Source organism: Pan paniscus, chromosome 7 (assembly GCF_029289425.2).
Source record: "Pan paniscus chromosome 7, NHGRI_mPanPan1-v2.0_pri, whole genome shotgun sequence".
NCBI classification, from domain to species: domain Eukaryota; kingdom Metazoa; phylum Chordata; class Mammalia; order Primates; family Hominidae; genus Pan; species Pan paniscus.
In genome coordinates this window covers 76,773,151-76,917,329 of record NC_073256.2, presented here as the reverse complement: position 1 = coordinate 76,917,329, position 144,179 = coordinate 76,773,151, and the positions used below count along the sequence as shown (strand labels likewise).

General features: G+C 40.4%; 1 protein-coding gene and 1 pseudogene across 2 annotated transcripts; both read right to left on the bottom strand.

The window, feature by feature from the left end:
- Positions 1–24,295: 24,295 nt before the first annotated feature.
- Positions 24,296–140,440, bottom strand: LOC134730977 (uncharacterized). 2 transcript variants are annotated; one of them, XR_010112940.1, is made up of 2 exons: positions 139,865–140,440; positions 24,296–27,836 (listed from the first exon to the last, which is right to left on the bottom strand). XR_010112940.1 is itself a non-coding variant. In XM_063606781.1 (2 exons), the coding sequence occupies exon 2, from the start codon at positions 132,324–132,326 to the stop codon at positions 131,658–131,660; it is 669 nt and encodes a 222-aa protein (XP_063462851.1). In that variant the 5' UTR covers positions 132,327–132,782; positions 139,865–140,440; the 3' UTR covers positions 130,535–131,657. The 2 variants fall into 2 exon arrangements, 1 of the variants encoding a protein (XP_063462851.1); XM_063606781.1 differs by lacking the exon at positions 24,296–27,836 and adding an exon at positions 130,535–132,782.
- Positions 68,117–69,319, bottom strand: LOC100978286 (nucleophosmin-like; annotated as a pseudogene).
- Positions 140,441–144,179: the final 3,739 nt, after the last annotated feature.

Below are 144,179 nucleotides of genomic sequence, written 5' to 3'. Positions count from 1 at the left end.
GCAGAGTCCAGCATGAATGTTTCTCATAATTTGGGCCTGAACCAGTGGGTGAATGGTAATGCCATCTGTTAAGATAAATAAGCCTTCATGGGAAGTAGATTTGAGGAGCAGAGAGTAGCTCAGTATAGGCCATGTTAATTTTCTAATGCCTATCATACATCCATGTGATAATGTTGAAAATTTAATTGGATGTGTGTTTGGAGCTCATGAGGAGTCAGGACCTCCCCTTATGGACCTGTGGGACTCCAAGCATGGAAATAAAGGAAAATCTCGAGTTCCTTCAAGGGAAACTCCAGGCACCTAGCTAGCTCTGAGAAGTAAATAAACAACTTGATAAGCAAGAAATAGTAGCTTAAAACAATAGCCAATGAAGCTAGAATCACGGGCCAGCTGGTTTCCTATAGAAACTAAAGATAACCCCACAACGTATGTCTCTGAGTTGTATTTCAGAAACCCCAATTCCCACCAACTTCAGATCTCCATTCCTACCAACTTCAGCTCTGCTGGTATGTGGATATCAGAGAAGGGGGAACTGGAAACTGAACTCTGACCATACCATTCTGTGTTCTAAATGTCTTCCTGAGGGGCCTGGAGGAAGTTACACTCAAAAGCCAGAGCTGACATTCTTTTCTGCTGACCCCAAATTTTAAAATAAAGCTTCTCTTCCTTAACCAATTGCAATTCAAAAAAATCTTTGAATCTGACTACGGTCTGTAAGCCTCCACTTCAAGATATCCTGCCCTTTTAGGCCGAAACCAATGTGTAACCTTGATGTATTGATTTACAATTTTGCCTGTAACTTCTGCTTTCCTGAAATTTACTCCTGCTGTTAAAAGACACTTACCTGTAAGCTACTGGGGAGGTCAGGACTTAAGCATTAGCTGCTTGATCCTCCTTGCTTGGCACCCTGAAAATAAATGCCTTCCATTTTTCCCACTGCAATCTTCGGTGTGCATATCTGGTATTACTGCACCAGGTGAGCAGACCCCATTTCATATCATTAAACTCAGAGAAAGTTCCAATTTGGAGCTAGAACATTCAGCATCTTCAAGCATATAGACAGCATTTAACATCGTGGGACTGAATGAGATCACCCAGAGAGATACAGAGGGAAGAAAAAGACAAGGTCTGCAACCAGCTAATGTCAGAGGCTCAAGTGCCAGCTTGAGCCTCTGTTATAGGTTCTCTTCATTTTGGCATGAGGGTATCTGTTCTGATACCTCCTTTTCACACTGTTTCAGCTTGAAGAGAAATTTTTGGAAGTCCACTGAAAGTTCATTTGCAATTATTTCAGGTAGTCTCTCTCTTTGTAAACAGAAACACACTCAATCTCTGCGACAATTACCACTTCCTCAACCCAAGATGCTTGTTTAGTGCCAGAACCCTAGACTGCTTGAAAGCAACACGTTACAGTTTACTAAATGCTTTCATATCTACCATCTCATTTGATCTTCATAACCATCCCATGGCATAAGCAGGGTACTGGCAATGATAACCCTTAATGAGGAAGGTCTAATGCTTAGAGAGACTAAATAGCTTGCCTAAGGCTCTATTATTAAGTAGTAGGACTCAAACCCATATCTTGTGATACCAATTCCTATGATCTTTCTGCAATGCCATGCCTGCTCAGGACACCTAGTATGCTGCATTATAGTGTTTGCAACTTCCATTCGCTTCATCAAAAAAAGAAAAAGTAGAAATGCAAATATTTAACTTTCTCCTACTAGCCAAAATGTCTAAAGGTTGATACTGTTGAATCTCAGTACATCATGGATTATAAATAAGAGCCGACAAAAGGAGTTAAACAGGAACTGAGCAGCCTTCCAACACTTGCTGAAGGAGAGCTACCCAGGGGGGCTTCACTATTTTGCTAAACATGAATTCTCAAAGCATGAAACACATTTTCATATGTAAATACAAAACTATATTCAAAAGTCAACAGAAAATCAACTGTGCATTTTTAAACCACAATTGTATATTTGTGTTATTACAAATAATTGATAATTTATATTCAAAGAAAAGCATGGCGGTAAAAAATAGCAATATATAAAACCCAGACCCCATCCTCTGCTGGGGAAATGGCAGGGAGTTTTAGCAGAAATCTTAAGTAAATTATTGTAAACATGGAGAGGTTTTCAGTACCTTGTGCCAATCAAGCTGAATACTTAGCCGGGGACATCTTTGGGTCATTTTTCATCTATCAAGTTTCCCAGGGAGGTGACTCTTTCTGGCTCCTGCTCTTTCAAATGCCAGCTGATTCAATCACTAAAAATTACATTCATCTTCCTGCCCTGAGACAACGTGGCACAGCAGGTTTAACTAAATTGCCCATAAGATCATCTTAAATCACGGGCAGCTTCCCCCAACAACCCTCAGTTCTAGTGTCTACATCAGGAGCAGATGCGTAGTGCCTCAGGCTCCTAGAGCAACGAGTGCTCTTTGCTGCTGTAGCTCTGAATCTCCTGGTAGACCCCAGGCAAGAAAGGGCAAGTCAACTGTAAAGAACAGGGAGGGTGGGAGCATCCTGAACGCCTGCCACCCTGTCACTGTGCACTCTGCCTGCAACCTGGGAGGCAAGAAGTGATGTGTCAAGGGAAAACTCATCCAAATATGAGCTGGGTGTTGGTCAGCAGAGGGAGGATGCCTAATCTCTATCTTTCCAGGTGCTGAAGTCAAAGACAAGTTTAGCACATGTGCTTTCCTTGAAGCGGTACAATTCCTCCTTTCAGAATAAGTAATAAAAAACCTTCTCAATTCTTATCAGATGGGCCTGGAGACTCTACTTTTTTTTGAGATAGTGTCTCACTATGTTGCCCAGGCTAGTCTTGAACTTCTCAGCTCAAGCAATCCTCCTACTTCTGCCTGCTGAGTATCTGAGATTATAGACACTGTGCCTGGAAGGACTGTACGTTTGATGAGTGGACTCTGTTCTATTGGAGAGACAAGCAGCATCCTATGACATGTTTTAAAAATACAAGACAGCCAAGCACGATCACTCACATCTGTAATCCCCACTAGTCCAGAGGTTGAGGCAAGAGGATCACTGGAGCTCAGAAGTTCAAGAGCAGCCTGGGCAACACAGTGAGACCCCATCTCAAAAAAATTGTTTTTTAATTAGCCAGGCATGGTGGCCATGTGCCTGTACTGTCCACTACATGAGAGACTGAAATGAGAAGAGATCACTTCAGATCATTTAAGGCTGCAGCGAGCTATGATTGCAACATTGCATTCCAACCTAAGCAACAGAAGAAGACCCTGTCTCCAAAAAATACACACACACACACACACACACACATGCAGCAATGAGAATTGCTGCCAAATGGTAGAAGAAAGAAAAGAAGCAGTGATTCAATGCAAGAAGAGTGGGTCCCTTGCCTGAAGAACATGCAGCATGGAGTCCTCACTGTCTTAATGCTTTCAGGCTTCTGTAGCAGAATACCATAGACTCAGTGGCTTATCAACAATACAAATTTATTTCTCACAGTTTTCAAGGCTACAAAGTCCAAGATCAAGACATCAGCAGATTCAGGTTCTTATGAGGGCCCCTTCCTGGTTCACAGATGGCTCCTTCTAACTGGTTTCTAACATGAGAAGGGACCAGGGAGCTCTTTGGGGTCTCTTTTATAAGATCACTAATCACATTCCTGAGGGCTCTACCCTCCTGATATAATCACCTCCCAAAAGCTCCACCTCTTAATACTATCACATTGAGAGTTAGGACTTCAACCTATAAATGTGGGGTGGGGTGGGGGGACAAAAACATTCCATCTCTGGCACTCACACTCAGTCTCCAGGACTTTGTGTCTTTCTGGATTTGTAGAGTGGGTGGCAAATGGCAATGTCTAACAGGGGACCCTCTTGCACTCAACACTAACCCTGAACTATATCTTTTCTTCACTCCTGTTAGTTCTGAAATTAACTTTGTTAGTCAAAGGATAGTAAACCCATTTGAGATTATAAAATAATGTTGCTTAACCAGTGTTTCACAACTGCTTTCACATGAAGACACTCAGAACAAATGATAGCATTTACAAGGCACAGCAAGGTAAAGGGATGGGGCTGGTCAAGGGTCATCCCTTTGGACCAGGGCTCCCTAGCCACTTATGGGAAGCAGTATTGGCGCACACATCAGTTAGAAGCTCTGACCTAGATCAGTTAGAGCTCAAGCCACGGATGCTTGATTCTTTGATGACAGGTAAAGATATAAAACTAACTTTTACAATATTATCAGGTGTCTCTTTAAAATATAGATTCTGAGGTCTAACACTCCCACCCAAACATACTGAATCCAAATTTCAAGGGGTTAGGGAAACCCGGGAATTTGAATTGAAACAAGCTCCTTGTATCATTCTCAAGCACACCAAGTTTGCAAAGCTTTGTGTTTCTGTGTCTGCATTCTGAACACCATTACAACTTCCTCAGCATGGTTATCTACTCCCCCTTGACTCACTTTCTGGATCGGGGTGCTTCCTTGTTTCCTCTGGGGAGCTGACCCTTATCAAGTTAGGGTAACAGAAAATGGAAACCGGACAAAAGACTCAGCACAGGACCTGGGCCCTAGGAGCCTGTCAATATGTTCGGGCTGGATCAGGCAGGACCGCTTTTCTTTATCTCCTCCTTTTATAAGCAAGACCTGAAGGCCCTGAAGATCAGATGCCCCTCCCAGATGCCCACTCCAGATCCTATTAACCAATATTTTGTCCAGAGTGTTAGAGAAAGAAATGATGGAGCCCTGGTATGGAGAGGTGGAGAGGAGACGGAGAGAGGGGTAAATGTACTTCTTCCTATTCAGTGGCTGTGTATGAAGAAGAGGGAGAACAGATGTCTGCTAGCAGCCTAAGGAAAAATGTTTTGTTCCGTCCTTTGGACTATGTGTTTGCTTTTTGCTTTATCACTAATCATCCGTTTTATTTGCAAACAAATGGTCTTTCAGATGTCCCTGCACTTTCAGATGTTATAGATGTAGTTAAGGGCACCACTATTAATTTAAATAAGCAAGCTTGAGCACTTTCTCTAACTCTCTGGCCATTAATATCCCTGTTTAAAAAAGGAAGAGAATGGACTGAATGGCATGCAAATAAGCAAAATATAGCATGTAAGTGCTCTGAAGAGAACCAAGAAGGAACCAGAATAGAGTAATAAAGACAAGTAACTGCCATCCTACTTTACATGAGGGAGGGAGATGGCAGGGAAGGAGGTGACATTTAAACTGAAAGCAAAGGGGGAGAAATCAGATATGGGGGTTATGCATTCTAGGCAGAGGAAACACGTGTGAAGGGAGCAATCAGCGGGCTCTGGAGTTACTGCAGCGCTATGCCATGTGACTGGGTAAAGGAGGAAATGTAAGGTGGTGCTGCAGACTCTCCTGCAAGCCTGGTGCTGCAGCAGGGGGAGCTGGGGCCTGAGTACCCTTTGCATGCAGGGATATACCCACAGCTGCAGCTGAGGCAGCCTGCCACACCGCCAATATCCTGCTCCGCGTCTGCTCTTAACCATAAATACCCATGAAATTCTTCACAATGTTCAGTGCTTCGGAGAGCCCACCCAGCACCAGTTTTCAAATTCTGAACTAGAAGGTGGCTTTGAATGCATAGATGCTGCTGCATGTGCCGTGCTATTGAAATCTCTCTCCTTATGATGCATATGAGCAACATGCTGCCTACATCATCTCGTTCTTTTATTACCAGATCTTTGATTTTGTCCTAAAAGCCTTGGCTGCAGTTACTGCCATAGTTAATGAAACTCTACACAGGACTGCATATGATAGATGCCTTGCAATAATTTCCCAGCAAGGAAAATATCATGTTAGTGATTCCTGCCTAAATAGCATTGACTGGACATTTAAGGACTACCTGACCTGCTGTGTTTTGGGAATTTCTACTGATATGTCAAGGTCAGGAACCCCTCTGACATCTCAGCTTATATACGAGTGAATGTACCATGGTGCAATAATTGTCATAAAATGGGAGTTCTGTGAATGGAGCTAGGAGGAAACCCCTATCACCTTTCATGTCAGCCCTCAGCCAAATGGAAACCCCACCCAGGAAAAACAGCTTGACTTTCCAATTATCTAAGCACTAGCTATTGTATTTCATTTTTTAGATGTGCTCGCTGCAGTTACTTGCTAATGATATACCTCAGTTTCTAAACAGAGATGATATATTAAATCACTTTGTAGGTGATTTTTAACACATGTTCCTGCTACAATACTGTGGTAGTTTGACCATAGAATTCTTTCCTAAGCTTTACTTAGGAATCTGTAATAATACAATTTTTTAGACATTGGAACTTTTTAATGTTTTGTATCTATTAGGATACAGTTAGGGAACATGTATCACCCTCCTCCTCTCTGTTTACTCTATACCTTTGGAATGTATAAAATAAAACCAAAGCTAGGCACTGTTTTTCCCTAAAACATTCTGTTGTGCAGAATATGCACTTATAGGAACAAGAATGTTAATTATGTTAATTATGTAATCATTGTACTAGACGAGTAGATGGAGGTTCTAATCTAAGTAAACAGAAATTCACTTACAACTCCCTTTTATGACATAAACTTAGTGGCGATTTTGAATTCACTCACAAAGGATGTTCTCCGTGGTTTAGGTGAAAGCCATTCAGCAGCCCTGGGTAAAGAGAACAATAAATAACCTGTTCTGGAGTCTCGGATAAGATGCCTGGGTCACAGAGGTGAGAACTGATTCTGCTGGTGCAACTAACTTGCACTTTGTTAGATGCTTCTGTCTCCTGGTCCCCTCCCTCCACTGGGCTGCCTTTATTAGTACTTGACTCAAGCCTAATTCAGAAAGGTCCTCCTGATATGCATTTGCTCAATGATATGAAATAAAATTTTCTTCTCCTCCCCTCACAAGATGTATGGCACTGCTTTGCACTCTCTGGGACATAGAATAAAAAATAATCTTTTAAAATATAAAATAGTCAATCTTTTGGAAAACTGAGACAGGTTGCTTTCTTGCTGAATGCTATTATCTTGACTACTTGGATGCCAAGGAATTTTTACACATGCAGTAGCTCAAAAATCTGCAGATACACTTCTTGTTCATTATCAAAATCACTGTCAGTAAAGGCTTTTGCTATTAAAATGAGATTTGCCTCCATCTAAATTAAAAAAGGCAAGAGCGTTTGTGCAACAGAGATATGGCCCATGGGAGCAGAGAAGAGAAGATTGGCTGGGTCTGCCCTATTAGGAGGTTTCACTGATGGCTTTCCTTCATGCATTTCTTTCTTCCTTTTGTCTTGCCTTTCCCCCTGCTCCTGGCTCTCTCAGTGGTAGTAGTCACTACCACCACCACCATCATCATCACCACCACCATTGACATTAATAGCCACCAATACATATTTTGTAAACTAGCAATGCATAGCAAGTCTCCTATTCTAGAGAAACAAGACACATAAATAAAATATATACGGTCATTCAGGGCAGCATGAGCCAATGAGTGGCACAGAGGCATATTTATTTTCTCAACTCCAAATTTAAGTTAATATATCTCTTTATAAACATATCAATGAAGCCCAGCCTACTTATTTTTTTAAATTAGGTCCTGGGTTCCTTTTGCCATTTTCTTCCTCTTAATTATTTAGCTTTTTCTAGCTAAGTCTCCCAACCCTCATCCCTTTAACTTTGGAAAAATACTCAGTAAGCCCACTGTAACGTGGTTACAGATCTTACTGGTTTTTCAGCCTTTGCTCTGCAATGGTACATACAAAATCTTACCACTCCAACTTTAAAAGCAGACAGGAGCATTTCCAAAGTTAATTTTAGAGGACAGAGAATTGAAGGCATTGAAAATCATTCACCTAGCCTTTTCAAGTATGCTTGAATCATATATAATTTAAGTGTTTCTGGTCTTGAGTTAAAACATATTTAAAACTTAATAAAATCTTAAAAGTCAAGATTTTTAAATGTGTAGCTTTGCTGAATATAGATCAAATTTGTAGGAAGTCAAGGCCTGAACGTCATCAGTTTAATGGGTGACAGAACAGCAAAAGGGATTTTATCAGTATTTGGTTGCTGCAAAAGAAAAGTCTTGTCTACTCAATTAGCACTGGGACAGAAAATGAAAGTGATGCTGCTAACGCATTTGTTAGCATTATCCCCACAATCTGGGTTTTGTTTAAATCAAATGGTGCAGCTGTAATTGATTTTACCCCATTATAAAATGTATGTGTTATGATCAATCAAAGCCATCTTTTTGGTGTTGTTTCAGGGGAAAAATAATGTTGAACATTAGGAAAATGTTTCATTTGCACAGGAAACATCACCCCAAAACTATACAGTATAATACCTTACAGGTCTTATAAACTTATACCTCCAGTAAGGAAATCAATAACAATAATGTAAAAGTAATTAAGAAGCTCTGGATTCTAAAACTTGCCTTCTTTAAGCCAATAGAAGCTCTGCATGACATGGCAAGGCTCTGGTGATTTATTTGGTTTGAAATTTTCTAAAATTGCTTCCTTCACTTGTCACCTCACAATTCTAATAAGCAAAATGCATAAAAACCACAATTAATAACAATGGTCAGAACAAAGTTACCTGTGCTAGTAATTTGCCATTTCATTCCTATAAAGAGCAGGTTAGTTTTTAAAATAATATTTTTTTTGTTTTTGTTTTTGAGATAAAGAGTAGGTTAGTTTTTAAAATAATATTTTGTTTTATTTTGTTTTGTTTTTTGTTTTTGAGATGGAGTCTCCCTCTGTCATGCAGGCTGGAGTGCAGTGGCACGATCTTGGCTCACTGCAAGCTCTGCCTCCTGGGTTCACGCCATTATCCTGCCTCAGCCTTTCAAGTAGCTGGGACTACAGGTGTCTGCCACCACGCCCGGCTAATTTTTGTATTTTTAGTACAAACGGGGTTTTACCCTGTTAGCCAGGATGATCTTGATCTCCTGACATCGTGATCTGCCCGCCTCGGCCTCCCAAGGTGCTGGGATTACAGGCGTGAGCCACTGCGCCTGGCTAAAATAATATTTTAAAACATTGTATGTTCCACATACCTGAGGTACCTTTAGTAGTCAAATTCATACAGAAAGAGAGTAAAATGGTGGTTACTAGGGGCTAGGAGGATGGGGGAATTGGGAGTTATTGTTTTATGGGAATAGGGTTTCAGTTCGTGATAATGAAAAGGTCTGGAGACAGATGGTAGTGATGATTGTGCAACAATGTAAATGTACTGAATGCCACTGAAATATACACTTAAAATGGTTATAATGGTAAATCTTATGTTATATATATATTTTATCATATAAAAAATAAAACTCAAATAATATTTTTGTTATTCAAAGCACTAATATGTAATTCATGTGAAAGAAATTTGAATTACGCATTCCTTAAGCCAAAGATGATACTTTGATTTCAAAAGTATACATCTTCTCCTCATTCAGTAAGGCCTACTTCTTATAGTAAGGTCAAGTTTCAGAGATTTTTTAAATTATGGCAAATCTTTTGGTTGTTTTGACAGATAGTACAAAACGTGCTGCACTAGAGATTTATTTGACCTCTCTTCCTCCTCTATTGTGTTGCTTGAAAAGATGTGCCTTGGAACCAAACATGAGACCTTTTTGTGCTTAGAAATCCACTTGCAGGATAGGAATGATGATAAGGAGAAGCTCATAAAGGAGATAGAATAACACTTATTGATGGCTGAGATTATGTTATAACTTTGCTTACTGGTTTATTTTCGCTCCTTCACCTCTCCACACACACATACAGACAAGAATTCGACTTCTGCTGGCACTGAGGTTTTGTCTGTAGTGTTTCCTGCTATAACCTCAGCACTTAGCAAGTTTCTTAGATGATTAGTAAACGTTTGCTGAGTGAATGAATAATGGAAGAAGCTTAAAGAGAAGTCTGGTAATGTGAAGGTACCAGAATTCTCTCAAAAGATCAGATGTTTAGTGTCTGCTTTAGCATTACTGTTAATTGAGTCAGGCCTCCTCAAGCACTCACCCCAACACTCTGGAAATCAACATTCTTGTTTTAAAAGGAATTCCAAGTTTCTTCCCACTGAAATATTCTGTGATCTCATCCTGTCTTCCCTAAAGCTTTATAATTATAGTTTTACAAGGTAGTGTCATCTCATTGAATCCCCAGAATGTTACAACCCTACCTAAAAAAATATAGAAAAAACAACAAATAGGGGGGTGGAGCCAAGATGGCCGAATAGGAACAGCTCCAGTCTACAGCTCCCAGCCTCAGTGATGCAGAAGACAAATGATTTCTGCATTTCCAACTGAGGTACTGGGTGCATCTCACTGGGGATTGTCAGACAGTGGGTGCAGTGCACCAAGCCTGAGCCAAAGGAGGGCGAGGCATCACCTCACCCGGGAAGTTCAAGGGGTTGGGGAATTCCCTTTCCTAGCCAAGGAAAGGGGTGACAGAGGGCACCTGGAAAATCGGGTCACTCCCACCCCAATACTGCACTTTTCCGGTGGTCTTAGCAAGCAGCACACCAGGAGATTATATCCCGTGCATGGCTCAGAGGGTCCTATGCCCACAGAGCCTCACTCATTACTGGCACAGCAGTCTGAGATCAAACTGCAAGGAGGCAGTGAGGCTGGGGGAGGGGTGCCCACCATTGCTGAGGCTTGAGTAGGTAAACAAAGTGGCTGGGAAGCTCAAACTGGGTAGAGCCCACCATAGCTCAAGGAGGCCTGCCTGCCTCTGTAGACTCCACTTCTGGGGGCAGGGCATAGCCAAACAAAAGGCAGCAGAAACCTCTGCAGACTTAAATGTCCCTGTCTGACAGCTTTGAAGAGAGTAGTGGATCTCCTAGCACGCAGCTTGAGATATGAGAACGGACAGACTGCCTCCTCAAGTGGGTCCCTGACCCCTGAGTAGCCTAACTGGGAGGCACCCCCAAGTAGGGGCAGACTGACACCTCACACGACCGGGTACTCCTCTGAGACAAAACTTCCAGAGGAAAGATCAGGCAGCAACATTTGCTGTTCACCAATATCCGCTGTTCTGCAGCCACCGCTGCTGATACCCAGGCAAACAGGGTCTGGAGTGGACCTCCAGCAAACTCCAACAGGCATGCAGCTGAGGGTCCTGACTGTTAGAAGGAAAACTAACAAACAGAAAGGACATCCACACCAAAATCCCATCTGTACATCACCATCATAAAAGACCAAAGGTAGATAAAACCACAAAGATGGGGAAAAAACAAAGCAGAAAAACTGAAAATTCTAAAAATCAGAGCACCTCTCCTCCTCCAAAGGAATGCACCTCCTCACCAGCAATGGAACAAAGCTGGATGGAGAATGACTTTGACGAGTTGAGAGAAGAAGGCTTCAGAAAATCAAACTACTCCGAGCTAAAGAAGGAAGTTCGAACCCATGGCAAAGAGGTTAAAACCTTGAAAAAAGATAAGACAAATGGCTAACTAGAATAACCAATGCAGAGCAGTGCTTAAAGGACCTGATGGAGCTGAAAACCACGGCACAAGAACTACGTGATGAATGCCTAAGCCTCAGTAGCCGATTCGATCAACTGGAAGAAAGTGTATCAGTGATGGAAGATCAAATGAATTAAATGAAGCAAGAAGAGAAGTTTAGAGAAAAAATAATAAAAAGAAATGAACAAAGCCTCCAAGAAATATGGGACTATGTGAAAAGACCAAATCTACATCTGATTGGTGTACCTGAAAGTGACAGGGAGAATGGAACCAAGTTGGAAAACACTCTGCAAGATATTATCCAGGAGAACTTCCCCAATCTAGCAAGGCAGGCCAACATTCAAATTCAGGAAATACAGAGAATGTCACAAAGTTACTCCTCGAGAAGAGCAACTCCAAGGCATATAATTGTCAGATTCACCAAAGTTGAAATGAAGGAAAAAATGTTAAAGGCAGCCAGAGAGAAAGGTCAGGTTACCCACAAAGGGAAGTCCATCAGACTAACAGCTGATCTCTTGGCAAAAACTCTACAAGCCAGAAGAGAGTGGGGGCCAATTCTCAACATTCTTAAAGAAAAGAATTTTCAACCCAGAATTTCATATCCAGCCAAACTAAGCTTCATAAGTGAAGGAGAAATAAAATACTTTTCAGACAAGCAAATGCTGAGAGATTTTGTCACCACCAGGCCTGCCCTAAAAGAGCTCCTGAAGGAAGCACTAAACATGGAAAGGAAAAACCAGTACCAGCCACTACAAAAACATGCCAAATTGTAAAGACCATCGAGGCTAGGAAGAAACTGCATCAACTAACGAGCAAAATAACCAGCTAACATCAAAATGACAGGATCAAATTCACACACAACAATATTAACCTTAAATGTAAATGTGATAAAATGCCCCAGTTAAAAGATACACACTGGCAAATTGGATAAAGAGCCAAGACCCATCAGTGTGCTGTATTCAGGAGACCCATCTCACGTTTAAAGACACATATAGGCTCAAAATAAAGAGGTGGAGGAATATTTACCAAGCAAATGGAAAGCAAAAGAAAAAGCAGGAGTTGCGATTGTAATCTCTGATAAAACAGGCTTTAAATCAACAAAGATCAAAGGAGACAAAGAAGGGCATTACATAATGGTAAAGGGACCAATTCAGCAGGAAGAGCTAATTATCCTAAATATATATGCACCCAATACAGGAGCACCCAGATTCATAAAGCAAGTTCTTAGAGACCTACAAAGAGACTTAGACTCCCACACAATAATAGTGGGAGATTTTAACACCCCACTGTCAATATTAGACAGATCAATGAGACAGAAAATTAACAAGGATATTCAGGACTTGAACTCAGGTCTGGACCAAGCAGACCTAATAGATATCTGAAGAACTCTCCACCCCAAATCAACAGAATATACATTCTTCTCAGCACCTCATCATGCTTATTCTAAAATTGACCGGATAATTGGAAGTAAAACACTCCTCAGCAAATGCAAAAGAATGGAAATCATAACAAACAGTCTCTCAGAACACAGTGCAATCAAATTAGAACTCAGGACTAAGAAACTCACTCAAAACCACACAACTACATGGAAAATGAACAACCTGCTCCTGAATGACTACTGGGTAAATAACAAAATGAAGGCAGAAATAAAGACATTCTTTGAAACTGATGAGAATGAAGACACAACGTACCGGAATCTCTGGGACACATTTAAAGCAGTGTGTAGAGGGAAATTTATAGCACTAAATGCCCACAAGAGAAAGCAGGCAAGATCTAAAACTGACACCCTAACATCACAATTAAAAGAACTAGAGAAGCAACAGCAAACAAATTCAAAAATTAGCAGAAGACAAAAAATAACTAAGATCAGAGCAGAACTGAAGGAGATAGAGACACACAAAAAACCCTTCAAAAAATCAATGAATCCAGAAGCTGGTTTTTTGAAAAGATCAACAAAATAGATAGACTGCTAGCAAGAATAATAAAGAAGAAAATAGAGAAGGATCAAATAGATGCAAGAAAAAATTATATAGGGGATATCACCACTGATCCCAGAGAAATACAAACTACCATCAGAGAATACTATAAACACCTCTATGCAAATAAACTAGAAAACCTAGAAGAAATGGATAAATTCCTAAACACATACACTCTCCCAAGTCGAAACCAGGAAGAAGTCGAATTCCTGAATAGACCTATAAGAAGTTCTGAAATTGAGGCAGTAATTAATAGCCTACCAACCAATAAAAGCCCAGGACCAGACAGATTTATAGCCCAATTCTACCAGAGGTACAAAGAGGAGCTGGTACCATTCCTTCTGAAACTATTCCAAACAACAGAAAAACAGGGAATCCTCTATAACTCATTTTGTGAGGCCGGTATCATCCTAATACCAAAGCCTGGCAGAGACACTACAGAAAAAGAAAATTTCACACCAATATCCCTGATGAACATAGATGCGAAAATCCTCAATAAAATACTGGCAAAGCAAATCCAGCAGCACATCAAAAACTTATCCACATGATGATGTTGGCTTCATACCTGGGATGCAAGGCTGGTTCAACATACACAAATCAATAAACATAATCCATCACATAAACAGAACCAATGACAAAAACCACATGATTATCTCAATAGATGCAGAAAAGACCTTAGACAAAATTCAACAGCCCTTCATACTAAAAAATCTCAATAAACTAGGTATCAATGGAATGTATCTCAAAATAATAAGAGTTATTTATGACAAACCCACAGCCAATATCATACTGAATGGGCAAAAACTGGAAGCATTCCCTTTGAAAACTGGCACAAGACAAGGATGCCCTGTCTCACCACTCCTATTCAACACAATATTGGAAGTTCTGGCCAGGTCAATCAGGTAAGAGAAAGAAATAAAAGTATTCAAATAGGAAGAGAGGAAGACAAATTGTCTCTGTTTGCAGATGACATGATTGTATATTTAGAAAACCCCATCCTCTCAGCCCTAAATCTCCTTAAGCTGATAAGCAACTTCAGCAGTCTCAGGATACAAAATCAATGTGCAAAAATCACATGCATTCCTTTACACCAATAACAGACAAACAGAGAGCCAAATCATGAGTGAATTCCCATTCACAATTGCTATTAAGAGAATAAAATACCTAGGAATACAACTTACAAGGGATGTGAAGGACCTCTTCAAGTAGAACTACAAACCACTGCTCAAGGAAATAAGAAAGGACACAAACAAATGGAAAAACATTCCATGCTCATGGATGAGAAGAATAAATACCATGAAAATGGCCATACTGCCCAAAGTAATTTATGACTCAATGCTATCCCCATCAAGCTACCACTGACTTTCTTCACAGAATTGGAAAAAACTACTTTAAACTTCATATGGAACCAAAAAAGAGCCCACATTGCCAAGATAATCCTAAGCCAAAAGAACAAAGCTGAAGGCATCATGCTACCTGACTTCAAACTATACTACAAGGCAACAGTAACCAAAACAGCATGGTACTGATACCAAAACAGATATATAGACCAATGGAACAGAACAGAGGCCTCAGAAATAACACCACACATCTACAACCATCTGATCTTTGACAAACCTGACATAAACAAACAATGGGGAAAAGATTCCCTGTTGAATAGATAGTGTTGGGAAAAATGGCTAGCCCTATGCAGAAAATGGAAACTGGACCCTTTCCTTACACCTTATACAAAAAATCAACCCAAGATAGATTAAAGACTTAAATGGAAGACTTAAAACCATAAAAATCCTAGAAGAAAACCTGGGCAATACCATACAGGACATAGGCATGGGCAAATACTTCATGTCTAAAATACCAAAAGCAATGGCAACAAGAGCCAAAATTGACAAATGGGATCGAATTAAACTAAAGAACTTCTCCATAGCAAAAGAAACTATCATCAGAGTGAACAGGCAACCTACAGAATGGGAGAAAATTTTTGCAAGGTATACATCTGACAAAGGGTTAATATCCAGAATCTACAAAGAACTTAGACAAATTTACAGGAAAAAAAAACCCCATCAAAAACTGGGCAAAGGATATGAACAGACTCATCTCAAAAGAAGACATTTATGCAGCCAACAAACATGAAAAAATGCTCACCATCACTGGTCATTAGAGAAATGCAAATCAAAATCACAGTGAGATACCATCTCACACCAGTTAGAATGGCAATCATTAAAAAGTCAGGAAATAATAGATGCTGGAGAGGATGTGGAGAAATAGGAATGCTTTTACACTGTTGGTGGGAGTGTAAATTAGTTCAACCATTGTGGAAGACAGTGTAGTGATTCCTCAAGGATCTAGAACTAGAAATACCATCTGACCCAGCAATCCCATTACTGGGTATATATCCAAAGGATTATAAATCATTCTACTATAAAGACACATGCACGTGTATGTTTATTGCAGCACTATTCACAATAGCAAAGACTTGGAAACAACCCAAATGTCCATCAGTGATAGACCGGATAAAGAAAATGTGGCACATATACACCAAGGAATACTATATGGCCATAATAAAGGATGGGTTCATGTCCTTTGCAGGGACATGGATGAAGCTGGAAACCATAATTCTCAGCAAGTTAACACTGGGACAGGAAACCCAGTGTTTGCATCACATGTTCTCACTCATAAGTGAGAGTTGAACAATGAGAACACATGGACACCGGGAGAACATCGCACAATGGGGCCTGTCAGGGGGTGGGGGACTTGGGGAAGAATAGCATTAGGAGAAATATCTAATGTAGGTGACAGGTTGATGGGTGCAGCAAACCACCATGGCACGTGTATATCTATGTAACAAAACTGCACATTCTGCACATGTACCTCACAACTTAAAGTAAAAAAAAAGAAGTGCATTTCATATAGCTCATAGTTGACGATCCCTCATTAACCTCATATGTATGATTAGCATAAATGTATTACATGCCCTAATAAAATCACACAATCAGATTATCCTACAGCAGGTTGTGAGTTTTAATAAATAAGAGAGGACTTCTGGGGGTCTTAGAGGCACAATATGAAGGTGTGATTGGAGATCATTTTATCTATTTGCACTCAAAGCATTGTCTACAGACTGAATAAAATATAACTTATATTGTACATACTGTCATATATATATATATATAAATGACTTGGTGATTAAAAAATATTCAAAATCTCAAAAAAAGTATTTTTAACCAAACCGACAGCCCAATCAGAAAGGCAATCCCATTCACAATTGCCACACACACACACAAAAAAACTAGGAATACAGCTAACAAGGGAAGTGAAAGATCTCTACAATGAGAATTATAAAACATTGCTCAAAGAAATCAGAGAACGAACAAACAAATGGAAAAGCATCCCAGGCTCATGGATAGGAAGAATCAATATCATTAAAATAGCTATATTGTCCAAAGGCAATTTACAGATTCAATGTTATTCCTATCAAAGTACCAGTGACATTCTTCACAGAACTAGAAAATATTATTTTAAAATTTATATGGAACCAAAAAAGAAAAGTCCAAATAACCAAGGCAATCCTATGCAAAAAGAACAAAGCTGGAAGAATCATGTTACCCAACTTCAAACTACACTACAAGGCTACAGTGACCAAAACAGCATGGTACTAATACCAAAACAGGCACATAAAACAATGGAACAGAATAGAAAGCCCAGAAATAAGGCTACACATCTACAGCCATCCGATCTTTGACAAAGCTGACAAAAACAAGCAATGAAGAAATGACTACCTATTAAATAAATGGGACTGGGATAACTGGCTAGCCTTATGCAGAAGATTGAAACTGGACCCCCTTCCTTACACCATATACAAAAATCAATTCAAGATGGATTAAAGACTTCAGTGTAAAACCCAAAACGTTAAAAACCCTGGAAGGCCATTCTAACTGGTGTGAGATGGTATCTCATAGTGGTTTTGATTTGCATTTCTCTGATGGCCAGTGATGATGAGCATTTTTTCATGTGTTTTTTGGCTGCATAAATGTCTTCCCTTGAGAAGTGTCTGTTCATGTCCTTCACCCACTTTTTGATGGGGTTGTTTGTTTTTTTCTTGTAAATTTGTTTGAGTTCATTGTAGATTCTGGATATTAGCCCTTTGTCAGATGAGTAGGTTGCGAAAATTTTCTCCCATTTTGTAGGTTGCCTGTTCACTCTGATGGTAGTTTCTTTTGCTGTGCAGAAGCTCTTTAGTTTAATTAGATCCCATTTGTCAATTTTGTCTTTTGTTGCCATTGCTTTTGGTGTTTTGGACATGAAGTCCTTGCCCATGCCTATGTCCTGAATGGTAATGCCTCGGTTTTCTTCTAGGGTTTTTATGGTTTTAGGTCTAACGTTTAAATCTTTAATCCATCTTGAATTGATTTTTGTATAAGGTGTAAGGAAGGGATCCAGTTTCCGCTTCCTACATATGGCTAGCCAGTTTTCCCAGCACCATTTATTAAATAGAGAATCCTTTCCCCATTACTTGTTTTTCTCAGGTGTGTCAAAGATCAGATAGTTGTAGTTATGCGGCGTTATTTCTGAGGGCTCTGTTCTGTTCCATTGATCTATATCTCTGTTTTGGTACCAGTACCATGATGTTTTGGTTACTGTAGCCTTGTAGTATAGTTTGAAGTCAGGTAGTGTGATTCCTCCAGCTTTGTTCTTTTGGCTTGGGATTGACTTGGCAATGCGGGCTCTTTTTTGGTTCCATATGAAGTTTAAAGTAGTTTTTTCCAATTCTGTGAAGAAAGTCATTGGTAGCTTGATGGGGATGGCATTGAATCTGTAAATTTCCTTGGGCAGTATGGCCATTTTCACAATATTGATTCTTCCTACCCATGAGCATGGAATGTTCTTCCATTTGTTTGTATCCTCTTTTATTTCCTTGAGCAGTGGTTTGTAGTTCTCCTTGAAGAGGTCCTTCACATCCCTTGTAAGTTGGATTCCTAGGTATTTTATTCTCTTTGAAGCAATTGTGAATGGGAGTTCACTCATGATTTGGCTCTCTGTTTGTCTGTTGTTGGTGTATAAGAATGCTTGTGATTTTTGTACATTGATTTTGTATCCTGAGACTTTGCTGAAGTTGCTTATCAGCTTAAGGAGATTTAGGGCTGAGACAATGGGGTTTTCTAGATATACAATCATGTCGTCTGCAAACAGGGACAATTTGACTTCCTCTTTTCCTAATTGAATACCCTTTATTTCCTTCTCCTGCCTAATTGCCCTGGCCAGAACTTCCAACACTATGTTGAATAGGAGTGGTGAGAGAGGGCATCCCTGACAATCATTAAAAAGTCAGGAAACAACAGGTGCTGGAGAGGATGTGGAGAAATAGGAACACTTTTACACTGTTGGTGGGACTGTAAACTAGTTCAACCATTGTGGAAGTCAGTGTGGCGATTCCTCAGGGATCTAGAACTAGAAATACCATTTGACCCAGCCATCCCATTACTGGGTATATACCCAAATGACTATAAATCATGCTGCTATGAAGACACATGCACACATATGTTTATTGCAGCATTATTCACAATAGCAAAGACTTGGAACCAACCCAAATGTCCAACAATGATAGACTGGATTAAGAAAATGTGGCACATATACACCATGGAATACTATGCAGCCATAAAAAATGATGAGTTCATGTCCTTTGTAGGGACATGGATGAAATTGGAAATCATCATTCTCAGTAAACTATCGCAAGAACAAAAAACCAAACACCACATATTCTCACTCATAGGTGGGAATTGAACAATGAGATCACATGGACACAGGAAGGGGAATATCACACTCTGGGGACTGTGGTGGGGTGGGGGGAGGGGGGAGGGATAGCATTGGGAGATATACCTAATGCTAGATGACGAGTTAGTGGGTGCAGTGCACCAGCATGGCACATGTACACATGTGTAACTAACCTGCACAATGTGCACATGTACCCTAAAACTTAAAGTATATAAAAAAAAAAAAAGAAACCCTGGAAGGCAACCTAGGCACTCCCATCCTGGACCTAGAAATAAGCAAAATTTCATGACAAAAACACCAGAAACAATGGCAACAAAAGCAAAAATTGACAAATGGGATCTAATTAAACTTAAGAACTTCTGCACAGCAAAAGAAACTATCAACAGACAGTCTACAGAATGGGAGAAAATTTTTGCAAACTATGCATCTGACAAAGGTCTAATATCCAGCACCTATAAGGAACTTAAACAAATGTATAAGAGAAAAAAATCCTATTAAAAAGTGGGCAAAGGACATGAACAGACACTTCTCAAAAGAAGACATACATGTGGCCATGCAGAATATTAAAAAAGCTCAATATCACTGATCATTAGAGAAATGCAAAAAAAAAACCACAGTGAAATACCATCTCACACCGGTCAGAACGGCTATTATTTAAAAGTCAAAAAATAGTAGATGCTGATGAGGTTACAGAGAAAATGGAACCCTTATACACTGTTGGTGGGAGTGTAAATTAAATCAACTATTGTGGAATCAGTATGTCTCTTAGCCCTCAAAGAGCTAAAAGCAGAACTACCATTTGACACAGCAATCCCATTACTGGATATATACCCAGAAGAATATAAATCATTCTGCCATAAAGACACATGCACACGAGTGTTCACTGCAGCACTGTTCATGATATCAAAGACATGGAATCAACCTAAATGCTCATCAATGACAGACTGGATAAAGAAAATGTGGTGTATACACACCATGGAATATTATGTATCCATAAAAAATAATTAGATCATGTTTTTTGATGGAGCTAGAGGCTATCATTCTTAGCACACTAAGGCAGGAACACAAAATCAAATACTGCATGTTCTCACTTATAAGTGGGAGCTAAATGATGAGAACTTATGAACACAAAGAAGGAAACAACAAACACTGGGGTCTGCTTGAGTGGGGAGGGTGGGAAGAGGGAGAGGAGCAGAAAAGATAACTATTGGATACTGAGATTAATACCTGGGTGATATAATAATATGCACAACAAACCCCCATGACATGTAGTTATCTATATAACAAACTTTCACAGGTACCCCCAAACCTAAAATAAATTTTTTTTAAAAAAAGGAAGAAAATAACTACCAAGGTAGAGAGAACATATATGTAATCAAAAATGGGAGAAAAATGAAAACATTTTCTGACAAACAAAAACTGGAAGAGTTTTCAACCCAAATTATTTTTATTAAGAATTTTTTTAAGACTAACATTAAGAGCCATTGTTCTACTATAAAGAAAAGGACTGCAGATAGAAGAATTTCAAGAAAAACTAAGGACAATTGAAAGGGTAAATATATGGATAAGTCTAATTATTGAGTATGCCATGCAATAATAATGCCTTTTGAGATTTTACACGTAGAACTAAAATCTATAACAATAATGTAAAAGTTGGGAAGGAAGGCCTGGTGCAGTGGCTCACACCTGTAATCCCAGCACTTTGGGAGGCCGAGGCGGGTGTATCACTTGAGGTCAGGAGTTCAAGACCAGCCTGACCAACATGGTGCAACCCCATCTCTACTAAAAATGCAAAAATTAGGCAGGCATGGTGGTGGACGCCTATAATCCCAGCTACTTGGGAGGCTGAGGCAGGAGAATCGCTTGAACCTGGGAGGCAGAGGTTCCAGTGAGCCAAGATCACACTCCAGCCTGGTGACAGAGTGAGACTCCATCTCAAAAAAAAAAAAAAAAATGTTGGGAAGGATGAGAAAAAGGGTTTAAAGATGTTAATGTCCTGCCTCGTCTTGGAAGAGATAAATTACTCATTTATCTTAAAACATATAAGACAGTGCTGGGTGCAGTAGCTCACACCTATAATCCCAAAACTTTGGGAGGCCAAGACAGGAGGATCATATGATGTCAGGAGTTCGAGACCAGTCTGGGCAACATAGTGAGACTCAGTCTCTCCAAAAAAAAAAAATGTTTTTAATTAACTGGGTGTGGTGGTACATATCTGTAGTCCCAGCTACTTGGAGACTGAAAAGGGAGGATCCCTTGAGCCCAGCAGGTCAAGGTGTCAATGACAGATGATCACAACACTGCCCTCCTGCCCTCCAGCCATCCCTAAGATAATAATAAAATGGTGTATAGCTACCAAGCTAATAATGAGGAAAGAAATAAAATTTTTAAAGTAATAAACTTAAAAAAAGCCAAAAGGTATAATTTATATATATATGTATATATATATCCATTCATATATATAATGAAACAGGATAGAGGGTAAATAGTAAGATATAAGATGCTGATGTTATAAGATGTTTGCCCCAGTATATATACAATATAAATGGACAAAAGACAACTATAAAATATAAAAGATGTCAGATTTAATGTTAAAATAATACAACTATATGCTTCTTATGAAAGACAGATCTGGCCGGGTGCAGTGGCTCACACCTGTAATCCCAGCACTTTGGGAGGCCCAGGCAGGCAGATCACAAGGTCAGGAGATCAAGGCCATCCTGGCCAACATGGTGAAACCCCATCTCTACTAAAATACAAAAAAAAAAAATTACCCAGGCATGGTGGCGCGTGCCTGTGTTCCCAGCTACTCGGGAGACTGAGGCAGGGGAATTGCTTGAACTCAGGAGGCAGAGGTTGCAGTGAGCTGAGATCACCTACCAACAGAGCAAGACTCTGTCAAAAAAAAAAAAAAAAAGACAGCTCTAATATGTAAGGAGACCTCAAAGTTGAAAGTGGAAGGATGAAAAACAATACACCATAAAAATGCTAATCAAAAGGAAGCCAGTATAACTGTATTAATATATGCCAAAGTAGTCATCAGGATAAATATTGTTAAAAGTAAAAAGTGGCATTTCATATGAGAAAAGGCTGGATATACCAGAAAGATATAAAAATTCTGATTATTTATGCATGTAATTACATAACCTAAAATATATATAAAGAAATTCTTGACAGGATTGTAGAAAAAAGTGAATAAATACACAATCATATGGAAACTTTTAAAAATCAATAGACTTTTTGCAGTTTTGTTACAAGTGTAGTAAAAAAAATTTTTAATGAATAAATAAAAATTTAAAAAGATTAAAATCAATAAATTTTTAAGAGCAGTTTTAGGTTTACAGAAAAATTGAGCAGAAAGTACAGAGTTCCCCTATACCCCCATACACACATGCCATACACAAAATAACCACTATTATTAATGTCTTGCATTCATGTGGCTCATTTTTTACAATTAATGAGCCAATATGGCATTATCACTAATTGAAGCGCATAGTTTATATTGGGGTTCCTTTTTGGTGTTGTATAAGTTTTCATTATGGACATTTTAACAAATCTCTCTCAGCAACTAATAAAACAAGGCATGCAAAATATTAGTACAGCTACAGAAGAACTGAACAACATTAAAACTTGACTTAACTGTCATATGTAGAGCACTACATCCAACAACTTCAGAAACATATTGTTTTGAATGTACAGGTAACATTTACAAAAATTAATCACACATTAGGCATAAAACAAGACAACTTTCTAATAATTTTTTTATGGAGAGTATGCTTTCTGTCCAAAGTGCAATTAAGAAATCAATCAGTAACAAAACCTTTTTATTAATCCCATATATTTGGGAATTAATAAATATATTTAAATAACTTATGGATCAGAGAAGAAATAAAAAAGAAAATTTAAAAGTATTTTGAACTAAAGGATTTAAAAAAAAATACAATGCCCTATACTGCACTGCCCCCTACTGTCTCCATCCTCTGGTCATCTCTGCATGAAAGCTGAAACAAGCAGTCATTTGGTTCAACCTCAGCTGGGAATGTTTGCCCTGGGTGACAAATTTTTCACCACTCTGTGCATTCTATGAATGACCACAAAAGCATAACAAGTATTGATTTGGGGATACAAATAAATTTTGGTGAATTCGAAAATATGGAAACCACAAATAATGAGGATCAGCTATATTGGAAAAGAAGATCTTAAAAATGTATAAGTAAAGTATCCGTCTCAAAAAGCTGAAGAAGAAACAGCAAATTAAACCCAAAGAAAACACAAGGAAGCTAACAGTGAAAGAGCAGATATTAATGAAACAGATAAACCATACAGTAGACATAAATAGCTAATAATTGGTTTCTTAAAAGGCTAAAATAATTGATAACCCCTTAATGATACTGCTTGACAGGGAGAAGCCTTAAATAATATCAAGAACAAAAAAAGAAACATCACTACAGATCCTACAGACATTAAAAAATCACCAGAATACAATATGAATACATTTATGCCAACAAATTTATCACCTTGGATGAAATAGATAAATCAGAAAAACTAACAAGAAGTTACTCATGTTTCTGGCTTTTTGTGAGGGCAGTCACAGTCACGGTGACAGTGACAGACAACTAAAGCCCCAATAGAAAAACCTGCATATTTCGGGCTGGAGAAACCAGATGGGGAGCCTGGGGCAACCAGGATGATCAAAGAATGAGGAGGGACTCCTGTAAAGGACACTCTAGATGAATACCAGTCTGTATATAAATTCTGCCCATGCCTCTGCCTGGCCCTTGAATCATGCATGTGTGAATCAGCCTAAAAGAAACCTGATATATGTTAATAAATTCCACTATAGGAACCATCTTACTGTATATATGTATCTTATAACATCATGTTAAATATGTACAATACTTTTTTTAAAAAAGAAGAGCAGTCTCATCTTAGATCTGAACCACCCATTGCTGGCATGAGAAAATTTGCCATATAAGTCTATCCAAATTAATTTCCTGAATAAATTAAATGAATACTCTTCTGAGCAATATGACAGAACCCAGAACAGTAAGATAAAATGAAAAACAACATTCACAAGATCCAGATACAATTCAAAATTTCTCCACATGAGAAAAGCAAGGAAAATGAAGCCTATTGTTAAAGGAAAAGACAACAAATGATAACTCTGAGATGAACTAGACTAGTGTTATCAGTCTAAGTGTTTTAATGCACCCATTATTACTATGCTCAAAGAGGTCAATTTTAATATGTTCACAATGAAAGAAAGGAAAGGTCAGCAGAGAAATAGAAAATACATTTTATTTTGTTTTATTTTTACCTTTTTTTTTTTTTTTTTTTTGAGGCAGCGTCCTGCTCTGCTGCCCAGGCTGGAGTTCAAAGACATAATCACAGCTCACTGCAGCTCACTCAATGCCCCATGCTCAAGCAATCCTCCTGCCTCAGCCAGAATGAGTATCTGGGACTACAGGCATGTGTCACCATGTCTGGTTAATTTTTTATTTTTTGTAGAGATGGGGTTTTGCCATGTTGCCCTGGCTGGTCTTGAACTTCTGGGATCAAGTGATCCTCCCGCCTCGGCCTTCCAGAGTGCTAGGATTACAAGCATCAGCCACCATGCCTGGCCTTAGAAAATATATTTTAAACATGGAAATTCTAAAAGTAAAAAGGAGAATACCTGAAAATTTAAAATCCATGAGATATTCAAAGAGAAGGAAAGAGATGAAACAAGAATCAGAGAACATGAAGGTAAATGTACAGAAACAATTCAATCTGAAAATGAAGGAGAAAAAAGATTGGAAAAATACACAGAGACTCAGAAATATGTGGAGTAATTTTTAAAATCCACCATGAATAACTGAAGTCTCAAAATGAGAAGAGAGAAAGAATGGGGCCAGAAGAAATTTGAAGAAATAATAACTGAAAATATCTAAAATTTAATGAAAGATACAAATTTACAGATTCAAGAAGCTCAGCAAGCCTTAGACAAGATTATATTTGAAGAAAACCATGCCTGATCATATCATAGCTAAACTGCTAAAAACTCAAGATAGGTAGAAAATCTTTAAAGAAGCCAGAACAAAAAAAAAGTATTACATACAAGGAAATAACAATTCAACAATGACTGCACGTTTAGAAAAAATAGAGACCACAGAGACTGTAAAAATATGTTTAAAGCACTGGAGAAATGAAACAACAACTGTGAAGCCAGAAATCTATATCCAGTGAAAATATCCTTCAGGAATGAAGGCCAACTAAATCAGACTAAAAGGAGTCATCACCAGCAGATGCACTACAAGAAATGTGAAAGAAATTTCTTCTGGAAGAACTGAAATAATTCACAAAGGAAACTCAGATATTAGAAATAAAAGGACTCGGAAATGGTAAATATTTGCATAATCATAAATGTTGATTTTCCTCTTTTGTGTGATATACGCTCATTTTAAAGCAAAAATTTCAACACAGTCTTGCAAGGTTCCTAATGTATGTGGATGTAGTACAAATGAAAATTATACCATAAAAAATGGTGGAGAGAGGGTAAATAAACCTGTAAGCCTACTTTTATCTTTGTATTTTGCATTTTTTTAATTTTTATACTTTTTACATGAAGTGGTACAATCTTTAACCCTAAGTGAACTGTGAAAAGTTAAGATTATATATTGGAATATATATTCTCCCCAAAGCAATCATTAAAAAAATGTTAGCAAACTGAATTCAACAGCATTTAGTAAAGATAATATATTATGACAAGCTTGACTTATCTCAGAAATGCAAGGATGGTTGAAAATTTGAAAATCTATCTAATTCATCTCATGAATTAAAAACATCAAATAATCACCTTAATTGATGCAGAAAAAGCATTGGCTACAATTCAAATTCATTCATAATAATTCATAATAAACTATGAATTGAAGATGTCTTTAAATCTGATAAAGGATATTGCTATAGACTAAATGTTTGTATACCTCCAAAATGCATATGGTAAATCCTGACACCCAATGTGATGGTGACAGAAAGTGAGGCTTTTGCTAGGTGACTGCCGTGTAATGATGACTGTCTGTGAACAAGGAAGCAGCCCTCACAAGACATCGAATCTGCCAGTGTCTTGATCTTAGACTTCCCAGCCTCCAGAACTGTGAGAAATAAATTTCTGTTTATGAGCCACCCAGTCTATGGTAGTTTGTTATAGCAGCTTGTATGGATGAAGATAGTTCTCTATTAAAAAAAAAAAAAAAAAAAAAACCTACAGCAAACATCATTCATTTTAGAATTCTGAGAGTTTTACCCGTGAGATCAAGGCCAAGGCAAAAAAGCCCACTATTGCCACTTCTGTTTAATGTTGCACTGTAGATTTTAGCCAGTGCAGTAAGATGGGGGTGGGAGCATACAGGTAAAAATAATAATAATAAAAGTGTTAGTATTTGCAGATAACATACTACAGTGCACACAAATCAAAAACAAACCAACACATTTACCATTGGAATCAATATGTGAAACTAGCAAAGTAGCCAATTAAGGTGAATGTAGGCACTGGGAGCACAATTGTGAATAAAATAGGCAAAGATCTTGCCTTTACTGCAGCATAAATTTTTGTGGCTAAACAAATAGACATGTACAAATAAATCAGCATGTTTCACATAGAAATTGTTTGACAAAATGGACTCAAAGTGATGTACAGAGGGTGACCAATTGCTGGGCAGGGGGCTATTGTGGAGTCACAGGAAGGAGGAAGCCTTGGGAAGTTCTGTGTGAAGGGAAGTCCAGGCACTGGCACTAAATGAGGCCCTAAGTCAGGAATGAACTCCGCCTGCTGAAGAAACAGGAAAATGGTCAATGAGAGTTGAGCACAGAGAGCACTGGGGAGAACGGAGGTGAGAGAAGAAAAGACCAGGTCTAGTGATGCATGCAGGGAGTTTGCTTTTATTCTAACGGTGGTGGGAAGTTGTGGAGAGTTTAAGCAGAAAAAAAGCAGCGCTATAACCTCTCCAATGTAATCTCATCTCTACCTCTCATTGTTTGTTGATCTTGTTTTCTTCTACTGAAAATGGATTTTCCCTATATGGTGGAAAGACTTGGCTACATTAAAAACAAATCCCAGTTGCATAAGAAGTGAGTTCGTCTAGTGGCTTACTGGGGAAAAGCACTGTGCTTGACGGAAGGGGTGTGAACTAAGTCTATGGCTCTGCAGCCTCCTGGGTTTGTACCCATGGCATGGTACCCACCCCTCTGAGTCTCACGGCCTTTATTTTCCAAACAAGGAGATAACAAGGGTCTCAATCTCACAGGACTGGTATACATGTTTAAAAAATACATATTGCGTGAAAGCTTATCATAAAAACTGGCTCAGAGGAAGCACTTTCAAAAATGAGTTTTTGTATTGAAAAAATAATTACTTTTTGAGACAGGGTCTCCTTCTGTTGCCCAGGCTGGAGTGCAGTGGTATAATCTTGGCTCACTTGCAGCCTCGACCTCTCAGCCTCAGGCAATCCTCCCACCCCAGCCTCCCAAGTAGCTGGGACTCCAGGCACAAGCGACCATGCCCAGCTAATTTTTAAATTGTTTTGTAGATACAGGGGTCTTACCACGTTGCCCAGGTGGGGTCTCGAATTCTTGGGCTCAAGAAATCCTCCCAGCTCGGCCTCCCAAATTGCTAGGATTACAGGCGTGAGCCACCACACCTGGTTAAAAAAATAATATATTAAAAGACTAAAAAAAATACCTATATTAGAACATAATTGATCTCCAGATAAGGCATGGCTTTCTAAGCACAACAACAATAAAAGAAATCACAAAAGAAATATGCAGAAATTCTACATGTGATTCTACCAACGTTAAGCAATGTGTCTGCAGGGTTGATATGTCCAGTTGTATAGATTCTACAATGTACAACCCTAGGGGGCAATCGTACATTTGTGTAAAATGGTAACAAATAAAATTACAGAGGTAAACAAATAAAATTAAACAAAGAAATTAAACAAAGCAGTTAATAGCATGCTATTTACGGAGTTATTTAAAAAGGTATAGTTTTTTGTTTTGAAACAAAAATTAGATACCATTTTTCAACTGTCCAAGTGGCAAAGGTAAAATGCTGAAGTGGCAGAGATGGACACTGTTATATCTGCTGGGAGTGCTGGAGTGTGAATTGGTTTGCTTCTTCCTGAAAGAAACTTGGCAGAATGTATCAAGACCACTAACACATATGTATCTTTAAACAAGAGAATTTTCCTTCTCAGCATGTAGGAGTTTACTTTACAGAAATAGTCCTGGGTATGGACCAAGATTGATGTCTGAAGATATCCATTAGAGTGAAAAATTAGAAACTACTTCAATAGCTCCAATAGCAGATTGATTAAATAAATTATCTTCATTTGATGGAATCTTCTTAAAGAAAATTTAATAGCACAAAAAATTGCACACAGTAAAATATTAAGTAAAGTATAAAAAAATTTTGTTCAAACCAAGAGTGGTATGATGCCAATTGGCAGAGTGTAATTGTTGGAAGCAGAAAGAGCTTGCAAGTGTGGGTGGGCCCTCTACCTGTCACTTGAATTGAGAAGCAGAGAAAATCCATCCATCTGGAGAACAGAATGAAGCCATTCGCCAAGGGAAGCAGAGCAGAGATTCCCTGGTTTACCAGCAGCTCAGGCCCAGAACAGCCATCCTCTTTGCTTCAGGAGTCACACCACAGCCTTCTAATAACTTATCTCTTTGTGGGGGAAAAAGAAAAGGAGGGAAGGAAGGCAGGAGGGGAGGAGAGGGACAGTCAGAAGAAAGAAAGGAGAACAGTGGAGGGTAGTAAGCGGGGGAAGGAAAGAGAGGGAAGGGGAGGCAAGGAAAAGGGAAGGAAGAGGAAAAAATGGACAGAAGGAAGGCTAGAGGGAGGAAAGGAAGGAAGGAACAAAAACTGTAGCCGAAGGTCCTTTCTGAGTGTTAGAATTATAGGTAATTTTTGTTTCTCTTTTTAAAATATTTACAGCATAGTCTCAAATGATCTCATAGCTTATTTCTTAAAAAGAAAGTAGATCTTCTATAGGACCCCCTGCTGTGTCAGGAAGAGGTGTGGGGCAGGGTAGGAGGAACCCTACAAATTAGGCCTTCTTAGACCAAATCAGACTCTCAGACCAAACCAGTAATTAAACTGTCTCTTTAGCTAATTCAGTCTCTGCTTGGATGCCTCAGTATTCACAGTTCTGCTCTCTCCCAGGCTCCTCTCATGGGAGCACCTGGATGGATACAACATTGTGGCTTACATGACCCTAAGGCAGCAGAAAGCCCACCACACATCCTCTGGGCTCCCTGTGTCTCTGAACCCCCGTGGATTTGGAGAGAACAAAAGGCCCCATCCTTTCTTGGTCTGACCATCTCCACATGTTGCAGATTCATAGGTAGGACGCAGGCCTTTGCTTATCTGTGGGCCCTCCTCACACCTCTCCAGCCTCTGTAGCATCCCATCAAACCCCTGCCTTCTGGAGAGTCTGCTGTGCCATGACCTATCCCAAGGTCCTAGAATTTTTGTCAAACTTGGAGGATAATTCACTTTACCTCTCTAGACTGCAATATGCTCAGCTCTAAGGTTAGTAATTGAGGAAGTTTGGAGAAAGAACCTCTGAGGTCCCTTTCAGCTCAATGGCTTCAAGATTCTCAAAGTAGAGAAGAACTTTTCTTCATGAACTTCCTCCTCTTATTTTTCCTCTTTTTCCAGTCTTGCTCTATCACCTTGGCTGGGGTGCAATGGTACAATCATAGCTCACTGCCACCTCAAACTCCTGGGCTCATGGGATCCTCCTGCCTCAGCCTCCTGGGTAGCTGGGACTACAGGTACGTACCACCATGCCTGGCCTCCTTTTTTTTTCTTTTCCTATTTTGCCCTTGCAGGCACTACCAACAACCTTCTTGAAATGGACTCTATCACAGTGGCCAGTGGCTTGCTACCTTGGCCGGCTATGCTGAAAATAGGAGTCATCCTGTGGTTTGACTTTAGTTCACTGGATTTCTCTTGGGTTTAATAACAAAGGTCCAGCTAATTTAAAAAATCCCCCTTTGTCTTACTGATCATCCTCCCCTGGTTATATTTCTCTTTGGGACGTCACATAAAGAATCAATCGATTTATCTTGAAGACAGGATTTAAGTGTTTCTGAGCCAAATTGTTTATGAAGTCATATTAATAACACAACTTTGTTCCTTAATGAATTGCACTCTATTCTGCCATCCACCAGCATTGTAGGCAGTCGGAGGTGCAGGTGTTGGCTCCCTGACCTCTCGCATCCCAAGTGCGGCTCTTCCATTGGAGCTAATTCCCTGCGCCAGCTCTGTGACCTGGGGAAGCGACTCAGCTCTCTTGACCATAATTTCCTCATTTGTAAAATGAGGTCGGTGAACTCCATGATCTCTACAGTCTTTTCCATTTAGAAACATGTAATCCTTCTTGTTTGTGTAAATGAAGCCCAGCTGAATCTAGGCCCTGGGGAGCTATTAAAGAGCCTAGCAGGTGTTGAGCATGGGGAGGAGAGATGGGATTTCACAAAAAGAAAGAGGCTGCCCACCCAGGAACAGTGCTGCTGCTGCTGCATTTGTAAAATTTTACTCTCAACTCCAGAGCTCTGTTGTTGGTTAGACTTCTGGGTCCCAGAGGGACGTCTGAGCAAGCGAGCAGCAGACTGTCTCAGAAATGTCAGCATGACCCACTGCAGGCTTCCTCTTGGAAGGAGTCCTTTTCAGGGCCTGCTGCTACTGGAAATTAACATCTAGCAGGTAGGTTTCACTCCAGACCCCATGATGTACGAGCTGAACACGTTCATCTTTAATTGGCGCTGTCACCACATCTACTGCCTCTCTGAGCCACTGTGTAAATATCGGTCTCATACCCTTTGTGGCTCTCATTCACTCCTTCTCTGGCTTCAGGTGTTGTGCCCATATCTCATGCCCTTAGCCAATGTACTGTTCTTTCTCTACCCTTGGCCCTGGCAGTGTCTTGCCTCATTTTAGCATCAAATCAGCACAGCCAAGATGAATGGAAGGAAGCTCGCCTCGGAATCTATGGCACAGCCAACTCATTACTGGCAGACTTTGCTTTCTCACCAAGGGTGGAAAGCAGTCCAGGAGGATCACAAAGGACCCTCACAGCGATAGCAACTCTCAACAGATTGGACCCCAGCCTCCAATTTCATGGGTCTGAAACCTGACAGCCCAGTAGTGTCAGGTCATCTGACCATGTGCCAGATGTTACACTGCTCTTGTCCACAGGGCTCCCAGCTTGGAGATGGGGACTAATAACACTGAAGTAAAGTCTCAAATGATCTTGGCCCTAATGATCTCTATCTCTAGCAACAAGAAGTGGCTTGTACATTCTGTCTTAACCTCAGAACAGAGGGTGTGCTGGGGAACAAGGCATTCATATATTAACCTTCCACTCAAATCACCTGCTGTTTGTGAGTTCCAGCCTCCTTACAAATGCAGACTTCCTTCCTTGATATATCAGGCAAGGAAAAGGATTGTGTACAGACAAACAGAAAACTCTCCTTTCCCCTACTAGTCTCTACTTTCTAGACAATCTTGCCTTCAAAATGTTTAATTGTTTTAGTTGAAAGACATGTTCAGAAGCTTTAAGGAAATGAAGTGGCAAGTTGGGCTAAATTTGAGTAAAACAAAAAACTATTCTACAAAATGTGACCTCTCAAGTTCCATTTTCTTGAGCTTTAATTGTAGTTATTTGTAGTTATTGATAATAGCACAGTACTAGGTAAGTGCATCTGTGATTTGAAATTCTTGAAACCACTGAAACCACTTTTTTAAAAACATTTCCATGTAGCTCACTGGAGTCCTCTGCAATCTGCCAGAGCATTGCAGTGGAATCACCCTCAGGTATGGGTACTTTCTCTGGTCACTTTTGGGACAATCACAGCTCCTCAGGCAGCTGGGACAGTTTCGTGTTCTGCTCACATGCTTGTGTTTTGACCTTTGAAGTCTTTACTCCACAATCTAACCAGCAATTGCTTAAAGGAAAGCGGAGTCATTGAGATGCTCTCTCCACAAATTCTTAGTGCCTTCAGCTATGCCCAGTTCCCTAGACTGCCTATTTAAGTGGCTACTAGGTTCGTCTGTGAGCTGCAGTTAGACCAGTCAGAAAAAGCATCACTCATCTCACTTTGTTTGGGATGACAATGATCATTCCAAAGTTGCCTAGAACTGTATGTCCCATACAAAGAAGAAAGCCTGCTCTGTAGATATGCAGGGTAGAAGCTAACCTTAGCAGCCATTCTGTACATTCTATTTTTTTTAAAGACCTAACTGTGAAAACCAGCATAATTACACCAGTTATGCTGAGGGCTGTGAGCTCTGAGCATCCCCATTTTTCTGCGGAGATCCATATCTGCTAGGCTGGGAAAGACTTAGTGCCACACAAAGGATAGTGGTTAACTTCAACACCAGTGGCTGGGGACTGAACCTGGGGTCTGCCATTGTCCACCTGTGTGATCTTGGGCAAGTTATGCACACACCTAAGCTTCAGGTCTCTCATATGAAAATTGGATAATCCAATTCCCTCATCTCCTAGGGTGGACCTGAGGATGCAACGGGATTGCGTGTAGAAAGCCCAGAAAGTCTCAATATGTGCCTCATCTTGATTGGATCTCCCTGGCTCATTGTGACTGGATATACGCACTTCTAGTTGTCCTCAACATGAGAAAAAGGACGTGTCTGTCTGTGCTGTGTACCCTGAACTTCTGTCACAGAATCTGGCATATAAAAAGCACTCCGGAAATGTAAGCTATTGTGATTCATGAGAAATGTATCAAGGGGATACAGCCTCCTGTGCCATGCTGACACAGCAGAACAAGTGACGTCAGGCACTGGTCGAACCAGGCTGTTTCTCTCACATGAATACGCATGCACACAGTCCAGCCAAGCCAAGGACAGGATCCAGTCCACCCTCATTCTCTACCCGCTGGCCACAGCAGACTTCTGCCCCTGGGCTGGTACCCCCTAACCCCGGTGGTCTGTGGTGGGCCTCCAGGATTTACCAGGAAGCTGGCCCGCCTACCCTCCTACCCTTGCCACTGCCACCTCAGCCCCTCCCATCATGCCTTCCCAAGTAGGGCAGGGAAAGAAGAAAAGAGTATCACTTCCTCCAGGGCAAAGACTCACCATCCAATCATTTCCTCTCTCTTTGAGGGACTCCTCACCAAAAGAAAGAGAGAGAGCGAGTCTGCAAGAAAACCAAGCCAAACACTGGATGTGCGGAGACAAGAGTCTGGGTTCCCATTCCCTGGGATGAGGTCAGCCTGGGGCAGCCTCATGCAGCCCACGTGCTGATTCACCCACCAGGCAGAGAATGGAGTGTGTGGCAACCCAAAGCCCGTGCATCAAGGATGTAGGCTTGTCTCCTTGGGCTCCACAGACACTGTGCCTGTCACAGGCCCTTTTCCCAGCCAGGAGGGCAGGCTGCCAGGAGAGGAGACCTGGCAGTGAGAGGCCAGGGGGCACCAGCCCGGAGACATGGCTCTGAAGGCAGAATGGGAAGGAGTCTGGTTCTAAGAGTAGGGAATTAAGCCAGAAGCAGTTTGAAATCTTAAACTAGACCTGACTGACGTGCACTTTTTTTTTCTTTTTCTCTCTCTCTTTTTTTTTTTTTTTTTTGATACAGAGTCTGTCTTTTAAGTAACCAAATGTTACAAAAAGCTATGGGTTCTTTCTGAGACTTCACTATGGCAAGAGAAAGGAGAAAGAGTTGATAGAGAATGGCTGACAACAATGGTGAAGAGAAACATAAATCCATTCCCTGTTTGTACCTCACTGAATATCATACACTGAAATAACAATTATCCTCCAATTCCGAGGTCCTCACAAGGCAAGGGTGTTCAGAATGTGTCGATGCCCTGAAAATTCTCATTCACCTATTGGAACACAAAATTACAAACTCTTGCTTAACTTGTCTGGTAGATAAACATTTATTTCCTAATACTTCTCAATTATTACTGAGGGAGAAGGATGGGTACAATTTCCTCTTAAGTGATTTCCTTTTGAAGGTTCAAACTGTCAAATGTTCATATGCCTGTTAAGGTGTTTGTCATTTGATTAATAAATAATGAGTTTTTGAAAAGTATTAACACAATTACTATCTTCTTCAGATATGCTTAAAAAACATATTTTACCCTCTACTAAATTTTATATGGTTATATGGTTTTTATGTATTATTTTCCAAAGATTCTAGGAAACAGATGAAAAGTGAAGAAAATTCCAAACATCAATGAGGAGTTAAAGAGATGATCAAATGTGGTTAATTTTAATGGAAAATGTTGAGATAAAGCATGAGTAATACTGTTGCCCTTTGTCCGACTATTCCCACCTTTCCTAGGGCAGATAGAATGACATTGTCAGACAGTTGCCAAGGTAACTGCATGATGCTGGGTCAAAAAGTCCAAGGCAGAGGATATTCAAATATGGAAATTGGGGGTGTGGGAGTTGTTCAGTAAGTTTCTAGATTTATGAATATCCATATATTAAGAAGACTACGAAGCATTTTATGGCAACCTCTTTCTCACATCACCACATGCAGATCTGATCAGTTTCTATTTAGTAAAATATTTTATGGAGATGAATCTCTCAAAGGAAGGAAACTAGTTTGGAGATTTGAGGAGTTACATAAGATTTTATTTTGAGCCTGGTTTCTTACTCAAAAAGATCCACAAACTTCCCATATTCACAAAAGTCCCGAATGTGGCCTCCCAAATAAGAAACAGACCTCTTGCATATAGCTAACTGGAGGTCTCCTGTGCAAACTGTACCTTAACACTATCCTAAAACTTTCCTCGGCCAGGCGCGGTGGCTCACACCTGTAATACCAGCACTTTGGGAGGCTGAGGCGGGCGGATCATGAGGTCAGCAGATCGAGACCGTCCTGGCTAACATGGTGAAACCCCGTCTCTACTAAAAGTATACAAAAAAATTAGCCGGGCATGGTTGCAGATGCCTGTAGTCCCAGCTACATGGGAGGCTGAGGCAGGAGAATGGCCTGAACCCGGGAGGTGGAGCTTGCAGTGAGCCGAGATCATGCCACTACATTCCAGCCTGGGCAACAGAGCGAGACTCCATCTCACAAAAAAAAAAAAAAAAAAAAAAAAAACCACAACTTTCCTCGGGGCTCCTTCTCTGGCTGTTCCTTTGAGCACTAGGATCTAAGCATCCAATGTTACTTCAGCAAAATACATGCATAGAGGGCACTGTGCCCACCTCCCCAACATCCACCCTTGCCCCCCACTCCTGCATTGTGTAGCATGGGTAAGGTTCAACTGAAAGTGATCCCAACTTCCTTGCTAGGGATGGGTCCCTACTGGTCTACACCAAACTTCAGCCCATGCTGGCGTTACCCAGATAATTTATTCAGGCAATTCCCTGTCCTCCCCCATTCCCAGTTTCAGATTCTGTTGTCTGGGACAGGGCCTGAGGATTCATATTTCCAGCAAGTTTCCAGGTGATCCTGTTTCTACCGGGATTTCTGTTATTTGCCATCCATAATATCTTAAATAATACAATAGGTGAATTCCAAAAATGTTCTGTTATACTCAGGAGGTGAAACTCTCCTTGTGCCAGGGAGGTGGGTGGGAGGAAGGGACAAGGGGAGTGGATTTGCTTTAGAGCAGTGGGTCTCAACCTTGACTGCACATCAGAATCACCTAGAGAGCTTTTAAAAAATACAGAGACCTACCCTGACACTCAGAAAATTCTAGTTTCATAGATTCATTCAACTGAAATTCTATTACAACTCCCCACATGATTCTAATGGGTATCCAGAGCTGAAAATCACTGCTGTGTAAAATAAGAGATGTTTCCTAATATTAGTGTGTGTGTGTGTGTGTGTGTGCAAGCACAGGTGCCTATATGCGTGGGTTTTGCAGGAAGAGACTGGAGGGTGGTTAATCTGAACTTTTGCTGCTTTTATAATGGCAGCAGACTCTCTCATGGGTATTGGCCTGGCTGGCTCATGGATTCAAACAGCTTTTAGGAAAGTCAGCCTCCCTGAGTCGTGCATCCCCAAATAGACAACATTGTCCAGTTTTGCATACTACTATAAACTAAAGATTTGTATGCCTCTAAGATACACATGTTGAAACCTAATCCCCAAGGTGATGGTATTAGGAGGTGGGGCTCTGGGAGGTGATTAGGTCATAAGGGCAGAACCCTCATGAATAGGATTAGTACTCTCTTAAAGTAGACCCCAGAGAGCCCCCTTGCCCTCTCCACTATGTGAGCACACATCAAAAAGGTGACATTTATGAACCAGTAAGCAGGCCCTCACCAGACACCAAGTCTGCCAGTGTCTTGATCTTGGACTTCCCAGCATTTGAAACTGTGAGAAATAAATTTCTGTTGTTTGTAAGCCACCTAGTTTATGGTATTTTTGTTACAGCAGCCCAAATAGAACAAGACACATGCTAAGCCAAGGGGCTAATCCTGCTCAGCTCAAGTAGGAAGCTTGAGTGATGAGCAGGAAAGGGGGAAGTAAAGAAAAAACAGCAAATTATAAAGTACACAATTAAGGTTAATTTAAATAAAAGCAATATTTGCCTTACACATAAGATCAATACACTTTAGACTTGAATAATTATAGCTAAAAAGATACTTCTTGTGCTCCAGCCACAATACTTATTGCCATTTTTAGTGCTTATGTATATTACCTAATTAATTCCTCTTAATAAGCTTCAAAAATATGCTACTTTTATCATTATCATTTTATAGATGAGACCACTGAAGCTCAGAGAGGTTAGTCACGGGCCCAATATCTCACAGCCAAGAATGGGAGAGCTAGGATCTAGAACTGGGCAGTCCAAGGTCTGTGAGATCAACCACGGTGCTACATCCTGTCCCTCTGTTCGTATTAACATTTAAGATATTTAACTTATTGGCCCTCACAAAGAAAAGTAGAAACAGGCTACACGGTAGTCTGCATCAGGGTTCAGCAAAACAGCCTTGAAGAACTTCATCTGTGACCACTCCCCTCAACCTTAGTTTATTCCTCCCTCTCACTTATCTTCCCTTTTAGTCTAACACTCCTTCCCTGACCCTGAGGCCCCTCACCATAGTGTAAGGATCATTGGTAACAGAGAGCTTCTCAGATCTTAGAGAGAAAGGTCCCTTTCAGATAGCTCAGCATTTTTCTCCTAGCTGATGTGAACGTCAAATAAGAGTACCCTAGGTGAAGGCTGTTAGAAATGTGCCTGGCTCAGCTGGGTGCGGTGGGTCAGGCCTGTAATCCCACTCTTTGGGAGGCCAAGGTGGGCAGATCACTTGAGGTCAGGAGTTTGAGAGCCTGGTCACCATGGCGAAATCTTCTCTCTACCAAAATACAAAAATTAACCAGGCATGGTGGCAGACACCTGTAATCCCAGCTACTTGGAAGACCGAGGCAGGAAAATCGCTTCAACCCAGGAGGCAGAGGTTGCAGTGAGCCAAGATTGCGCCACTGCACCCAGCCTGGGCGACAGAGCGAGACTCTATCTCAGAAGAAATAAACGTGCCTGGCACAAGGTAAATTCTCCATGACTCAGGCGTTTCTTGAATCCAGGGCTTTTCTTCAAGGATGAGAGAACTCTCCCTCTGCCAATGTGGTGCAGTGTCATGCATGGAGGCTTTTGTTTCAGACTCACAGTGGCTTAAATCCCACCTTCTGCCTTCAGCAAGCTACTTTGTCATTCCGAGCCTCCAATTTGCTGTCTAGAAAATGGGGCTAACAATAGGATTCAGGAATTAGTCGTGAGGAATGAATGGGAACAGAGGTAAAGCATTTGGCATGAGCAAGTGGTCAGTAAGGGCCAGGGACATTGTTTTGAATGTAAATCTCACAAGAGGAGGAACACTGTTTTGTTCTCTATTTCTATTGGCAGTGCCTGGCATAGAAGAGGTACTCAATAAAGATTTCTGAAAGAATTAATGAGTGAGTAGATGAGACAAACCACTTAGCTGTTGAGCTTTAACTTACTCATTGAAATTCAGGGAAACTTGACCAAATAGACATTTCTCAAGACAGTCAAATGACCAAGAGGTAAATGAAAAGTGCTCAACATCATCAATCATCAAAAAAGATGTAAGGTAAGTGTTGGGAGGATGTGGGATGTGGAGAAAAGGGTGTCTTTGCACACTGTTGTTGGAAATGTAAATTACTATAGCTATTATGGAAAACAGCATGGTGGTTCCTTTAAAAATAGAACTACCACATGACTCAGCAATCCCACTGCTGGATATATATATATCCGAAAGAAATGAAAACAGTATGTTGAAGAATTGTCTGCACACTTACGCTATTGTTGCGGCATTATTCACAATAGCCAAGATAAGGACTCAAACCGAGTGTCTACCAATGAATAAATGCATTAAAAATGTGGTACATGTACACAGTGGAATACTATTCAGCCTTAAAAAAGGAAAGTCTGTTACTTGCAAAAACACAGATGAACCTGGAGGACATTATATTAAGTGAAATAAGCCAGGCAGAGAAAGACAAATACAGTGTGATCTCATTTACATGTGGAGTGTAAAAAAGTAGAACTCATAAAAACAAAGATTACATGAAATATTCTACACTTTATGATAAAATAGGCTCTGTGATAGATGATTTAACCCAGCTATAGGCTGCTTTATAAGTGTTCTCAGCATGTTTAAGGTAAGCTAGGCTAAGCTATGATGTTTGGTAGGTTAGGTATATTAAATCCATTTTCAACTTACATATTCAGCTTATGAGGGGTTTATCTGAATCTAACCCCATCATAAGTTGAAGAGCATCTGTATATGGTATACTTGAAAATTGCTAAGAGAGTAGATTTTAAGTGTTCTCAACACACACAAAAATGATAAGTACTTTAGGTGATGCATGTGTTAAATAGCTTGATTTAGCTATTCCATAATGTATCCATATTTCAAAACATTGTCTACTATAAATATATATTTTTTACTTGTCAATTAAAAATTTTTTTAATAAAATCAAATTTTAAAAAGGATCATAAAAAATTACTAGAAAAATGAAACAAAAAGACATACCAAAAATTCAGGAAACCTAAAAACAGGTTTTCTCAGAAAAAGTCACTTCTCTTTGGAACTTAGCACAGAATCCCACAGACTCCACTTTCTAAGGGCACTCGTTTTTTGTCTTCACATCACTTCCGGTATTGTATTCTGCGTACTTTATTTTCAAACAGGAAACACTTCCTCTTCCCACCAGGCTTCCCTCTCTTTCTCCTTGCTGCTCCATTATTCAATTAATCACTTGGTTGACTAACAGTATTTTTTTGTCTGGGCCTTCACAGCTTTAGCATTGAAAGTCCTGTGCCCAGGAAAACCCCTCACATCACCCTACTGGGCACCCAGACATCTGTGACTGTAAAAACTTAACTTTTGGGTATCAATTATTTCAATATAAAGTATCTCCAAATGACACTCCTTCTTTTGCAACTGACCTTTGACAGAGAGCGAGATGAGCCTTCTCTCTCACTGTCTCCATTTAAACATGATCACAACAGCAAAAAGGTAAACATGAGAATAACTATGTCACATTTATGGGAAATAACTACAAATTTATTGGCAGATTTAAAACAAGAATTATATGAAAACAGTGACTCATGTCCCTTCAAAGTATTTCTTTTTAAGTTGGATTATTTAAACAGGAGAGAATGTGACAAAATGCTTATAATGAGGCAAATAGCAGCAAGTTCTCATGAAAATGTAATGGTATGGTTTCAGCTCAGGGTACATCAAAGGACTGCTGGAAATGTGATTATATAGCTTCCCAGAATCAGATGTTACAGCTATGTACCTGATCAGAAATATTATAAGACCTCAACATATTAAAAAAAAAAAAAAAGCATTTCTTGCCTAATCCTTGAAGGGCTAATTCCTCACATCCAAAAGGACTTCATTCTTAAAGAGAATTAATTCAAACTAGCACTGCTGGTCTATGGTAGAATCAGTCTACTTTGCTCATGTATTAGGACACATCTACACTGCTAAGGACACATGCAAACATTGTCCACCTATTGACAATACAGCTTTGTCTTGTAGTGTGCCTTCCAACTACTCGGATCTTATTATCAGTTAGAATCAGCCCTCGATATAATGTTGAACTATTTCTGAAAAGCTAAACTTAACACTGAAGCTGAACAACAACAAAAAAAACATGTTTTTGTAATATAGCAGGTGTTCTTCATATAATTCTGAAACCCTGGATCATCAGAAAGGAACTCTTATTCATTCAAATTACTTTCTAAAGGGAGACTGTCATTACTGCAGCTGCACCATCCTCTTTAGATCCCATTGCCTTCCGATGTCCTCGCTGGGTGGGTGTGAGTTATCACTGCTGACACCAAATAGCAGCCAGTTATCTTTCCCCCCAGTTTGACCCTCTTCCCTCCCCAGCCTCAGTGTTAAGAAGCTGAGGCCAGTGAACAGAAGATGATTTTGATCTTAAATCATTATAAGGAAGATTCCAAGATTATTCTTCATTCACTCTAAATTTTATTGATTTCAAGGGCAAATAGTTCAGTCACAAATGCTGCTCCAAGAAAACATCAAGATACAAAGTGGAGGATTTAATACTTCTTCACTACTCAGGTTCCACAAAGTCAGCTATGCACAAAATTAAAGTGCTCATGTGAGAAAAATACCTTATAGTTTTAAGGGCCAAGGCTGAAGTTGGAAAACTTTTAGTGTCTGAAAAGTTTGTTTTAATTTTTTAAAAAAATTTCATTAGTGTCTTGCAAGCAAGAACGCAGTCAATTTTCTGAAACAATTTTTAATAATACCTTTGAACAATAAATTGTGGGCTGACTTTCCTTTAAAAAGTGACATTTATTATTCACTAATTAATTCAGTGATCTTGAAAAGAGCCAGTAGGTTTTATAAAACTAATGATATGACCAGCTTGTGCTTTTTTGTTTCTGGAGCATATTAATTTTACTTCAGTATGCATCTCTGCTCCATTTGCAGCACTTCTAATACTGAAGCAAGCACAATGATTATGTTCACTGTAGTCAAAGTTAGGTGGTATCGTCCATGCATCTCAAACTGGAAATTCAGAATTTGTTTTTTTCTTCTTAAAAAGCTTACATAAAATGTCTTGACAAATAAGCAAAGATGACTTTGCCATGGTAACATTAGAAACCCAACAGTTACACCATCTTTCCTGGTATAATTGGAAGTAGTGGACATACTTTGTTCAGTGCACTACATTTAGCAGTTGCTACCCAGGAGGAAGCACTACCATGAAAGGCAGATGCATCCTGGGGATTAATGACAGCACAGGAGTTGCCAATAAACTGAGTTGCAGCCCAAATTCTATTAATTCCAACTAATCATTTTCCCTGGGTGGTACTGTCCAGGTAAGTGGCTCAGACCATTGTACATTGTGCAAATTGCCTGAAATACACATGCTGGCTTACAGAATGCATTTTCTTTCCACCATTTGAATTGTGCCTTCTGCACAGGAAAAAATAAAGTAGGATTTTTTTTCTTCTTATTCAAGTATCATACTAATGGTTCATTTCCTGTAAAACCAGTAAAGGTAACTATGATATGAATTTAGAAAAATCCCTTTGGAGCTGAAACTGCTCAGATTTGAGAATCCAGTGGAAAAATCTCATTTTCAAATCTTAACAAGTTCAGAGCATTGAAATAAGGCTGCAAATAATTACACTTAAAAATAACAAAGTATGATTTTTAAAGCTTGTTTTTCAGGATTTCATAAGTATAAAAGTGGTTGACCATAATTAATAATAACCATCTACTATGCATAAAGAAACTTTTACATTCTTTTTTTTCTTATTATTTTATTTTATTTTTTGAGACAGAGTCTCAGTCAGTTGCCCAGGCTGTAGTATAATGGTACTATCTCAGCTCACTGCAACCTCCACCTCTAGGGTTCAAGTGATTCTCCTGCCTCAGCCTCCCAAGTAGCTGGGACTACAGGCATATGACATCACACCCAGGCTAATTTTTGTATTTTTAGTAGAAATGGGGCTTCACCATGTTGGTCGGGCTGGTCTCAAACTCCTGAACTCAAGCGATCCACCCACCTCAGCCTCCCAAAGTGCTAGGATTACAGGCACGAGCCACCATGCCTGGCCACATTTATATTTTTAAATTTCCATTTTCCAAACTATAAAATTACTTTGGTAAAACACAAATATATCATTCATTTCTATTTCTCTAAAAGCTACTAAAGAGAATTCATGGTGCACTTAGAGGGTTAGAAATTCTCCCATTATTATTGTGAGAGAGTCTGAGTCTCTTTGTAGGTCTCTAAGAACTTGTCTTATGAATCTTGGTGCTCCTGTATTGGGTGCATATATATTTAGGATAGTTAGCTCTTTCTGTTGAATTGATTCCTTTACCATTATGTAATGCCCTTGTTTGTCTTTTTTGATCTTTGTTGGTTTAAAGTCTCTTTTGTCAGAGACCAGGATTGCAATCAAAGTGCTTTGTTAAATGGGTCCTGCTCCCTATGCCACCCAACAGGGTGAGACCCCCCAACAGGGGTTGTCAGACACCTTATACAGGAACGATCCTACTGGCATCAGCTTGGTGCCCCTCGAAGTCGGGTCCCAGAATAAGGAGCAGTCACTCATCTTTGCTGTTCTCTAGCTTTCTTGAGTGACATCTCCAGACACAGGAGTGAATCAGATGAATAGAGCCTGAAGTGAACCCCCAGCAAACTGCAGCAGCCCTACAGAAGAGAGGCCTGACTATTGAAAGAAAAGCAAACAAGCAGAAAATGACAACAACAGCATCAACAACAACAAAAGGCCCTCACAAAAACCCCATCCAAGAGTCAGCAGTCTCAAAGACCAAAACTAGACAAACTCATGAAGTTGAGAAAGAATCAATGAAAAAATGCTGAAAACCCAAAAGGCCAGAGTGCCTCTTTCCTCCAGATGATCACAACATCTCTCCATTAAGGGGGCAGAACTGGACGGAGGAGGAGATAGATGAATTGACAGAGGTAGGCTTTAGAAGATGGTTAATAAAAATCTATGCTGAGCTAAAGACACATGGTCTAACACAAGGCAAAGAAGTAAGAACCTTGATAAAAGGTTAGAGGAATTGCTAACCAGAATAACCAGTTTAAAGAGGAACATAAATGACCTAATGGAGCTGAAAAACATAGCACGAGAACTTCGTGAAGCATACATAAGTATTAACCAAATCAACCAAGCAGAACAAAGGGTATCAGAGTTTGAAGACCACCTCACTGAAATAAGACATGCAGACAAAAATAGAGAAAAAATAATCTAAAGGAGTGAGCAAAGCCTCCAAGAAATATGGGACTATGTAAACAGACCAAACCAACAATTGGTTGAAAGAGTTGGAGAGAAGGGAAACAAGATGGAAAACACACTTCACGATATTATCCAGGAGAACTTCCCCAACTTAGCAAGACAGGCCAACATGCAAATTCAGGAAATACAGAGAACACCATTAAGATACTCCATGAGAAGATCAACCTCAAGACACATAATCATCAGATTCTCCAAGTTTGAAATGGAGGAAAAAATGTTAAGAGCAGCCAGAGAAAAAGGCCAGGTCACCTACAAAGGAAAGCCCATCAGAGTAACAGTGGATCTCTCAACAGAAACCCTACAAGCCAGAAGAGAGTGAGGGCCAATATTCGACATTCTTAAAGAAAATAATTTTCAGCCTGGAAGTTCATATCCAGTGAAACTAGGCTTCATAAGTGAAGGGGAAATAAAATCCTTTCCAGACAAGCAAATGCTGAGAGATTTCATCACCACCAGCCCTGCCCTGCAAGAACTCCTGAAAGAAGCACTAAATGTAGAAAAGAAAAACCGGTACCAGACACCGCAAAAACACACCAAAATATAAAGACCAATGACACTATGAAGAAACAGCACCAACTAGTGTGCAAAATAACCAAATAGCATCTTGATGACAGGATCAAATTCATACATAACAGTACAAACCTTAAATGTAAATGGGCTAAATTCTCCAATTAAAAGACACAGACTGGCAAATTGGATAAGGAGTCAGGACCTATCAGTGTGCTGTATTCAGGAGGCCCATCTTATGTGCAAAGACACACACAGGCTCAAATTAAAGGAATTGAGGAAAACTTACCAAGGAAATGGAAAGAAAAAAAAGCAGGTCTTTTTTTTGCAATCCTAGTCTCTGACAAAACAGACTTTAAACCAACAAAGATTAAAAAAAAAAAAAGACAAAGAAGGGCATTACATAATGGTAAAGGAATCAATTCAACAAAAAGAGCTAACTATCCTAAATATATATGCACTCAATACAGGAGCACCAAGTTCTTAGAGACCTACAAAGAGACTTACACTCCCCCACCATAATAGTGGGAGACTTTTAACACCCCACTGTCAGTATTAGACAGATCAACAAGACAGAAAACTAACAAGGATATTCAGGACTTGAACTCAGCTCTGGGTCAAGTGGACCTAGTAGATGTCTACCGAACTCTCTACCCCAAATCAACAGAATATACATTCTTCTGCGTGCCACATGGCCCTTACTCTAAAATCGACCACATAATTGGAAGTAAAACACGCCTCAGCACATGCAAAAGAACTGAAATCATAACAAGCAGTCTCTCAGACCACAGTGCAATCAAATTAGAACTCAGGATTAAGAAATTCACTCATAGAAACTCATGGAAATTTAACAACCTGCTCCTGAATAAAATGATTCCTGGGTAAATAATTAAGGCAGAAATCAAGAAATTCTTTGAAATCCATGAGAAAAAAGAGACAACATACCAGAATCTCTGGGACACAGCTAAGGCAGTATTAAGAGAGAAATTTATAACACTAAATGCCCACATCAGAAAGCCAGAAAAATCTCAAATTGACACCCTAACATCACAATTAAAAAAACTAGAGAGGCAAGAGCAAACAAATCCAAAAGGTAGCAAAAGACAAGAAATAACTAAGATCAGAGAAGAATTGAAGGACATAGACACAGAAAAAATCCTCCAAAATATCAACGAACCAGGAGCTGGTTTTTAAAGAAAAATAACAAAATAGATAGATCATTAGCTAGATTAATAAAGAAGAAGAGAGAGAAAAATCAAATAGACACAATAAAAATGATAAAGTGGGTATCACCACTGACAAAGAAATACAAACTACCATCAGAGAGTACTATAAACACCTCTGCGCAAATAAACTAGAAAACCTAGAAGAAATGGATAAATTCCTCGATACAAACATACTACCAAGACTAAATCAGGAGGAAGTCAAATCTCTGAATAGACCAATAACAAGCTCTGAAATTGAGGCAATAATTGACAACCTACCAACCAAAAAATCCCAGGATTAGATGGATTCACAGCTGAATTCTACCAGAGGCACAAAGACAAGCTGGTACTATTGGTTCTGAAACCATTCCAAACAATTGAAAAGGAGGGACTCCTCCATCACTCATTTTATGAAGCCAGCATCATCCTGATACCAAAACTAGGAAGAGACACAACAAAAAGAGGACACTTCAGGCCAATATCCTTGATGAATATCGATGCAAAAATCCTCAATAAAATATTGGCAAACTGAATCCAGCAGCACATCGAAAATCTTACCCACTATGATTGAGTCAGCTTCATTCCTGGGATCAAGGCTTATTCAACATACACAAATCAATAAATGTAATCCATCACATAAACAGAACCAAAGACAAAAACCACATGATTATCTCAATAGATGCAGAAGAAGGCCTCTGATAAAATTCAACATCCCTTCATGTTAAAAACTCTCAATGGACTAGGTATTGATGGAATATATCTCAAAATAATAGGAGCTATTTATGACAAACCCAAAGCCAATATCATACTGAATGGGCAAAAGCTGGAAGCATTCCCTTTGCAAACCGGCACAAGACAAGGATGCCGTCTTTCACCACTCCTGTTCAACATAGAATTGGAAGTGCTGGCCAGGGCAATCAGGCAAGAAAGAGAAATAAAGCATACTCAAATAGGAAGAGAGGAAGTCAAGTTGTCTCTGTTTCCAGATGACATGATTTTATGTTTAGAAAACCCCATCACCTCAGCCCAAAAACTTCTTGAACTGATAAGCAACTTCAGCGAAGTCTCAGGATACAAAATCAATGTGCAAAATCACAAGCATTCCTTTACACCAATAATAGGCAAGCAGAGAGCTAAATCATGAATGAATTCCCATTCACAAGCACTACACTAGAGAATAAAATAAGCACTACAAAGAGAATAAAATACCTAGGAATACGGCTAACAAGGGACATGAATAACTTCTTCAAGGAGAACTACAAATCAATGCTCAAGGAAATAAGAGAGGACAGAAACAAATGGAAAAACATTCCATGCTCATGGATAGGAAGAATCAATATCATGAAAATGGCCATACTGCCCAAAGCAATTTACAGATCCAATTCTATTCCCATCAAACTACCACTGACATTCTTCACAGAATTAGAAAAAACTATCTTAAATTTTATATAAAATAAAAAAAACCTGTATAGCCAAGACAATCCTAAGCAAAAAGAACCAAGCTGAAGGCATCACGCTACCTGACTTCAAACTATATTACAAGGCTACAGTAATCAAAACAGCATGGTACTGGTACCAAAACAGACATATAAACAAATGGAGCAGAACAGAGAACTCAGGAATAACACCACTCATCTACAACTATCTTATCTTCAACAATCCTAACAAAAACAAGCCATTGGAAAAGAATCTCCTATTCAGTAAATGGTGCTGGGAAAATTGGCTAGCTATATGAAGAAAACTGAAACCGGACCCCTTCCTTACACCTTATACAAAAATTAACTCAAGATGGATTAAAAACTTAAATGTAAAACTCAAAGCCATAAAAATCCTGGAAGAAAACTTAGGCAATACCTTTTAGGATGTAGGCATGGACAAAGACTTCATGACAAAAATGCCAAAAGTAACTGCAACAAAAGCCAAGATTGACAAACGGGATCTAATTAAACTAAAGAGCTTCTGCACAGCAAAAGAAATTATCATCAGAGTGAGCAGGCAACCTACAGAATGGGAGAAATGCAATGGGAGATTTTGCAATTTACCCATCTGACAAAGGTCTAATATCCAGAATTTACAAGGAACTTAAACATATTTATAAGAAAAAAACAAACAATCCCATAAAAAGTGGGCAAAGGATATGAACAAAGTCTTCTCAAAAGAAGACATTTACATAGCCAACAAACATATGAAAAAAAGCTCAACATCACTGATGATCAGAGAAATGCAAATCAAAACCACAATGAGATACCATCTCACATGAGTCAGAATGATGATTATTAAAAAGTCAGGAAACAATAGATCCTGGCAAGGCTGTGGAGGAACAGGAACACCTTTACACTGTTGGTGGTAATGTAAATTAGTTCAACCATCGTTGAAGATAGTATGACAATTCCTCAAGGATCTAGAACCAGAAATACCATTTGACCCAGCAATCCCATTACTGGGTATATACCCAAAGGAATATAAATCACTCTACTATAAAGACACATACACACATATGTTTATTGCAGCACTATTTAAAATAGCAAAGCCATGGAAACAAACCAAATGCCCATCAATGATAGACTGGATAAGAAAAATGTGGTACATATACACCATGGACTACTATGCAGCTGTAAAAGGGAATGAGATCATGTCCTTTGCAGGGATATGGATGAAGCTGGAAGCCATCATCCTCAGCAAACTAACACAGGAACAGAAAATCAAACACCACATGTTCTCACTCATAAGTGGGAGTTGAACAATGAGAACTCATGGACACAGAGACGAGAACAACACATACCAAGGCCTGTTGGTGGGGGGAAGTGAGGGAAAGGAACTTGGAGGACAGGTCAATAGGTGCAGCAAACTATCATGGTACATGTATACCTATGTAACAGACCTGCATGTTCTGCACATGTATCCCATTTTTTGTAAAAGAATAAAGAAAGAAAAAAGAAAAAGAATTAATAAGACCTATTAAAAAATAAAAAATAAATGACTGCAGCCATCAGCTAAGCTTCCCACTACTCTGTCCTTCAGTGACCTCAGAGATCCTATGAACACCTCTGTCTGAGCTTTAGCCACATTTTAGTGAGCTTCTTTGTCTACCTTCATCTCCTCCCAACAATTGTGAGTACCTTGAGCTCAGTTGTTGCCTCTTGTTTTGTTTTATTTGAGACGAAGTTTCACTCTTGTTGCCCAGGCTGTAGTGCAATGGCACGATCTCAGCTCACTACAGCCTCCACCTCCTGGGTTCAAGTGGTTTTCCTGCCTCAGTCTCCCTAGTAGCTGGGATTACAGGTTCCTCTGACTACTCCCAGCTATTTTTTTTTTTTTTGTATTTTTACTAGAGATGGAGTTTCACCATGTTAGCCAGGCTGGTCTTGAACTCCTGACCTCAAGCTGTCCACCCGCCTCAGCCTCCCAAAGTGCTGAGACTACAGGCGTCATCCACCATGCCTGGCCTTGCTTTTTTTTTTTTATTGACATATAATAATTATACATATTCATGGAGTACATAGTAATGTTTCAATGCATATAATGTGTGGTAATCAGATCAGGGTAATTTTGTATCCCTTAACAAATTTCTCCCTATTCCTCTCCTTTCCTCCTATCCTTCCCAGCCTCTAGTATATTCTGTTCTACTTTTTACTTCTATGAAATCAATTTCTTTTTGCTTCCACGTATAAGTGAGAACATGTGGTGTTTAACTTTCTCTTTCTGGCTTATTTCACTTAACATAATCTCCTCCATTCCTTCCATGTTGATGTGAATAACAGGATTTCATTCTTTTTTATGGCTGAATAGTATTCCATGGTATACACACACCACATTTTCTTTAACGATTCATCTGTTTTTGGACACCCAGGTTGACTCCATATTGTGACTATTTTTGAATACGGCTACAATAAACATGGAGGTGCAGATGTCTCTTTGATATTATGATTTCATTTCTTTTAGACAAATTCCCGGTAGTGATATTGCTGGATCATCTGGTATTTCTATTGGTAGTTTTTTCAGAAACCTCTATACTGTTCTCCATAGTGGCTGTTCTAGTTTACATTCCCACCAGCAATGTATGAGTCCCTGTTTCTCCATATCATCACCAGCATTTGTTATTTTTTGTCTTTTTGATAATAGTCATCCTAACTGGGGTGAAATGATACTTCACTGTGGTTTTTATTTGCATTTCCCTGATGATTAATTATGTCAAGTGTTTCTTCATGTATTTGTTAGCCATTTGCATGTCCTCTTTTGAGAAACGTTGATTCATATCATTTGTCCATTTTTTAAATTGGGGTTTTTTGCTGTTGTGATGTTTGAGTTCCTTGTATATTCTGGATATTAATCCCCTGCTGTATAAGTAGTTTACAAATATTTTCTCCCACTCTGTGGGTTGTCTATTCACTCTGTTGATTGTTTCCTTTTGCTGTGCAGAAGTATTTTAGTTTGGTATAATCAACTACTTTGATTACTTTTGCTTTTGATGCCTGTGCTTTCTAGGTCTTAATCATGAAATCTTTTCCTAGGCCAGTTTTTATGAAGTCTAGTATCAAGCCCACAGTTTAGAACATAATACACGTTTAATTGAAGTGTGTTGAACTGAACTATGAGGTTAATATATTCAATATTCTAAAGGAGGAGCTAAATGGCAAGTTGAGACATACCTTTGATCCAAAATACAATATTCATAGCATTGACATTTTAGAAGAGCTTGAACATTTGTTGCAGGCTACTTTCCCTCCTCCTTCTCCCCTTAAAGTTAGCTAGTCTGTTAAATAAAAAGTCACAATCAGCACTATAGCCCCTTTCATTTGGCCCCTCCCATTCTCTTCTTGTGGTTCATGGTGTTTACTATCTCAGTGAATGAGGAATATCTGCAACTCCAACTTTCTATTCTGTAAGTATAAGAGATCTTTTATAAATCAAAACAAAATCCACCTATAGTTATGAGATGCTATGTATCACAACACTTGGAAAATTGAAGGAAAATCATGAAAAAGTCTCAGAAAGGATAATGAAAAACTTTAGAGAAGCTGGGATTTCAATAAATTTTGGTTCATTAAAATTGTATTTTAGAAAAGAGAAGATGGAAAATTTAGACCTAGATGAGTGATGAGCAAACTTTTCACGTGTAATGGAGAACTTAGAAAGACTAAAAATGCTTAAATCTGTGCATTTGTTTCACCCTTCAGAAGGAAAATATATGTATAATGGCCCAGGAATTGAATGATATGTTTTCAAAGACTGTATACTGACATAAAAAAAGAACACCAATAAGAAATCTGCCCAAATTTCACATGGTCAGAAACTATCTGCTAGGCTATCGGGATCCAAACTAATGTTTAGCTCTGAGGCAGAGGCTGAACTCTGCTCAGCTGTCTCCTTGCTTTGCACAGGTTGAGGGGCCAGATCATAATGGAAACAGAAAACTGTGGGTTCAAATCCTTGTTATATCTACAATATTTTTTCACTGCCTTGGATAAAATACTATTACTAAACTGTCATCTTATAATCCTGCTTCCAAGGTAATGAAATAAATCTGATTCCTCCATCTTCCTCCTCTCAGATAAGCCCCTCTGCTCTGTTCAAATGCACAGACACATTGGAGTGCCTATGATGCAAAGCTTAGCCACTGAAACAGCATCTTCATCTTTCTGAGGAAGCTGAAAGACAAATACTAGCAAGGTCTGCTAAACTCCTTCCTTCAGACAGACTAGAGGGTGGATGGAGCTCAACAGATATATCTCAAGAGCACTCTGTGGCTTCCAGAGCATGTTTTTGGCTAGCAAGACTTTGGGGATCTTCCATCCTATTCTTAAGGATTCTAGTCTCTCAATCATATTCCCTCAGCATCCAGTTTTTGCCATGTGACAGTGAGTTCTTAACGATTTCGACAGTAAGGAGCCTGTGCCAATATTTCATCTATTATCCTGTGAGAGAAGCCAGTGTACAATTCAGATGGCGACACTCTTTATTAAGAGAACTCTAAATTCACAATGACCATAAAGAAATCTCAATCCCCAAGGCAGTCTAAGAGAGGAGAAAGTGAAGGCAAGTGGATATTTTCTCCCCTTTCTCCTCCCATCCTGCCTGTTGGTTAATCTGCCCTATATAAGATAACTCCTTTCACAAACCAGGATTGTGTTTCCACTGCTCAGTTGCTGTGTTCACACCTTGAAAAGGATCCAAGAAATGGATTGAACAAGGGGTGGAACGACTCAGGGGTGGTAGGAGATGGGAATCCATTTACCCAAGGTCAGCTTCCTGAGTAGCAACAGCACTCAGTCTGGAAAACAACAAAGCTCTCCTATTGTCAATTAAATTCCACCTCCCTTGGCAGTGACTTTGAAACCTTTACATGGATGAATAAAATGGCACACAGAAAACACATACACACACACACACACACACACACACACACACACACATTTTCAATTTCAGGGCCATAATTCCGAGTTCAATACCATTGAATGCAAAGGAGGAAATATGAGGCTTCAAACTTCTAGCTAGTAGGATCCTGTTTATGGATTGATGAAAATTAAAGTGCAAACTTGATTTTTCTCCATAATCATAGTAAAAAAAAAGACATCCATTAAACTTTACCTTCAATCACTGGAAAACAAGCTAGCTCATGAGGTTGACCCAATATAATAAGCAGCTTGAATTCATAGGCTATCAAGCTCAGGTACACAGTGACTTTAGTACAATTACTCACCTCTTGAGCTATTTTTATGTACATTCCCACTGACCATGTGCCATGTGGCCAGAGCAGTAAATTTAATGCTACTTTTATATAGCCCATTATAAAAGTATAATTATACTTTTATATAGCCCATTTAAAGTGACTGCTAGGATATTTAATACAGCTTAAAAATAAACTACTAAACTTTAAGTCTGATTTTTCTGACTAAGTTCTTTGAATACCTGACATCCTCATCCTGTGCCAAAACATTATCCCATCCCTCCATCCCATCTTTGACCATAAAACTTCAGAAGATAAGTGGTTAGGGTTGGAATGGGGCTATCTGCTGTACAAATTTCTTTAAAAAAAATAATAAAAGGCACTTGAAAAGCTAAATATTTACTTTATGTTACACAATAGGAATTACAGCCAAAACATTTTCAATGTGAAAATGGTTCTTCAGGTCCAGGAGCTCAATTTTGCCAGCACACACAAGTATGAGAGGTATTCAGAATGAGCCACCCTACACATGCTCATAAGACAGATGCATTAACCAGAATGCCAGTTAAACTCACAGTGGGAAACAGAGCTGCCAAGTGGGCCAGAATTCTCATGATATATGGTCAATGCATTCTTTGCCCATAAGGACAGAGACATGGATCAAATTATAACCATAAAGTTACCCCAGGCATCTGAAATCAGGTGCAAAAAGTTGGACAGATGCATGAGTTTGCTAAGGCTGCCATAACAAATCACCACAAACTGGGCAGCTTAAGCAAGAAAAATTATTTTCTCACAGTTCTGGAGGTAAGATATTGAAGATCAAGATGTCAACAGGTTTGTTTCTTCTGAGGCCTGTCTTCATGGCCTTTAGATGGCTGCCTTCTCCCTGTGTCTTCACATGACCTTCCCTGTGTGCATATCTATGTCTATCGGGGAACCTGCCCCAGTAGTCACATAGGTTCTTTTCTATTTTCCTTAAGCATCGGCCAGCTTGAGAAATAAAGGGATAGAGTACAAAAGAGAGAAATTTTAAAGCTGGGCGTCTGGGGGAGACATCACATGTCGGTAGGTTCCATGATGCCCCACAAGCCGCAAAAACCAGCAAGTTTTTATTAGGGACTTTCAAAAGGGGAGGGAGTGTGCGAAGAGGTGTGGGTCACAGACATCAAGTACTTTACAAGGTAATAGAATATCATGAGGCAAGTGGAGGCAGGGCAAGATCACAGAACCACAGGACCGAGGTGAAATTAAAATTGCTAATGAAGTTTCAGGCACCATTGTCATTGACAACATCTTATCAGGAGACAGAGTTTTGAGAGCAACCAGTCTGACCAAAATTATTAGGTGGGAATTTCCTCTTCCTAACAAGCCTGGGAGCGCTATGGGAGACTGGGGTCTATTTCACCCCTGCAGTCTCAACCATAAGAGACGGGCACACCTGGTGGGGGCATTTATAGGACTATACCTCCAGGCACATATTCTCTTTCCCAGGGATGTTCCTTGCTGAGAAAAAGAGTTCAGCGATATTTCTCCCATTTGCTTTTGAAAGAAGAGAAATATGGCTCTGTTCCACCTGGCTCACCGGCAGTCAGAGTTTAAGGTTATCTCTCTTATTCCCTGAACAATTGCTGTTATCCTGTTCTTTTTTCAAAGTGCCCAGATTTAATATTGCTCAAACACACATGCTCTACAATTTGTGCAATTAATGCAATTGTTACAGGGTCCTGAGGCGACATACATCCTCCTCAGCTGACAGGATTAAGAGATTAAAGTAAAGACGGGCATAGGAAATCACAAGGGTATTAATTGGGGAAGTGATAAGTGTCCATGAAATCTTTACAATTTATGTTTAGAGATTGCAGTAAAGACAGGCATAAGAAATTATAAAAGTATTAATCTGGGGAACTAATAAATGTCCATGAAATCTTCACAATCCACATTCTTCTACCAGGGCTTCAGCCGGTCCCTCCATTTGGGGTCCCTGACTTCCCGCAACATCTGTCCTAATTTCTTCTTCTTAAAAGGACACTAGGCTGGGCGCAGTGGCTCATGCCTGTAATCCCAGCACTTTGGGAGGCTGAGGCGGGGATCACCTGAGGTCAGGGGTTCAAGACCAGCCTGGCCAATATGGTGAAACCCCATCTCTAATAAAAATACAAAAAGAAAAGACACTAGTCTTATTGGATTACAGCCTACCCTAATGACCTCGTTTTACCTTAATTACGTCTTTAAAGACCCTATTTCCAAATACAGTCACTTTCGGAGGTACTGGGGGTTAGGACTTCAACATGTATTTTGGAGGAACACAATTCATTCCTTAACAATGAATGACCTTCAAGACTGGTTCACCAATGTTTTTGTCACTTGCTGAGCCTATCCTCATGGTAAGGTGAACCTGCCAAGAAGATATGCACTTGTGGGGTTTCTTCAGGGTACACTCTCCCAGCAGCTCTGAAAACAATTCTTGTTCCATGGGATTGCCATACTGAGCTCAGTGATGGCAGTCTTACCTATGTTGCAGTGTTTCTTGAGATGTTGTTCAAGAGATCAGAGCTAAACTTTCTGAGCTAGGGTTTTATTTCAGTCCTGCCACTCTCTAACAGCAGTTTTTGATTTGGGGCATTCCTAGCTCTTACACATTTCTGCCTCCCTTAGGCTTCTTCCACAGGTGACCAACCCATTCACACAGTGGATTTCATGAGTTTGACTCACAGAAGGCAATCGCATTTAAAGATTCTTCATTATACTTTTTGATTGCCACTAGACCACTGAGTAAAGAAATGGGAATTATAATATAGCTAAAAGAATATTGTTCATCTGTTCACCAGACTCCTGACACTAAATGTGTGGGTTTTCTCCACCAATCAATTCTCCAATTCTCTGCAGATACCACCTGGTTGTCCCACAATTTAATTCCATTCTGACACTACCCAGAGTTAATACAGACCCCACAGCTAAAGGGCTCAGTCTCATAAGACTCCCCCACCCACTTTAGATGCCAATTGTGAGTAGTGAGTTCCAGGATTACTCACACTTCTCTCCAGCTTGGCTACAAATTGGGGGTTTCTACCACCACTTCCTCAGGTTTCACAGTTTGCCATACCAACTCACAGAACTCAGGAAAGCACTTTACTTACATTTACTGGTTTGTTATAAATGATTTTACAAGCACACAGATGAAGAGGTGCATAGTGTGCAGTCCAGAAAGGTCCCAAGTGCACAAGCCACTGGCCTTGTGTAGTCAGGTGCACTATGCTCCAAGCCCATGGATACATTCACCATCCTAGAAGCTCTCCAAACCTTATCATTAGGCTTTTTACAAAGGTTGCATTATGTAGGCATGATTGACTCATTGGCCACTGATGATTAATTCAAACTGGAGTTCAGGAGTGGGGCTGAAAGTCTCAACCTTCTAATCATGCTTTGGTCTTTCTAGTGACCAGGCTCCATCCTGAAGCTATTTAAGGGCCCCCAGCTACTAGCCATCTCATTAGCATACAAAATACACTCATAACTCTGGAGATTTCAAGTGTCTTTGAGGTTCTTATGTCAGGAACCACAGACTAAGACCAAATAATTTAACAAAAGATGCTTCTATCACCACTATCACTCAGAAAATTACAAGGGTATCAAGGGCTCTGTGCTGGGAATCAGGGATGAAGACCAAATATGTATTTCTAATTATATCAATTATATCGCAATAGCTATAACTACTTCTTGTAAAAATGCTGTTGTCACTGTAAGTTTTCCTCTTTGTTTTTTGTTTGTTTGTTTTTGTTTTTGTTTTAAGATGGAGTTTTGCTCTGTTGCCCATGCTGGAGTGCAATGGCACCATCTCGGCTCACTGCAACCTCCGCCTCCCAGGCTCAAGCAATTCTCCTGCCTTAGCGCCCTTGGTACCTGGGATTACAGGCATGCACCACCAGGCTCGGCTAATTTTTTTTTTTTTTTTTTTTTGTATTTAGTAAAGATGCAGTTTCACCATGTTGGTCAGGCTGGTTTCAAACTTCTGACCTCAGGTGATCCACCCACCTTGGCCTCCCAAAGTGCAGGGATTACAGGCATAAGCCCCCACACCCAGCCTCTCTCTGTTTTAAGCACATCAATGATTATCTCATGCTCTTTCTTCTCTCTCTCTCTTTTTATTTGAGTAGCCTAATTGCACTTAAAAACAAAAGATACGATATGTAGACCAGAAATAAGCACAGCTCTAAATGAAACTAAAGCTGCAGAAAAATGAGGCAGAAGAACAGGGCAGACTGGTCCTGTGCCAAAGTGCCCACTGGATTGATGACTAGATCTGCACTGTTCAAAAGATTGCCATGGAAGTCAAGCTGCCAACAAATGAGCTGCTTCTGGACACACAGGAGACCAGATGAAGGTAATTTTAGAAACACCAGACAGAGAGGAGAAAACAAGGAGAGGGAGAGTTTTGAAAATAACCCACTTTTAATGCAACAGCGAACTATCATTTAAAATCACATGAGAAAAATTAACACTAAGAAAGATAGCCAACAAAGCACAATGAAGAAATGACTTAACTCCCCACTAGGGAGTTGGTGTAGTGTAGAACCTTTCTCAAATTTCATGTGCCTCACAATCACCAGGGGAAATGTTAAAATTACAGATCACAGAGCTTCAAAGGTGCCAGAGCAAGCACAGAATTACTGGATACAACGTAAGACAATGAAACTTTTGTAGCATAAGTATGTCTCTAATATGCATGGAACATAGTTACACTAAATGCTGAGTGAGGCATTAGAATCACCCGAGGAGACATTTAAACTATAGTCTAGGTCATACCTCTTAGCAATGAAATCAGAGTCTCTGCGGATTGGACCACAGGTTTGCATGACCCTTGCACCCTTAGGGGAAAGGAATTATGTGTATGTGGAATCTCTAAAAAAGAGAGACAGTAGAATGGTGGGGACCAGGGGTTGAAGGGTGAAGGAAATGGAGAGATGTCAGTCAAATGGTACAAAGTTTTAAACAAAGGAAATAAGTTCTGGAGATTTGTTGTACAGCATAATGACTATAGTCAATAATAATGTATTGTATATTTGAAATTTGCTAAGAGACTGTACCTTTTTTTTTCCTTTTTTTTTTTTTGAGACAGCGTCCCACTCTGTCACCCAGGCTGGAGTGCAGTGGCACGATCTCAGCTCACTGCAACCTCCACCTCCCTGGTTCAAATAATTCTCCTGCCTCAGCCTCCAGAGTAGCTGGGATTACAGGCGTAACATCATGTCTGGCTAATTTTTGTATTTTCAGTAGAGATGAGGCTTCACTATGTTGGCCAGGCTTGTCTTGAATTCCTGACCTCAAAGGATCTGCCCACATTGGCCTCTCAAAGAGCTGGAATTACAGGCGTGAGCCACCGCACCCGGTCCTAAGAGACTGTATCTTAAGTATTCTCACCACAAAAAAAGAAGAAGGTAACTATGTGAGGTTATTAATATGTCAGTTAGCTTGGTTGTGGTAATCATTTCACAATATATATGTATATGAAAACATCTCATTGTTCCCCTTAAATATATACAAATTTTTGTCACTTATAGCTCAACAAAGCTGAGGAGAAAAAGAAAGTTTTTTTAAAAATGTTGATGTAATTAAATATGTCAATCAAGAAATGAAAATTAAGATACTACATGAGAGAAAAAGAATAGAACAAAGCCCACATCAAAGTTTTTTTTTAATTTCCTTTACAACAAAAGACAGACTCAACATGAAAACACAGTGCCTGTATCACCAATTTCCAGTGCATCCTTGCAGATATACAGCTGAGATTGCGTATGCTGAATTCCTAACCCCTGTGCCTCAGAATGTGGCTGGATTTGGTGATGGAGTCTTTAAAGTTAAAATGGGGTCCTTAGGTTGGGCTGTAATCCTGTTTGACTGAGGTATTTATTAAAAGAGAAAATAGCAGACAGAGACAGAATGGGGACTACATGAGGACACAGACCAAAGATGGCCATCAACAAGCCAAGCAGAGAGGGCTCAGGGGAAACCAGCCTGCCGACACCTTGCTCTTGGGCTTCTGGCTTCCAGAACTGAGAGAATACATTTCTATTGTCTAAGCCACCAAGTCGGTGGTATTTGATTACAGTAGCTCTGGCAAATGAATACAGTAAGTTACTTGGCCAATGTTACACACTGCCAGTAAATCTGCCACCAAGATCAGTGCCTATATACAAATTATTTATGCCATTAAAATTAGCTCCTACCTACCTGTTGAGAGGGAGAATTGTTCCCTCCGTGTACACAGAGTGATCGGCTAACCTGGAAAAGGGACCCTCCTAACCCCAAAGACTCTTTAATGGTTTGCACTATCAATAGGAGGGGTGCCTGTGTGGCTGAAATCTCTTTTCTTCCTCCCACAGACAGAAAGCTAGGTCCCAGGGTGTTTATAGCCCTGCAAGCTGCTGGGAGTGCTGGAAAGGCAAACCAGTCCTTTCCAGAGATTAGCAGCAGTCAAAGATCAGAGGCTCCCTGGAAGGAATGCTTAGAACATGAGAACAGACCTGGAAGCTGGGAGTGAAGCAAGTGGACACATTTCAGTAACTGGGAACCTAAACTGAGTCTTGAATATCCCTGAGGGGTGACACTAAACCAAGAAGCTCAGAGCAGGTAAGAGCCTCCTTTTCCCTGGTCCAGATACCCCTGAGGATGGGAGAAGGTGCCACCTACACCCTAATATTAAATGCTACCTGGGAGTGGTGAGGGATAGTGGGACCAAAATGTAGGTCTAGGATGAACTGGAAGAAGCCACTAACCTAACCGGTGGGCTTGGTCAGATCCTTAATTAATCTCTTAAGCAGGTGTTTCCAAGCTTCACCTGTCCCCAACACTGGCACTGCCAGAGGATGATGGAGGGCACTAGGGAAGCAGGCAGTCAGGCACCACTACATACACCTGCTGTTCCCCTGAGGTTTACTTCCTGCCCCACCTGCTTCATCTCCAAGGCGCCTCCCTGCTGGCAGCAGCCCGGCTGAGGAATGTCCATTCAGCTCCCCATCTTCTGTCTTCCCTAGAACTTCACCTTATTCACACCCGCTCTGTGGCCTTAAGGAATTTTAGCTCTGTCTTTTCTCTCCATTGACACCACCACCTTAGCTCCTATCACTGTGACAACCACGTGACTGGACTTTCTGCTTCTATCTTTCCAATCCCTTCCTCCCTCTTCCTCCGAAATCATTTCCCCGACATCCACACCTTACCATGTGTATTCCCCCACACAAGCCTTTCAATGGCTCCTCTGTGTCGTCAGGATCTCTTGGGACCAACTGGGCAGCGCCAGCCTCAGTACCCTGGGCTCCTCACTTCACGCTCTGGAGTCCAGCCCCCGCTGCATCTGCTGAGGCATCTGGGGTTTCTCCTGCACACTCCTGACCCTAGGTTTTGTCCCTGATGCTCCCTCTCTGAAATGTCCCCCACCACCTCACTGCCTACCTCTGTCGCCGTTTGATCCGCACTCTTCCTTCTGAACCCTGTTCAGACACTACCTCCCTGGGAAAGCTTTCTGGGAGTTCCTCCCCAGACACTGCAGCCCTGGTGGTTCCCAAGTAGAGCATGGAACTGGAGGGCGGAGAGGCTGCTTCTGCTATCAGCCTCTGTGTGAGTTTCTTATGGCTACTGCGACAAACTGCAAGCTCAGTGGCTTAAAACAACACGAATTTATTATCTCCTGTTCTGGAAGTGGGAAGTCTGATACAGGTTTCACTGAGCCAAAATTAATGTGTCAGCACAACCATACTCCCCCCAGAGGATCGAGGGCCAAATCTGTCACTTGCCTTTTCCAGCTTCCAGAGGCCACCTGCCTTCCTTCACTTGTGGCCCCTTCCTTCCCTTTCAAAGCCAGCCGCAGAGGCTCTGCATCTCCCTCTGATGCCACCTCCCTCTGCTTCAAAGTTCTTTTCTCTGACTTTGACCTTTCTGCTTCCCTCCTATAATAAGAACCCCTATATTGGGCCCATCCATGTATTCTAGGATAACCTCCCTGGCTCAAGATCCATAATTGAATCACATCTGCAAAGTAACAGGAAACATAGCCAGTCTCGGCTTAAGATGCAGATGTCTTTGGGGGGCCATAATTCTGCCTAGCACAGCTGCCTTCAAAGCAAGAAGCAGATTTGTACTTGCAACCATTGCCTGGCACACAGTGAGTGGCAAATCATGAACGACTCATGAGAAGTTAAGCTCAAAGACTTGCCCTCCAGTGGATCTTTTCCTTCATCCCACAAACATTTCAGAACTATCTCATTCCGAAGGAAGAGGAGGAGGAGAGGGGGAGGCAGAGGAAAAGGAGAGGAGGAGAAGCAGGAAGAACAGGAGGAGAAGGAAGAGTAGGGGGAGGAGGAGGAGGTAAAGGGGGAAGGAAGAGAAGGGAAAGAAGGAGAAGGAGGGGGAAGAGAAGAAGGAGGGAGAGGAAGGAAAGGGGAAGAGAAGGAAGAGGGAGAAGGAGGAGCAAAATACAAAAGACTCCTCATTGGATTCTCGGAATCTCTAGGGACTATCTATTTTTTCACTTAGTGTTTTGAAAAATCATCCCACCTTCACTCCTCAGCCCATTGTATATGACCCCCACATTTCTCACCACCACCCCTGACTGAAACTGTTCAGAAGGTCCCCCACGATTCGTACATTGGCCACGTTCTGGTCTTCACTTCCTGGATCTCTTCACTGCATTGTACATGGTTGACCACTTGGCATTTCTTTAAGCCCTCCATCCCTTTGGCTTTCCTCTACTTTACTCTCCCCTTGCTCTCTTCATCCCTTCCTGATGGCATCTTCCAGATTCCTTTTTTTTTTTGGTAGCAAGTCTCCCTCTCTTCCCTAAAATGTAGCTGTTCTTCCAGGCTCTTTCTTTGACACACTGATTCTCCTACTCTACAGGCTGTCCCTGGGTGATAGCATTTATTTCTCTATGTCGTGGAATCCCCAATCTATATATCCAGTCCTAGTGTTACCTGCAGTAGTTTTCTATGCTGTGAACAAATATAGCAGCATACATTTATTATCTTACAGTGTCCATAGTTCAGGAGTCCAGGCAGGACTTATTTCTCCTCGGGTGCAAGTCTAGATATTACATAAGCTATATTCCCTTCCAGAGCCCAGAGTTCTCTTCCAAGCTCACAAGGTTGTTTGCAGAATTTAGCTCCTTTCAGCTGTAGCACTCAGGCCCATGACTTCTTGCTAATTGTCAACCACATTAGCAACTGGAAGCTCTCAGCAGCTGGAAGCTCCACAGTTCCCTGCCATGTGGCCCTCTCACAGACCCTCTCATGACATGGCAGCTAATTTATTTAAAGGCAGCAGGGAAGTCATCTTAGTCTGCTTCTACTGCCATAACAAAACACCTGAGACTGGGTAATTTATCAATGACAGAAATTTATTTCTCACAGTTCTGAGGCCTGGGGGTCCAAGACCAAGACATCGGCAGTTTCAGTGTCTGGTGAGGGCTGTTCCTCAATACAGTCCCCTCTTATATGTCCTCACATGGCAGGAAAGTGGGAGAAACAGGAGAGTACTCCTTTCTACCTCCTCCATAAGAACACTAATCCAGTCATTAGGGCAAGCCCTTAACTACTTCCCAAAAGATTCCACCTCTTAATACTATCACCTTGACATTTAGTTCCAACATGGGAATTTTAGAGTGACACATACATTCAAACATAACAGGAGTGTCTCACTTTGAGTGTTTACTTTCAGGGAAGACCTGATCCTGCTTTAAAGATCTTACCTGATTAGGGCAGGCCCACCCATGATAATCTTTCTTTTGATGAAGTCAGAGTCAATTTATTAGAGAATTTACTGTAGTTACATTTGCAAAATTCCTATACCTTTAGTGTAATCAAATCATGGGAGTTACATCCCATCACTTTTGCCATACTCTATTGGTTAGAAGCAAGTTATGAGTTACTCCCCCAATCCCCACCACAAAAACACACTCAAAAGAAGATTGTACAAGGATATTGGTGGCATCTTTGAATTCTGCCTACCACACTGACCTTGAAATTCATCTATTTAATTGGCTATCTGAGACATCACAGGCATTGACAAACCATGTGCAAAAGTAAGCCAATCACCTTTTCCTTAAATCTTCTCTTTCCTCCTCTCTTCAGAGGCTCAGTTAACTTTAACCCAGTTGCTCAAGTCGAAAAACATGGCCATCATCATGGACTCATTTCTTCTCAACACTCATTCAGACAACACAAAGTCAAACTGGTCTCTTCTTCCGTCTTTATTGCCTCTGCCTCAATCAGGCAATGGTCATCTTTTACCCTGGACAACTATAGTACATAGTCTTTAAGCAGGTCACCATGCTTATGGTCTTGCCTGCCCAACTCCACACTATAGCCAATGTTCTATCATAGTTCAGTTTATCTCTTTTTGTAGTTGTGCAAAATGTAAAAATGTGACAATGAGCATTTTCTATGAGAATGAAATAAAACTCTCTAAGTTGGAGGCAATTCAGCCTGGGCAGCCAACACTGCAGCCTCCAAACCAAGAAAACAAGCTTAGCCCCACAGCTGGGTGCCCAAAGATTGGCCCCTGAGCCTGCCTTACACATCCATGATTCAGTCTATTCATTTTGCATCTTCCTTAAAGTTCTAGTTTTTCCTACTTTGAAAATATGGTCAATGTTTGTGCAGAAAGGTTGATATTTTAGCAATGGAGAGATTTATTAAAATAGCTTCTAAATTTAGGAAAACTGGCTTTCCTAGTAAGGACTTACTTTCCAGTGTGAGGACTTACACTGCCCTATCAACTGGCTAGTTTTTGTGTAATCACTTTGCGTCTTTTACACTATTTTTAATGGGATTATACCCCTGCCCACAGCTGTGTCTTAGGAATCCAAGAGGATTTATGAGGAAACAACTCCAATCCTGTTAGAAAAGGCCAGGTGTGCTGGCTCACACCTGTAATCCCAGTGCTTTGGGAGGCTGAGGTGGGCAGATCACAAGGTCAAGAGATCGAGATCATCCTGGCCAACATGGTGAAACCCCATCTCTACCAAAAATACAAAAATTAGCTGGGCGTGGTGGCGCGTGCCTGTAGTCCCAGCTACTTAGGAGGCTGAGGCAGTAGAATCACTTGAACCTGGGAGGCAGAGGTTACAGTGAGCTGAGATCATGCCACTACACTCTAGCCTGGTGACAGAGTGAGACTCCATCTCAAAAAAAAAGAAAAAAAATGGGGTGCAGTCAATATAGTAAATTATTTTTCTTATCCAGCAGATATGTTCTGATAATTTTTATAATCTGTTGAATTTCACATTCAAACACTGCAAAATATTTTAGTATCTAAAATGTGAAATCTACCTCAGCTTTGCAATTTTTTAAAGCTGATTTCTTAAACTATTGCAGCTCTTGCCAGGAAAGACTAAGAATGTAATATTTTTCTGATTTATCTGCTATTTTGTCAGAGCGCTTTCTTCAAAATTAATCATCTGGATACCTTGCTCCAAAGTCTATGAAAGATAGGGTCTTTAAGGAATTCTGCCATACAGTTGAAACTAAATCAGCATGTGTGCCTGGAAAAAATCTATCATTTTGTGAAACTAATAAATAACCTCCCTTAGCAAGTGTTCTGGTGATGGATCACAGAGAAAAATTACTTCATCTATCAGTGTGCAATAAAATATTTGAAGGCATTTCTGTTTTCTGACTTTGCATTTTCACTTCCATTGTAAGACCAAGACTCGTTGAGAAAAAGTGATGACAATGGAGCTAAATTTCCTGAATTTCCTGCTGGCTGTGGCCGCTAAGCCCACCATTTGCTCCTCGCTTTTATCTACCTGCAATAATCAGAGTGTATCCCATGGCTAACACAGCTTCTTGAAATATCAGTCAGAAATCTTTCCAAGGACTTCCAGTGTCTGAAAAACCAGGTAAACTGGGCTGCCTGAGAAGCCTGAGTGATTTTTCAATCTTCACCTTCCCTCCCTGTGAACAAAGTTAGAGCTGAAAATCGTGGTTGAAAAAATTAAACCTTTCCCCGAGATGTACTGTGCAGCCAGGAACCACGTGAAATTACCAACCAACTACATTATAATCATTTCCCCCTTACCAAAACCCAATATGCAAATGGGAAACTGAGGCTTAGAGTGGAATATCTGTGGCCACACACCTGGAATATTTTCAGCCACAGAAAACCATAGACTTTTCTGTAAAATTGTGGTACGATGTTGAGCTCTATCTGCAGACAATGAAACTGCATATATATTGGTCACAAGAATGTAAAAATTGTGCATGCACACAGCAGAGACTGAAGGAGGACTTAGAAAGATAAAAAGAGTCTGTGAGTTAGGATGCTGGGGTCACCTCTGCACTTCACTTGAGCCCAGGCACCTCTGCACTTTACTTGAGCCCATGCACCTTTGCACATCCCTGGAGCCCATGCACCGCTGCACATCCCCTGGAGCCCATGCACCACTGCACATCCCTGGAGCCCATGCACCGCTGCAAATCCCTGGAGCCCATGCACCTCTGCACATTCCTGGAGCCCATGCACCTCTGCACATCACTGGAGCCCGTGCATCTCTGAACTTCACTTGAGCCCATGCACCTCTGAACTTCACTTAAGCCCATGCACAGCATGGCTCAGAAGCAACTTCACTGTTGAGTCTTCAGATTCCCTCCCTCTGCAGTTAGAATTACTTTTTCCTTCTCTTTGCTTCTACAGTGGTTTGTTTATATTAATATTTGCGATGCTAAGGCATTTTGTATCTCCCCTATTAGACAGCAGGCTCCCTCAGTACAAAGATGCTTCATGAGCTCTTTCATTCATTCATCAAATGTCTCCTGACTGATAGAGATGGGCCAGGCCTTGTGTTAGAACCAGAGAAAGATGTGAAGAAAGCATATACAGCTGTTCCATCATTGACCTCAGAATCTACTAGGAAGAAAATTATTCAATAATTAATGAAAATTAGGATAGATGCCAGGCGCACTGGCTCATGCCTGTAATCCCAGCACTTTGGGAGGCCGAGGCGGGTGGATCACAAGGTCAGGAGATCGAGACCATCCTGGCTAACAAGGTGAAACCCCTTCTCTACTAAAAATACAAAAATTAGCTGGGCGGGGTGGCAGGCGCCTGTAGTCCCAGCTACTTGGGAGGCTGAGGCAGGAGAATGGCGTGAACCCTGGAGGCGGAGCTTGCAGTGAGCCGAGATCGTGCCACTGCACTCCAGCCTGGGCAACAGAGCGAGACTCCATCTCAAAAAAAAAAAAAAAAAAAGAAAGAAAAAAAGAAAAGAAAATTAGGATAAATGCTGTAAGGCAGTACATAACAAGGGTCTAATCTGGCTTAGAGAGTTAAGGAAGGCTTCCCAGTGGAAGTGATATTTCTTTAAGCCCTCAATGCTGAGTAAAATATTAATTAGTAGAGACTGGAGATTTCTCCAGACAGAAAAAACTGATATCCCTGTACTTTTAGTCATTCTATTCATTACCATACACACCACCTCCTGCTCCAAACCTACTGCACACTTCCTTGCCTATACACAGTCCTGAATATATACTCATTGGATTAATGACGTTAGTGGGGATATTACTCTGCCAAATTGCCTTAAGTTCTGATGGTATGGGTTAGGGTTTTAACAAAGATAACCAGTTTTAAGAAAGACAACATCTGAGCAAAGATATTTAACAGTATTCTCAGGATACTGTTAAATAGTATTTGGTAAATGGTAGGTGATCATTCAAATTTGCTGAATAGAATGAAAATGAACTAGAAAAGTACTGACCTGGGAATTTATTAATTCTGCTACTTATACGCTTGACAGATACTTACTTTATTGAGCACTTATTATATGCTGGAAAATTTTGCTAACTAGACATATTCTACACTCTTTTGAGCTTACAGGCTAATGAAAGAGACAGAACTAATCAAGTAACTATCAAAAAAGTATAAAATTACATCTAAAAATATAAACAATTAAGTAGAGATCAGTGAGTTTAAAGAACTTTAGCAAATAAAAAAAATTTTAAGTTTAGTGTTAAGAACATTCTTCTCTCACACCCAAGAGGATGAATATTATTTTTAAAAAATAATTACATGTGTTGATGAGGAGGTGGAGGAATGAGAACCTTTGTGCATTGCTGGTGGGAGTGTAAAATAATATAATCATTTTGAAAACTAGATGGTGGTTGCTCAAAAAATTAAACATAGAATTACCATATGATTCAGCAAGTCCACTTCTGGAAGTATACCCAAAGGCAGCATACATAGAAAGCATGGACTCCAAAAGATATTGCACATCATGTTCATAGCAGCATTATCTGCATAGACAATAGATAAAAGCAACCCAAGTATCCACTGATGAGTCAATAGATAAACAAAATGTAACATACATGTACAAAGGAATATTTATTTAAAAGAAAGGAAATTCTGACACATGCTGCAACATTCACGAACACTGAAGTCTTTATGCAACACGAAAGGACAAATACTGTATGATTCCATTGATGTGAGACAGAAAGTAGAGTGGTGGTTGCCAGGAGTGAGGGGGAGAGGGGAATAGGGAGTAGGGAGTTCTTGTTTAATGTACAGAATGTCAATTTGGAAAGATGAAAAACTTGTGGAGATGAACAGTGGTGATCATTGCACAAAAATGGGAACGGACTTAATGCCACAGAACTGTAAACTTAAAAATGGTTAACATGGTACATTTTATGTTGTGTATATTTAACCACAACTTTTAAATATTTTTTTAAAATTTTTAAACAGCATTCTCATAATTAGGTTTATGAATTCCCTTGTGATGTATGAATTCTTGAAACCTGGCAGATTTTTCCATTCTTCCCACTGATGAAACAATTCTATCCATCTCTAAAATTTCTTTTGTAAGCAATGATTCTTTATGAAAAGTTCAACCATTTCTAATGGCTTAAACAACAGATTTTGAAACACATACATCCTCAAATTGCAGTTTACAAATTTGACACCCACAAACTATTCCAATTTTGCTTTTTGGTGGGGGAATGGGTATGGATTTTGCCTATGTTTTAGTGGCAAAAGCTCTTGAAGAAAGCAAAGGAATTACACTAAGTACTGTTGGTGATATATTAGTGGAATAACCTGACCTGTGAGAGCTTAATGAAGCTGGATTCCCATTTATAGTGGAATCTGCTTTAATAGAAAAGTAGCTATACAAAGCAATTTGTAGCACTTAACATTTATTTTGTTCTATGAAATTCTTTTATTTTTAATGAGGAAATGATGTACTTAATGTCATTTACAGAATGTTTAGGAAGTCTCATTATGCTTTTCCTGCATTTAACATTTTCAGGCAGAAACAGTCAAGTTCTATAGGCATGCTAAAACGTCCTTAGCATTAAGTACATTTTTAATAGTGTAAACAATTTGCATTTATAGCCCCTGAAAATTCTGCTTGGATATTTATCTAGCAGAAAACAATCACAAATCCAATAATTTGCTTCCTGAAACCCCATCAATTTTCACTTCAATGCAAAAGCAGTCTCTCTGTACTTTATTTTGCTTTTTAAAATCAACCTTTGCCCAAGAACATAGGCACCATGGAGTTTGGTTAGCAAGAACCAACAAAATAATTATGATACTCTTTTCTCATTGTCTGTCAATAAGTTCTTCAGTCATTATAGGTCTCTGTGCAAAGCTCTTCCACCTATGATCAGGTTATGCTGAGCAAATCCAGCAGGAGCACAGGTCTGTGAAAAGAGCACCAGCTTTGATGCCAAGAAATCAGAATTCAAATCCCAGCCCCACTGAGAGTGGAATCTTGAGAAATTAATTGACTCTTCTTGACCTCATTCCTGTCATCTGAAAAATGGGCCAATATCTTCTACATGGCAGGATGATTTTAAGAGTTTAATAACTCATATGAAGGTAACTACCATCTAGCAGTTGCTTCATAAATATTGGTTGAATCTTTCTGTAGAGCTGTTTAAGTCATCATTAGATCATTCACATTGCATTTACAATAAACCCTACTGTGTGCCTTGCTTTCCACTGGGGATTAAACTTCTGATATGAGATGCTAGCAATCTGTGTAAGGGGCAAGTAGGAATAACATCCAAGGATGTTCAGAAAGCAAGAGAAGCTGTAAGATAATCAATTGGAAGTTGAGTGGGACAAGCTCCAAATGTCAAACAGTTCCATGTGAGCTTGACCTGCATGGGACGTGTAAAAAATAAAGGTTCCTCTTCAAAGACTTTCCTCCCCATTTGATTAGAAATAAATAGTAACTTATCTTACAAGCAACATTTATTTAAAGACCTGTGCTACCATTCTTTTTTTTTTTTACTTTATTAAAATACTGAGTTTTATTTCACAGGTATATTTTTGTCTCCCCACGATTTCCATGTCTGACCACCGCTACTACTATGTCCTATCATAACATTCCATACATACTTAAAACCAAGCAAAGGGTGGAGTTCCATCTTTAAAAACTAAACAGGCATTTTGGACAACACATTCTTGGCAATAGAACCTGGACAACATTTATCAAACACGGTAGGGAAAGTTCTCACTCTGCATTATAAAAAGGACAGCCAGATATCAACTGTTACAGAAATGAAATAAGATGGAAAATTTTTAACAAATTGTTTAAACTATTTTCTTAAAGAGACTTCCTCCACTGCCAGAGATCTTGAATAGCCTCTTGGTCAGTCATCCGGAAGCAATTCTTCACGTAATTGATGAACTTGGCTTCCACTTTGGGAAGAGAACCACCTTTTTCTATACTTGCTTGCATTTTTGCTTTAATGTCTTCTACAGAACCAGGTCCTTTTGGTGTTTTAGGAGTTTTTTTCCTGTTTTTTGAAAGATTCTTGTCCTTTTGATCTTGGTGTTGATGGTTTTGAGTCTTTTCCATTCTGATTTGACTTTTGTGCATTTTTGGCTGGAGTATCTTGTATAGATTTCTTCACTGGCACTTTTTCTTCAGCTTCCTCATCATTAAAATCATCATCATCTTCTTCATCATCATCATCATCTTCATCAGCAGCAAGTTTTACTTTTTTCTGTGGAAGCTTGCTACTACCTCCAAGGGCAGATCGCTTTCCAGATATACTTAAGAGTTTCACATCCTCCTCCTCTTCATCTTCTGACTCTGCATCTTCCTCCACAGCTACTAAGTGCTGTCCACTAATATGCACTGGCCCTGAACCACACTTCAACATTAAGACTACTGGTGGTGTTATTTCAAAGCCCCCAAGGGAAACCGTTGGCTGTACAGACATTTTCAAAGTTGCCAGTATTACTTTAATTGGACTGCCTTCGTAATTCATTGCCTCTGCTTCAACAATGTGCAATTCATCCTTTGCACCAGCCCCTAAACTGACCGTTCTTAAAGATAACTGTGCTCATTTTCATCATTATCCACCTTAAAGTGATAATCTTTGTCAGCCTTTAGTTCACAACCAAAAAGATAGTTCTGGGGCCTCAGGGAGCTCATGTCCACGTCCATCAGATCTTCCATCGGGAGGCAGCACGCACTTAGGTAGGAGAGAAGGCGGACGAAGATAAACGAATGCTGCTCCAGAGAACAGCCACACAGGATGGAATCACACCAGGGGACATTCTTAAATATCTGCTAACCATGATAAAGAAATCAATGTACTTTATGTTCTTAGCTCCTACAACTTAGCCTAAATATTTGCCCTGGCATGCTTATAATGGTCCAAGCAAGCATTAGGACATAACCTGTTCCTCTTCCTTATTTAAAGGTGTTTTTACCTTTCTCAGCATTCCACAAGTTACTTCCTCCTTCCTTTGTTCTCCTCTACCTTTGCCCCTTTTAAAAAGTTCTAAGTTGCTAGCCAATCGGGACAAATACAGAATGTTAGATCCCATTCCAGCCGATGGAAACCAGACACAGCAGTAGGGTGGATCTCTCAGGTTATAAATGACCCTGTCTCCTTTGTTTGGTGTACTCTCATGGCAAAACTGCTGGTGAGTGTACCCTTTCTGCAGAAAGTATAAAAATGGCCTTGCTGAGTAAATTAAATTTATGTTCTAGTGCTATTTCTTTACGGCAGTGGGGAACAAGCATTTCAAACAGACACTTGTTAGAGGAAGAGGGATTTAGGAGGCACCAACCTTCTAGAACAACTGGGATTCGAATTGTCAGGAAACAGAATAAAGGGCAATAAATGTAATAATTAAAACACAGAACTTTTAAAAACATGAACTCTTTGGCCCATCACATTACTGACCATAAACATAACTTTTCTCATGACCAAATCAGCCTTTTATTTATGCTAGAAAGAAAGGTTTGAACATGTCCTGCCTCCTCTAATCAACCATAGCTGTCCTACGAAAGAAACAATCATTTTCTTTCTCTTTAGATTTCCTTTGGTCTTCTTTTGCTTTTTGTTTTTGTTTTTTATCAAAAAGACACTGGATTTGTAGACAGATCTGAGTTTGAGTCCTGATTCTGCCCTTGCTCAGAAGCTTCGGGAAATGCATTTCCCCTTCTTCATACTAACTTTTCTTACTTGCCACTGCACAAAACTGGCCTATGTACTGTGTTGCTATCACTAAGTTGGCTGGGCCTCCTGAGCTTCCTTCCATCTGTAAGGTTAGCTAGCCCATCATGATTATCTTATTCCTTAAAAGCAATAAGGTCCTGACCCTTAGATGATAAGAGATATATGGTTCTATTACAAAACTTTTTTGTTTGATTTATCAAAATTATTGGATGAATTTATTTCATTCTGCTGGAATTGCTTTGTGTGTGTGTGAGTTATAGGGGCAAATGATTGAAAAGAAGGTCAAGGAAAGGATTGCAATTTAGTAAATTTCACCATGAAAGGATTGCAATTTAGTAAATTTCACCATGATCGGTTATGGCTAACAATATCTTGAAAACATTTTCCAACCGCAGAATCATATGGTACATGGCCAAATGTTAAATTACAATTCAACCTCAGTAGGAAACAAATATATAATTTTAAAAATCAACAATCAATAAGAGTAAAACAAAAAAAAGATAAAAACAAAAAAATTCAGATTCACTAATGAAGAAATAAATGAAATAATTATGTTTCCTATTGAATTGACAAAGCTTAAAAAAGTGATGATAACTAGTCCTGGCATAATTGTGGCACAAATGATATCTCACATCATTAGTAAAAGACAAATTGGTAAATCTTTCTGAAGGGCAATAAGGCAAAATTTTCATTAATGTGCATTCCTTTGGACCAGCAATCTCACTTTACAAAACTTGCTCAAAATAAATAAGTTGAAAAATACTCAAAGATGTATGTCCATGGATGTTCACAGCAGGTTTTATATTAATAAAACATTTTTAACAAATTAAGTATTCACCAATAGAAAACAGAGTACATATATAGATACTACCTGCATATGGAATGATGCATTGTGTAGTCATTACTAATGATAAGCGTAGGCTGGGCGTGGTGGCCCACGCCTGTAATCCCAGCACTCTGGGAGGCCGAGGCGGGCAGATCACCTGAAGTCAGGAGTTTGACACCAGCCTGGCAAACATGGTGAAACCCCATCTCTATTAAAACTACAAAAAAATTAGCCAGCGTGGTGGCAGGCACCTATAATCCCAGCTACTTGGGAGGCTGAGGTGGGAGAATTGCTTGAACTCGGGAGATGGAGGTTGCAGTGAGCCGAGATCGCACCACTGCACCCCAGCCTGGGCAACAAGAATGAAACTCCATCTCAAAAAATAAAAAATCAGTGTGCACTTGTTTTTTCCATGGAAAATTTTCACAATATATTAATGTTGTAACATTGCAGTGATAGCTTTATTAACTCCTGAGTGTTTATATTTTTCCTCCTTTACAATTTACTAAAGAGAAGGTTGTCCTTGCCTGCTCAATGCCTCACCAATTCTTTCAGTCCTCAACAGAGCACCCTTGACTTTCCCAACAAGGTCCCTTATCTTTGGTTACATAGACTAGAGAATGGTAAACTAATAATGGAGACTAACCCACAAAGGTAAAATATGAGAGGGAAGACTTAGCAGAGAAAGCAAGTTTCTCTACATAAAAAGGTGGAAAGTGGGATGAGACAAAGCCCCTTTGGGAATGAGCAAGACATTGGATCATGTGGCACAGAAGGTACCTTCAGCAGCTTTGTATACAAACAAAGCAAAACAACACAAAACACCTGAGGAAAAGAGGAAGAGGTTGTGCTAGTTTACATTCCCACTAGCAGTGATAAACATTCCCTTTTTACCACATCCATGCAAACAAACATCTATTGTTTTTTGATTTTTGGGCCATTCTGACTGGAGTAAGGTGGTATCTTATTGTGGATTTAATTTGCATTTCCCTAATAATTAGTGATATTGAGCATTTTTTCCAATGTTTGATGGTCATTTGTATGTTTTCTTTTGAGAAATGTCTGTTCATATTGTTTGCCCAATTTTTAATGGAATTATTTGTATTTTTTTTCTAATTTGTTTGAGTTCCTTATATAGATTCTGGATATTAGTCCTTTGCTTGGAGATATAGTTGGCAAATATCTTCTCCCATTCTTTAGGTTGTCTGTTTACCCTGTTGATTATTTCTTCTGCTGTGCAGAGCTTTTTAGTTTAATTATGTCTCATTTATTTATTTTTGGCTTTGTTACATTTGATTTTGGAGTCTTAGTCATAAATCCTTTGCCCAGGCCAATGTCCAGAAGAGTTTTTCTTAGGTTTTTCAATGTGGAAAACAGTATGAAGATTTCTCAAAGAACTAAAAATAGGCCTACCATTTGATCCAGCAATCCCACTACGGAGTATCTGCCCAGAGGAAAATAGGTCATTATACCAAAAAGACCCTTGCATATGAGTGTTTAATTGCACCACAATTCACAATTGTAAAGATATAGAATTAACCTAAGTGCCCATAAACCAGTAAGTGGATAAAGAAAATGTAGTACATATACATCACAGAATACTACTCACCCTTGGAAAAGAATGAAACAATGTCTTTTGAAACTACTTGGTTGGAATTGGAGGCCATTATCCTAAGTGAAGTAACTCAGGAATCGAAAACCAAATACAGGATGTTCTCACTTATAAGTGGGGGCTAACATATGGGTATGCAAAGACATACACAGTGGTATAATGGACTTTGGAGACTTAGAAGAAGGGATGAGGGAAGGCGGGTGAGGGATGAAAAATATCTACTGGGGCCAGGCATGAGATAAGTGGCTCACGCCTGTTATCTCAGCACTTTGGGAGGCCAAGGTGGGTGGATCACTTGAGGTCAGGACTTTGAGACAAGCCTGGCCAACATGGTGAAACACCATCTCTACTAAAAATACAAAAATTAGACGGGCATGGTGGTGCACGCCTATAGTCCCAGCTACTTGGAAGGCTGAGGCAGGAGAATCGCTCGAACCCAGGATGTAGAGGTTGCAGTGAACCAAGATCGTGCCACTGCAATCCAGCCTGGGTGACAGAGTGAGACTCCCTCTCAAAAAAGAAGAAAAAGTATCTATTGGGTACAATGTATACTATTCAGGTGACAGGTACAATAAAAACCCAGATTTCATTTCTATACAATTCATCCATGTAATCAAAAACCACTTGTACCGCTAAAGCTATTGAAATTTAAATATTAAAAACAAAAGGAAGGGACTTTCAAGCGCATAATTGTGGGTTGTATATTAGATTTCCTTTAATATAATACCTCTCAAGAAACAAAAGGACAGGGCAAAGAAAGATGGCAGAATAGAAGCCTACACCATTTGTACCTCCGGAAGGAACACCAAATTTTAACAATTATCTGCACACAGAATAGCACCATCACAAGAACCAAAAATCAGGTGAACAATCATAGCACCTGGCTTTAACTTCATATCATGGAAAGAGGCATTGAGGAGGGTCAGAGAGACTGCCTTGAATTGCAGATGCCACCCCTCCCCTATCCCCAGCAATGGCTGTGTAGCAGGAAGAGTCTGTGCACTTGGGGGAGGGAGAGAACAGTGACTATAGGACTTTACATTGAACTCGGTGCTGCCCTTTCACAGTGGAGAGTAAAGCCATACTGGGTATGAATGAAACTGTGGCTTATGCCTGTAATCCCAGCGCTTTGGGAGGCCGACGTAGGTGGATCACTTGAGGTCAGGAGTTCCAGACCAGCCTGGCCAACATGGCAAAATCCCGTCTCTACTAAAAATACAAAAATTAGCTGGGGGTGGGGGCAGGCGCTTGTAATCCAAGCTACTTGGGAGGCTGAGGCAGGAGAATCGCTTGAATCCAGGAGGTGGAAGTTGCAGTGAGCCGAGATAGCACTACTGTACTCTAGCCTGGGCAACAGAGTGAGACTCTGTCTCAAAAACAAACAAACAAACAACAACAACAAAAACTGGAGGAATCACATTACCTGACTTCAAATTATACTATAGAGCTACAGTATACAGTAATCAAAACAGCATGGTACTTTAAAAACAGACACATAGACCAATGGAACAGAATTGAGAACCCAGAAACAAACCCAAGAGAACCCAGAAACAAATCCATATGTCTACAGTGAATTCATTTTCGACAAAGGGGCCAAGAACATACACTGGGGAGAAGACAGTCTCTTCAATACATGGTGCTGGGAAAACTGAATATCAATATGCAGAAGAGTGGAACTAGACTCCTATATCTCACCATATACAAAAATCAAATCAAAATGGATTAAAGACTTAAAACTAAGACCTCAAGCTATGAAACTACTGCTAATACCATTCTTGATGCGTAGGAGAGAACTCAATGCATTATACAACGGATGCCTCATGCCTGAGGGCATTAGGGCTTAATTCTTTTCTGAAACCCCTGATTGAGAAAGGCTGCTAGAGTGCTGTCTACATGGATGAAGCAGGTGAAACCAACACTGTGTCTTCATTTCAGCACATGGAAAAGAGATAGAGCACTTGCCGGGAGAGGGCAAGTGATTTTTAAAAGTGGTACAGAAGTTGCACACATCACTTCCAATCACATTGCATTGTTGAAGAATTGGCCACACTTAGCTGCAAGGAAGACTGAGAAACATGTTCTCTAGTTAGATGGCCACATGCCTAAATAAAATTTATGAAGATGTTATTACTAAAAGAGCAAAGTGGGAAATGTCTATCTGCCTCAGGCACAATGACCTAAATACAGCAATCCACAAACATGTTTGTTCCTCCATTGTCCCTGACTGTAACCACCATACACTCAAGCTGGAGATAATGTCTGCTCTTATGAAGCTTATCTCTGGCAGTAGGGTAGGGGAAACAGGTAAGAACAAGTAAACCTGACAATATCCTTCAAGACACCAAGTTCAACTGTGCCTAAGCAAACCCTGGGCTTCCAAAATACATGAATAAACACATTCCATTTTTTTTTAATTAAGCCAATATTGGTTGGGTTTCCACCTTTTGCAACAAAATGAGTCCTGACTAAAGATCAGCTCTATAGGCTTATAGAATAAAATTATGATCTCAACCAGCATTTTATTGTAAGTTAGGTACAGTACCAAGAAGCTTTCAAACATCTCTTTTAATCTGTATCACAATACCCTATTACTCATATGGCACATGTCACATAGTATTTTACATTTTTGCATAATATTTTACCTGTTTAGAGCCCATCTCTTTAATAGAAGAGAAATTCTATGGTGAGAAAGACCTTGTCTCTATCCTCAGGGTCTAACACAGAGCTCCTGGCACATAATAGTTGTTCAATAAATATTTGTTAAATGAACAAATGAATTCATGACTCTAAAGTCTACGCTTTTAATTCTTCTAGAATGTTTCCTTTCTAACATAATAACCATCCTATTTTGAAGATTTGGAATTATCTTATCCAGTCTACTCATCTAGTAGAAAAAGAAGCTGAAACCCAAAGCTCATATGTAGTTTTTCCAAAGACACAAAACAACTCTGTAAGATAGTGTCTATAGAAATGATTGTACACAGATGTTTTAATTACATACTTGTAAATAAAGTGATTTGTCTGAAATTACTGACTTTCTACTTTTACTTTTTATTACCGTGGCCATTCACATTTACAAGTCTCACCATTTCTGTGTCATTTCTACCTTTCCCAGTCATTAACTTCCTCATAATCATCATCTTCACTTTTCCCCCTTTTTTAAATTCAAGGACCATTCTGTTCTATCAATAAATTTTGAAATAAATAATTTCTCATATATTTTCATCTGATACTTCCAAACTTTCAGGAGCTCATATTGCATGAATCTAATGAAAAGCTAATTTTTTTATGATATGGCAGTCATTTATGATTTAAGATAATCCTTAATTCTAAGTAAAATATAATTGAGAAAAAAATACACTTTCCTTTTGAATAAGCACATCATAGGGGAAAAAAAAGCCAGGACTACAAACTAAGCAAGCACCAGCTGTTTGTTTTACATGATAAGTACTCACTACAATATATTAAGTAAGAAAAAGTATGTAAAATACTTTATTAGTAAGAATAACTTTTAAAAGTGGGAGAAAATGTAATTCTGCAGTGATTCAGTTTTTAATTCCTGATTTGGATCATTTGGAATCTCTCTCTCTCCCTCTCCCCCAATCTCTGTCTCCCACCCTTCCTGATTTCACCAGAGGTTTGTCAATTTTATCAGTCTTTAAAAAAACTTTTGACTTTGTTGATTCTCTGTTTTATATTTTATTAATTTTTGCTCTTGTTATTTGCTCCACTACTTACTTGTACATTTTGCTCTCCTTTTTCTAACATCATCATCAAATTTCAGCCTTTCCTCTTTTCTAATTAGTTCATTTAAAGCTATGATTTGTATCTAGCTTTAGCTGTATCCCGCATGTTTTGATATATATTTTCATTATCATTCTGTTCAAAATACTTTCTCATTTGTATTACGATTCTCTTTTGATTGTCAGTTGAAGTGTATTTTAAAATTTCAAAACATATGAGAATTTTCTAATTTTCAATTTGCTACTGGTGTTGTGGTCAAAGAACATACTTAATAAAATACTTAATATACTTAATATAGTACTTGAAATTTATAAATTTTTGTTTTAGCATGACATTTGGTTGTTTTTTAAAAATGTTTCATATAAGCCTCAAAAGATTATAAATTCTGCATTTCTTCAAAAGGATATGAATTTTTATATATCTAAATATGAATTTATATACATAAATACGTATATATTGTTGTGTTACTGAAATCTTAAATAACTTTACTAATTTTTCTGACTTTCCCATCAACTTTTGAGAGATGTATGTTAAAATTTCCCATCATGATATTTATTTATCTATTTCCCTTTGGGGAAAGGAGGCCTATATACATAGAAACATAAAATCTTAAAATTGCTAAATTCTCATGTTGAATTAAACCTTTTATCATTGTGAACTTTCCCAATTCATTTCTAGTAATGCACCAACTTAATGTCAAATTTGTCTGACATTGATATATCAGCCATTACTCAAAAGAAAATGCAAAATAATGCCAGGGTTTTTTGGTTAGTATTTGGCTAACATACATTTCTTTCATCTTTGGCTTTTGGTCTTTCCTTAACCTTAATTTTTAGATGTGCATTTTTTCAACAGCATATAAATGTTTTTTGTCTTTTATCCAAGCTGACAATCTTTATATTTTAACTGGAGCATCTAGTCATTTACATTTAATAGAATTACTGGTACATTAGGATAAATGTACCATTTTATTCTATGCTATCCATTTGTGGTGTTTGCTTTATCATGCCTTCTTCCTTTTCTTCTTTGAATCAAACATGTATTTTCATTACATTGCTTCCCCACTGACTTTGAAATGAATATACCCTCTTTCTCTTATACAGTATTTATCTATCCATTAAAACATATATATGTAACTTTCACAAATTGTAAAAATAATTAATAACTTTAATCCAAGACATTACAAGTACTTAGAATGGATTCCTTTCATTTACTTATGTTCCAATTTATATGCTACTGATACGTGTTTTATCGTTTTAATCCCTCAAGACATTAATACTATTGTTTAGCACAATGTTTGCTTAAATTTACCCAAATATTTAACACTTCCTAAGCCTTTCCTTTCTTTTTGCATTTTAGACTTTCTATTAGAGTGTGTTTTTCTTCTGCTTGGGTGTATCTTGTAGAATTTCTTTTAGTAGGGTTCCATAGGTGTCAAAATCTCTTTTTGTCTGAAAATGACATTATTTTACCTTCATTCTTGATAGTTTTGTAGAAAACTTTGTAGAAAATTTTAGTTGGCGGTTGTTTTCTTACAGTACACTGAAAACATTTCCTTGTCTTCTGACTTTTGTTGTTAAGACTACTGTCATTTCTGTGACATTGCTTTGAAGAGTTTTTCTTTTTTTTATTATACTTTAAGTTCTAGGGCACATGTGCACAACGTGGAGGTTTGTTACATATGTATACATGTGCCATGTTGGTGTGCTGCACCCATTAACTTGTCATTTACATTAGGTATATCTCCTAATGCTATCCCTCCCCCTCTCCCCGCCCTATGACAGGCCCAGGTATGTGATGTTCCTCTTCCTGTGTCCAAGTGTTCTCATTGTTCCATTCCCACCTATGAGTGAGAACATGTGGTGTTTGGATTTTTGTCCATGTGATAGTTTGCTGAGAATGATGGTTTCCAGCTTCAACCATGCCCCTACAAAGGACATGAGCTCACCCTTTTTTATGGCTGCATAGTATTCCATGGTGTATATGTGCCACATTTTCTTAATCCAGTCTATCATTGATGGACATCTGGGTTGGTTCCAAGTCTTTGCTATTGTGAATAGTGCCGCAGTAAACATACGTGTGAATGTGTCTTTATAGCAGCATGATTTATAATCCTTCGGGTATATACCCAGTAATAGGATGGCTGGGTCGAATGGTATTTCTAGTTCTAGATCCTTGAGGAATTGCCACACTGTCTTCCACAATGGTTGAACCAGTTTACAGTTCCACCAACAGTGTAAAAGTGTTCCTATTTCTCCACGTCCTCTCTAGCACCTGCTGTTTCCTGACTTTTTAATGATCGCCATTCTAACTGGTGTGACATGGTATCTCATTGTCGTTTTGATTTGCATTTCTCTGATGGCCAGTGATGATGAGCATTTTTTCATGTGTCTGTTGGCTGCACAAATGTCTTATTTTGAGAAGAGTCTGTTCATATCCTTTGCCCACTTTTTGATGGGGTTGTTTGTTTTTTTCTTGTAAATTTGTTTGAGTTCTTTGTAGATTCTGGATATTAGCCCTTTGTCAGATGAGCAGATTGCAAAAATTTTCTCCCATTCTGTAGGTTGCCTGTTCACTCTGATGGTAGTTTCTTTTGCTGTGCAGAAGCTCTTTAATTAGATCCTATTTGTCAATATTAGCTTTTGTTGCCATTGCTTTTGGTGTTTTAGTCATGAAGTCCTTGCCCATGCCTCTGGCCTGAATGGTATTGCCTGGTTTTCTTCTAGGGTTTTTATGGTTTTAGGTTTAACATTTAAGTCTTTAATTCATCCTGAATTAATTTTTGTATAAGGTGTAAGGAAGGGATCCAGTTTCAGCTTTCTACATATGGCTAGCCAGTTTTCCCACCACCATTAGTTAAATAGGGAATCCTCTCCCATTTCTTGTTTTTGTCCGGTTTGTCAAAGATCAGATAGTTGTAGATGTGTGGTATTATTTCTGAGGGCTCTGTTCTGTTCCATTGGTCTATATCTCTATTTTGGTACCAGTACCATGCTGTTTTGGTTACTGTAGCCTTGTAGTATAGTTTGAAGTCAGGTAGCATGATGCCTCCAGCTTTGTTCTTTTGGCTTAGGATTGTCTTGGCAATGCAGGCTCTTTTTTGGTTCCATATGAACTTTAAAGTAGATTTTTCCAATTCTGTGAAGAAAGTCATTGGTAGCTTGATGGGGATGGCATTAAATCTGTAAATTACATTGGGCAGTATGGCCATTTTCACAATATTGATCCTTCCTATCCATGAGCATGGAATGTTCTTCCATTTGTTTGTGTCCTCTTTTATTTTGTGGAGCAGTGGTTTGTAGTTCTCCTTGAAGAGGTCCTTCACATCCCTTGTAAGTTGGATTCCTAGGTATTTTATTCTCTTTGAAGCAAGTGTGAATGGGAATTCACTCATGATTTGGCTCTCTGTTTGTCTGTTATTGGTGTATAAGAATGCTTGTGATTTTTGCACATTGATTTTTCATCCTGAGACTTTGCCAAAGTTGCCTATCAGCTTAAGGAGATTTTGGGCTGAGATGATGGGGTTTTCTAAATATACAATCATGTCATCTGCAAACAGGGACAATTTGACTTCCTCTTTTCCTAACTGAATATCCTTTATTTCTTTCTCCTGCCTAATTGCCCTGGCCAGAACTTTCAACACTGTGTTGAATAGGAGTTGTGAGAGAGCGCATCCCTGTCTTGCACCAGTTTTCAAAGGGAATGCTTCCAGTTTTTGTCCATTCAGTATGATATTGACTGTGGGTTTGTCATAAATAGCTCTTATTATTTTGAGATACATCCATCAATGCCTAATTTATTGAGAGTTTTTAGCATGAAGGGCTGTTGAATTTTGTCAAAGGCCTTTTCTGCATCTATTGAGATAATCATGTGGTTTTTGTCTTTGGTTCTGTTTACATGCTGGATTACGTTTATTGATTTGCATATGTTGAACCAGCCTTGCATCCCAGGGATGAAGCCCACTTGATCATGGTGGATAAGCTTTTTGATGTATTGCTGGATTCAGTTTTCCGGTATTTTATTGAGGATTTTTGCATCGATGTTCATCAGGGATATTGGTCTAAAATTATCTTTTTTTTGTTGTGTCTCTGCCAGGCTTTGGTACCAGGATGATGCTGGCCTCATAAAATGAGTTAGGGAGGATTCCCTCTTTTTCTATTGATTGGAATAGTTTCAGAGGGAATGGTACCAGCTCTTCGTTGTACCTCTGGTAGAATTCAGCTGTGAATCCATCTGGTCCTAGACTTTTTTTGATTGGTAAGCTATTAATTATTGCCTCAATTTCAGAGCCTGTTATTGGTCTATGCAGGGATTCAACTTCTTCCTTGTTTAGTCTTGGGAGAGTGTATGTGTCCAGGAATTTATGCATTTCTTCTAGATTTTCTAGTTTATTTGCATAGAGGGCTTTATAGTATTATCTGATGGTAGTTTGTATTTCTGTGGGATCAGTGGTGATATCTACTTTATCATTTTTTATTGTGTCTATTTGATTCTTCTCTCTTTTCTTCTTTAATAGTCTTGCTAGAGGTCTATCAATTTTGTTGATCTTTTCAAAAAACCAGCTCCTGGATTCATTGATTTTTTGAAGGGATGTTTGTGTCTCCAACTCCTTCAGTTCTGCTCTGATCTTAGTTATTTCTTGTCTTCTGCTAGCTTTTGAATGTGTTTGCTCTTGCTTCCCTAGTTCTTTCAATTGTGATGTTAGGGTGTCAATTTTAGATCTTTTGTGCTTTCTCTTGTGGGCATTTAGTGCTATAAATTTCCCTCTACACACTGCTTTAAATGTGTCCCAGAGATTCTGGTATGTTTTGTGTTTGTTCTCATTGGTTTCAAAGAACATCTTTATTTCTGCCTTCATTTTGTTATGTATCCAGTAGTCATTCAGGAGCAGATTGTTCAGTTTCCATGTAGTTGAGCAGTTTGGAGTGGGTTTCTTAATCCTGAGTTCTAGTTTGATCGCACTGTGGTCTGAGAGACAGTTTGTTATAATTTCTCTTCTTTTATATTCGCTGAAGAGTGCTTTACTTCCAACTATGTGGTCAATTTTAGAATAAGTGCAATGTGGTGCTGAGAAGAATGTATATTCTGTTGATTTGCGGTGGAGACTTCTATAGATGTCTATTAGGTCTGCTTGGTGCAGAGCTGAGTTCAATTCCTGGATATCCTTGTTAATTTTCTGTCTCTTTGGTCTGTCTAATGTTGACAGTGGGGTGTTGAAGTCTCCCATTATTATTGTGTGGGAGTCTAAGTCGCTTTGTAGGTCTCTAAGGACTTGCTTTATGAAACTGGGTGCTCCTGTATTGGGTGCATAGATATTTAGGATAGTTAGCTCTTCTTGCTGAATTGATCCCTTTACCATTATGTAATGGACTTCTTTGTCTCTTTTGATCTTTGTTGATTTAAAGTCTGTTTTATCCAAGACTAGGATTGCAACCCCTGCCTTTTTTTGTTTTCCATTGGATTGGTAGATCTTCCTCCATCCCTTTATTTTGAGCCTATGTGTGTCTCTGCACGTGAGATGAGTCTCCTGAATACAGCACACTGATGGGTCTTGACTCTTTATCCAATTTGCTAGGCTGTGTCTTTTAATTGGAGCATTTAGCCCATTTACATTTAAGGTTATATTGTTATGTGTGAATTTGATCCTGTCATTATGATGTTAGCTGGTTATTTTGCTCGTTAGTTGATGCAGCTTCTTCCTAGCATCCATGGTCTTTAGAATTTGGCCTGTTTTTGCAGTGGCTGGTACCGGTTGTTCCTTTCCATGTTTAGTGCTTCCTTCAGGAGCTCTTGTAGAGCAGGCCTGGTGGTGACAAAATCTCTCAGCATTTGCTTGTCTGTAAAGGATTTTATTTCTCCTTCACTTATGAAGCTTAGTTTGGCTGGATATGAAATTCTGGGTTGAAAATTCTTCTCTTCAAGAATGTTGAATATTGGCCCCCACTCTCTTCTGGCTTGTAGAGTTTCTGCCAAGTGATCCACTGTTAGTCTGATGGGCTTCCCTTTGTGGGTAACCCAACCTTTCTCTCTGGCTGCCCTTAATATACTTTCCTTCATTTCAACTTTGGTGAATCTGACAGTTACGTGTCTTGGAGTTGCTCTTCTCGAGGAGTATGTTTCTTTGTCTCTATTTCTCTATAGTTTTGCTACAATATATCTAAATGTATAATTCTTTTAATTTATCCTGCTTAGGATTTCTTGGTATTTTGCAAATGTAATTTATCATCTTTCATCTGCTTTGAGTAGTCTTAATAATTATTTTTTAAATATTACCTATATCCCATTCCTTTTCTTCTTAAAGGGAAATTCTAAAGCATTCTAAAGAATTACAGAGCATTTCTGTTAAATATAAATTATTTTTCTGTATTGAATGCTCCATAACTTACCTTCTTTCATGTTTTTCCTCTTTTTATTCCTCCATGCTATGCTACATACATGAAATTTTCTTCTGATTAGTCTTCCAGTTCATTAATATTCCCTTTAGCTATGCCTATTGTTTAACATGTTATAAAGGTTCTAATTTTAGCAATTTTAATTTTTATATTGATATCCCTTTTAACATTACCTATATCCTGCAGATGGCCTTCAATTTCTTCTCTAATTTGTTTAAGAATAATACTAGTTTCAAGTTTTTCTCTAATTTATTTAAGCATAATCTGTTTTTGATCATTTTAGTTAATAAGGTCTTTTTCTGTATCTTTCTGTTGTCTGTTATTAGGTTGTCCCTAATGTGTTCTGATTTTTTTGTATGCCTGGCTATCTTTGTGGTCATTATGCCTTAAAAGTTATTTGTATGAATACTCTGTGGTCTAGAATGAATGTCCTTTCTCCAAAGAGCACTTGTCTGCTTCTGCCCCATGCCTGCTGAACTAACATTATCAGGAACAACTTAATTTAAATTCAAGATTTGCAGTTTTATTCAAGCCTGAATGATTTGACTTGGTCTTCAATGCCATGAGAGGTTTAGTCTACATCCAATTCACTATCATAATAAGAGTAGAGTTTTTCAAATTCTCAGCTAATTTTTCAGCTACATTACCTATCTTAATGCAAGTCTGGTTTTACTTCTGTCCCCACATCTCATAAAGCCATCAAAACAAAAGTTCAAATTTGTCAGTCTCAGTGAATTACCTCAGGACTAGCTTCCAGATGCTCTGCAATTTTTCTGAGTTGCTGTTCTCTTGCAATGTTAACTTAGTACTTTCTCAGCTCTATAATATATCTATGAAGATGTGAATATATCCTATTATATCCTATATTCTAAAGAATAAATATTAATAAATATTACATATATGTGTGTACATGTATGTATACATATATAATCAATTATATATAATCTATGTATAAGATTTTATATATAGATCTTATCTTATATATAATTGTTTTATAAGTTTAAAAAATAAATTATCATATATTTAATATATTCATTTTAGCTGTTTTTACTGAGACAGCTGGTCCAAGCAACCAAGCCTGACATTGCTGGAAATAGAATATATCTGGCAAAGTCTAAAGGAAGGAGAGAAGCAGGGTTCAAAATCCTGGCCTTCTGGGCAAACTGTCAAACTTGTCTGTACTTTGGTTACTAAATAAGTTTGTTGTAAAGATTGAGTGAGATGAGTAATGTACCATATACATCACAATGTCTGGCATAGAATAGTTGCCTTTTTCCTTTTATTATCACCTTAAATGGCTTGATTTGAAGGCTTTTTAATGGGGGAAGGTCAGCACATGTTTTGTGAGACCAAATGTTGGGTAAAAGGAAAGGTTTGAGGTGGTAAGCTGTGTGAAAATCAAAGACAATAAGGAAATGAGGTTGCTGAAAACAAATTTTTATTACTTTGAGCTATAATAAATATGGGATATCTAGCATGCTTAAATGAATGGTAATTTTATTTCCTTTTGTCTGCCTGTATAATTAATTTCTGTCTTTATGACCCAGTTCAAATGTCACCTCAAACCCAAAATGCTCATTGAATGGATGAGAGTCTTTTCTGTGGAAAAAAAAAATATTGCAATGCCTTGGAAAATGTTTGGAAACACTCATCACTGTATAATTTCCCTCAGTTTTATACTTTAGGCTTCCATTTCATGTTGCCAGCTATAAAAGAAATAAGTTTAGCTGTGTAGTACAACATAGCAGGATCTGAGTAAACCAAGATTGGTCTTGAACTTTCCCCACTCTCAGACCTACCCACCTTTAGCATTCCAGAGCAATGAGGCTATTTTTAAATCTCTCAGGGAAGGTGCTACAATTTTTCTCAGTCCAACTGCCCTTTCTGTCCAAAATCCTTCCTCACATGTCCGTTCACTCCTTTCTGAAACTACAGAGCTAGATGAAACATGTTTGGAGTTTTACATTTTTAAAATCCAATTGCTAGACTCTCAAGGTTATTTTAAGGCATCTGTTGTAACTATTTTCAATTACAGAGTCTCTTTTTCTCTCTCCCTCTCTCCCTCCCTTCTTTTGTCTTCTCTTTCTTTCCTTCTTCAAATAGTTATAGTGCCCATTCTTCATTGTTCTCGTATATACTTTCCACCTAGCAAAACCACAAGGGTGGGTCATGGGAGGAAAGGCAGTTTAATTGGCCCTGATTCCAAAAGAGCATTTATCTGTCACTTTCTTCCCTCTCTCATCCCTTCAAGTTCACACATCCCAATGCATCCTGAGACACTTGGCCTCACCTGTCTTTCTTCTCAATGTTTGCAGTGCTTCAGGTATGCAGAGAAGGAATGAAAATTGCACCTTCTCTTGAGGGGGGCTGCAACTGCATTACATTTTTATTTCATTATGTGCCCCTGACCAGCTACAGAGATATGACATCAGTTTATTCAGCTGAAAGTTTTAATCTTGCAGAAAGTAAATGCCAGCTGCAGACAGCACCTTTTTCCCATTTGCCCTTACTTGATTTTCTTCTTCAATTCTAAGCACATTTATGGTAATAAGTTAACCTATCTGCGTACTCTCTGTGACCCTTTTCCCCACAGGCCAAGCAGTGTTGGCATGAGATGTCAGAGAGACATAAATTCTTGTTACAGAGATTTCTAGTGGAAGGTAGGAAGCGTCCTACCCTACCCCTGTTAGCCCTGAAGAACAGCCTTGCTTACTCTGTCCTTATCTCCATGGCGTATACAGAACCGGGTTATGGCTGTCATATTTCAAGTGGCAACTAGGGAGGAAACAAGATTTGGAAACATGGCAGTAATACCAACGACTAACATTTGTATAGCCTTTACACCTTGCAAAGGGCTTTTGTATTTGCCCATTAAATTATCATGGTCCTTCTGGAAGCTAGGTGTTTTTATTTTGATTGTCATTTTACAAATGAAGAAACTGAGCCCTGAAAAGATATTATTAATAGCCTAAGACTATACCACAAGTAAATGACTGTCTGGTTGCCAAAACCAAGATTTCTGGCTCCAGAACCCAAAGTCTTAGTATTTAAATACTAAAATATATACATATGCTTTGTTCTAATGTGTAGAATTCCTAATAATTTATTATTTTAAAAAGTCAGAAATATACATAAAGTTTATTTACAGAAATTTTCAGTACAATGTGGAAATGTGATATAGCTACAAGCTAACATTTAAAAATAGAGGATAATGTAAAAAATATTAGGCTGCATTTGTAAGATGTGATACAGTATAGCCATTAAAACTGAATTCTTAACTGAGAGTGGTGGTTCATGCCTATAATTCCGGGACTTTTGGAGGCCGAGGCGGGAGGATAGCTTGAAGCCAGGAGTTGAAGACCAGCCTGGGCAACATGGCAAAACCCCAACTGTACAAAAAAATGCAAAAAAAAAAAAAAAAAAAAATTAGCCGGGCATGGTGGTGTGTGCTTGTAATCCTAGCTACTTGAGAGGCTGAGGTAGGAGGATCCCTTGAGCCAGGGGTCAACGCTGCAGACAGCATAATGCTGCCATTGCACTCTAGCCTGGCTGATGGAGCAAGATCTTGTCACAAAAAAAAAACAACAAAACTATACTCTCTAATGGCATTTAAGCATAATTGTTATATAACATTAAATAAAAATTAAAATAGATTACAAATCTATACATAGTATGGTTCCAATTTTGGAAAATATGTTTCTAGAAAAAAACCTAAAACCATTATATACACACATGTAAACATAAATATACACACATATATTCACGAAAATATTGTAGGTAGTATTCTCTTATTCTTCTGTGAACTTTAAAAATTATATGTTATGAATGCATATTAATTTTATCAGCAAAGAAAAACAATAAAATGATTTTTCAAATGTTTATCAGATAATACCATTCTTTCTGAGTACTTCCTTACTCCTCTAGGGATCTATTTATTCTAACGGTCTGCTATCACTTGCATTTGTGGATATTTTGTATACCCCAGCTGTGCAAAATCCTCCCCTCTTCTCTCTCACCCAGGTAACTTCCTGGCGTCTTTTGTTTGGCGGTGGGATGGTGGGGTGCAGGGAAAGATAATGAGGAAATTCAGTTTCCGTTTTGCTGGCTCTCCAGCCTACCGTTTTCTCTCTAGGCAGCTGATCCCCAGTGAAGACAGTCTAGTGCCCCACAGGGAGGGCTGAGGCTCCCGCCACCGCTTCTCTGCTACAGCCTTCTCTTAACCCCTTGCACCCCACATAAAACGAATTGAAGTTTGCTTCTGTGCCATTTCAGAGGATCTACTGTGCCTCCCACGCCTGGTAGAAGCAGTGCTGTGAGTGAGGCTAGGTCTTTTCCTTGTACATATATTGCCTCATCCTCACTGCATAGGAAGAAAGTCCTGACAGGATTAAGCCTTTGGAAAGTTGATATCTGCACAAATGCTCACTTTCTCCTCTCCTTGATGTCCATCCTCTTACCCCAGACTCCTACTTCCAATGCCTCGGTTGGGTGTCCTGACTCCCCGCTCTCCATGCGAGGAAGAGGTTCCTTCCACTCCTTGATCCTTCTTCCTGTTTTCTACAAACTACCAAGTTTCTCTAGTTTGGGCTGGAGGCTAATGAAATTTTTCCTTTGGTTAGTTGAAAGGGGTCAAGTAGGTTCTGGCATTATTAAGGGGTCAGCAGGGGGTTGTCAGTGCTCCTTATTCCAGTTCAATCTCCCCACCTGGAAGCTGTAGCTGATTTCCTTGGAAGTTGCCTAGGAAGCTGGCACACTTCCCTACAGCAGACATTACTTTTTCCGAAACAACACGTTATATTCTTATATGAGGAAAACATATCTTCCCATTAGCATGTCTTTTATTATACCCTAACGTTGCTCTGCTAAGGGTCATCTGATTTTGTCCTGAGCTTGTCATATGCATCAAGAAAGATAGCTGTGAGTGGCTTCTACTTACTCATTCGGGGTGGGGGAGTATTAGATTCAATTAAGTTTTCTCTAATATTCAAATCTCTTCCTTAATAGAGTGAGAAATAGGAGTTGCAAATGCTAAGAGGAAGAAAACATCCTTATTTCTGAAGATCTGATTCTGCCTGAGGCTTCTTCCCTGGGGGCTATTTGTGTGGCTTCTCTGTGGGATCTGCCAACCTTTCTCTATCAGGTAGCACTTGCTGCATAACAAACCACCCCAAAATTCAGTTGCGTGTAACAACACCATTTATTCACCTCCGCTCTCAGGATGCAGAGAAGCGATAAAAAAAAATTAACTGTCTGACAAAGAGTTGGTTGAGATAACAAATATGACAGGAAACTCAGGACAAATTTACTATGTCATCTGATCATCATTAAAAGCCAATAGTGAAAATTCAGAGGATATACTTACAGTTACATAATCTTTAATTAATAGAAGAATCTTACTTTTTAAAATTTTTATTTTACTTTAAGTTCTGGGATACATGTGCAGAACATGCAGGTTTGTTACACAGGTAAACGTGTGCCATGGTGGTTTGCTGAACCTATGAACCCATCATCTAGGTTTTAAGCCCCTCATGCCTTAGCTATTTGTCCTGATGCTCTCCCTCCACTTGCGCCTGCCTCCCCCCTGCCCCGCCCACAGGCCCTGGTGTGTGTTGTTCCCCTCCCTGTGCCCATGTGTTCTCATTGTTCAACTCCCACTTATGAGTGAGAACATGCGATGTTTGGTTTTCTGTTCCTGTGTTAGTTTGCTGAGGATGATGGCTTCCAGCTTCATCCATGTCCCTGCAAAGGACATGATCTCATTCCTTTTTATGACTGCATTGTATTTCGTGGTGTATATGTACCACATTTTTTTATCCAGTCTATCATTGATGGGCATTAGGGTTGGTTCCATGTCATTGCTATTGTAAACAGTGCTGCAATAAACATACATGTGCATGTATCTTTATAGTAGAATAATTTATAATCCTTTGGGTATATACCCGGTAATGGGATTGCTGGGTCAAATGATATTTCTAGTTCAAGATCCTTGAGGAATAGCCACACTATCTTCCACAATGATTGAGTTAATTTACATTCCACAGCCTCGTCAGCATCTGTTGTTTCTTGGCTTTTTAATAATCGTCATTGTGACTGACGTGAGACGGTATCTCGCTGGGGTTTTGACTTGCATTTCTCTAATGATCAGTGATGTTGAGCTTTTTTTCATGTTTGTTAGCCACATAAATGTCTTCTTTGAGAAGAGTCTGTTCATATTCTTTGCCCACTTTTGGATGGGGTTGTTTGTTATTTTCTCATAAATTTGTTTAAGGTCCTTGTAGATTCTGGATATTAGACCTTTGTCAGATGGGTAGATTGCAAAAATTTTCTCTCATTCTGTAGGTTGCCTTTTCACTCTGATTATAGTTTCTTTTGCTGTGCAGAAGCTCTTTAGTTTAATTATATCCCATTTGTCAATTTTACCTTTTGTTGCAGTTGCTTTTGGCGTTTTCATCATGAAATCTTTGCCCATGCCCATGTCCTGAATGGTATTGCCTGGGTTTTCTTCTAGGGTTTTTATGGTTTTGGGTTTTGCATTTAAGTCTTTAATCCATCTTGAGTTAATTTTTGTATAAGGTGTAAGGAAGGGGTCCAGTTTTCATTTTCTGCATATGGCTAGGCAGTTTTCCCAGCACTATTTATTAAAAAGGGAATCATTTCCCCCAGCATTATTTATTAAATAGGGAATCCTTTCCCCATTGCTTGTTTTTGTCAGGTTTGTCAAAGATCAGATGGTTGGGCAGGACGCGGTGGCTCACGCCTGTAATCCCAGCACTTTGGGAGGCTGAGGCGGGTGGATCACGAGGTCAGGAGATCGAGACCATCCTGGCTAACACGGTGAAACCCCATCTCTACTAAAAAATACAAAAAAATTAGCCGGGCACAGTGGCGGGCACCTGTAGTCCCAGCTACTCGGGAGGCTGAGGCAGGAGAATGGCAGGAACCTGGGAGGTGGAGTTTGCAGTGAGCAGAGATCACGCCACTGCACTCCAGCCTGGGAGACAGAGCGAGACTCCATCTAAAAAAAAAAAAAAAAAAAAAATCAGATGGTTGTAGATGTGTGGTATAATTTCTGGGGTCTCTGCTCTGTCCATTGCTCTATATGTCTGTTTTGGCACCAGTACCATGCTGTTTTGGTTACTGTAGGCTTATAGTTTGAAGTCAGGTAGCATGATGCCTTCAACTTTCTTCTTTTTGCTTAGAATTGTCTTGGCTATACAGGTTCTTTTTTGGTTTTATATGAAATTTAAAATAGTTCTTTCTAATTCTGTGAAGAACATCAATGATAGTCTGATTGGAATAGCACTGAATTGATAAATTACTTTGGACAATATGGCCATTTTCATGATATTGATTCTTTCTATCCAAGAGGATGGAATGTTTTTCCATTTGTTTGTGTTCTCTCTTATTTCCTTGAGCAGTGGTTTGTAGTTCTTGAAGAGGCCTTTTATGTCCCTTGTTAGCTGTATTCCTAGATATTTTATTTTCTTTGCAGCAATTGTAAATGGGAGATCACTCATGATTTGGCTGTCTGCTTGTCTATTGTTGGTGTATAGGAATACTTGTGATTTCTGCACATTGATTTTGTATCCTGAGACTTTGCCGAAGTTGCTTATCAACTTAAGGAGTATTTGGGCTGAGACTATGGAGTTTTCCCAATATAGAATCATGTCATCTGCAGAGATAATTTGACTTCCTCTCTTCCTATTCAAATACCTTTATTTCTTTCTCTTGCCTTATTGCCCTGGCCAGAACTTCCAATGCTATGTTGAATAGGAGTGGTGAGAGGGGACATCCTTGTCCTGTGCTGGTTTTCAAAGGGAATGCTTCCAGGTTTTACCCATTCAGTATGATATTAGCTGTTGGTTTGTCATAAACAGCTCTTATTATTTTGAGATATGTTCCATCAATATGTAGTTTATTGAGAGTTTTTAATATGAAGCGATGTTGAATTTTATCAAAGGCCTTTTTTGCATCTATTGAGATAATCATATGGTTTCTGTCTTTGGTTCGTTTATGTGATGGATTACGTTTATTGATTTGCATATGTTGAACCAGACTTGCATCGCAGGGATGAAACCATCTTGATCATGGTGAATAAGCTTTTTGATGTACTTCTGGATTAGATTTGCCAGTATTTTATTGAGGATTTTTGCATTGATGTTCATCAAGGATATTGGCCTGAAGTTTTCTTTTTTTGTTGTCTCTTTGTCAGGTTATGGTATCAGGGTGATGCTGGCTTCATAAAATTAGTGATAGAGGAATCTCTCCTTTTCAATTTTTTGCAGTAGTTTCAGTAGGAATGGTACCAGCTCTTCTTTGTATCTCCAGTAGAGTTTGGCTGTGAATCCACCTGGTCCTGGGCTTTTTTTAGTGGGTAGGCTATTAATTACTGCCTCAATTTCAGAATTTGTTATTAGTCTGTTCAGGGATTTGACTTCTTCCTAGTTTAGTCTTGGGAGGGTGTATGTGTCCACGATTTTATCCATTTCTTCTAGATTTTCTAGTTTATTTGCATAGAGGTGTTTATAGTATTCTCTGATGGCAGTTTGTATTTCTCTGGGGTCAGTTATGATATCCCCTTTATCATTTTTTATTGTGTCCATTTGATTCTTCTCTCTCTTCTTCTTTATTAGTCTACCTAGAGGTCTATCTATTTTGTTAATTTTTTCAAAAAACCAGCTCCCGGATTCATTGATTTTTTGGAGGGTTTCTCATGTTTCTATTTCCTTCAGTACTGCTTTGATCTTAGTTATTTCTTGTCTTCTGCTAACTTTTGGATTTGTTTGCTCTTGCCTCTCTAGTTCTTTTAATTATGAAGTTAGGGTGTTGATTTGAGATCTTTCTAGCTTTCTGATGTGGGCATTTAGTGTTATAAATTTCCTCTTAACCCTGCTTTATCTGTCTCAGAGATTCTGGTATATTGCCTCTTTGTTCTCATTGGTTTCCAAGAACGTCTTGATTTCTAACTTAATTTCATTATTCACCCAGGAGTCCTTCAGGAGCAGGTTGTTCAATTTCCATGTAGTTGTGTGGTTTTGAGTAAGTTTCTTAATCCTGAGTTCTCATTTGATTGCACTGTGGTCTGAGACACTGTTTGTTATTATTTCAGTTCTTTTGCATTTGCTGAGAAGTATTTTGCTTCCAATTATGTGGTTGATTTTAGAATAAGTTCCATGTGGCACTGAGAAGAACGTATATTCTCTTGATTTGGGGTGGAGAGTTCTGTAGATATCTATTAAGTCGACTTTATCCAGAGCTGAGTTCAAGTCCTGAATATCCTTGTTAACTTTCTGTCTTGTTGATCTGTCTAATATTGACAGTGGGGTGTTAAAGTCTCCCACTATTATGGTGGGGGAGTCTAAGTCTCTCTGTAGGTCTCTAAGAACTTGTTTTATGAATCTTGGTGCTCCTGTATTGGATGCATATATATTTAGGATAGCTCTTCTTGTTGAATTGATTCCTTTACCATTATGTAATGCCCTTCTTTGTCTTTTCTGATCTTTGTTGGTTTAAAGTCTGTTTTTCCAGAAATTAGGATTGCAACCCCTGCTTTTTTTTTCTTTCCATTTGCTTGCCAAATTTTCCTCTATCCCTTTATTTTGAGCCTATGTGTGTCTTTGCATGTGAGATGGGTTTCTAAAACACAGCACACCAATGGGTCTTGACCCTTTATCCAATTTGCCAGTCTTTCTCTTTTAATTGGAGCATTTAGCCTATTTACATTTAAGGTTAGTATTCTTTTGTGTGAATTTGATCCTTTCATCATGATGCTAGCTGGTTATTTTGCACATTAGTTGATGCAGTTTATTCATAGTGTCATTGGTTTTTATATTTTGGTGTGTTTTTGCAGTGGTGGATACTGGTTTTTCCTTTCCATATTTAGTGATTTTTTTCAGGAGCTCTTGCAAGCCAGACCTGGTGGTGATGAAATCCCTCAGCATTTGCTTGTCTGGAAAGGATTTTATTTCTTTGGCTTATGAAGCTTAGTTTGGCCGGATATGAAATTCTGTGTTGAAAATTCTTTTCTTTAAGAATGTTGAATATTGGCCCTCACTCTCTTCTGGCTTGTAGGGTTTCTGCTGACAGATCTGCTGTTACTCTGATGGGCTTCCCTTTGTAGGTGACCTGGCCTTTCTCTCGGGCTGCCCTTAACATTTTTTCCTTCATTTCAACCTTGGAGAATCTGATGATTATGTGTCTTGGCGTGGATCTTCTCGTGGAGTATCTTAGTGTTGTTCTCTGTATCTCCTGAATTTGAATGTTGGCCTGTCTTACTAGGTTGGGGAAGTTCTCCTGGATAATACCCTGAAGTGTGTTTTCCAGCTTGGTTCTATTCTTCCCATCTCTTGCAGTTACTCCAATCAATCATAGGTTTGGTCTTTTTACATAGCCCCAAATTTCTTGGTGGTTTTGTTCATTCATTTTTATTCTTTTTCTCTAATTTTGTCTGCCTGCTTTATTTCAGCAGGATAGTCTTCAATCTCTGTATTCTTTCTTCCACTTGATCTACTCAGCTATTGATACTTGCGTATGCTTCAAGATGTTCTTGTGCTGTGTTTTTCAGCCCCATGAGGTCATTTATGTTCCTCTCTAAACTGATTATTCTAGTTAGCAGCTCCTGTAACCTTTTATCAAGGTTCTTAGCTTCTTTGCGTTGAGTTAGAGCATGTTCCTTTACCTTGGCAGAATTTTTTTATTACCCACCTTCTGAAGCCTACTTCTGTCAATTCGTCCATCTCATTCTCCATACAGTTCTGCACCCTTACTGGAGAGGTGTAGTGATTATTTGGAGGAGAAGAGGCACTCTGGCCTTTTGGGTTTTCAGCATTTTTTCATTGATTCTTTCTCATCTTCAAGAGTTTGTCTAGTAGATCTTTGAGGCTGCTGACCCTTGGATGAGGTTTTTGTGGGGACTTTTTTTTTTTTTGATGCTGTTGTTGTTTCTTTCCGTTGTGTTTGTTTTTCTTTCAATAGTCAGGTCCCTCTTCTGTAGGGCTGTGCAGTTTGCTAGGGGTTCCCTTCTGTCCCTACTCTTCTGGTTCACTCCCATGCCTGGAGATGTCACTTGAGGAGGCTGGGGAACAGCAAAAATGGGTGCCTGCTCCTTCCTCTGGAATCTCTGACCTTGAGGGGCGCCAACTTGATGCCAGTAGGAAAGCTCCTGTATAGGGTGTCTGACAACCCCTGTTGGAGGGTCTCACCCAGTTGGGTGGCATAAGAAGCAGGACCCATTTAACAAAGTACTTTGATTGTCCCTCGGTGGAGAGGGTGTGCTGCACTGGGGGAAATCTTACTCGTCTGGGCTGATGGATTCCTCAGAGCTAGCAGAAGGAAAGACTAATTATGCTGGTCCATGGAGACTATGGCCACCCCTCCTGCTAGTGGCTCAGGCCCAGTGAGATCAGAGTTCTGACCCTGAGCCCCTGGCTGGAGTTGAAGTTCCTGCAGGGAGGCCCTGCCCAGTGAGGAGAAATGGGCCAGTGTCCGGCCTGAAGAGGCACTCTGGCCACAGTCTGCCACAGCCGGTGTGTTGGGCTGTGGGAAATACCTCTTGGGACCAAGAGGTCCATTATCCTTGTCTCCAGCAGGGGAAAAGTGTTGCCTGGAGCTATAGAAATGGCTGCCGCCATTCCTTTGCCCCCCCCGCCCCGCCCCCTCGCCACTCCAGGAGCTTAGTGTGTTAGGCAGCTAGCAGCCCCAGTGTTGGCTGCCACACCTCCCGCAAGGAACTCAGATGGCTTAGACAGCAGGCAGCTGGGCTGTGGTGCTGGCCACCGCTCCCCCTGGGAACTCAGCAGACTTAGGCAGATTCTAGTCAAGTGGCTGTTCTGAATCTGAGTGGCTCCGTGATTGGGATCCTAGGCTCCAATGGTGTGGGCTCATGAGTGGGATCTTTCAATCTGTGGGTTGCACAGATCCGTGGAAAAGGCACGGTTTCCCAGGCTGGGTAGCAAGCTCACTTATCACCTCCCTTGGCTGAGGGGTGAGGGCTCCCCCACCCCATGTGGCTCTCCCGTGGGCTGCCGCACAACACTGCTCTTCCTTCCTCTCCATGGGTCATGCCAGCCACCTAGTCAGTCCTGAGACAGAACCTGGATACTTGGTTGCCAGTGCAGGATTCGCACACTCTTTTGATTCTTTTCAATGTGAGCCTCTGATCACCACTGCTTCTAGTCAGCCATCTTGGTCCTGCCCCCTCTTCTTTTAAAATTAAAAAAAAAAAATCATAATCATACTTGATAGTAGCTATACTTTTAATACCTACTTATTAACAAAATTCACAAGAGTAACTTGGACTGGACTCAGCTGGGCAGAAATTCTGCTCTTGGGTGGGCCTTGTCAATCTTGGCTGGGCTTGTTTATGAGTCTGGGGTTAGTGTGTGAGCCAGGTGGAGCTGACTGGCTTATGAAAGCCTCAGGTGGAATGACTGGGATGTCTCTCATTCTCCAGCAGCCTCTCCCAGGTGGGTTCACATAGCAATAAGGTCTGAGAGCAATAAGAGGGCAACCCCAGATGTTCAAGCACATCCTATATCTCTGCTTGAATTGTATTTGCTACTGTCCCACTGACCAGAAAAAAACAAAACAGCACCACAGATCCAAACCCAGTATGAGAGAGCACTTTCAAAGGGAATGAATAAAGAGAGACATTAAAATTGAGGTTATTGCTGCAATTGCCCTTAACTCTGTAAAGGAACTATATGTCTCTCCATCTAGAGTGTGTTTGGTCTGGAGAAAGTTGGCAAGTCAGGAAGTACTCTGGAAAGGGATGGCAACAACTTCTTGCCCCCTTACAAGTTTGGGGCATGGGCATTGATTAGGCAGATGTTGAGCTAAGATGGCACTCTCTCCTACAGTATCAGTTTCCTAAAGCTGCTGTAACAAATCACAAATGGGAAAGCTTACAACAGAGATTTTTCATCTCACAATTTGAAGGCTAGAAGTCTGAGAATGTCAGCAGGGCCATGCTCCCTCTTAGGGTCTAGGGGATCATACTTTCTCACTTCTCCTAGCTTCTGGTGGTTGCTGGCAATCCTTGGCATTCCTTGGCTTATGGCAGCACAGCTCCAATTTCTGCATCTGTATACCCATGGCCTTCTTCCCTGTGCCTTTAATCTCTCTCTTCTTATAAGGACACTAGTCATCCACTTTAATCCAGGGTGACTTCATCTTAACTTGATAATATCTGCAAAACCTTATTTCCAAATAAGGTCACATTTAAGGTATCTTAGTCCATTCAGGCTTCTATAACAAAATACCATTAACTGGATGGCCTATAAACAACAAACATTTATTTCTTACAGTTCTGGAGGCTGGGAAGTCCAAGGTCAAGGTGCCAACAGATTCAGGGTCTGATGAAGGCTTGTTCCCTGGTTCATAGATGGTGCCTTCTCACTGTGTCCTCACATGATAGAAGCACAAGTCAGCTCTCTGGGGCTTCTTTTATAAGGGCACTAATCCCATTCATGAGGGCTCTATTCTCATGACCTCATCACTTCCCAAAGGCCTCACTTTCTAACACCATCACATTGAGATTAGGTTTTAACATATGAATTTTGGGGGCTACAAATATTCAGATCATAGCAAATAAATACTTGAATTAAAATCTCAATATGTTTCTTTTGGAGAAATACAGTTCAACTCACAACACCTATCTATGACTTACTAAGTAGAGTCACTATTAGACCTCAACATCCTAGGACTTGCAAGCCAGAAGCAACCTAAAAAATTCAAACATAAGATAATAAAACAGAATTTCTTGAGTCCTAGGTCTCCACTCTTAGGTTAACAAGAAACACCTCTTATAGACAGAAAATAGAAGACCTTTTGACCCTCAAAACTCTACCCTTATAGAACAGAGTAATGATAGATAGAAAATAGAAGATGTTTTGACCCTCAAAACTCTACCCTTATAGAACAGAGTAATGATAAGGGAAGCTGACGGGGGGGATAAAAATTTCAATACATTTCACCGTGTCATTTTGCATTTACTCTCTTCCTACCTTCATGAGGGTTCAGTCTTTCCAATTAAATTGTAAGTTCTTGAAGCCAGGTACAATTTTCCACTTGTAAATATAAATGAACCCTTAATCATTGAGGAATTAACATTCATGACTTTATTCTCAATCAAGCCCTAAAATTCATGAGGCACAGTAATTTATAATGGTCAAAAAGTCATTCTGAATTCCAACAAAAAATACTGGTTGGGGAACAATTTACTTAGCTAGAGAGTTCTAGCTGGTCACACAGTGTATTTTTAACTTTGCACATTATCATTTTTTCCTTAGAAGTTGAATTTGGGTCTTTAAAATATATGGTTTTTGTTTGTTTGTTTGTTTGTTTGTTTTTTGAGACAGTCTCACTCTGTTGCCCAGGCTGGAGTACAATGACATGATCTTAGCTCACTGCAACCTCTGCCTCCCAGGTTCAAGTGATTCTCCTTCCTCTTATGACTTAACTTTTTGAATACACAGAATACAGTTTTAGTGTCCTTGACTGCTAATTCTAACATCTGTGTGGTTTGCAGACAGTTTTAATTGATTTGACCTTATAGGTTGTATTTTCCTGCTTTTTTGTTTGCCTGGAAATTTTGGGGAGGTGCTAAACATTGTGAATATTACCATGTTGAGTGATATTTTTTGTTTCATTCTAAATATTCTTGAGCTCTTTTCTAGAGTGAAATTAAGTTACTTGAAAACTATTGTATTGTTTCAGATCTTGCTTTTGATATTTGTCAGACAGGACTAGAGCAGTATTCATTCTCTGGCTAATTATCCCATTACAGATGCAAGAAACTGCCAATCAGCACTCTAACCAATGCCCCACAAATCTTGTCATTTTCCAGTTTAACTGGCAAAAATAACCCATATTTTCAGTTGTGCATAAATATCAGACACTATTACCTCTAATCCTTTCAGTTGGTTCTATCCCCAGACTCAGGTAGTTTCCTCACATGCATGTGCTGATCAGTATTCGGCTGAATACTTGAGGGGACCCTCTGAACATATCCAAAGTTTCCTCTATACACAATTCTGTTTCCTCTAGTACACTGGCCTGCAAACTCCAATCACCTTAGTTTCATTTGACATAGCCTGAGCTCCCCTTTTCTCTTAGCCTGGAAACTCTCTAGGCAATATGCTGTGATAATCATAGGGTCTCCTTCCCCCGAATGATCTTTGGGTCAACAATAAAATCAAGATGGAAATGTTAAAATTCTTTGAACTAAACAATAACAGTGACGGAACCAATCAATACCACTGGGATACAGCAAAAGTGGTGCTAAGAGGAAAGTTCACAGCATTAAATGCCTACATCCAAAAGTCTGAAAGAGCACAAATAGATGATCTAAGTTCACACCTCAAGAAACTAGAGAAACAAGAACAAACCAAACCCAAACCAAGACCACATTGATCTCCACAAATTTCTAAAATTAATATTTAATGTAATGATTGATATGCACTAAAAAATAAAAGAGTGATTCATTCAGTCAGAACAAATCACTTCAATCTAACTTCATTTTCTTTAACACAGCATTAATAGGTTGATATTCCAGGGGAATGCTTACTTATATCTCTGAATTGCACCAAAGCCACTAATACCCTATCTACTTGTGTGTGTGCATATGAAAATGTTAACCAGATAATAATTAAAGAAGGAACTGAAAAGATGCCAATAAGATGCCATTGTAGAGGGAAAGTACTGAATGCGCACTTGACACATGAGGCAGAATTTTCCTAGTTTGCCACAAAACCTGTTCCCTATTCTTACTGGACACACAAGCTAGATAATTCCCAGCCTCCATTGAAGATAACCCCATGTAACTTAGTTCTAGCCAGTGGAATATGAGAAGTGGTTTGTGCCACTTTCAAGTCTGGAGCAAAGAAATGCCTCATGGAAAAATCCTCCATGCTTTTTATTTTTCCATCACCTGAAGAAGACAAGGGTAGCAACCACAGAAGGCACACACTAAAGATGGGAGAGCCACAGATGGAAAGTACTAGGTCCCTGACTTCCTTTGGAGGAGACTGCTCACTAGTTAGGAACACTGTTTTTGTGCTTATGTGAAAAAATGATAAATTTTCATTGTGTTGAGACATTGCACATTTTAAAGATTCATATGGCAGCAGTTGAAGATACCCTCTGTAATGAAGCCTCTAAATTTGGTGCTTTGCTGTTCACATTTTTATAAAATAATTGGATCAAAATAAAATCTCATGAGTAATATTAATTTTTTTAAACTCTTGAATTGTTCATGTTATTTATTATTTTATTTTTTCTACTTTTAAAATAATACATGTGCATTACATATTTTGCAAAATTGTTGCTCCTTGCAAAGAGAAAGAAAAGTGACAAAGAGAAAATAACAATTTTCTGTCATAAAACACTCAATGATAGCTATAGTTAATTCCACAAGTTGTCTCAAAGTCACTTCAAACTCAATTTATTCAACACCAAACTAAGGATCTTTCCCCCAAATAAAGTCTTCTTTTGATGTATCCTACTTGGCTGAATAACAATATCCTCCCTCCAACAGCATGAGCCAAAAACCTCTAAGTGCCCTCCTCAAATGCCTTTTATGTAACCTGGAAGAATACCTAACATAGACAAAAGATGCAGTGGTTAATGAAACAACAATATATTGATATGTTGAAGTGATGGTGATGTTGAAGTGATGGTCTAATAATCCTATTTCAAGACAGTTTGGGATTGGGAAGAGTCATAGTATAGATGGACTAGGCAGAGGAATATGTGATTAGCAAGAGTTTGGAGGTGAATTTGACCTTTCATTCTCTGAGGATTCGCTTTTGTCATTCTCCACAGTCTTCCTGATAAAATCCAACCCTGAGTCCAGCTCAGAATCTATGTCTTGCACCAAGCCTGCTTGATTTCCACGCTTGCTTGACTTCCACACCACAGTAACCTGACTTTAGCTCAAAGTAATTTCTTTCTTACAAAAGTATTTCTCATCCATATCGTTCATGTGGTGCCTGTTTTTAGCCATACACTATTTTTTATTTTTTAATGTGGATATACTTAGCTGTCCCAGCTAAAATTAAAGATGTATAGCTCTTAAGAGATAAGGAATGTGGCTTTTATCCCCTTGTGCACTCAGCATCTAATACATTGCCTGCTCCTTAGCATGCTTATTTTAAAAAGAGGAAAGAACAAATCCTGTTGACTTATTTCATTTTATATTGCCCTCTGCTACTGTCAGCGAAGCCATATGGAGAGTTGGAGTGAACAAAGAGACCCTTTGTGAAACTTCCCACCTCCTTATTGAACAGAAGGCAAATGACCAGGTTTCCAAAGTAGGTTATTTACATTCTGATCACTTCCTGAAATGTCTGTAAGACCAAGATTTACAAGGTAAGATTTCAGTTACATTCCAAAGATATGAATAACCCCTGCTGTGATTATTTCTCATTTAAAAGGAAAAAAATCCACTTAAATTGGCCCTCCTCCAACATACTTTTTATACTGATTAATTTCTCTCCAGTATTGACCTGCTGATCTCTTGAACATTCAAATTCACTATCTATTTCAATGACAATCTATTAACTTGATTTTTGTATTGACCACAGGACCTGGAAAATGTTTTCGAATTTGCTGATCTGCTCAAAGATGATTGTGCATATATACTGAAATTTGAGCCATGGAATTTAAAACTAACAAAATGAGGACTAACAGAAAGCTGCGAAACTCATTCCTGGCCTGACACCTGGGCAGTTAAATGGAAACTTGGGAAAAAAAGAAAAAGAAAAAAAAACCTACTAATATCTAAAGAGTCATATGTTTTACTCAAAAATCTTTTACCAAAAATAAACATAAAAGGACAGAAAGTAAGGAAGATGTTAACCATTTCCAATTTTCTCTACTCCTTTTCAAAAACACTGTATTTTCTGTTGTTCTGGTGTTATACAATATGGTAAATCAAGATATGCTCTTGTGTGTATATTTATTTACCAGTGTAGAAAGAACTCTATTCTTTAAGGAGGAAAATCATGCTATGATGCTTTTAATAATCATAGTTTTGGAATACTTGCTATTATCAAATATGGTGCTAAGTAGATTATGCCATGAGGTTCTCACATCAGTTCTAAAATAGGCATTATTCTCCTTTTTTCCAGTAAGGATGTCAAGGCTCAGAGAGGATGCTTGGATCACCCAGGGTTATTCAGGAAATATGAGGACTAAGGTTCAAACCTGGGTCAGCCTGATTGCAAGGTCAAAATTTTAAGGGCCACGTTGCCTCAAATATGGCACCATATAAGGAATTCTTCACAGTGATTTGTCATACATGTTAGTTGTAATTGGCATTTCTGGTTATCATTGTTACTGGCTTACAATGACAGTGTTGAGAATCTAAATATATACCCTTTAACTCATTGTGAGTGCCCAATATTAGAGGCAGAGAGACAGAGGCAGAAAGACAGGCAGAGTGGAGAATGGAAAGAGAGGGGGAGAAAGTGAGAGAGAGGGACAGAGACAGACAGATAGACACGAGCTGATGCTGTGGGAAGAGAGATGGTTCTGAAATCTAGCTGACACAGCTTCAGGTCCTGGCTCACCACATAGTAGCCAGTGTAATGCCCAACAAATGAAATCAACTATCTTATCGGTAAAATGGTGTGAATAATAATTGCTTCTATTGGGGGATAATGGTATGCTCATTATCTTGATTGTGGGATGATTTCACTTGTGTGTGTATATATATGTATATGTCAAAATTTACAAATGTACACTTTAAATGTGTGCAGCTTATTATATATTAATTATACTTCAATAAAAGTACCACAATAATAAGTAGCTTCTGTATCATTAGGAAGCATGAGAAGTAGAGTAAATATATACTTAGGTGCCCACATAAAAGTGAAGATAATTTTTCCTTCCCCTTTGAAGACTTGAGTCTGTTAAACAAACTGACAATAGACAAATTAACAGGAGAAAAGGCATACAAACTTACTCATGTGTACATAGCCATGGGAGTCTCACAAATATGAGACTCACAGAAAGCCCAGATGGTTGAGGCTTAAACACCATCTTTATAGGGGAGAGGGAAAGGTGGGGTGTAAGCAATTTTGAGAGGTAGTAAATAATTTTAGGGGAATTAACTGAGCCCAAATAACAGACAACGGCCTGGGACAAAATATTTCTGAGTTCTTCGGGGCAGTAGTAAGAAAGAGTGGGATGGAACTTTGCTATGAACAAAGGTTGTCTTATTATGTAGATAAAGTCTCTCAGGTCATTTTTTGGAGTTGTCCTTAGAAGAATAAATGAACAGCCTGTCTGAGCACAATGACTTTTGATCTTTTTTTTCCCGGCAGTTGATTATTTTCTGGCTATTTGATAAGATTTCTAGGGAGGGGCTTTTAAGACAGCTGTATTTTTTGGGGAAATAATTGTTCTTCAGTTAGGTAAAGGAACTTTTAGAAAGATCCTCTCCCTGTGCTTGATGGGCACAAAAAGGTAAGGTTAAAAAGTCTGGTTCTGAGGCAGTTTCTATGGTCTTCCAATTTCCTTTAATTGAAAGTATGCCAAAGCACCATACTTTGGGGTATCAGTCTCTGTGCCCGGCCATACCCCTGTCTGAAACTTCCCTAGAAGTTTCACACACACTAAAAGCTGAACTGGTGGTTGGAGAGACAGAATTTGAGTTAGAAGCTAAGTGGCAAAGGATACCACTAAATCCATCTCCCAATCCTGGCCAATCCAATTAAACAGTTGTAGCTCATTTAAGGAGACAGTAGGACTTTCATCAAGGCTAGGTCTCATTATGGTGCAAGTACACAGGTATTTAATAAGAGACTTGTCTATGGAAGCAAAAGAAAATTAAAAGTTGACGTCTGGAGCAGTATATAATCTAGTCTGCAACTGGACGGCAGTCAGCTGAGAATATTTTTAAATCTGGTCTGAAGCATCTTTAGTTGGAGCAGGGTATGCAGTAGCAATCTGACAGAGTATCCTGGTGTGCAGGCTAAATGTCATAAAGGCTGTCAATATACAAGCCATCACAATGATTTCTCTGGAGTTTATTTATTAGGTTGACTAGCTTCAGCTTGCAGAGCTTCAAAACACAGTTTTTAATTTTTTGTGATTCCAAGTCAGCGGAGTGAGAGAAAATTTGGAAACATTAGTTTGGAGATTTGCAGCCAGATGTTGGAAGAAACAAAAATAATTTAGTATTTAGTCCAGATTGTACATAAATAATAAAATCTCAAAAACAATGAACTAGGATCTAATAACAGGTATGCTATAGGTTTTTCTAAAATATAATTATTTTCTCTACATTGCTACCAAAGATAAATCATAGCAAGTTTAATTTACTTGTAAAATTAGTTTTGTTATACTTGGCCTGACCATTTACATAAGTCTAGCAAGACTAGTGACTGATTAGGCTCTTCTGCTTTGTTGGAATTTTTAATAAAGAATGTTAGATTATTCTTTTAAAAGCCTGTCAAGGCTAGAAAGCTAGGGCAAGGAGTCACCATTGAATTATGGCTGTAATACATATAGACTTGGCTCAATGAAGAAGAAAGAAGACCCCAAAAAGAGGGCTAGTGGCACCTTTTCTGTGTTTCTTAGGGGATCTCAGGGTTGTTAGAAGTCTCCTTTAGATCTCTTTATGTGGTAGTCATGTTACAGGAAAGGGGTCCCGATCCAAACCCCAAGAGAGTTCTTCGATCTCTCACAAGAAAGAATTCAGGGTGAGTCCATAGAGTAAGGTGAAAGCAAGTTTTCCAGGAAAGTAAAGGAATAAAGAATGGCTGCTTCATAGACAGAGCAGCCCTGGGGGCCGCTGGTTGCCTGTTTTTATGGATATTTCTTGATGAAATGCTAAACGAGGGGTGGATTATTCATGTCTCCCCTTTTTAGACTATATAGGGTAACTTTCTGACATTGCCATGGCATTTGTAAACTGTCTAGGCGCTGGTGGGAGTATAGCAGTGAGGACAACCAGTGGTCACTCTCATGGTCATCTTGGTTTTGATGGGTTTTAGCCGGCTTCTTTACTACAACCTGTTGTATCAGCAAGGTCTTTATAACCTGTGACTTTTTGCTGACCTCCTATCTCATCCTGTGACTTAGAATACCTTAACCATCTGGGATTGCAGCCCAATAAGTTTCGGCCTCATTTTACCCAGCTCCTATTCAAGATGGAGTTGCTGTAGTTCAAACGCCTCTGACAGAACTCTGATGTTTCCTCACAGTAATTTTTATCCACTGACACCAAATAGAGAAGGTAGAGGCTTGAAGGGTACACATTAAAAATTAAAGGAAGCTGGACCGGGCACGATGGCTCACACCTGTAATCCCAGCACTTTGGGAGGCCGAGGCGGGTGGATCACCTGAAGTTAGGATTTCGAGACCAGCCTGACCAACATGGAGAAACCCCGTCTCTACTAAAAATATAAAAAAAATTATCCGAGCCTGGTGGTACCTACTCTGGAGGCTGAGGCAGGAGAATGGCTTGAACTCGGGAGGCGAAGGTTGCGGTGAGCAGAGATCATGCCATTGCACTCCAGCCTGGGCAACAACAGTGAAACTCTGTCTCAAAAAAAAAAAAAAAAATTAAAGGAAGCTGGATGGAAGATTGAAGGTAAAAAGGAGATAGAAGGAGCAGAAGCAAATAAAAGAACAAGACTCAGGGGAACCAGATTGAGAAGATCTTCAGTTTCCCAAAAGTCTAATAAAATTTTACATTATCTTTGGCAAAATTTATGCCATCAAGAAAGGAAGCAAATGTATTTAAATTTATTGAATAAATTAAAATAAATTAATAAATTTATTAATTTAAAAAATGGTGTTTCAGTTGACTAAGAAAAAAGCTATGGAAAAAACAGGATCCAAAGAAGAAAGTTCTTAAAGAAAAAAAAAAAAAAGAAAAAAAAAATTATGACCTAAGCATTACCTTTTAATTAGGCGACTTTTGACCATAGAGCTTTTTAAATTTTTTAAACTATTTTATTACTAGGTTTTAGCTGGGCAAACAGTAGAAATTCCTGTTTCCCGGCTCTTTGCATTGAAATTTGCATTTTAAAGGGGGTAGTTTCTTAGGTAAGACTGAGGAAAGAGTTTACACCTCAAAAGGCACAGAGAAATAATACAAGTGGTTAGTGGCTTAGGGTAATTACTAATCAAAAAAAATTTTTTTAGCATAAAGTTCTCTTTTACCTCAGAGAAGGGAGAAAGCAAACAAACAATTGAAACAAAAAAAAAGCTTTTATTACGTTCCAAATATAAACAGAAATTTTAAATTTTAAATTTATGTCTCAAATGACATAAGGCTGAAACAAATAAGCACATGAGACCAAAATAAATAACGGCTTTCAGGTCGGGCACGGTGGCTCACACCTGTAATCCCAGCACTTCGGGAGGCTGAGGCAGGAGGATCACCTGAGGTTAGAAATTTGAGACCAATAAAATGGTGGGCAACATGGTGAAATCCCATCTGTACTAAAAATACAAAAATTACCTGGGCATGATGGCGGGTGCCTGTAATCCCAGGTACTTGGGAGGCTGAGGCAGGAGAATCACTTGAACCCGGGAGGCAGAGGTTGCAGTGAGCCGAGATCGTGCCACTGCACTCCAGCCTGGGTGACAGTGCAAGACTCTGTCTCAAAAAAAATAAAATAAAATAAATAAGGGCTTTTAAGCAAGGCCTATAAAGAGGGAGAAAAGATGCAGCCCTTTCAAACCTGTAGCATTCCCAAAGGCAGGCAAAAAAAAAAAAAAAAAAAAAAAAAACGGCTTAGATGCTTAGCCACAAAAATATGTAACCCACGTTCTTGCCTTGCTATATTTTGGGAGCTCCCAACCTGTGGTTGGCCACATGCACACAAAAGGCTGATAACATGTATGTTTCCATTGATGGAAAATCAGAAGAGACAAGTAGTCCATTTGAAAAATAGAAAATCAAAAGCTATTGTCAACAAAAAGAGTCAAACTCTGTAAGTTATTTGAAGAGATTTATTCTGAGCCAAATATGAGTGACCATGGCCCGTGACACAGCCCTCAGGAGGTCCTGAGAACATGTGCCCAAGGTGGTCGGGGTGCAGGTTAGTTTTATACATTTTAGCATTTTAGGGAGGCATGAGACATCAATCAAATACATTTAAGAAATACAAAGGCAGTGATATTGAGAGACAGGACAAGCTGGATTTCCTAGGCTGACTAAGAATCCCTAAGCCTAGTTGGGAAGGTGACCGCATCCACCTTTAAACACAGAGCTTGCAACTTAGCTCACACCCAACCAATCAGAGAGCTCACTAAAATACTAATTAGGCAAAAACAGGAAGTAAAGAAATAGCCAATCATCTATTGCCTGAGAGCACAGCAGGAAGGACAAGGATCAGGATATAAACCCAGGCATTCGAGCTGGCAAGGGCAACCCCCTTTGGGTCCCCTCCCCTTGTATGGGAGCTCTGTTTTCACTCTATTTCACTCTATTAAATCTTGCAACTGCACTCTTCTGGTCCATGTTTGTTAGGGCTCGAGTTGAGCTTTTGCTTGCGGTCCACCACTGCTGTTTTGCCACTGTCGCAGACCCGCCGCTGACTTCCATTCTTCCAGATCCAGCAGGGTGTCTGCTATGCTCCTTATCCAAGGAGGTGCCCATTGCCACTCCCGATGGGGCTAAAGGCTTGCCATTGTTCCTGCACGGCTAAGTGCCTGGGTTTGTCCTAATCGAGCTGAACACTAGTCACTGGGTTCCACAGTTCTCTTCCGTGGCCCACGGCTTCTAATAGAGCTATAACACTCACTGCATGGCCCAAGATTCCATTCCTTGGAATCCGTGAGACCAAGAACCCCAGGTCAGAGAACATGAGGCTCGCCACCATCTTGGAAGTGGCCCACCACCATCTTGGAAGCGGCTCACCACCATCTTGGAAGCTCTCTGAGCAAGGACCCCTGGTAATAATATGGCTCCAATGACTGGAGGAACATCAGGGTTCTTGGTCTCACACGGGTTTGGATAAAATGACATGGACACACATGGAGTGGTTTTAAAGTGCAAAAAGTTTAGTAGGCAAGAAAGAAGGAAGGAAGAAAAACAGCTCCCCCATACAGACACAGAAAGGGGGATTCCAACAAAGAGAAAACCTCGTGTGTGGGGGGAGAAGTAGCTGCTTATATGAGAAGGTTGGAGGAGGTGGTGTCTGATTTGCATAGGGCTCAGGGGATTGGTTTGACCAGGCATGTCATTCATGTAGCCTGGTGGGGGGGGACTTGCCCTCCCACTCTAGCCTTTTAATATGCAAATTCAGGGCGCCATGATGTTCTGCACACATGGGGATATGTGGGGGCGGCCATGTTGTCAGACACATGTTGGGGCAAGGGCAAGAAGACAGCGGGAATTGCAATGTTTGGGTGGACACAGTTTCTAATGGCCTGTATTTGCATACCAAAGCTTGCCAGCCCAGCTCTAAGAGCCAGGGCTTTCCTGCTAGACAAGAAACATTTCTGGAGCTGCTTTAAAAGAAAAATAACTTCCCAAGGACCCTTTTCCTCCCTATCTGTCTAAAATAATTTCTTAATAACTCCTATAATAGCAATGAGAGACAGGACTAGCTGGATTTCCTAGGCCGACTAAGAATTCCTAAGCCTAGCTGGGGAAGGTGACCGCACCCATCTTTAAACACAGGCCTTTAACTCAGTTCACGCCAGACAAATCAGGTAGTAAAGAGGGCTCACGAAAATACCAATTAGGCTAAAAACAGGAGGTAAAGAAATAATCAAATCATCTATCGCCTGAGAGCACAGGGGGAGGGACAATGATTGGGATATAAACCCCACGCATTCGAGCCGGGAGTGGGCAACCCCCTTTGGGTCCCCTCCCATTGTATGGGAGCTTTGTTTTCACTCTGTTAAATCTTGCAGCTGCACACTCTTCTGGTCCATGTTTGTTCCAGCTTGAGCTGAGATTTTGCTCAGCTGTTTGCCGCCATGGCAGACACGCCATTGACTTCCACCCCTCCAGATCTGTGTCTGCTGCGTTTCTGATCCAGCAAGGCGCCCATTGGTACTCCCCAACGGCCTAAAGGCTTGCTATTGTTCCTGCAAGGCTAAGTGCCCGGGGTTCGTCCTAATCGAGCTGAACACTAGTTGCTGGGTTCCACGGTTCTCTTCCACAACCCACGGCTTCTAACAGAGCTATAACACACACTGCATGGCCCAAGGTTCCATTCCTTGGAATCTGTGAGGCCAAGAACCCCAGGTTACAGAGCAAAAGGCTTGCTGCCATCTTGGGAGCAGCCCACCACCATCTTGGGAGCTCTAAGAACAAAGACTCACCCGTAACAAATACACATAAGGCAACGGCTTGGAGGGAGGGCTTTCTGAGATCGTTTTTTTACATATAGAGTCTTTCTAAGTCAAAAGATCCATTATCTGTCATTGACAATTAGGGTCCCCAATGGTGTACTTATTTTTGTACTGACGTAATCTAATAAACCTCTTCAAGGAAAGACTAGGATGTAATTTTTTTAAGTTTAGAATAAAATTTTTCATCAAGGTAAGAAGCATTCCCAAAGAAGGTGTGGAAGAGGCAGCTCCCATGATACCCAAAAATTCACTCCCAGAAATAGACTAAAGAAGCCAAAAGATCCTGCTGACACAGATGGTTAAGGCTGGTGTCTGTGCAGTGTCTCTGGTCTCCTTATGAATATGTGGACACATGGACAGATGGGGGTGCCTTCAGTCACAGACTCACCAACCTATGAGTCCAGGCAGGGTTTTCTGGGGTTGGACTTTCCTAGGACTAACAAGGCAACAAAGGCTGAAATGACAGAAAGCCCCATGGGTGAGACTTCTTATTAAGACAAATGCCCCTGTGAGTTTGGCACTTTGGAAAAGAGAGTATTACTTAATAATTTTACATGTCATGGGTTACCAGGCCTTTCAGACTGGCCATCTGATGTGATCTAATAACCATGCCCCCAGCTGGCAGGCAAGCAGAGAGAGTGTTTTCACTTGGCCCCAAAAGCCAGGCTCTCAAGATATAAAACAAGACAAAAGGCTAGCTCAAACAACAGGTTTATAAGAGCCTTAGGCCCATGTTGTACCCAATAGTTTTCTTCTTTGTGACAAACAACACAGAAAGATAGAGATAAAGGAAAACAAAGGCCATTTCTGGAAGCAAAAGGATCAGATAAGATGAGTGCTCATACTAAAAATACACTGGAGTTGCTATACCCAAGGACCAGTCCATACAAATGCTTTTCCCCTATTAATCTAAATTTTGATAGGAAAGAGAGAAAATAGTGTGTTTTGCCATTCATTCAACTGCAGTTCATAGACAGAGAACGAGGAGTTTGACTGGTAAGAAATTCTTCCCATTTTTGCTGGTTTTTCAGTCCTAGTTTCTCTCAACTGCAGATTCCAAAGGAGCAAGAGTGGTTTTGGTATCCTGCCAGCTATGCCAAATCTATGAGGCCAAGACAATTTTCCCTCACTCCCTGAAGGTTCATGTCTGCTACACAAACTGACAATAAACAGACTAATAGGAGAAAAAGCATACAAATTTATTAACACACAAGTGTCTGCAGGAGTCCTGCAAATATGGGATTCAAAGAAAGGCCACTTGGTTGTGGCTAAACTATCTTCTTCATAGGGGAGAAGAAAATGAGGGGAATACAGGCAATTTTGAAGGGTAGTGAACAATTCTGAGTGATTGAATGAGCTTAAAGACCATGCAATGGCCTGGGACAAAGTTTCTCCAAGCTCTGGGAAAGACGGCAAGAAGGTAAGAGAGTGATCTTTCAAACTCAGCTCTTGCTATTATCCAAACATTTGCATATTATCTTCATCAACACTATGTTTTTTTTTTTTTTTTGTCAAAAAGTAGTTGTAACTATAGAATTATATTTCCTTGCAGTTTTTCTCCAGCTTTATTGAGGTATAATTGTCAGGTAAAAGTTGTATATATTTAAGGTGTACAATGTGGTGTTTTGATATACATAGTTTAAAAATGCTTATCAAGCTAATTAGCATAGCCATCACCTCACATATTTATTTGTTTGCGATGAGAACATTTAAAACCTATTCTGGTAGTGATTGCCAAGTATAAATATAGTACTATTGACAATAGTCATGATGCTATGCATCAGATCTCTAGAACTTATTCATTCTGCATAACTAAAATTGTGTACCCTTTGACCAACATCTTTTCTTCCCTAACCCCAGCCCTGTGAAATACCATTCTCCTCTCTGCTTCTATGAATTCCACTTTTTTAGACTCCACATATGAGTGAGGTCCTGTAGTATTTGTCTTTCTATGTCTGGCTCATTTTACTTAGCATAAAATCCTAGATGTTCATCCATGTTTTCAAAAATGACGGAATTTTCTTCTTTTTTAAGGCTGAATAGTATTCAACATTTGCCTCATACATTCATCCATTGATGAACACTTAGGTCAAACCCATGTTGTCACTATCGTAAATAATGCTGCAATGAACGTGGGAGTGCAGATGTCTCTTTACATACTGATTTCAATTTTTTTGGGATATAGCCAGAAGTAAAATTGTTGAGTTATATGGTAATTTCTAGTTTTCTGCGGTGCCTCCATAGTGTTTTCCATAATAAGTGTACAAATTTACATACCAACTGTGTACAAGGTTTCACTTCTCTCCACATCCTCACCAACACTTGTTATATTTTGTCTTTTTGATAACCCTTCTAACAGGTGTGTGTTGATACTTCATTGTGGCTTTGCTTTGCATTTTCCTGATAATTAGTGATGTTCAGCATTTTTCATATACCTGTTTGCCATTTATTTATTTTCTTTGGAGAAATGCCTATTCCGCTCCTTGGTCTATTTTTTAATATGGTTATTTATTTTCTTACTATTGCGTTATTTGTGTCACTTATATATCTTGGATATTAAAAACTCATGAGACATGTGGTTTGCAAATATTTTCTCCTCTTCTACGAGAGTATTCTTGCTAAACTGACAGCAGGATTTTTTCTAAGACTGGGTTATGCAGACCTGGCTAGAACAGGGGCAAGGTTGAGGCCTAGTCAAGAAAAAGACTCAGAGAAGCCTGGATAAAGTTTTGTCAAGTAAAGGGTGTTTGTCAATTCCATCCTCTAAATATTTAACTGGACTCAACAAATCCCTGCTGAAAAGTAAATGCCCACCAAAAAAAGTCATTTATTTCTGTCATTTATAGCTGGCTACTAATTAATCTCAGGAAAAAAAGAATCTCTTAACAAGAAGAGGTAATTTAGAAATTTAGAAGCACAATCTTTGGAAAAGGGTAGGTGGGGATACTCTAAGGCCCTGAGGGTAGAGATGTAAGCAAGTCTTCTCTCCTTTTTCCATTTTCCTTCTGCTCCTGTAGTCTTGACTTCAAGTTCCCCTGGGCTGCCAGAGTTGGCAGGCATTAGGAAGGCCCTGGTAGAATTGTTTTTGTTTCGGGAGGATGCTTGTTTTGTTTTGTTTACTAAATATAGATTCCTTCACATAGTAAGGAATCATAATGGGTAAAAGAAAAGCTAAACAAGCAAATGTTCCTCATGAATCAGATACTGATTTCAGTCATTTTTAATGGCTTATTGACTTAATATTGGTACTGATTTCAAAGATTGTACAATTAATTTCTACTATCAATATGTATGTAAAAATTTAAGGTTAGAATTCAGCTAAATCTTATAGGTTGTACAAACAGGGCTCTTCCATCCTCATCTGAAGACCTAATCTGTCCTCTGTTTCTTCAGCAGAGAAGCTCGGGCCAGAGAGGAAATGGAAATGCACCACCCCTCAGCTCCACTTACAGTGAGCAGCAAGATCAAAAGTTTATCCTCAAGAAGTGTCAGCCACTTCTATCTGCAAAAGTCTAAGCCTGGGCGGAAAAGAACTATAAATACTTCTGAAGGCCTCCCACAAATTGTTGGAGAATGCACAGGAAAATCAAGGTGATTCTAACCACTCTGAATTCCTTTCCTGGGTGTAGACAATGGTTTGATGTCTCCTTGCTCTTGCACCCTCTGTGTTTTGTTCAGGACGTAGCTCACTTTCTTTCTGTTACACACATGACAAAGCTCCAGAGAGATGTCACAGCAGCCATTCTCTCTCCTGACAATAAATTAAAGGTATGAAGGTTTGACTTTCTCTAATTGATTTAGGTCCATGACTTGACTCATGACATTTCATATTCTCAGTGAGTTATTTCGTTCATGATAAATGATTTGAGTGCCTGAAAAAGAGCCACCCCAGTAGGATGGACTAGATAGCTCAGGAGGCTGAGGAAATAAAAGTGTTCTCTCTGTTTCAAATCCAATTTGATTAATGGAGACAAAAGGCTGTTATTTTAAAGCTGCTCACCAGGAGGGAAGGAGTACATCTCCCCCATATGCAGCAGTTTTTGCAAAGTTTTTCCTTTGGTACAATCCACTTCAGCATCCTTTATCAGCATTATCTTCTTGAGCATGCCCTTGCAGCTTGTCCTAAATCATGCCAGCCCCAGGAGTACCTAGCAAAAGTAGGAAGAGAAGTTTAAGGCAGACGAGGTAGGTTAAGGTAGAAAAGAAGGCCCCTCCAGAAGAACATGCATTCAACAGGTATTTACTTAGCATCTCCTAAACATGTGGTTCTGCCCAACAATGTCAGTTGTAAGCACAACCAAGGAACATAAAGAAATCCATTTTCAGCCATTGCATGGCTCATCCCTGTAATCAATTCCAGCACTTTGGGAGGCTGAGGCAGGAGAATCACTTGAGCCCAGGAGTTTGAGACCAGCCTGGGCAATAAAGTGACACCCCCATATCTACCAAAAAAAAAGTGTTTTTAATTATAGCATGGTGGCTCATGCCTGTAGTCCCAGCTATAATTAGCAGAGCATGGTGGCCCATGCCTGTAGTCCTAGCTACTCTGGAGGCTGAAGTGGGAGGATCACTTGGGCCCAGGAGGTTGAGGTGGCAGTGAGCCACTGTACTGCAATCTGGCAATACAGCAAGACCTTGTCTTTAAAAAAATTAAAAATTTAAAAGATCTACATTTTAAAAAGAAAAGAGAATTATTTTATTACTATATATCATGTCCACATGCTGTGGCAAATTTTTTTTTTATTATTCTTACCATTGTCATTTAGTCTTTTAGAATCCATTTCAAGTGAGATCTTTCCTTAGTCTCCTTTCTTTTCTACTCTTGACCCTACCCTCACTCCTAGTCTCATTTTGCTGCTGTCCCTTCTGGTTAAGCCTGTGAGAGCTGCTTTATCCTAGTAACCCAGGCCACCTGAGCCCCCTCATTATGCACTGCTCTATCTTCTGCTGGGGCCACTTGCAAGACAATCAAAGCTACCAATTTCACTACCAATGATCATTTGGCATTCTTTTGGCTGTGATTTTTATTTTACCTTTCTTTTCTTTAAATTGAGGTTTAATTTGTACACACTGAGTGCTCAGATCTTAAATGTACTGTCCAATCAGTCTTAACACATACACATCAAATGGTGAGCACTTCCATTGCGCCGGAGAGTGTCTCCACCCCTTCCCAGTCTGTTCCTCCAGAAATAGCCACTGATCTGATTTTCATCACCGTGGAACATTGTTTTGCCCCATTTCGAATTTTATATGAGTAGAATCACACATTACGTAGTTTAGGGATGGGGGATCTGGCTTCTTTCACTCAGCATAATGTTTTTGAGATTCATCTATATTGTTGCCTACATCAATAGTTTGTTCCTTTTTATTTCTGGGTAATATTTCGTCACCTGAATAGATGATAGTTTATCCATTCCATTGATAGGTATGCAGGATGTCTCCAGTTTGGGGCTACTGTGTATAATAAGGCTGCTATAACAGCCTTCACATGTTGTTTTCATTCTTCTTGGATAAATACATAGGTCATAGGCTGGATGTGTGTTTAACTTTTTTAAATTGCTAAACATGGTATACCATTTTACACTCCCACTGGCAATGTATGGAAGTTCTGATTGGCTCATATTCTTTCTCATTTTAGCCATTATAGTGGGTGTGTAGTTGCCTCTCATTATGGCTTTAATTTGCATTTCTTAAATGATATTATTTGATTTTCATGTGTTTACTGCCATTTGTATATCATTTTTTGAGAAGCGTTTAGGTCCATTGCCCATTTTTTATTTTGTTGTCTTTTTTATTATTGAGTTGTAGGAGTTCTTTATATACTAGATAAAAGCCATTTGTCATATATATGTGTTGTGAATTATTTTTCCCAGTCTGTGAATTGACTATCAATTTCTTGATGCTTTTTATTAATGCACAGAGATTTTTAATTGTGATAGCCTAAACAATTAATGTTCGCTCTTTTTAATAATTTATGGGTTTGGGTACTCTCTAGGAAATTTGTACAGATATATAGGGTTAGCTTCAAAGTTATAAAGCTAACCCTATATTTCATTCCAGTAGCTTTATCGTTTTAGTTTTATTTAGGTCTGTGATTCATCTTCAATTGATTCTTGTGTATGGCTAGATAAGTCAAACATCTTGATTTTTCTATATGAATATTCAGTTATCTCAGCACAATTAGTTGAAGAGATTTTCCTTTCCCTGTTAAATTGTTTTAGTGCATCTGTTAAAAATCATTTAATTGCCTATGTGTGGACTTAGCCTTACTTTTATGTGTTTTATGCAAAAAAAAGAGCCTACCCTTAGCAGGGGTCAGAATCCAGAGTTCAGCTTAGGGAGGTAACTGACACAAGCTAGAGTGCCTTTATACCTGAGGCCTGATTTCTATACCACTTTTTCAGGCTCTCATAGGTTTAGGAAAACCTAAGGAAATACATTCAAAAGAGCTTTTGGCATTGATGAAGTGTGAAGTCAAAATTCATTGTTTTCCTTCTGCAATCAAAAAAGAATTGCCCAAGGTGCTTCGTAGATCTCTGCAATGTGGGACCCCCTTGATTATAAATGCAGAGTCATTGACTCCCATCTCTAGAAAATTGCTTGGAAACTTCATCAGTGCTACAGCACTGGACAGATATATTGAGAGTTTTTTATGCTGCCCTAAATCAAAATTAAGGAGTAAGTGGCCTGACCAATTTTTATTTTCCTATTTCCCCTTCATAAACTCTACAGTGATTTTTATCACAGGTAAGTTGACATTTTGGGAATAATATTTTTTAAAACCCATGGCAGATATAACTTTTTGAAGGTTTGTTTAAAAAATTTCCTTCCAATTATTACTGTTATTTATCAAAATCATAGTGTAGTAATCTTTTAAATATATATTGAGTGCTTGGTAATGGAAAAGAAACTCAAAAAGAAACAAAACAAAACACACAGACACACATCCTCTATAAATTGTATTGACTTTTGAGAATTTTCTTGTATAGGAAAGTTCAGACTTTCCCTGTGAAAATTTAAGTCTGAGTCTATTGAAATAAACTGACAAAAGACAGACTAATAGAAAAAAAAGGTATACAAATTTATTAACATGCACATGGACACACGAGCCATATCCAAAGTGTGAGACTCACAGGAGGGACCAGATGGTTGAGGTTTTTATATTATCCTGAGGTTACAGAATGAATAGGGGCGTAGAGCTTCTCGGGGGAGGTGGAGACCCAGGTGATGGGAGGGTGAGGGTAGGAAAGCCAGCAAAGGCTTTTTTTTTTTTTTTTTTTTTTTTTTGAGATGGAATCTCTCTCTGTAGCCCAGGCTGGAATGCAATGGCGCCATTTTGAATTACTGCAACCTCCACCTTCCGGGTTCAAGAGATTCTCCTGCCTCAGCCTACTGAGTAGCTGGGATTACAAGCACCCACCACCACGCCCAGCTAATTTTTGTACTTTTAGTAGAGACAGAGTTTCACCATTTTGGCCAGGCTGGTCTCAAACTCCTGAACCTCAGGTGATCCACCTACCTCAGCCTCCCAAAATGCTGAGATTACAGGCGTGAGCCATTATGGGCCAGGCCCACTACAGGCTATCTTGTTTACAGATGACATCCCTCAGGGAGGAGCTCTCAGAAAGAACAGATGAGTGCCTGGGGTAACAGTTTCTCTGTGGGACCTTTAAGGTGTGAGGCTTTTAGTCTCCTTTTCTTGTGAGTTCATCTTTCCTAGATCTGGATAAAGAGAGCCTCAGAGAAAGCCTGGCTATTTATTTTACCCATGTGGATTTTCTCTACAGATGCAAATCTCCCCCACAAAAGACAATTTTTTCATAGCTATTCCTGTGGTTTGCAGCCCGTCTAAATAGGCTTATCAAAATATGCCAAAGATGTATATTTTGGGGTTAAGTACCGTGGTTTCCTTCACTCAAAAGTCTTATTCTGAAATTAAAAAAAAAATTGTTCCTACTGGCATGAAATAAGTTAAGGTTTAGAGAACATTTGAATAATCACCATTAAAAGGCTAATCAGAGCTTTATCCCAAAGCATAAGAGGATTTCAGTGATTGAAGCACAGATTCCTGGTGTTACCTTCATAAGGAGATATTGTGGTACTAATTAATAGTTGCCATCCTTTTGGCAGACTCAGGATAGAGGAAGGCAATGCAGGCAACCCGGGGCATTTTCTTGCGGGTTGTTTGTCAAACAGTGCAGAAAATCCTGCATTGGGGAAACAGTCCTTGTAGATACTTGCAAGTAATCAAGACAATGTAGAGGTGCTATGCGTATCCTTTAGGAGAGAGATCCTGGAGGGTTTTCCAAATATATGACACCCAACACACTCACGACCCACAATACGCACTTATCCTTCATGTACTTAACATGCAGTTTGCTCGAAATTTTATATTTCCTGTTTCTGACAACATCTGTGTGGGCCTGCTCAGCCCAAAGCTCCAGAGCCTGCGACTCTCCTTCACCTTCTAGGCACCTGTGCAACCACGCACACACAAACACATGCACACACGCACACACACCTACTCACATGGGCCTGCTGAGCCCTTTTAATGGATGTGAGAATAATTAGCATCAGCTGGCCTGGACAGCTCATGCTTTCTCTGTTTTTCACATTCTTTTTCTTCCCTCCACAGCTGAATTTACAAAGAAATGATCAATAACAATAGCTAAGATTTGTTGAACGTTGACTCTATGCCATGAATAATGAACTCCACAGTTAAGTTATTTACAGTTCTCAAGGAGATAGATCTCCTCAAATTATCACAGCCATCCTCTAAGGAAAGTTTTATTATTATTATCTTACAGATAAAGAAACTGAGGCTCAGTGTCCACATTCAATAACTTGCCCATGGCTACAGAGCTAATTAATCCTGAACTTGAACAAAGGATTGTCAGACTTCACTGTTGGCTCCTAACTAAGATGCATTCTCAAGTCCGTGGCAAACTCTCTGATGTTGCTTTGGGTTTTGTTTATTTTGTTTTCTTTTTTGTTATATCGAACCATCCATTAAAACAGAACATTTTTTTCTTCCCACTCCCTATCAAAAAATGGTATACTGCCTTCATAAGCTTGGTAGCTACTTTTTATGTCATGATTGTTTCTGATTTTTGAATTGAAATGTTTTGTAGAGAAAAGATGTTACCTCCACTGCATTTGATTTTGTAGCTGAATAGAGCTACTTTCATTCAGAGCTTCATTCAGAGCAGACAAAAGTCAACGTCTGCCTGCCTAAAACATAAAATAACATGCTCCACCAGCAAAAAACAAACAAACAAACAAAAAAAAAAACCAAAAAAAAGCATCTTGGGTTTCATATTAATAGTGTGAACAGTGGAGGATAGCAAAGCCAAAGCAAGACCAAACTACAGAAAAGAAGCAAAAAAAGCAGGAACAGTGCTGAGCCTCTTGTAATTGCTGCCTTGAGTTTCCTTTTGCCGCTCTCTTCTTTGTGGGGAAGAAGAAAGTGGTGTCTGATTTATAGGATTTTTTGTCCAGCTCCCAGATATTCACTCTTAAAAACCTAGGGATGTAGCTAAAAATGGATTCTGAAGGACTTGGCAAGGACAAGCTATTTTCCACATCTAAACCTCATCCAATTGTATTGGTGCAATTTTGCTTGAAAATGCCCCCAGGACACCAGTTTCAGGCCTGCCAGGTGGCCTAAGTTCATCCCTTCCTCCAATATCCCTGAGACTACCTGAGACCCAGGACAAGCACTGGAACCATCATTTTGCAGGGACAGATGGCAGCGAACACTGTAAGCAGGGCACAGAGTTTCTAGGCAACCCCCATCTCCTTTCCCAGCCCTGAGACCACGAGGCACCTTCCCTTGGGCTGACTCAGAGCCCTGAGTGTGGGCTGTGCTGGGTCCCAGTCTCTCAGCTCCCCGACTGTGGCACAAACCTGCTCTCCCGCTTGCCTTTATTCTTATTGGAGGATTTTATTTTCCTGCTTACCTTGCCAGCTGCCAAAAACAAAACAAAGCAGCACTTCTTATTTTCTTCACACCATTGACCCTGGAGAAATCCCTTGCCCACAGCCACCATCTGGGAGAGCCATTTCTTTCTTCTAACCTGTAAACATTTTCACAAAGCCTCCAAAGGCAAGCATTTGGCACACCATCGTGACTGCTTTCCTGCGAACATTGAAATTTCAAATTTTAATTGCAGCTTCTTGATTAGACATCAAAAGTCCATATTTGAGCATTTGGACTGGCAATTCTAAAATGCAAATCTGTCCATTTCAAGTCCTTATTTACGATGGCTCAAATACTGAATTTGTTATTACTCATTTTGAAAATTTGCTTGTGCTCTGCATAGAGAAAATAATTTGATGGTTAGTACTGTTTATCCCTGGTCTTCTTCTTTTTTTCCTTTTTATTTTTTTGAGACAGGGTCTCGCTCTGTTACCCAGGCTGGAGTGCAGCACCCCTCAGCCTCCGGAGTGGCTGGGACTACAGGTTTGTGCCACCATGCCCAGCTAATTTTTTGTGTGTATTTTGTAGAGACCGACTTCACCATGTTGCCCAGGGCTGGTCTCGAACTCCTCAGGTTATCCGCCCACCTTCTGAAAGTGTTTGGATTACAGGTGTGAGGCACTGCACTTGACCTATTCCTAATCTACTACTCACCATTTTCAGATACCTGTAGTGCTATGCATGTGACTCTCCAAAATTCATATATTGAACCCCTAACCCCCAACGTGATAGTATTTTGAGGCAGCGCCTTTAGGAGATGCTGGGGATTGAATGTTTATATCCCCTCCAAAATTTAGTTAAAATGTAATCCCCAATGCAACAGTACTGAGAAGTGGGGCCTTTGAGAGGTGCTATGCCCTGAGAGCCCCACTCTCATGGATGGGATCAGTGCCTTATGGAAGGACTGAAGGGATGGGACCTAGCTAAATGCTTTTGCCCTTCTGCCTACCACCATGTGAAGACACAATATTGACCCTTTCTGCCTTGTGAGGACGTGGTGATAAGGCGCCATCTTGGAAGAAGAAAGCAGCTTTCTCCATACAAACGAACCCGCCGGAGCCTTGATCTTGGACTTTCCAGCCTCCAGAACTATGAGAAATAAATTTCTATTATTTATGAATTCCCCATGCAGTACAAACGGGCTGAGACAGGAGGTAGTTAGGTTCAGATGAAGGCCTGAGGGTAGGGCCCTAATGATGGGATCCATGCCCATACAAGAAGAGATACAAGAGCAATCTTGTGCTCTCCCTCTGCCATGTGAAGACATAGCAAGAAAGCAACCATCTGCAAACCAGGAAGTGAGCCCTCATTGCACCTCAAATCTGCTGGCACCTTGATCTTGGCATCCTGGGCTCCAGAATTGTGAGAAATAAATGTTTGTTGTTTAAGCCACCCAGCCTATGGTAATTTGTTGTAGCAGCCTGAGCTAAGACATATAGATAGATAATCTTAACCCACACCAGCCAATAGAAGAAGAAGAAATAGAAAAGAAAGTTGGGGGCGGGGGGCAAAATATCCTCCTCCATGGCATGCCCAGCAGGTGGAGAGAAGAGCAAAGGTTAGGATGTTTATCTGACGTCTGCCTTCCTCTAAAGCTCTCCAACTCATTACTTCAACTTTCATAAACTAGGACCCTAAAGACCTCAGATCAGAAATTCAGCAAGGAAGGGGCCTTATATTTGACTGGATCACCCCTAGCAAGGGAAAAAGACATGAATTAGAAACTACTTCTTTCAGGAAATATTTGCGAGCCACTTCTTAGATGCCAGGCACTGTGCAAGGCCCTGGGTGAACCAGCAGGGGCCCTCTTGAACTCTGCACATCCAAAGTTGGACTCATCACTTCTCCCCTCCCCCTGTGAAAGGCACACCCGGGGCCTGGGTGCTCCCATCCCTCACTGCCTCCTACTGTCCCCTGCTTTGATATCCTGTCGTTCACAAAAACACACAGCTCTCCTTAGGGCCCTATTCTCACTTTCAGAAGTCTTTGGGGGTACTAGAAACAGAAATAAGGCTGATGATCTAGCCTCCATAAAACTGCCTCTTTCTAGGCGTGGGGTCTTGAAAGAGTAATTTAACCCCACTAAGCCCTAGTGTTCTCATGACTAAAATGGGGAGAATATATACTTCATAGGGTTATTGTGAATATTAACAAGATAACGTAATTAAGAATAGAGCTCAAGGGCCTATAAATAAATATTTCAATATTCAGTAAATATTAGTTTAACCATTTGGACCCTTTTCCATTTTGTTTATTGCAATATCTTCTGAAGAGCCCCCTTGACTTCAGTACCTACCTTTCAAATTCCACCAAGCTGCTAAACTGTTATCTCAGAAGCTTGGCTCTCACCTCTCTTCCCCTCTCATTGCCTTTCTGTTGCCTGTAAGTAGATACAAGAGTTTGTGCCTGTCTTGCCACTGGTAGCTCATGCATTCATTGAAATTCTTTTTCTTGCAAGTGACAAATCTAAACTGCTCAAACATAGTCTGGGGGTGCACTGGCTCCCACATCTGGCTTATACAGGCCCCAAGAATGTCCCTGGCTCTCTCTGGTTCCATTTGAGGTTGTGCTTTGGTTTGTGGCCAATTCACCTGCTGCAGGTAGCTTTTTGCTTGTGGCCAGGAACGATAACTTTCAGGGGTCTAGATGCTCATCCTCCCAGCATAGCAACCTCTGTGAAAAGTGGACTTATCACTCGCAATGTCTACGTATCAACTCCAGGAACCAGCCCACACTGGGCCAGTTCGAGCCACAGCTTCAAGTGAAACCACAGAAAAGAGGGAGTGGCCACAATGTACCAAAGGGTGGATGCTACCTAGGCAAGGAACACACATGCACACACCAGCTGGGATTCCTTGGCACAGCTACTGCTGTCTCACCCTTGAAGCAGTAGAGGAAGCTCTGCTGGACTGCCGATCTGCATTGTGGGCAGGGGGCCAAGCTCCCATCATGGTCTGCGTGGAAGGGGAGGAGGGCAGGGCGTGGAATCAAAGCCAGGCTTCCCAAACGCCCCCAACCCCCATAGAAACTGGATGTGGGGGTGAGGTGTGGAGAATGAGACAAAGGCCAGTCTCCCCTAGCATCTGGTCTCAGGAGACTAAGCTTAGAGAAATGTGGAAGGGAATAGATAAGTCGCCAAAAGCTGCCCAAACGTCTGGTCAACCATGGGAAGTCCTAAGCGTCATGCCCCTGGCTCTCTGTGTAGCTTTCCTTTGGCAAGCTCAGTGCCTTCCCCTGCTGGACCAGAAGTGAGGCATTCCTGGGCTTGGAGAAGAGCAAAACTGGAATGTGGGAAACTAAATCATGTCTTTTAAGGGTTCCCATCTCACTGACAAAGGATTTCCTGGCCTGCACCAGGTCGAGTCCATCCCCTTGCAGGAGAGTCACACACACACACACACACACACCTTTCTCAAATGAGAAAACTGAAACAAAAAGTTAAAATTGACTTTCCCAAAGCTACTCAGAAGTGGGATTTTCAGCCTTGTGATAGTCACAGATTCTGAGCACAGTCACATTCTCACCTCTTCCCCTCACCCGCAGCTATGTGCTTCCTTAATAAGCAGAATCCACATGGCTTAGCTGATAAGGCTTGGTTGATGTTATAGAATGTTGAATTCCTAAAAAGGATGGCAAATTTTAAGTATAAAATATATTTTTAGCTTAATCTCAAGGTCAGAATAAATTGTAGGAGTCATTGACTCTATTTCACCTTCTAGTTTTGGGCTACAATACTCCCTTTGAAAATATCCAGTTAGAGGGACTGTCTCCAGAAAGAGCTGGCTCAAATGCCAGATGCAATTATTAGAACATCCCACCTCATGTTAAGTTCAAATGAGTCTCCCACAACTCTATCCACTGCTTCTACTTTTCTGCATTGGAATTCACTGATACTCTCTTTTTTTCTGTTTTCTTTTTTCTTTTTTTTTTTTTTTTTGAGACAGAGTCTCATTCTGTCGCCTAGGCTGGAGTACAGTGGCGTGATCTTGGCCCACTGCAACCTCCACCTTCCGGGTTCAAGTGATTCTCCTGCTTCAGCCTCCCAGGTAGCTGGGATTACAGACATGCACCACCACACCTGGTTAATTTTTGTATTTTTAGTAGAGATGGGGTTTTGCCATGTTGGCCAGGCTGGTCTCAAACTCCTGACCTCAGGTGATCCACCCACGTCAGCCTCCCAAAGTGCTGGGATTACAGGCATGAGCCATTGCGCCTGGCTGATTCTATCTCTTTCTTTGTTTCCTTCCTTTCTTCTTCCTCTCCTCCCTTTCTTTCAACTATTTTTTTAGTAAGTAACTACTGTGTGCAATGTATTGGTTTGGGCACCTGGGATATAGCATTGAACAAGAAAGACAAGGCCCTTGCTTCATGGAGATTATATTTTAGTGGATTTTTTTTTAATAAGAAAACAACCAAAAAAAATTTCAACTTATGCTAAGTGTTTATAGCAGAAATTAAATGGGAGTGTGCCTGGGAGGGGCTGCTTTCTATGGGGACCATAAATGGGTCCTCTGAGCCTCTGAGAAAGTGAGATTTGAGCTGCAATTGGAATGTTCCTGGAATCACACAACATATTTCCAGTCCTCTTTCTGCAAGTGACTCTTGCTATGTTTGAACCCAGATATCACGACACACGTACACATGTGTCGGCACACACATATCAGTCTTCTTTTCTCTTGGTTGAACATCTATATTCCTCAGTCATTTCAATCATATACACCTGTTTAGCAATGTCTCTCTGGAAATGCACTGTTCAAAGTGGGATAGAGCAGTCTAGATTTGGTCTGGCTGTCACAGGAAAGATGGGCCCATCAGAGAGCTCCCTTGCTCTGGACACCACACTGGTATCAACTGTGCTTCTAAATCTCAAATTCCAAAGCTGCAAAAGCCTGGAGGAACCTGTATCTTGTTAGCTCTCCATTATTAATCTCTCAGCCAACTAAAAATGGCATCTATCCATCACATGCTACTGCAAAACCTCATCACGAGTAGCCTCTCACTGTATCAATGAGAGTGGGGAGGGGCAGGCAAGGGTAGGAGCCTGGTGTCGACTTTTTTCTATTGAGGCCATCTGGCCACCTGTTTAATATTGTTCTTTTGTACTGTGGATGTTGTCATTTAGGATTTTAACTGTCCTTCCATATGTCACCACAGATTTGATAAGCATGCCACCCACCTCCACATCTGTGTTGTGATAAAAGCATCTCCCAGGCTGGGACAGAGAAAGAATATGAGTATTCAAGCAGTTACTGATCCAGCTAACAATATTATGAGACAGTCCACGTAAGTGAGAAATATGCAAGACATCTTGCTGAAATTCAAGTATACCATATACATTCATTCAGGACCCAAAGAATAAAGAAAGGTTGTCAGTGTGACAGGGCATCCTTAAGAACCAATGCTGAATTTGAGAGATCACTGCTCCTGACTTGGAGTACTCAAAAACTCCCGTTTAAAACTATGTTCTAAATATGTGTTCTGAAATATTGCCTAAACTATACATAGGCTCACCAGTTCAGAATACACGTTTTGATTTTTCTCATTTGAAAATTCTGTCTTTACTATAAGGCCCCTGGATCATGCTCCAAGACCCCTCAGGGGTTCCTGACAGCGTCATTGCAATTGAATATATAAGTTTTTTTTCTCACTTTCCTATGATACAACCCAGTTTGGCCAGAGACTTAAAAATGTATAAACCATAACAGACTCACTTTTATAAGCATTGATCTAATGCTGAGTTCCTTTTATGGTAGTCAATGCTACCATTTCCAATAAAATTCTTATCCCTGAGAAATATTTAAATGGAAAACAGGAATTAAGCAAGTTCCATTTGTTTTTGCCTTTTCCTATGTTACTTTTGTTTTTCATACTTTTTATTTGAGGATATGGAGACATTTTCAGAGGGTAAAGCAGAAAGTGATAGAAAAGAAACCCACACAAGAATTAAATAGAGTTACACCTATCTAGGATATTTTGAAAACTGAATTTCTAAATGCATAGGTGCCCAGTATAACTACTATGCCCAGAAATGTCTTTGTGGCTCAGATGACATTCTCTTTTACACCCGGGTATTTTCAATTACTATGTATTCACCTAGTTGATCTGAACTAGTTCCACAGTTGCAATATCCACCTCTCCTAACTTCCAAGAAATAGAACTGCCATCAAAACAAGTGAAAAATCTCTCGGCCGTTCTGTTTCATTGAGTGAGGCTTCAAGCTGAGGTCTGGATATTTAAAGACCTTGCTCATGACTAGGTCTTTCCCCAAGCCAGCTTGAGGTTTGCACTGGAAACACGTGATTCCCTTTCTCCCTCAGGCTGAAGCATCAATAAGGACTTTCAATGCCCAGTCTGTTCACCTGCTCTGAAAAGCTCTCCATCTTATAAAGGGGACACCCCCAGTAGAAGGAGGTCCTATTTCAGCTGCTCTTTTTCAAGGGTTGCTATTGCCCTGACCTGCTCGATTTGGCCACCAGGAGAGTCACCTCACTTGCAGGTTGAGCATACATACCTAGTTCAGATATGTTGCCAAAACAATACCTAAAGGGTGTCTTTAACTAAAGACTGTATGAAGACCCCACCACCATGCTGATGATATGAATTCACATCACACCATGCCATGACATAAATGCTGTATACAAGTCACAGTGTGAACATTTATTTACATGTGTATGGATGCAGACAGATAGAGCAAACTACAGATAAAGTTAAGTGAGGCAGCTGGTGAAGCTCAGCCAGCATGGCTGGGGACACCCTCAATCCAATAATGCTCCTCGCCATTTGTCCTGTTCTTCCTTGCTGATTCTGTGCCATATGTTATTAGGCCAAGAACTAATATCTTATCTGCTGAAATGTGATCCATCAGGAACAGTTTTTCTAATATGAACATTATTTTATTTCACCATGCTACATGGTTCCCTAAATGTCACTCACAAATTTGTGGTGCCACTGTAGGGAATGTGAGTCCTCTCTGATGAGAGGGCATTGCAGGATGCCTTCCATGGGCCTGGGCACAGATTTCATGGAGAGCACCCCCATTTCCAGGGGGATCCTCCCTCATTACTCAGAGTCCTTTCTTGGGGATTGTGTCCTGCCTTCCAGTATCAATTGGAACCCCTTCCTCCTTTTCTATGGCAGCTAGAACCCCATTTAATCCTTACTAAATAGGGGTTAAACTTGGAATATCAGGTTCATAGGTTTATGCTAAGATACTTATTTCCTTGACTTAGAGTGACATACTTCCCTCTTTTAAAAAAGTGTATTTCACATGTGAATTCAGCTAATAACAAGCTGAAGTCCTGTGCATTTAATTTTTTTTCCTGTGAAGCCACATGCTGCAAGAAAAGTAAGATTTTGGAACTGATGTTGATGGTGATGACAGCCTCCAGATACAAACAACGAAAGAGGGCACTGCTGCCACTCACCATGAGCAACAAAGGAGGACACATTTTCAGACTGCACAGCAATGCAATAGGTCTGAGAAACATGCTGGGATAGAAGGAAACTGGTCTTAAATCTGAAGCCTTCCAGTAACCCACAGAAGAAATTTCCTCTGATTACTTAATCTTTCTGTGCCTCCGTTTCCTCACCCAGAACTGGGAATTTGTAACACTTACGTGACAGAATTATGATGAGATCAAATGCATGGAGAAGAGGCATGCTAGTGGCCACCTTGGATACTGTGAGTGCCCCACAAAGAGACGACATCATAACTGCCCATATCCACTGACCACAATTGTTTCCAGCAGCCGTGGGTGCCTGTGTGACTTGCCCGAGGGGAGGGGTTGGTAACTGAAAAGCCTGGAGACACTGCATAAATGTCTTCTTTTGAGAACAAAAGCCAAAATTGACAAATCAGATCTAATAAACTAAAAAGCTTCTGCACAGCAGACACTGGAGACACTGATGCAGCAGGAGGGGGAAGGACAGGCAAGATGCCCCCAAGGACCTGGCCTGGCTCCTCCTCCTCTTGTTTCATCTTCAAAGCTATCAGCTTAAACCTAGTTTTGAAATGTAAACAGTACAACGGGTCTTTGTACCTACCATATTTGAAGAGTCACCTTTTATTCTTTCAGAAAACCAATCACACTCCAACCCCAACGTTTTTATTTCAGTGGATGTGTTAACGGCTGTTGTGATATCACGGTTCTTGTCTTTTTACTTTAAAAAAATTTAAGAAGTGTCTGTTCATATCCTTCGCCCACTTTTTCATGGGGTTGTTTGTTTTTTCTTGTAAATTTGTTTAAGCTCCTTGTAGATTCTGGATATTAGCCCTTTGTCAGATGGATACATTGCAAAAATTTTCTCTCATTCTGTAGGTTGCCTTTTCATGCTGATAATAGTTTCTTTTGCTGTGTAGAAGCTTTTTAGTTTATTAGATCTCATTTGTCAATTTTGGCTTTTGTTCTCAAAAGAAGACATTTATGCAGCCAACAAACATATGGAAAAAAGCTCATTGGCCGGGTGCGGTGGCTCACACCTGTAATCCCAGCACTTTGGGAGGCCAAGGTGAATGGATCACCTGAGGTCAGGAGTTCGAGACCTGCCTGACCAACATGGTGAAACCCTGTCTCTACTAAAAATACCAAAAATTAGCTGGGTGTGGCAGCGGGCACCTGTAATCCCAGCTACTGGGGAGGCTGGGGCAGAAGAATCACCTGAACCCAGGAAGCGGAGGATTACTGGTCATTAGAGAAATGCAAATCAAAAGCACAATGAGATACCATCTCACGCCAGTTAGAATAGCAATCATTAAAATTCAGGAAACAACAGATGCTGAACAGGATGTGGAGATATAGGAATGCTTTTACACTGTTGGTGGGAGTGTAAATTAGTTCAACCATTGTGGAAGACAGTGTGGCGATTCCTCAAGGATCTAGAGCCAGAAATACCATTTGACCCAGAAATCCCATTACTGGGTATATACCCAAAGGATAATACATCATTCTACTATAAAGATACATGCACACATATGTTATTGCAGCACTATTCACAAAGTGAATAGCAAAGACTTGGAACCAACCCAAATGCCCATCAATGATAGGCTGGATAAAGAAAATGTGGCACATATACACCATGGAATACTATACAGCCATAAAAAAGGATGAGTTAATGTCCTTTGCAGGGACATGGATGAAGCTGGAAAGCATCATTCTCAGCAAACTAACACAAGAACAGAAAACCAAACACCACATGTTCTCACTCATAAAGCGGGAGTCGAACAATGAGAACAAATGGACACAGGGAGGGGAACATCACACACTGGGGCCTGTTGGGGGCTGGAGGTCTAGGAGGAGGATAGCATTAGGAGAAATACCTAAGGCAGGTGATGGGTTGATGGGTGCAGCAAACCACCATGGGATGTGTATACCTATGTAACAAACCTGCACGTTCTGCACATGTATCCCAGAACTTAAAGTATATATATATGTATATATATACAATAAAGCAAAGTTGAGAATGGATATTAATAATAGCTGAAGAGAAAACAATTTAACTCATCTAGTTTAGGTAATTCAAACAAGAATGCTATTAATTTGCTTCCTTCAGTAAGATGTTTCATCTCTCCATCTTAATTTGCTTGGGTGGTTAATCCCATATTTCTCATTTTAATATGAGAATATTATGTGTATATATATTATGTATATATAATATATACATATTATGTGTATATATATTATGTATATATAATATATACATATTATATATGTGAATTTAAATATGAGAATATTATGTACATATAATATGTACATATTATATATAATATATTCATATTATATATATATGAATTTAAATAAGAGCACAGCAAAGAAGATCCAGCATAGAGTAATTTATTGTAAAATAAAAATAATATTTTTAAAATTAGGTGCAGAATAGACAGTACACTCTGAGAGAGAGAATTCAGGGCAGGCTGCTCATAAAAGGATGAGACAGCAAAGACTGGCACTAGGGAGACTCTCTTTATGGGAGTCCTACATGATTATTCATAAGGGGGTGGGAATAGGTGTTTGCTGCTAGTAAGCATGTTCTGGGTGGTTCTCTGAGTGCACACACGCAGTAGCTCTACATGCTTGCTCATATGTCACAAGTCTCATTAGCATCTTAATTCTCCACCCAGAATGAGCAGTTTGAGGACAGGTAAAATCAAAGTGCGCATGCTTTCTGCAGGGGAAATTCCCTGCTGAAGATAGCCTTGCTTGAATGAGCTGGACCACAGTGCAAATCCTGGGGCTTATTGTGTTGACTGTACGGTCACCACAGTTGCTGCACCACAAGGACAGGGTTACTTCCTTGACTCTACCTATCTGGCCTCAAGTGTATTTTTAAAAGTATATTTTATCCAAAATTAAGATTATGGTTTCTGATTAGTCTGGTGGATGTGGTAGGCTGTTTTCCCTTGTTTGTTTCTGTTTCAGGATTTCAATCTAATTTGAATCTAATTCGAATCTAAAGATTATGATCACATACAAAGCAAAGTTGAGAATGGATAATATCAATAGCTGAAGAGAAAACAATTTAACTCATCTAGTTCAGGTAATTCAAACAAGAATGCTATTAATTTGCTTCCTTCAATAGGATGTTTCATCTTTCCATCTTAATTTGCTTGGGTGGTTAATCCTATATTTCTCATCTTAATAGCAAGTATGTCCATTCACAAGTGTCGAAGAGGTTTGAAAGCTGGGTTCACTTGCTCTATGAAAATATCACCAGATCAGAACAACCAGAAAGGAGCAATCCCTCCTGGCATTACAGAAGGTGTGTATCTGTTTCCCCCTCCTCCCCTCTAATCTGAGCTGTACTCTCATAAATTAAAGTTGACAAGACAAGCATGAGAAGCCTGTTTTGCTCAGGTTCAGTGGCTCCCCAGAAGGCCAGGACTCAATGTAAGAAAGGCTACAAAAAAGAAAGGTGACATATTTGCCAAGCAGTCTGGTAGCCTCAACTTGATATGCTTTATCTGTGATGGCAAGAGGCAGGCATTGTTTCTTCCTTTCCCTTTTTTCCTAGTGATGCTTCTCAATCAGCCAATGAGACTTAAGTGAGGCCCACTTACTCATGGCAAGGCCAACGTCCCAATTGTATTAGTCCATTTTCACACTGCTATAAAGAACTACCTGAGACTGGGTAATTTATAAAGGAAAGAGGTTTAATTAACTCACAGTTCCACATGGCTGGGGAGGCCTCAGGAAACTTGCAATCATGGTGGAAGGCGAAGGGGAAGCAGCGCACATCTTACATGGCAGCAAGAAAGAGACAGAGAGGGGATGTGCCACATTTTAAACCATTAGAGCTCATGAGAACTCACTCACTATCACGAGAACAGCATGGGGGAAACCACCCCCATGATCCAATCATCTCCCACCACGTCGCTCCCTCACATGTCAGATTACAATTTGACATGAGATTTGGGTGCAGACACAGAGCTAAACCATATCACTGGCTATTGTGAGAGTTACAAAGAGGGTCTGCACAAGTTTATAATCCAGAGGTGAGGCCTGTGCACAAGAAAAACTGTGCTGTATAAGAAACTTCTGAAAAACAGCAATGCCTAGCCAGAAGAAAAGATTAAGGGAAGATGGACACCTACAAATCTGGAGTATTTCAGAAAACAGAATCAGGGCCAATAGAGCCCTGCTCAAAATAAAAACAGACTCTCTAAGGCCATCGTATGGTAGACGGGGCTGACTCTGGAACTACGTCACCAGCAGAGACTGGCCAACAACCTGTCCTATGCTGGGGAGTGGAGGCAAATATCAGACATATCAAAAATTATCAAGTGTAATGTGGAATCAGATGAGCAAAATCTTGTCCAATCCTGATATTCTGTACAAAAGTTAATTAAAATAAGTGAATAAGTGAAGTATTATTTGTGACTTGGGCTTCACAAAAGAGCCTTGTGAGAGTAAGTGGTACTCAACTCATATAATACCTATTTTTATGTATTCATCTCCAGGAAAAGTGTAGCAGGGATGGAGAGAAAGAGAGAGAGAATTAATGTTCATTGTTGGCCTATAGGCCCATATGTAAAATATATATATATATACATAAGCCAATATATTGGTCAATGGAGCCAGTATTCAACTTACAGATAAATATAGAAATAAATATGTGTGTGTATGCACATAACATACACACACACAAGACACACATATATTCCATTTGCCAAATGCTGTAACTTTTTTTAAGTGAGCTTGTATACAACTGAGGTTATAAGGTAGGCTCCATTTGTCTCAATGTTTATTTTATGGCCTTTCGACCATGCAAAGTGGGAGAAGGACAAGAAAGAAAAGAAAAAGGAGGAGGAGAAGCAGGAAGAGGATGAAAAAAGGGAAGTTAATATGGAGGACCTAGAGGGCTGCAGACATTTTATACACATTATTTTACTTTATATGTATTTGCATTCAAGGTGAGCCATTATTACACCCATTTAGATGAGTTCAGATGAGCGCAGATAAGTGAAATAATAAAATTAGTAAAAGGCAGAGCTGTGTTTCAGACCCAGTTCCGTCTGATCACAAATCTCTGCTCTTTCCTCACCACTCCCTTAGTAACAAGGAGAGAGGTGCCTGACTCAGTTAAGATCCCACCACTGTAATACGTCACCACTGACATGTTTAAACAACAGGAATTTTTTCCAAGAAATTTTAATTTAAAAAAAATTACGATGGCTCACGCCTGTAATCCCAGTACGTTGGGAGATCGAGGCGGGCGGATCACGAGGTCAGGAGATCGAGACCATCCTGGCTAACACGGTGAAACCCCATCTCTACTAAAAATACAAAAAAAAAATTTAGCCGGGCATGGTGGCAGGCGCCTTAGTCCCAGCTGCTCGGGAGGCTGAGGCAGGAGAATGGCATGAACCTGGGAGGCGGAGCTTGCAGTGAGCCGAGATCGCGCCACTGCGCTCCAGCCTGGGCGACACAGCGAGACTCCGTCTCGAAAAAAATAAAAACAAATAAAAAATAAAATAAAATAATAAAAAAATTAAAGTATATATTCCTAAATATGCTTTGGGTTCTCCAACTAGTTACAAGCATTTCCTTTGCTGGTGCCAGGTAGGAATTTGACTCAACCAGCCAAGTGTATCACTTCTAATAGGACGGAAGAAATGCTTCCCTTCACTCCAAATCTCTTAGCGGAAGTTAATTTATGGTCTTCATGATCATCAAATGAGACGGCTTTCATTTACACCAAGACCATGAGTGCGGGTGAAATTGGGGCTTTGAGGGTAACCATCCAGAGGAAATAATCAATACTATCTGTAAAGAAATAAATCACGCTGGGGAACAGCAAAGATTCCGCTTTTGCAGCAGCAAGGAACCTTCGCCCAAGGATAAAATCATTATTTAATGGGTCTGAAGGAAGGGGATCTCACAGTGACCGCCTCCTGCTAACCCAGCCCTCCCAGCTCGCTTGCTGCTCTCTTTCTGGTCTCCATGAATGCGCCCTTCTAGAAGGACTTAACTTGGGCAGCTTGGGGTCCGTGGCGGAGACGCACCTCGGCTGCTTCCTGCAAGAGCTCCGCTGAGGGCCAGCTCAGACTCTGGAACGTGGCTCGGCCTCCACAGTGTGGAGGCAGGAAATGGAGACAAAAAGACTCCCTCCCTTCTGGCCAAATAGAGAGGATCCAAGACCAGGTGTAGACTCGTGCTGCGCCCAGGAATCTGCGACAGCACAAGAGGGAGCCGGCAAGGAGAATGGCGGGGCCGCAGAGGGTCAACTGAGACCGTGAAGGACAAAGAAAACTCCAAACATCCCCCCCAGCCCTCCTGATAAACAGAACCGACGCGGAAGCAGACCCCGGCCACCGAGGGGAAGCGCGATCCTGGCAGCCCTCTCGCGCGCCCTCCCCGTGCCTCCCCCTGAGGCAGGGATGTCGCCTTCCACCTGGCCCCAGCAGGCTGGAAATACGCCTGCGCCCTCCCTTCTGCACGGGCCCTGGGTCCTTAGCCCCCGCCCCCGGCCTCCGCTCGGTCCCCTGACGCCCCTCCCGCTGCTGGCGGCGCCACCACTTTCTGCCCTGGGGAGGTCCCCGGCTCCTGCCCGCAGACAAAGCCATCTTAAAGCGCGGAGAAGGTGACATCGGCAGATAAGACGCTAATTGACAACTCATTTTCATTCTGCCGAACAGAATTGTTTCATTTTTCACTCCTATCACCTGCTCATTTTCGGCAGCCCACACCCGGCAGAAAGGGTTCCCGGGGGAGTCGCTTGAAAGGTTGGAGCCGCCACGGAGCTGGGGTCCTGCGGTTCCGCTGCCCCCGCGGCGCCTCGCGGGCGCTCCCTCGTTCGTGTCTCAATGCTGCCCTCTGCTGGCAGCCGGCGCCACCGGCGGCGCCAGGCGATGAGCCCCTCACTGCCCGCGTGCGTTTTGAGGAGGGCAGAGCGCTCGGGCAAAGGCAGAGGTCAAGGGCGGCGTAGCAGAAACTCGCCTCCTTTGAGGGCATCCTGGAGAGGCAAGGATGTTCAGCTGTCTTCCCGCAGCGCGGGTGCTTCTAGCAGTTCTCAAAGCTTCAGTGCAACAAGAGCAAGGAGAAGCCATTGTCGCGGACGACTTTCCTCTCCTGCAAGAGATCTGGTTTGGAACAAAGATGTGTGTGAGGCAGAGATATTGTATTTACAATCGGGAAAGAGCGAGCCAACACCTGGTAGTACAAAGGCCAGACCTGGGGTGAATGCAAGATTTCCAGCTTCAGGGTCCAAGGACAAACTACCCTTTCCCCATGAGATGTGACGCCCAGCTCTATGGGGCACTCCCAGAGATAACTCAGCCCTTCCTGGGAGCCTGCTGCTCTCCCCCTTCTCTGGCTCGGTCCATGATACCACTCTTCAGACCACTGCCAGCGCTGGACTCCTGGGGACCCACTGGACCCCTATCCCCCCACCCTCACCCCATGTTCATTCATTCCTGCTTCTGATCAACCTCCCTGCCCCCCGTCTCCCCTTCCCAAGCCCATCCTCCCCTCCGTGCTAGAGGGAGCTACATTAAATGATTCAATCACAGTGAAACGCTTAAAACAGTGCCTGGCACGTGGTAAGCACTGAAGACATTTTAGCTAGACATTTAGTTAAGTCTGATCAGCCACTCCCTGTCCCTGCCCAATGGACACTTATAGGGGCTGCCCATTCATTGGATAAAATTAGCAGGCCACAGCCTAACTCAGCCTTATCTTCAAACATTTTCTCAAACTGTACAGAGGAACAATGTAATTTTCTGGGGTTCTCAGGAACACACCCTGTGTGTCTTATCTCTGTTGTTGGTAATACTGGCTCCTTAGCTAACAGGCCATCTCCTGACCTCTTCACCTATTTAATTGTCTTTTGAGACTCAAACCTTCCTGAAGGCATCCTCCTTTCCTGACGGGCACACTCTACCCATCTTGTTGACTTATGCCTCCTCTTCTGCATTCCCCAAATACTCTATTCTTCATTATAACTTTCTGAGTCTGTCTACTCTCCAGGTCTGAGTTTCTTGACTTGCACGACTATCTCATTCATCTTTCCTTCCCCTGTAACCAGCACAGTACCTGGCTCTTGTAAGTCAGACCCTCCACCCGTTCACTGCATGAATGAATGAATGGAGGCAGGAGAGAACGCATCCATGAGAGGAGATCCCAGAAGCACCTATCAGCCCCAAGGTGCACCTTCTCCATACACCTGCCAGCAGGAGAGTCCTGTGGCTTAATCAGCTCCTTTGCAGACTGGAAAGGGCAAAGCAGTGAGCACCTGGGAGGCCTTGCCCTGTCAAGTTCAGCAGGATCATCAATTTCTTTAATTAGATGGTAATGGCAACATCGAGCCTGGCTATGTTGGAAAGGGGAGGTTATTATTGGAGGAGGAAAGGAAAGTAATTCTGAAGACTTGAGGACATAGCAGAGAAACAGTCTGGCAAGAGTGTAAGACTTGAGACTCAGGAGGGCAACATGAAGACGCTCGGCACTTGAGGAAAGGAGACTGGGGAAGTATAATAGATGGCTTAGAGGAGAGGAAAATCAACTGAGTATGTTTTATGTATCAAGTGCTTCTTACATCCCTTCTACACCTCATGACAACTGAAGAAGACAAGTATTATCCCCATTTTCTAAATGGAAAAACAGGTGCTCAGATGGATTTGGTTCCATATCTAAGGTCACACAGCTACCAAGTGATAGCACCAAGATTCAAACTCAGGCTCCATGACTTCCAAGCCCATGTTTTCTACCTCCATGAATGTTTACTCTGCTGTGAGAAGTAAAGCAAAAGTACCTGGCACCAGCAGGTACTCACCTCCTACCTCTGAGGAAAGTGCTTCAGACTTTCCTAAGGTCATTTCCCCCTCCATCTTAACTGGGAGTCCTGGTGGATTTCTGTGTCTCTGAAATGCACCCCATTAAATGTCTTCTATTATGCAGCACGCTGCATAGCTCTTAGCCCAGTCAAGGCCTAGATAGAGTAAGAATCCATTATCGAAGAGCTTCATTTTCCATTTTATATAGAAGACACCCGCTTTCGTACACCCCATTGTACTTGAAGAAGTGGGATGCTTCCTCATTGATCACATTCTCTTCCATGACACCACACTTCATCAGGAGCCAGTGGGATTATACAGCTGTGACTAAAGAGATCTAAATCAATCATCACAATTTCCAGAAAAGAAACCAGAACTCACAAATCACTGCCCTTTGTTTTCTTAACATTTATTTTAACTTCCGGGCTACATGTGCATAGGTTTGTTACATAGGTAAGCTTGTGTCATGGGGTTTTGCTGTACAGATTATTCCATCACCCAGGTATTAAGTCTAGTATCCATTAGTTACTTTTCCTGATCCTCTCCCTCCTCCGACACTCCACCCTCCAAAAGGCCCTGGTGTGTGTTGTTCCCTTCTATGTGTCCGTGTGTGTTCTCATCATTTAGCACCCACATGTAAGTGAGAACATGTGATATTTTGTTTTCTGTTCCTGCATTAGTTTGCTAAGGATAATGGCCTCCAGCTCCATCCATGTCCCTGCAAAGGACATGATCTTATTCTTTTTTATGGCTGCATAATATTCTGTGGTGTCTGTGTGCCACATTTTCTTTATCCGGTCTATCATTGATGGGCATTTAGGTTGATGCCATGTCTTTGCAACTGGAAAATCACAGCACTTTGATGTTTCAGGAAAACCCAAACCTGTGTTTCAACTTCTATCACAAAATCATGTTGTTGCAGTGAGGCTGTGAACCAAGTGTTTAAAGGTAAGAATTTCAGTGTGTCAGTTTCAGCAGGGAAATCACATCTCCAGCCTCCCTTGACCTCAAGATCCACTGAATTCCACGTGCATCCAATATGACCCTCCAGTGATACTCTTCCCTGCAACAGTTAGAAACTGCAGTCCAGGAACAATGGTTCTCAAACCTTAGTGTACATCACAATCATTCGGAAGGCCTATTAAAAATACAGACTGTGGGCTTCCACAGTCACCAGAGTTTCTCATCCAGGAAGTCTGGAGAAATCTGAGACTTTGGATTTCTAACCAATTCCCAAGTGATGCTGATGTGGCTTGTGCCAGGTCCATGCTTCCAGAGCAGCTGCTCTAGAGCAGTCATCACCACAGAGAGTCAGCCGAGAGCCCGAGAGGGCACAGGCCCAGCGGGGAGCCCTCTCTGAATATCGTACAGGCTTCATCTTTTAACATATGGTAGTCACCAAGGCGAATGCATCTCTACTAGAGGCTCTTTTCTTTTGTGAGATGCATTTTTAGCACACCATCTTCAAGCTTCTACTCACCGATTCTGCATGGCAAAAGATGCCAAAGACCCCCAGATCAGATAGGATTCATATGGCTCAAGTGACAGAAAGCCAGGCTCCAACTGACTTCAGAAAAATAAAAACAAATATATTGGTTCCAGAAGTGAGGTGTCCAGTCTTGGCTTCAGCAGGGCTCACATGATGTCATCTGACCTGATTTCTCCTTCTCAATCTCTCCTTTCTCTTGCTCTTATTCCTACTCTCTCTCTTCTCTCCCTTACTCCATCATCAAACCTTCTTCACTTGGGTGTACGGATGGTCATGGAAGCCACAGGCCTGGAAAAACCCTACATTAAAATCATCCCAGCACAATCTCATGGCTCCTCATTGCTTCTCATTGACCCACATAGAATCAAGCGCTCAGCCCTGAACCAACTCCTACAGGCGGGAAAAAGCAATGCTGTGGATAGGCCTAAATCAAGTGCTCCACTCTTCTTCCCCAGACAAGTCACAGGGGCTTGGAAGGGGACGAGGGTACTAACAACAGGTCTTGCCAAGCCATCAGGCACCACCACCATGTGTAGTCACCAAGTCCGAAGGCTGCCTTTCAGCCCAGATCTCTCCTGGCTGCCATATAGCATTTTCCTCTCTTCTGCTTGGAAGTATTTTCTCTTTTTGGCTTTCTAGATCAGATACTTTCCTTGAACTGTTACTGTTTCCATCTCCTTTTTAGGATTTTCCTCTTGTGCCACTCAAAGCCTTGTGTGTGCCATGGATTTTTCCTTATGCCTCATCTCAGTCATGCCTTTTCCATGAGCTGTACCATCCGTTCTCTTGCTCTTCAATACCACCCTAAATCTGTGAATTCCCAAGTCTGTATCTCTATCTGTGGTCAGCAGGATAAAACTACCCACCCCCCCAGCAAAGATGTCTATGTCCTAATTTCCAGAACTTGTAATCGAGTTGTGTTACATAGCAGAGGGATATTAAGGTAGCTAATGAAATTAAGGCTGTGCATCAACTGGCCTGAGATGGGGAGATTTTCCTGGATTACCTGGGTGGGCTCAGTGTAACCACAAGGGTCCTTAAATGTGGAAGAGGAGGCAGAAGAGTGAGTGTCAGAATCACTGTGATGGGAGGAAGACTCAATCCTCATTTCTGGCTTTAAAGATGGAGAAGGAGCTGCAAGTGTAGGAATTCAGGCAGCCTCTGGAACTGCAAAAAGGCAAGAGAATGGATTCTCCCCTAGAGCCTCCAGAAAGGCCCTGCTGACTCCCTGTTCCTATGTTCCAATGCAACTTTATAAACACTGACATTTGGATTTCATAAAATTATTACATGTCATGAGATATTCTTTTGATTTGTTTTTTAACATTTAGAATTTTAAAAATTATTCTTAGCTCACTGGCCAAACAAAAACAGGTGACGGGTCAGATCTGGCCATCAGGTACAGGCCTGCTGGCCCCACCCTACAGCCACACTCAGCAAGGCCAGATGCTCAGGCTTCGAGGTGCACCTGGCAATTGGGCCCCACTGAGGCACTGGAGGGCGGGGGTCTTCCATCTCATCCTCTGTACTAAGCATGTGCTGAGCAGAGTGGAGTGATCAACACTTTTTAAACTGTCTATTTCTTTCTCTGTGTCTCTCTGTTTGCTGACTGTGTGTCCTTAAATTTGAGTAAATTAATTATGTGAATGACAGGGGGCTCCACTATACACCCAGCTGCCTGCTGGACATCTCCACCTGAACATCTCATAAACATCTCAAATGCACTGGGTCTAAAACTAACTCCATTGAGCTCATTCTCTCTTTCTTTTTCCTCCCAACCTCTCATGCCCAACCACTCTCAATCAAAAACAAAAATCCTTCTCCTATATACCTTACCCTGGTTGTTAGCACCACAATTCACTCTGTCACCCAATTTGGAGCTCTAGAGCTATATTTCCCTTTTCCGCCTCATATTTCCCAGGAACCGTGAGATCCTGTTGTGTCCACCTCTTGAGTATATCACAGAAGTGCCCTTGAACTACCCCAGGGCCAGTGCCTTCATCCCAGGCTTCATCACCAAGACTCTTAAGCACAATGACCTCCTAAAACTGACCTTGCAAATCCCAATCTTTCCCCTTCCCAATCCTTCCGATGTGTTTTGGCAGTGTAGCGTCCTCTGGCAGAGATACACAGCTACGACTGCCTTGCTGTCCAACCTCAAGCCCCTCAAGGTGCCATTTCATTCACAGGATGACTTCTCAGCTCCTTAATGTGACACAAAAGGTCCTTTAATCTGGCCCCTACCTGACTGCCAGCTGCCACTGCTCCCAGCTCACCTCCATAAACAGCCCTAAGGAGCTACTTACAACTTCCATGTGTTATTCCACACAGCCATGCCTTTGTTATGCCACAGCTTCTTCCTGGACTTCCATACCCCTTTGTCATCTTGGCTACTCTATACCCACTCTTCAAGGCCCCACTCAGCCATCATATCTCCTGGGGAGATTTCCCTGCCCTGCCTCCTCTACCCTCCTGTGCAGAATTGATGACCCCCTCGTCTGTGCCCCCTTCCTATCTTTTACAGCTGTCTATTGTGGCCATGTGTTGAACTCCATTGACATCGTTTGCTTTCCCGTCTGCCTTCCCTACAGGCTAACTCCTTGAGGGTAATGTCCCCTGGTGTCCCCCACCAGGCAGAGCATCTGGCCCTTGGTTGATGCTTCCCAGATGCATTTCCAGACTTTGCAGTGGAAGCATGCTGGTTGCTATAGGACTCAGGTGCTGGAAGATAGTATTGCTCCAATTCAGAATCTCACTGCTTTTCATCATGAAAAGACTAGAGCCGCTCAGGCCTCCAGGCCAGACCCTGTGAGGCCCACCCCACAAAAGCTTCCTCCCACACCTGGCACAGAGCAGCAATGATGGTACCTCATCCCTGTTAGGGGAAACCAAATGCCCCCTCCACTAATGGCAGGCTGCGTGTATCCTAAGCCACCCCTGTAGTGTTGCTTTACTTATGGGAGTCAGGCATTGTGTCCCAGCAGCGACACTGGGGAACTTCTCCCACTTCATCACTCTGCAGCTCACTGGGCCCTGCATCCCGCTTTTTAGAACATCTGAAGCTTCATGCGGAAGCCTCGTCACTACAGAATCCCAGGAGACAGGCTGTTCTCTAGTAAAACCCAACAAATAGCCCTGAACTGTGCCACACAGAAGGGGAAATGCCATCAGATGCTGACATCTGTGATGGAAAGAAGGACAAAAGACAGGGATTCTCTTTTCTCTTTTATGGAACTGCTTCTTGGGGGCAGGTATCTGACAGACCCTGAAGCCTGCCCCATTCAGCCAGTTTCAGCATTCAGCCACAGTAGAACCTCCTGCCCAAAGCCTCAGCCCGCGTTGTCCCCAGGACTATGTCTCTCCAGCCCTGGGTGCTTTCTGGAAAAGCCTTTCCCGCCAGGCCTGGCATGCACAGCTCCCGTGCCTCCTCATCTCCAGGATTCCCCTGCCGCAACCCCAGCATCTGTTTTCACCACCAGCAGCTGATCCCGGCTCAGCCTGCAGGCTCCCTCCCAAAGAGACCTCAGGCAACAAGACTCGATCAGTTTAGGGTTGAGCTTAAAGTCAAGGAATCACAGAGCCCTTGGTGCAAGCTCATTTTGCAGGTCCAGCCTCGTTGTTTCTCTGAGCAGGTGCTGTTGGCATTTTGTGAGAGGTACCAGCCTTTAAGACTTTTATGTGTGAGTGTCCATGTACCGTGGCTCACTTGGCACCCTTGATGACCTCCCAGGAAGTGCCAGAGGCACCCCACCCAGTCGCTGTGGCAATCCGATGGCCCCTTCCCATACCCACAGGTCTCCTGGGTGTTAGGGGAAGAGCCTCCATTAAGAGCCACCTTCAGGAAATCCCCGAGCACTGAAGTTTATGCAGTTTTCAAAAACACCAGGTCATATTTACTCACCTTTCTCCTGGCTGATAAAAAGTCCGGTCCACGACGAAAATAAATTCCCAGAGCCTTCATTCTCCTCATCTTCCATTCCCTTGATTAGGCCCTTGAATTAAAAAGAAAAAAAAAAGTCTGGATTTTAAAAAACAGCACTCGCTTAAATCTTGTTACTTGAGTAGCGATGGTTAAAGAAAAAAAAAAAAACTGGCCCCTAGAAAAGGAAGTTCTTTGCATTAAGTAAATGCCCTCTGCTAAGCAATATTTCTTCTCTGCCAGCAACAAAGTTTTGGGGGTCATGTTTTCCTGTGTAATAACCAAGAACAACTTCTCCCAGTTCCCTTTTCTTCCCTACCTTCCAGCCAAAGGCCCATACTTCCTCACCTTTCAGTGAGTCACACTCCCACTACACAGACAGAAATGCTCAAACACAATGTACTCCCAGCCCAATATTGTCCCTCAGCCTCAAGCAGTTCATATAATTTGCAAATTGACTCCGCAAACTCTTCATATATGTGCATTAATTTTCACCTGCATAACCGCTGCATAATTCGCACCTTCATCACCTTACATCTGACCCACTCCAGTCATCTTTTCTCTGTCTTGAATCCATTCTCCTCATTCCTAAAATGCATATGTGCTCAGGGCAGACATCTTTTGTCTCAAAATCCTTTGTGAATCCACGGTTGCAGTGATAATGTCCTACCCAGGGCATAGGGAAGAGTCTCCCTAGGGGACAATGTTGGCTGGTAAGAGGCTCACATTAGGGTGGTGACCAGCCACTGAGGCTCAGGCACATGATCCTCGTGTAGAACTATCTCCAGATATGCAGATGAGCACATAGAAAAATAACCTCGAAGTAGAAAAGAGCCCGTGACATCCATGTCTAAAATGGGGGCCCAAACCAAATACTCCTCTAAAATCCTGCCTCACTGTATGAATGATTAGTGATATTTTTGTGAGTTGATGAGTCTGGAATTTTAGAACTATCTTAGGCCTCTGCACTGGCATCAATTTTGTAGTGAAAGAAAGGGGTCCAGGGAAGCCCTAAGGAGCCTCTGGCAGCAATCTTCCAGCTTTCTGAGCCCACCCAGTGTTTCTTCCAGCAACAGTAGAGGGGTGTGGGGTTACTATCATCTGTACATTTCAAACATGTGACTGGAAGCCTCTTAATACTCTTCAGAAAACATTTGCCTTCTGTCACCAAATCAGTCAATTATTTGAATATATGCCTTTTAACTAAATTATATGTACAAACAAAACAAAACAAAACAAAGCAAAACAAATGTTATTCTAATTATATTTTAGAAACATATTTTCTCACCCAAGATACCAAGTTATAATTCATTCTGTTGGCTTCTAATCTGTCTGGCTTAAAACCTCTTTTGAGTGATGACAGATAGGTGAACTAATTCATTATATATCCATTCATTCATTTTGTCTCTTTATTAACTGTCCATAAAATGCTTGGCATGAATTGGGTCAATGTGGTATGCACAAGGGCTCCATACTGCTCAGGAGATGTCACGGAATATATTGACCTGTGGTGGAACTTTACAGTAGATGTGTGCTTTTTAACTCCTTTTTTTAAATTATTTATTTATTTATTTATTTATTTATTTATTGAGACAGAGTCTCACTCTGTCTCCCACGCTAGAGTGCAGTGGCATGATTTCAGCTCACTGCAACCTCCACCTCCCAGGCTCAAGCAATTCTCCTGCCTCAGCCTCCCAAGTAGCTGGGACTATAGGCACGTGCCATCACACCTGGCTAATTTTTATATTTTTAGTAGAGATGGGGTTTCACCATGTTAGCCAGGCTAGTCTCAAACTCCTGGCCTCAAGTGATCCACCTTCCTCGGCCTCCCAAAGTGCTGGGATTACAGGCATGAGCCACCACACCTGGCCTTAACTCTTGAATCAATTGATCAATCAGGATTACAGAAACAAGGCATGCCTTTAGATTCAAATCTAAAGAATATATTAACATTGTCTTAGAGAGGTGTGCTGCTTTTAAAATATGTCTGCAAATTCTTTGACACCCATGTCACTGAGAGGTAAAGTTAACCTCCAAGGTGATGATACTAAGAGATGGGGCCGTTAAAAGGTAGCCAGATCACAGGGCAAAGCCTTCGCTGATGGTATTAGTGCCCTCATAAAAGAGGCCCCAGGGAGCTTGGTCTTCCCTTCCACCATGCAAGGACACAGCAAGAAGACACCATCTATGAACCAGAAAGTGGCCTTATTGGACACAGAATCTGTCAATTCCTTGATCTTGGACTTCCCAGCCTCTAGAAATTAAAAAAATAAATAAATCTCTGTTGTTTATAAGCTATCTAGACTATAGCAGTTAGTTATAGCAGCCCAAATGGACTAAGAAAGATACTCCTACATGTTTACATTTTGAAAAAAGACAGATTTAAAGGAAGAAGCAGTAAATGCAGGTTTAGCCCATGTGGAAGCCTCACCATCCCTCTGGTAGCACTACACAGAGAACCAGGAGCTCTGCTTCATAGCTGCACAGCAGGTGCCCAAATCAGTGTACTCTGATCACTACACAACCTAAGCAGATAAACTTCACTCAACCACAGGAAAAGCTTCCACTCTGCCTTTCTTTCTCCAAAACAGATAATGTCATAAATCACTGTTAAATTATCTAGCCAACAGCAACCATGAGTTACTCTTCACATAGTTCCATTTAGCTACAGACAATTCCATCTCTTTGTGTGACTGTGGTGTACCTTGCAACAGTGAATCAGCTGAGGGTTGATGTTCTAAGGAAACCTGATGTGCTTCTGAAATGAGATCTTCTCAGTGTGGAAATAAGACTCAGTGAAAACCATGCTGGAACAGTATCAAATGCAATAAAAAAGAAATCACTCACTAAAGCATTAAGAATTCCAATAACAGGAGAGAAACACTATGCAGTAGGGGGAACAGTGGAATCACTCTAAAGAGTGAAAAAAGAAACTCTAAGACTGTAAGTTTATCTTCTATTCCCAAAACAAACAGATCAGATCCACTCTTGTGACAGTAAGAAAACAGGTAGATGGAGCGACTTGATATAAGAAGTGTCTAAGCCAGCAACACAGTTTTCAGGGGGCTGGGCTGAGAATGAAAAGCAAGAGACATACTGCAAAAATGCAAAGGCATCTTCACATGGAGAGGTACCTTCACGTATTGAATGTCAAACCTGACCTAAGCATTGAACCAGGCTGAGAAGCACCAGGGTAGGATGAAAGAGCACAGGGACTGATGCCACACTTGGTGGCCACCTGTGTCCTGCTCTCCTCTGGACCCTGGATTTTATGCCATGTTACATGACTTATCAAATCAGGGCTTCTCATTGCAGAAGCTTGCAGTAAGATAAAACAATTGTTAGAAAGAAAAAGATATAAAGAAAGGAACCCTACACATGGAGAAAAAAATTCCAGAAAAAGCATAGATGATGAAGATCAACTGAATAGACCCATCTGTGGCCAGTTCTGACTGTCAAAGAGTCTGAGGTAATATATTTGAAAGCATCCAAATGATGATGAAAAGTAAAACATAACCCACATGACTGGAGCAATTTAGGCCTTACCCCTCCTTGCTGCAGGGACTTCCTGGAAACAAGTGAGATCACAGTAACTTTCAGATTGGATGTACTTATGCATAAATCTTGGTATCATGACTGGAAAATAGCTTTAGAGATATTAGATTTACATGGTCACATACAGAAAGAACTCAAAAACTCAGATATTTGGCTATGCTGACATCAAAAGCCATGTTTAAAAAATAGTAAAATCAATCAACTGAACACTCCATGGCAGCTGGTTAATGAGTTTTCAAAATAACCATTTTTACCCACTATGGTTGCTTTCAACATCATCTCTGTGTTTTTAAAATCCATCCAACAAGCATTGCCTTTTAGCCCTGCTGGCAGTTGCCTGAAGAACAGGTGTCGTCATCTTAACTACTAATTGGAATGGTTCTCCAATAATGAGAGTTAATTCTGTAAAATAGAATGCTAGTAGTATTTGTCTTACATGGTTTATAGATAGACGGTGTACCTAGAAAAAAGAATGAGGAGAGGGAATATCTGTCTAGACTTTGCAAGGGTGCTGTTAGAAAATGAATATCCAACTGGAATATGTGATGAAAGAAAAATATATATATTCAAATATATATCTCATCAGTTAATCAATTCAGCTCAAAATACTCAGTGTGTTACCAAATATCTGTACAATACTTCATACGAAATCAGGCATATTCCAGTTAAAAATGTACTGTACATATAAAATTATGTTGTTTTTCCCCACTGTATAGGTACTTTTTTTCTGAGGCTTAAAAAA

Coding starts and splice junctions, on each gene's coding strand:
- LOC134730977 (XM_063606781.1), bottom strand. CDS start 132,326: ATGAAAATGAGTTGTCAATTAGCGTCTTATCTGCCGATGTCACCTTCT.